Source organism: Drosophila yakuba, chromosome 3R (genome assembly GCF_016746365.2).
Source record: "Drosophila yakuba strain Tai18E2 chromosome 3R, Prin_Dyak_Tai18E2_2.1, whole genome shotgun sequence".
Taxonomy (NCBI): domain Eukaryota; kingdom Metazoa; phylum Arthropoda; class Insecta; order Diptera; family Drosophilidae; genus Drosophila; species Drosophila yakuba.
In genome coordinates this window covers 9,329,820-9,473,998 of record NC_052530.2, presented here as the reverse complement: position 1 = coordinate 9,473,998, position 144,179 = coordinate 9,329,820, and the positions used below count along the sequence as shown (strand labels likewise).

At 41.1% G+C, this 144,179-nt stretch overlaps 3 protein-coding genes and 2 long non-coding RNA genes across 12 annotated transcripts; 2 read left to right on the top strand and 3 right to left on the bottom strand.

Moving 5' to 3' along the window:
* Positions 1–6,630: 6,630 nt before the first annotated feature.
* LOC120321878 lies at positions 6,631–8,439 on the top strand. The gene is made up of 3 exons (XR_005561606.1): positions 6,631–6,800; positions 6,865–7,736; positions 7,801–8,439. It is a non-coding gene; the product is annotated as an uncharacterized LOC120321878 (long non-coding RNA).
* On the bottom strand, positions 6,925–14,715 carry LOC120321877. 3 transcript variants are annotated; one of them, XR_005561605.1, is made up of 4 exons: positions 14,582–14,659; positions 8,753–9,228; positions 7,971–8,339; positions 6,925–7,272 (listed from the first exon to the last, which is right to left on the bottom strand). XR_005561605.1 is itself a non-coding variant. In XM_039375929.2 (2 exons), exons 1-2 carry the CDS (start codon positions 14,675–14,677, stop codon positions 8,917–8,919), a joined length of 408 nt encoding a protein of 135 aa, XP_039231863.1. In that variant the 5' UTR covers positions 14,678–14,715; the 3' UTR covers positions 8,673–8,916. The 3 variants fall into 3 exon arrangements, 1 of the variants encoding a protein (XP_039231863.1); XR_005561604.1 differs by lacking the exon at positions 7,971–8,339 and having other exon boundaries at positions 14,582–14,715; XM_039375929.2 differs by lacking the exons at positions 6,925–7,272; positions 7,971–8,339 and having other exon boundaries at positions 8,673–9,228; positions 14,582–14,715.
* Positions 14,716–26,336: 11,621 nt separating this feature from the next.
* LOC6536119 (homeotic protein antennapedia) lies at positions 26,337–129,277 on the bottom strand. 6 transcript variants are annotated; one of them, XM_015192088.2, is made up of 7 exons: positions 128,255–129,276; positions 100,910–100,997; positions 39,492–39,738; positions 38,630–39,409; positions 38,181–38,219; positions 37,821–38,046; positions 26,337–28,062 (listed from the first exon to the last, which is right to left on the bottom strand). In XM_015192088.2, exons 4-7 carry the CDS (start codon positions 39,251–39,253, stop codon positions 27,812–27,814), a joined length of 1,140 nt encoding a protein of 379 aa, XP_015047574.1. In that variant the 5' UTR covers positions 39,254–39,409; positions 39,492–39,738; positions 100,910–100,997; positions 128,255–129,276; the 3' UTR covers positions 26,337–27,811. The 6 variants fall into 6 exon arrangements, with proteins under 6 accessions (XP_015047574.1, XP_039231246.1, XP_039231245.1 ...); XM_039375312.1 differs by having other exon boundaries at positions 37,833–38,046; XM_039375311.2 differs by lacking the exons at positions 100,910–100,997; positions 128,255–129,276 and adding exons at positions 43,624–43,697; positions 60,849–61,137.
* Positions 87,842–88,762, bottom strand: LOC120321724. Its single transcript, XM_039375314.2, has one exon. The coding sequence runs from the start codon at positions 88,002–88,004 to the stop codon at positions 87,909–87,911; it is 96 nt and encodes a 31-aa protein (XP_039231248.1). The 5' UTR covers positions 88,005–88,762; the 3' UTR covers positions 87,842–87,908.
* A 4,334-nt stretch (positions 129,278–133,611) lies between the features above and the next one.
* Positions 133,612–135,588, top strand: LOC120321797. Its single transcript, XR_005561516.2, has 2 exons — positions 133,612–134,173; positions 135,200–135,588. It is a non-coding gene; the product is annotated as an uncharacterized LOC120321797 (long non-coding RNA).
* Positions 135,589–144,179: the final 8,591 nt, after the last annotated feature.

The window sequence follows — 144,179 nt, the reverse complement described above, 5'->3', positions numbered from 1 at the left end:
AAATGGTTACTATTAGGTTAAGATTTTACCGCCGTTGTACACTTGCAGCGGGAATTTGTATTTCCGTAAAAAACCTACGTAAAAAACAAACAAAAAGGGGAAAAGAAAGAAAGAAAACCCAAAACTGATAAATAGTTGGAATGTTCCAAAACTACAAGAAATTCATTGTTTAATTTAACCTTTATTCATTCATTTTTTTATTTTCTATGACTACGTGTGTTTTTATTAAATATGTGTTATATACTCTTGTTCAAAGGGAAGGGATTGGTAGGAGTTATTGTGATTTCAAATAGGAAATATTCTAGTTTGATATTTTCGAATATTTTAACGTCCTTTATCTACATAAGACTATGTTTAATATGCTTATATCAAAGACAACAACCAAAACTCTTGCCCATATAGACACTGCTTGCGAGAACTGCTTGATACTTTGTTGCTGCTATAAGGCAACATGTATATAAGCACCAGCAACATTTTCTTAGAAACTAAAGGATATCTTCAGAATATGTAAAATGGATTATTCAACTTTCAACTTAAAAATGTTGCGTAATATTCCTAAAATGTTGTTAAATGGTTAAAATATTGTAGGCTTCTCCCTTAGTATCTTCTATGTAGTAATCAGCTCTCCCGTTCAAGTCTAATAATCAAGGCCATTGAACGTATTTCTAAACAATACTTATTTTAAACATACAGAAACCGGTGGACTCTCGGACTAAACTTTAAAGATATCCGACATTTTAGTTTGGTTTTGCGTGAGCGTGAACCGACTAAAGTTTTGTATGGCGCCTCTCTACAGTTGTTCCTCAATTAAACTTTCCCGTGGCCAATGCTCGCTTTCCCCTTAATTTCCCCTGCATGGCAGACACACAAAGCGAAGTCTGAGTAAACATGGCGCAAGTAAACAAAAATATCTGGAAGACACAATTATACGCACGCAATTCGTCAATCAGAACCACATTTTTCTTTTATTTGCTTGACGGTCATTAAAAGCCACAGCAACCTGAGAATGGGTGAACAAATGTAATAAAAGTGCCGCAAGGCGTGCTTCTTTTTTGCTTCGAGCCTGAAGTCTAGGGGAAATAACTTTTATTGTGTTTGGGATTGCTTTGTTCCGAGCTGAGGGCTTTCCTGGGCAATTATAATTCTGTTAGATTGAGTTGCTCACTCTGCATTTTTCTGCTGCAGTTCGAATCGCTTGAATGCCGATATACGTGCACAAAAGATAAACTAATTAATTGATTAATGGCCGCGATCACACGCCTTATCTCGCGAATTAATATTATTCAATTTTAAACTGACTTAAAGTCGTTTTCACCACAACTAAGAGTTGTCGCTCTATAATGGCGCTCATTAATTCTCCCCGGCCCCAACAAAGTAAAAGAGGGCTATAGAGAAAGAAAGAGAGAACAGTCAGCAAGATCCTTTTGAGATCTTTATCGCCTCACCGATCCCTCTTACCATCGATAGTCCCCGAATGAATCAGTTGCCGCTTGTCACATGCGCCCAAGTCGGGCCTCAGATAATACCAATTGATCGCATAACTCAAATCTCGGCTCTCGGACTCCGAAACCACCATCCTGGTCACATGAGTCCCACAATTAATTGAGCTGTTAAATGTAAGTCTCGGAGAAACGAAAGGGAAAAATTAAAATTGACATCCCAATTAATATTTGGCTCGTTTGCATGTCGGGATCCAGAATACTCGGAACCATTTACAGGTTCTTCAGGTTTTCCCATCCTCCGAATCCCGCCAAAGACTCTGTCTCTCTGGCAACCGAATCGATTACAATCAGTTATGTAGGTGTGGATATTTCAATTTCATTCTCAGCTTACTCCTTTAATGATAAACTTCAGATCACAAAGGCAAATGGGACAATAGGTCTATTAAGTGTATTTATTATTTTATGCATTTTAATGCATCGTTAAAAGAATTGCTAGGGAAAAATTGCATTTTATTTAGTGAATTGAAATTGCTTAATGCATATTTCATGCATATTACATGTCCTAAAATAATTTTAGGCAAAAATTAATTTTGAATAATAAAATAACATACGCAAACTAAAATGCTTGCAAAGAGATAACATCATAGGATCATAGGAAATTTAATTAGATGATAGTATTCCCCCCGTTTGCTGAATGTATCTCATAGATTAAAACATTTTAATTACACGCATCGCTTGGTGGGTTTCTGGGTTTTCCCAGCTTGCTGACTGATATGGATTTGTTCCACGCAACGTTCAGGGGATCAAATATGTATAATGAAAACTTCAACGCCATCGAGGATTCCTTACCTCTAAAGGAATGCTGCCAGAGTTTGGCTGGGCTTTGGGCCAGTCGTCATCGCCGTCATCCACCAAGATGGTAGGCATTTAAGACCGACACAAGCACACAGACGGGGCCAGTCCGAGAGTATCCTTTTCGCTTCTTTTACTGACTCGGCCTCCCTTCAGGGGCGTAGCGCATGATAAATGCCGGGGAATTCGTCAATGTCAAAATCAGACTGTTACAAAGCAGCCACGGCGTCCGCAGCTCTCCGAAGGGAATGAAATGGGGCAGGGGCAGGATCAGGAGCAGGAGCAGGAGCTAAAAATGCGTTCAGGATGCGGGCAGGAGCATCGCAAACAACGACAGCCGCTCGGCAAACTGCCGCTGCGTATCCTGAATGCCATTTCAATATTATGCATTCAATATATGTACCTTATATATCTGTAACATTTTGGCCTTACTTGGGTTTGCAATTTCTGAGCACCAAATAAGAAGTCACACTAATATTTTAACAATTTAGTAAATAATTTATTTGATTCTAACGATGCCCTAATTTTATCATATTTATCATATATATATTATATTTCTATAAAATATTCAATTTATTATGCATTTTTGTAGTTCGACATAAAAAAATTGATAAAAACGAATGAAAATGGTTCATTCATTCTCACAGTGCGCTAAGACAGCCCCGAACATGCGTATATGCAGGCCATGCAAATGCCAATGCAAAATGATCTAGCGGAAATTATGCTGACTAATTGCAGGTGATTAATCAGCTCCTGGCGCCCACACACAACAACAATGGCAATGTGAGGCGGCGTGTGCAGTCGTGGCTGTTGAGTAACTGGCTAGAATTGAATTTGATATGCTCCATTGGCACCTTACCTCACGTTAGCCCAAGTCGGGATAAAGTAATTAAATAACTCAGTGGTGCAAAAGTGTTTTCTATTTGTATTTTTAATTTGACATGCCAACCAAGCGGGGTGGAACCATAAGACAACGGAAAATTGATGCCGTGCTAAGTGAAAATTAATAAATGTAATAGAGCACCAGCAATCCGTTGTATAATTTGAATAGTATGCTAATATTTCCCTTTAAGTTACTAAGTATTCTAAGCATTAAGCTATTTTCTATTCGTAGCAAATATGTATGCTTTTGTTTTTATTTTTAAAGTTATTTTTTGTCCTAAACTCGAGCGTTAAATTTCATCTCAATATTATACAAATTTCCACATTAGCACAAAAAATAAATACTTTGTTCGGGCAGAGCGGACAAAAAACGAAATAAGCATGTCTATTGGCGAGTATTTTGACAAATTGCCCGATTGGACATTGAAACATTTTATCTGCCATGTCGTCGATGCCAATGGGAGCAGTGATGCGGGAGGAGGGTGGATTGTGGGCGGTGGTTTATGGGTGGGTGGCCTGCGAAGTGGGTGAGATTTGACAGGGGATGGGCTATGGGCGATGTGCGATGGGCATTCGTTGGGTCAGTGCGTGGCATTTTGGTCATTTATATGAACACTCGTCCTTTTTCATTGCCAGTTGGTGTCCCTGCCTTGTTCCCCCAACAGCGCCTTCTCCCTTACTTCCCCGACCTCTCGCTATCTCTGTCTGGGCACATGTGTGGACCTTCCAAACTCCAAACCAAACTCAACCGAACCGATCCAGAAGGGCCGCCTTTGGGAGCACATCATGGCGAATGACAGATTAGCAAAGTCCCAATGGACATTTGTAACCAAACGGAAAGTCGAGTGTGGGCGGTATGTACACTGAAAAAAATGTACTTTTATTGGGATAATGTTCATAATTAGGTAATCAAACTCTGCTTTCTATATAAAAGCTACCCATCAACCACTTATTTAAGAAACATACAACTCTTAATAAAAACAAACAAATAAGATAAGATCTCATTTGTAGACTTAATTGAATAATCTAAATAAGTTTGTTGTAGGAATATAAATTGTAAAAAATGTTATCATTACAATATATACATATAATAATTAACCAAGGAATGCGTACATATTTTATTTAGAATCCTACTTGAGTTGATATTCATTTAATTCAAGAGATGCCGAAGCACATTTAAAGTGTGTACACTCTAAAGTGTATTATGCATTTTGTCCGAGTGTCGACGGGTGGGATTATTTAGGGCGTTTGATCCGAGTGTAATTTAAATTGCCAGCCTAGCCAGAACGCAGCGCTTTTGACCGCTGCCCACCTTGAGGTCCCCGGAGACGCTCGCCGGTGGACGGCTCTTATCGGCCGTGATTACTTTCTAATCCGTGGCAGCATCAGAGGCAGTCGCTCCGCCGTTGACACAAACAAATGGCCAACAGGCAGTGGACGTCGGAATGACAGGGCACATCAAACGGGCCAGAGTGAAAGGTATTAATTGCCGAACGGAGTCCAGGTAGGCTGAAAGGACTTGCGGTGGGTGAGAGTGTTTTTAATGTGAAAACAATTTCAGCAAATCCAAACTGACTCAAAAGAAACTGCCGCCAAGCGCACAGGTACACGTGGAAATTGTTCTTCTCTTATTATGACCAAAGTGGCTGTAATTATTTTGATGTTGCTTTGTAATTAGTGTTCGATCGGCTGAATGAATGACCGAGCAGGGAAGGAAATCCAGGCGGCGAAAGGGAAAGTGAATAATTGCATTTCATGCGTGGCTGCCTCAACAAGGAAATTACGCACTCATATCCCGTGTATCGAAAAGTGAAATTCGTTTGGGAACAACTAATTGCAGTCATTCGGTGCACTTGCAAAATGGCCGACTTGAATGTAATGGCCGAAGAAAATCGTTGTACTTGACACAAGGCAACGACTGAAATTTATGTTATAGAGCTGTGTTCATTGAAATAGCAGTGCTTTTGAGCTGCGAGTTTAAAGTAGAAAATCCTATGATTTACACTTTTAATGGACAACATTTCTTTATAATATCATTAGGTACTTAATTTCAAACAATTTAACACTTTTTTTCTTCATTAGTTTTGAAAGTATGGATAAAAACAACATAAATTGTGATGTCCAGTAAAATAGCAGCTCACCTTTTTTTTTATTACAGAATGAATGAATATACTTTTACTTAACTTAATATTATTTAATTTGTATATATTAAGTGTGGTAAACAACCCACGATATTTAAAAAAAGCCTTTTTAAAAATAAATACATAGCATTGGCTGAGTCTCCTCCCACACGAATTCACATAGGATCTGAGAACATCTGCCTAAATTGAATCCACCAAAATGTATATTGTGCCTAGGCCAAGGAGATCTCCTTCCATTTGAATGCGTATCTCGTTCGGCGGTTGAATAATACTAGCAACTCCCGTTGACGAGCACAACAAATTGCATTGCAACGTCTCATACTATCAATGTCGGCAATATGTCAAATATAACAGCAGTCAGGTGAGGGGCCTCCGGGGGATATAGGCAGACTGCGTGAGTGGCAGCCACGCGATGCCAAAAAGTAAAAATATCGAAATGGGAGATGGGAGATGAGGAATGAGGGATGCAGAAGCTGCGACGCAATGGCAGAGGCATAAAAATTCATTTTGAAAACTTTTGTACCCGACACGCGCTCCCGCATCTCAGGCACAAATTAATAATGACGCCAACGACGACGACGGGGCGACGAGGCTACATGGATATGAACCTGGATGCAGTCTGGAGGGCGGCAGATTGCACCTAAGATGAAAATATTCTTAACTTAGATATTCTGTACTTACATTCAAAATTTTTGGAAAATGTTTACTATTTGTATATTTAAATTCTAGTTGCATTCCGTTTTTTACTGTTCTTGGTACTACAACATTTATATTTAATTATAATGTTATAATAAGGCAAATAATACTTCCATAATTTTGCCTTCAGTCTGTTCTTTAAGTTTATTATACAACACAAAAGTGTATGCAATTAAGTGTATATGCAATTAAATCTGTAAATGTTTCAATTTTGAAACTAATTTTGATACTGGTACCATTTATCATTGAACTTAACACTGTTTCAGCTTGAAGTTTCTAGTGAATTCATTAACTGATCGTATACCAATATATCATATACTATTTTCTTTATGTACAGGTCCGTGTCACGCAGTCATACCCTTAAAATATTTAAATGCGTTTCTGACATCAAAGAGCCAGTGAATCACTGTGTGATTTTTGCCATTGGTTGGTTTGAGTGACAGCTCGCTCTGAAGGAAGCTTTGAAGTGGAACCCGGGCAACCGTTTAAGATATAATTAAATGTGTGCACAAAAAAATTGGCCAAGAATAAATGGAAGTGAAATCTGTTTTCAATATTCAAATGCCAGGGGCAAATGCCAAACAAATGACAAACACAATTCCCCATTATATGGAAAATGTGTTAACAGAGAAATCAGAGAAATTGACAAAAAAAAAAAACAAACAAATGAGGGTCGAACGATGGAAAGAATCAAAACTTTGCCCACTGACAAACCTCTCAACTCATTGACATTGGAAGCAACAACGGTCAAACAAAACCAGTTCACACAGAAATTAGATTAATTTGGGTAATTTGAAGTTTCGTTGTAATGAGTTTGGTCAGTCATTTGGCTTTGTTGTCTTTATTTTCAGCGTCCTCGACTTCGTTAACAATTTCCCTGTCCCCCGCCCAGTGAAAATACATCAGTAGAGCAGGCTCTACCCAAAGTTTTATTCATCTAAATATGTTTGTCATAGCGTCGCCTTAGATGCTGCTGCTTTATATTTATTTGTCTGCCTGAAATGTTGGAGTTCCCCATTTTTTGAGTGCTCGAGCGACATTAGTTCCGCATTCAGGGACTCGATTCTCGACTGCAGTTGCATCTCCTTCTCCGGGACATCTGGGGAGTCGCGGGGAGTCACCGTATTTTCGGCGGGGAGGAGCGAACGTGTTTCTTATTATTTTTCGCTGATTAATCGATTGTCGGCTGCGTGTCGCTGGGTCTCCCTGCCTCCATATGTCATCCCGACTGCAGCGCCCAGTGATTCAGACACTTGTCACTGGAAAAATGTAAACATGAAATGCATTTATGTAGAAATGTAAAAAATATCTGCGCGAAATACAAACATCCCCCGTCATCTGGGGGAGGATGCAAAGTTGCTGTTGGTAAAAAATGGGTTGACATGGCGCGTCTCAGTTGAGAGACCCGCTCGGACTGGATTGGAGTAAGAAAAATTAAAATCTTTAATATTACCGAATATTTTCGGAGAAAAAATTTGAATCGTGGTAAGCAGCCACCAAAGAATTTACTAGTTTGTAACAGTATATAGCTTACAAAATAAATATAAATACTATTATTTGTGTTTTACAAGTAATATTCCTTAGCATTTTAGTTCTGTTTTTGTTCTCAAGACTCAAAAGTTTTGTTGTGAAATAAATAAATTTCGCCGTTTTAAACACAAGATATTTCACATCTAATAGTGATCTAAATTTGTGTTAGTCGTATTCCCAGTTCCTTTGCCAGGTAAACCCAAAAGCTTGAAATTGAGAAAATAAAAGCAATTCCCAAACGTTACATTTTTTGCCAGGAGCAGGCCGCAATTTGAGCCGCATGGATTGGATTTCTTTAAGCCCTTGGCATGGGCCTTCTCATTGTTTTCCGAGTGGCGTGGCTCCGGTTCCCAGTTCCCAATTCCTGGTTCCCAGCCCCTTCTCCGTACTCTGCCCTCCCTGTTGGCTCTACGGAGCATATACATACCAACTCCCTTGGCTTCAGATCCCGGCTGTCGGCCCGGTCTTCTGGGCTGCTTTTGATGATGATGGCATTTCCTTTGGTAGTTGCGTACGTCATAGATTAATGGCAGCAATCCATCAAAATCACTCGATGGACACGACGAACAGCCGAAAATTCGGAAGAAGCAGCAAGTCCGTGCAGCAGCTCTACAGGAGCAAGTGAGATGGGCAATAGGGGTGAAAGGGAGGGGGATGGTTTGCCAGCTTGCCAGTCAAAAAAAGGCACACAATTTGGGTTTTTGTTTACGGCGTTCTTGTGCTTTTATTCTCCCCAACTCCTGGACTGTACTGTGCATTTTTTATTAGGCTTTCCGACCACCAAAGCTTGTATTGGCTTTAAAGATAAATAGGCATAAGTAGCATGTTTTTAGAAATATTGAACACTAAACTACATAGGTTTTAAATATATGGGCAAGGATTCATAAGTTACTATAGACAGCACATAGAAACATTTACATCCTGTTCTTATAAATAGTCTTTGCAACTGAAACTTGGACCACAAATCACGAAATATTAGTCAATTTCGTAATTTCATGATTGATATAGTCGCGCTCAGTAAAATAGTACGACTTATTCGTTGTGTGGAGTGGTTGACCCTATATCCTTTTGGATTTAAATCAAGGCGACAAAGTGCATCCCCCATCGGATGACTCCGTGATCAATCAATTGCCGGAAGAGCTGGCAAGGTCCAATGACAGCACTTCTATGAATAGATCTCGGATCCCAGACCATCACTAGCACACTTACCAACGAGATCGAGGTGGCACACCACTTAGCACGAATCCGGCATTAGACAGCTAAGGCATCGACATCCCCCGAAGATACTTGAGCTCGGCCATGGTGGAGAAGAAAATCGGGAAAGTGGGAAATTCTGGGGAGCACTGTCGTTCGCTTGCCACGTTCAATTAACATCAAAAGTGTGACTGCGACACGTCCTCGATGCTCGGCGTGATCACTGTGCACCTCTGCCTCTTTATTCCCAGACATCTGGGAGTTTTATTCAAAACTCTTGTCTCCTGGCGACGGCAGTATCGGAAACTGATTAATAACCATTGTCGGACCCGGTCGGCATTCCCAAAGTGTGAGTTCATATTTCCCGATCTTAGTTCTCCTCCTGAAGTCGAAGATCTTGTTCCGCACTGTGTACTTTGTTTCGATCTGCGCGGGTTTTGTTTTCTCATTAGGCAGCTTCCCACCAGAACACGATAAGGGAACACATAGGCCTAAGTGGGGAACCAAGTTATTTAAAGAAATATAGGAATATTCATTTGATTATTCATCTTAGTATTTATATTGTTTAATAATATAAGTATTTGTATACTGTATATGTGCCAATACTTAGGTATTTTAATTTATTGAAATAGTATTAGTTCGTAGTTCGTATAATAGTTTAGTTGGGGGTTTAATAAGCGTCTTTCTTATGAGTCTCTTGATATCGACTATGATTTATTGTTAAGTTATTGTTCAGAGTATTAAGTGTGTAACTTCCAAGCAACGCAAGATTTCTGCAAATGAATTACAAATTTTTCAGAATTTAAGAGTTCGATTTATCAGTATATCCTATACATATATCCTGTACCTGTTTTGAGAATAAGTCTTAGTATAAGTGTATAATGTCAAACATAGATAAGTTACTAAACATATTTACATTTTTTCAAGTTCTTATGATCGATTCGGAAATATTGTCGGTGATTTTTAATAAATCAAGATATACATTTGTTCCAAAGTTCTAAAATATTATACTCGAAGCTCATAAATTCCATATAATTGTTTTTTAAGTGCCGCACAAATTACATAATAACATCGGAGGAAAGCCAAGGGCCTAGGAGTCGGATTCAGAATCGAGTTCAGAATTGGCTGGCTTCTTTTGGGTGTGGGCATGTTTTTCTGCGCTGGCCCTTTGCGATTATTCGTCTATTTTGGTTGATTAATGCTTTTATCACCGCATCGAGTTCATTCAGTGCCGGCAGTGCTTAATCTGAATGCCATCGTCAACTGATGGCAGGGCATTAGTTTTCCCGGGGCGTCCATAAGGGGAGGGGAATCATCTGGGGCTAGCCAGCGGAAGTTTCATTATAGTCGCCCAAAGAAGGAAATGAAACGAATTCCCGCTCCTGCGAAGCGCTGAAATCGATGCGTATCTCAAGCGATGATTTGCGGTGTGTGTGAGTTGAAAGTTTGTGAAAACCATAAAATAATTAGCACTTGATTATTATTCGGGGAGCGAAGACTGGACGAAAGTTTGGCAACTTCGCTTAAGTGCCGACATGGGTGACATCGACTTAATTTGCTTGCCAGCTCCTCTGAAAACTATTTCACTGCAATCTAAAAACAGATTTGGACTTTGCGCTGTCAGCAGCAGAAAATGCTGAAGAGCAGCTGAGATTTTAGGGCGTTGTGGGATGCAAATTTCTGCGCAGCAAGATGAATGCACACGTTAATTTATCAAAAATATCCACACCCTTCGAAGTGTTTTTCCGCGTCGCCTTTGTTCTTTCTAATAAACCTAAGTGCAACTTGCAAGTCGCGACAAAAGAAGCCAAGACAAAAGCAGCGAGCATAAAAAATTAACGTCAAACAAAGAAAATCCACCATTATTATGTGCCACGCACACTTATACAAATGCGAATGGGGGAAATGCGGTTTACATTGCTTTACGGGGGCGGATCAAAACGTTTTTGCTACAGGTATATAAAATCAGTTGCTCTATATACTTTTTAAAACTTTGAATAAAAAGAATACACAAAATGTTTAATATTGGCAGATGCTCTGCCTTGATGCGCAATAAGGATATTTTGTTTTGGTCACATTAGATCCCCGGTTCTTTTCAAAACTTCTAAAACCACCCAAGAAAGAACAAAGCGTAAAAAAATCCGCTTTTCATCCCCACAAGGATATTCTTTTCGGGAAACCATAGTTCTCTGTTACTTTTTTTCTCCGGGAAAACAAGGGTGACATGAGGGACAGTCGTCGACGGTTTTCATCAGCGGTCGTCATCTTGTGTCATCGTCAGACGGGGACTTGTACACCGAAAAAAAAGTGGTCCCTAATAATTTACCGAAAAAGACATCGGTTACTGCATGAAATGTTTTTGGTTTGATAGTCACTGGAAAAACCAGCTTGTCAATGTATACTAATATACCAATATGTAAATAAATAATTTAGCATAATAAATATTTATGTTTTCGAAATATTTTTTCCCGGTGTCACGGCTTCTGCAGATACTCACGCACACACAATTGTGCGTATGGCGGCCATTGGCATTGGCATCATGGTGGTGCTCCGGTGGTGCCATGGTGGTGGTGCTGTTGCGATGGTGGTGGTGGTGGTGGTGGCAGTTGTGCGTATTTTTGTGTCACATTCCAATCTATATCAATCTTGTGTTTGCAATGACGGATGGCATTTGTCAATGTCAGACATTTTCGTTTTCCATTTGAGCCTCTAATGGCATGCCCGTCTGCAAAGGCAAAAAGCCGGAACAGGAACGCGAGCTGGGTCCTGTGTGTTCTGATCCTGTTCAGTTATGCCCTGGGCCTTGAAGTCACTCAGCCACTTGCCAAAGTCGTCGCCCACGCCCAAACCGCCCACACCGCTCACCCCGCCCAGCACATTCACCACCCAAACACCCTCGACGCATGAGTTTGACGAATGTAATGTCAAATATTTTCCTTAGCTTCCCTCTACATTTTTTTATTAAAGGCATTTTCGGAGAATTAGAATTGGCTTCTCTGGGTGCGTCCCCGAAGCAATGGGGTAATTCTTTGGTGTTGGGGGTTGTTGTGTTTGCTCCCCTCTTCCCAGAACTATGTGTCTTTGCGAGTCAGCGTGTATGTACCGGAAATCAGTTAATGTGTTTGCATTAAGTGCTTTCGATTCACAAATATTTGCATTATTATGGGAATTCCATCTTTTGTTCCCCAGCTACGTATTGAGAGAAGTTGAAATATTAAGAAAGAATTTTGAATTTAATAAAAACCAAAGACTTACTACTCGAAGTCAAATTTCTATCTCCCTAAAAATACGTAATTAGAAGGTGTGTACTGAAATATACATTTCTTAGTCCTACTTATCTTGATAGTATTATGTATCTTATATTATATTAATATTATAAGATTTAACCATCAATTATCAATTGGTATACAGTTCGCCATTATTCATTTGAAAGTCTTATTAAACAATTACGAGAATATAAAATGATTCCCTGTCTCCTCAACGTTGCATGTTATGTTTCGCCTTCAACCAAAAGAAGGCTCGTAAAAATTGTATACCAAGCAAATCTTCATTACACGTCACCTCTTGAAAGGAGTTACTCGCAACTAATTGGAAAACCATTAATCACAGAGCTAAATGTTTAATTAAGCAGGTCGGGCAGGACAGTCGCCGTCAAAACAAACACTCGACATCATTCAACATTAAGTAATGATAAAACAAGACCTGCGTGTCCCTATAAAATATGAAGAACAACTGAAACAATGATGAGGTTGAGCTGAGTAAACAGAAACCACCCGCCAATGTGTCAGCAAGCAAAGGGAAACATTCCAAGCCATGCCAAACCAAACCAAACCAAACCAAACCAAAACCAAAATAAAGCGAACCGAGGAGCCGCCGTTTTGTTGAACATCATTAATTACAAAATACAACGAGCAGAGTGGTCAGAATTAATGAATGCTTATGAGATGCCACTGCAAAGATGTGCTAAACGCACGTCCAGCCCAGGAAATACGGTTCCAGTCCGCTTCAGACCCATTCCAAGGATCCGTTTCGATCCGTGAGCAGTCGGACGCAACTGAAATTAATGGACTTGCCCGAAATTAAAACCGAAAAACAAAACCGAAATGCATAAACAATTGAAAAGTGTGTCGACGCACGACGAAATGATTGGGTGGGTTATAGAACTCCCATATCGAGGTACCGTGTTGTCTGCCTCGTTAGAGACTTTCTGTATCCTTTAACAGTACTTTGGTAGACTCCATGTCGACTTTGCGTTTGTTTGATCACCTCGAGTGGAGCGGAGCCGGCAAGTGGAAGTGGAGTTGGGTGATTGATGAAGCCCAAACGCGAATTTCACACCCAGCCCGATATCGCATACAAATCGAATTAAAGACGGAGCCCAACGATGGCTAATAAATTTCCACCGAATATTGATAAATGACTCGCCGACCAGCAATGCAAATCTACAACCGAAGAAACCGCTCAGTTCCTACCACAATTAAATAGGTGTTTATAGTTTCGGAAGATTAAATATGTGATGCTGGAACGAAGCTATATTAAAAATGCATCATTTCGATTGGATGTAACTTAAAGAATTACATAGGCAGCAAATATAAATTTACGAATAAGAAAGTTCTAATTTTGTTGGCAGTGCCAGCTTGGTTTCGCCAAGTGTAGCGGGATCGAGAGCCTATAAATAGAAGGCTCTGATAAATGATGTGCCGAAGAACGGCTTCGAGTGACGGGGGCAATTATACGAGGAGCCAGCTGAGGCCCAAATGACAGGTCGATTGAGTTAACGTTAACGCTAAACGCTAACGCCTGCCGACTTGGGAGCCAAGTGGATGAGCGAAAGGGAGGAGCTGCTGCAGCGGCTACCAGCTAAATCTGTGGCTATTTCTGTAGCAGTGTTCGCCTCGATCGGCCCACGATCGATCGCCAATCATTAATAATCCATTGAAACAAGGTCTTATGGCAGAAGTGGAGATGGCAGTCTTTTGTGGAGAAACTCGAACCAGGGCCAAACAGGTGTGCCTTGCCCATCTTCTGCACTACACTTCCCCTCAACTCTCTGCTGTCCGGGTATCGTGGGCTTTCGAAATCGATCATCGTCACGCCGCCGCTCGAGTCGATTAAAGTGAGCGAATTTTCATTACCAGAATTCATTTATTTCGCTCAGGAAAATTATAATTAAATATCCCGTTGATTGTGTTGGCTGATCGGTTTTTGTTTTCGTTGTGCGGCTTCCAATTTAGTGCCTTGGCTACAATTAGAGTGGACTAGAACGGCCAGAAAGGCGAGGACCACACACACGCACAGTAATAGAGATTGTTTGGGGGAATGAGGAAAAGTGGAATATGGAATCGAAATTAGAATTAAAATCTTATAGCAACCTAAGAAATATCTTGTCATTACTTTCCAAATATTCTAACTACGTTAGTATATTTCGAATGCAAAAAATGTAATATTTATTGCTTCATAGTGAGAATTGTATTTAAATTCCATTTGAAATGGAAAATGGAATGGAATAAAAATGTTCTTGGACAAACTATTATAAAAATGATGCAATTTTGAGTGAATACTTAAAATCTTACATTTTACTTAATTTCTAAGTACGGTGTGTGTATTCAGATATTTTACAAGCTTAAAAGCTTTAAACGGTTATAAACAATAGAATATAAAAACTTAAAAAAATCTTTACCTAAATTTCTTAATTTTTTGGTTTTGAGTCTAATATAAACTAAAAACTGTTTTTAAAATAGGCAACCTGTGTAAAGATATTTTTTTGTTCCTAATTGTAAAGTTGTCTAAAAAGTTTATTTCAAGCCACTATTTTATAAATGCTAAGATATTTTCCTAACTTACAGTCGGAGTAGAGAGAATCCTGGGCTGTACCGATTGAAGCGGCGATGGGATGGAAACTGATCTACTGCTTTCGGCACATCCCATTCTCATCACCATTTGGCGTATCTACACCCATTCGCATCTGGCCCGCCAAAGTCAAAAGTCATAGGCCATAAATCACAGACAGACAGTGGGCCACAAAAGATAAAGTCAAAACACAAAACAAACAGACACCCAATATTCTGCCCACGCGGTGAAAGGATGTGTGCCAAGTGAAGTTTTATGACGGTCAGTGTCCTTCGACAATTGACGTTTTGAAGGACATAGACTACCTTGGAGAAGGATTACAAAGGATTGCCGAACCAGCGAACGGACAATATTTGCATATCAATTTGCCACGCATCCAGAAAATGTCAAGGACATTCTATTCGAACACAATGGGTGAAATGGGTGAGAGTAAGTCGGGTCGTAAGGGTGTCAAAGGTTAAGGGAAGGCGAACGGAGAAAGGAGAGCGGTACCATAAATCGGACTGCTGCAATGGAAGCACATGTGTTGACGGGGTTTTCAAGAAGCGTTTTAGGTTCCCTTGTGCCTACACTCAGATAAATTGCCCGCAATTTGGTCATTGTATTTGGGCCATGCACCGACTCTTTATGCAAATGGGAGAGGGTTGGGGAAACTTACTTTCGTGCCGTATAAAATGGTTGCACATTTGCATAATTATGGTAATTATCAATATATATTCATTAGTGTGAGACTGATGCTTAACTTTAATTCGCTTTTAATTAGCCCCATAACAATTACGCTCGACCAGTTTCGAAGGCAACACTTTGTTTCAATGAATTTTGAAACGCATACATTTACATATTTAATATTCGTAAAGTTTAAAAGAACTAAAAAAGTCTGTACTTCAAATGAATTCACATGCGCTGTAAGCAATAGTTTAAGCTAAATGCACATAAAAGATTTTCATTTCTAGTTTTAAAACACACGAAATGAATAATGTCCATCGCAATTATCTCGCTTATCTAACTAACTCAGTAGCCTTTGTCTTAGGCCACCGGGTAACTTTTTGATTTATTAATTTTCCTTTTCGATTCAGTGGACTTTATGCAAATCACACGGATTTGTTTCGTAATTAAATTTAAAACGAAGCAGTCGGAGAAGAGACAGAGAACCCAAATCAGCCATTGACCTCATGCAGCTGGAAAATCAGTGGGAAAACTGGTTTTCCAACTCATTTCAGCTTGGTCAGTCCGGCGAACAGGCCATACATTTTCTACCTGTCAATAGATGTGCGCTACCTTAATGGCATCCAAAAGATAAACCTGATTTTGTGGGCCCTTGCTTTCTACCTTCTCCCTTTCCAAAATGGCTGACCCGAGAATGTTGAATGCACTTGCCGACCGCCACTTAAAAGGCAGTTTTCCATAATCGCTCGAATTATTTAGCAACAAAAAATAAAAATTACTTGGCGAATTAGGGCCAAAAACACGCACTAAATGGGGAGTGGAGTGGAGTGAACTGGAGTGTTGCCTTTGCTGTGGGTAATGGTTGTGTCAACAGCAACCGAACTGCTCCAAGCCTGCCGATGAAGTCATTAAAATTTCACCCTTATTATGGCTTTTAAAGTGATTGCAAAATGAGCTGGAGAGAGGAGGTTCGCCGATGAAACGTCTTCATTAAACATGCATCAAATTTACGATTAAGTAAAAAGTGCACGCACATTTTCCGTATAAAATATTCAACCTGCCTTCCTTTATTTTTCCCTTTTTCTCTTCTGGCTCTGCGGAAGGTGCAAGGAAGCAATTTCCTGTAATTGCCACCATTCTTGTTAATCACGCTTGTATAGACCATACAAGTATACAAGTATAAGAGGAAGCCAGCACATCCAGAAGCATCCAAGGGGCATCCAAGTGCAACAGGCTAAGTCGTTTTCTCTCCGCTGTCTTCTAAATTCGCGATTAAATATTTATGAGCTGCTCAGAATGCACACACCTGAACTCAGGCGGGTTATTTCTGATTCGGATGGAGCTCCGACAGACAGACAAGAACCATAATTAGGGTCCTGATTGAGAAGATCGGCATACTTCCGTTACACGACTCCAATCGAACGCTTTAGCAGCTCCAAATAGTATGAAATTATTCTAAAGTGGGCCATCAAAAAATCACTCATGCATCATTTATGTTTTTACGCCAAAAATATCTTATAAATTCGAATGAAAATGCTTTAAAACGTTTTACATTCTGATCTAATTATTTTGTTATGGTCATATACTTATTCAAACTTGATTGCTGCCAGAGCAAAAAAGCACATATTATTTAGGTCAATTTATATAGCTCCCATGTTTTTGGAAGTACTGCCGTTCATAACATGTAGCTTGGAAGTTGCTTTAAAGGGCAAACAAAGAGAAAAAGCATATTTTCAGAAGCACTTAGTCAAAAGTTGTACATTAATCAAGTTTATGCTTCGACTTTTACCACAATTTGTTCATATGCAGGCACACAATCAAGCGACTTCCTTTGGTGGCGCTCAAAAGCGTTGCTATTAATTGCTCCAATCAAGAGATGCCTTTTCCTTTGGCTAATCCCCGTTTTGGTTCGGCTTGGGCTTTGGCATACGCAATTTCACACCATAATTTGCCACAATTAACGAACGATCGGCAATTAAAGTTGCATTACCAGTGACGGGCCTCGAGTTTCGAGCGGCACCTGCGGATTGGCTGGCTGCATGGATAATGAATTCCAGGCCTCGTCCGATTCACCAGCCATCAGGCCATATATGCAGTGGATCGTGATTGCCTCTGATTGCTGCTGCAGCATCAAAAACGAGTTAAGGCCACCGCCAAGTATTCGGTGGACTTTTCGCAGTTTCTAATGATGATGATGGAGCAGATGGCCTCGTGGGATGTCCTCAAACTCGCAGTTCAGCAAATAACTGACTGGAGGTCAAATGTACGCCCATTTGGCCTAAAGATCAGTTTATCTAAAGGTTTTGAAGAAAACTCAAGGAATTTGATTGAAATAATTTGCGAAATATTATGCTCTTAGGCAATACAAAATTTGTAATTTGCAGATGTCTTACAAATTTGTTTAAGCGCTTTAAAGCGATTACATTTAGTTTTCCCATCTCGGCAACCACATGTTGCTGCACCCACTTAGCATATTAAAAAGTAAGTTAGCCCCGCAGCAAATCTCGCAACTCCTTTGCAGGCAGCTAAGATTTATGGAATTTAATTTCCTGAGCTGCCTTCCCGGCTGCCCGGCCAACCGTGGAAAGTGGAGCCTTGTAGGGTTCTGTGGGATTTTGCGAGGGTGTCAGCAGTGTAAACAAGGATACAAGGATGCAACGGATGCGTGGCCATGTGAAGAGTGACACGTAATATTCGCCACAACCACAGGCTGCTGCTGTTTTTGCCTTTGCTGCTGCTGCTGCTGCTGTCGGCACATCTGCAGTCGGCGCACATGGAAAAGCGATGGAAAACGGAAAATGAGGAATGGCACCGCCACCGACCAGGACGACCCAATAACATTAGCCAACGGCAGTAGCAATATTGCCAACTGTTACCTAGGCACAGGATCACAGGGAGGGGTTGGCCCTGGCCAGGAGACAGTGAAAGTGAAAGTGCGCCTAGCCAGGTCGCGATGGCAGGCAAATTTCATGCACCATTGCGTGACAGGCAGCGACTCAGCGTGGGAGGGGTAACGTGTGCCTGCAAGCGGCGGGGTATCGCTTATACACTGCCAAAAACGGGGACATGCTTAAATGGTAGAGTTGCCTTTAAAACTCTAAACTTTGTGAAAAGTGTTATTTGTATATTTTGATACACAAAGTTGTTGCGCGCTTCTAAAGCTAGTTTATACAAACCGCAATTTTTTCACATGTTCAAATAAATTAATATTTTTAAATCTTATTCTAATGAAATAAAAATGTTTATGTTTTATTTTTAACGTATATTCACATTCTGGTTAAGAAAACATTTAATTGTGGCAAGTGGGAATTCAAAACGCCCGTCGTTGTCCTTGTTGCTGTCCTCTCCTCGTTAATGCCACACATAAAAAGGGAAAAGAGTCGCAAGGAGGAAGAAAGGGCAGGGCAGGGCTGGGCAAGGCGGAGCTGGCAAATAATATATGAGTGCACTCACTCAAACTGACTAAATTCCCTGTCCCACTCGCCTGGTTTTCTTCGGGCTCCCCGCCCCAACATCACTGCCCCACCAAAAAAGCCGAACTGAACTGAACTGAACGGAACTGAACGGAACCGAACCGAAAAATGTTTGCTCTTGATCGATTGCCGTTGAACCGTAGCGGAGGCAACGCACGCGTAACAAATGCAATCCTCCTTAAAAGCAGAAATGTGTCACACGTTGGCGATACACTCCGCCCACGGCGGAGTCCCCTTGCTGGAAAGACGTCCAATAATGGCTGAATCCTTTCTGTGCAACTCCTTGACTGCGTCACCCTTTCCCAGCTTTTTTCGCCCCCCATTGTCGCCGTTGTTACTGATGTGTACTGGCAGATCCTTTTGTTGCCTTTTTACTATAAACTTTTTGTTCTCCGCTTTTGTTCCAGAAGCTTTCTCCTCGGCTTCTTCGGCTTCTGCAGAAAACAAAGATAAATTGGTTAATTTCCCCCACCCCGCACAGTCAGACATCAATCGAAGTTCCTGCCTCCATCTCGCTCCCGCGGATGCTATCTCCCTCACTCTGGTAATGGACTTGACTGAGCTTACGCATTATTCTATTTCCCTGGATATTTTTTCAGTTTTTTTCCCACTGTGTCCCCTATTTTTGGACGCTTGAAAAGGACACAGAATTCGTTGGCCCATCGTTAGTTTAATCAGGTAGAAACATATCCCAAGATGCTATTTTCTAGGTTTTCTTATTAAGAGAAAATGGAATATATCTTTAAGATCGTTTAATGTAAATGTACATTGAATAAAATTACTTAAATTTAATCAAAAGTTGTCATCTTTTATTACTTTTTAATTTCTTAAAGTAGTTTCTGTAAAGTCAACCAGAACCTAAACCATTTTCCATGACATATTTTCTGAAAATAACTCATTTCCCCTCTTCCTATTTTAATAATAATGCATTGACTCGTAAATGGGAGTCAAGTCGGTGATAATTAAAAGTCAATGTCGTAGCACACAGGCAGATACTTATCAATGAGGTGCAAGTTTGCGAGATGTATTACAATCCATAATCGTTGCCAGTTACGATGGCAATTCGTCACTCAGTTTGAAGAAAAACAGTAGAACAAGTTGAGGAAAAGCGAAGAGTGTTATCAGGGTCAATGGTCAGGGGTGTAATATGGATATCCCTTCAAATAGAATCCTCAGGTACCTCATTTCTGTACGCTCTATCCCCATCCATAAATGAAGAATTTCCGAAATCAGCTACTGTCGGATTTCCTGGTTCTTGTGAATCTCCTCCACAACTCCTTGATCGACGTCCCACCTCCTAGAACAAAAACAGGGCAAGGAAAAAGACAGAAAGCGAAACGAAACGAAAACTGAAATACGGCTGCATCATTAAATTTAATATGATACTCATTTAATGAAATTGTTGCCGATTTGTTTTGAAAATACACGCGCTTGCTTTGCTCTCCGGTTTTTTCCCTTTTCCCCAGGAAGCCCCTCCCCCAGCTCCTTTGGGCTTGACGCCTCCTCCGAAGAAATACGGTGAGGGCGGTGAGCTTGTGTCCCCTTCCCCTCCACACCTTAAGGCCAGGCTTTGGCATCAGAAACAGTTTCAGTTCTTGTTTCGGTTCCACTCTCGTGCCAAATGCGGGCGCCGTTTGGGGGTGGAGTTCTGAGAGAGTGCAATATTGCGAACATGGCCCGATAATGACGACAACGTCATAGCCATTGACGCCGACGTGGATTCGAATGGAAATATGCACTGGCCCCAGGCTGAGGACGGGTGAAGAAGGCTACAAGGAATAGGTACACCGCCGGTGAGGAATGCCCCTTTTTCTTACTAAAAGTATATTTAATTTTAGATTTAGATTTTTAAATTAAGAAACTTAAAAGTGTGCCAATCCAATAAATTGAATACATTTAAAATGGAACATCGTAATAGCGGAGTACATATTAAGTGTTATTTTGAAATCTTATATTTCAAAAACCTGTACTTCACAAAACTTATTTCAAAATTGTTTTAACCCTTCCAAATTAAAAGTCGCATTGAATTAAACTGTAATACCATTGAATATGTTTTTATTTTTATTATTTATGTATTGAATACAATTTTTATGAAAAAAACCTTTTAGAAATGAATAAGTGTTTATTATTTTAGTGGCTACACGTTAATGCTAAAGCCAGCTAAGCCAGCTCCTACTGTTCGAATTTCGCTGAACGATTACCAAACGGTTTCTCTCAGTGCGTTTTGGGATCGTAGTCAGTGGCAAAAATCATTCTAATGACAGCAAAACGCAAAAAGCTCTGAAAGTGTTAAGTGGCTGCTCATTAAACTTTATGTACTGACTTGCTCTTCGCCGGCTGTTCGGTTCGGTTTGGATCCGTTCAGCTCGGTCCGCTCCTGTCCCGCTCCTCGAATTGTGATTGTGTGGAGTGTGTGTGGGGAGGAGGTTGGTACTCGGGGATGGACCTTAAACGATTGCCCGACCAGCGTCATTAGCACTTTTAACCGCATATTACATTTAGTAAAGCCTTGATTAATGTGTTCGCACATCATTTTTGTGCATTTGACCAGCTCCAAGTTCCGGCTTCCGTATACGAATCGGTATCTGGGGCTCCCAACGAACGGTCTTTCTTTTGAAAATCGTATCTTTCAATGAGTCGCAGAGACAAATGACACGTGATTTTATTTGATTTACTTACATCTGCAGCTCAATTTTCAGTTTGGCTTCTGGAGAGTCGAGTATCTCGTTCTCCCGCTTTTTGTCGCTGGCCTTTCTTATGGCCAACAGTTCCAGTTCCAGATACAGTTACAGATACAGTTCCCTGCTTCTTCATTCAGCCCATTATCCGAAATGATTCGATCATTAGCGACGTCGTTCCTGGTCGCAGTCCGGATTGTTGTGTTCTTTTGGCATTACGGATAATTACTGGAATGTTGTGACAACAACTTCATGCTTTGTCTTCAAATTAGTTAATTTTAATGGCCAGATATATCGCAAAATAAGATTGAGACATATAGGGAAATGTTGTAGGCGAAATGCTTTATTACTTCTTCGTTTTATGAGCTTAACAGTTGGAAGTGATAATTGAAATCGAAATCTGGGGCAGAGTTTTTCACTTTGGAAAAGGAAATGTGTTTCTAAAGTAATTATATAAAAATGTAAATATGTTATAATAATAAAAATATTTGTAATTTGTTTCATTTAATTTTTGCTTTCTTTTTTTTTTAACAACAACACCTTTCCACTCCTCTTATTTAATTTGGAATTCAGGTAATTGGGATAATTCTTAGAACGCACACAGCTGTTTAATATTAATAATTAATTATTATTAATAAGAATTGCAAGCAAGAAAAAAACATTTAAATTACCTCCTTTAAAATAAAAAATGTCGTTTATTATTTGAAATGTTTCTGAACTTAAGTTGGCATTTATAAATATATGCATTATTTTCAGTTTTATAGTGTTTTGAGATATAAAACAATAAAGGTTGCCTTTAAAATGGATTTTTTTTTTCTTTTTAAAAAATTTAATAACATATTCTTTAATATAACATTAATCATACTTAAATAAATGCATAAATAAGTAAGCATTAAAGAATTAATACATTTTATATCGAAAACTTACAATACATTTTTTTTCATAATTTTAAAACGAGTGCTTTTTTGTGAACAATTCCAATAAAATTCATATCGTTTAAAAATATTTATAATATGGAATTCTACAATAACAACTAAAGAATCTTATCGAACTATCATTCATTTTATAAAGAATGAAAAACATTAATTGTAAAAACTCCTTGCTAAGATAACTATAAAATAGTTTAAAAATTCAGCATCTACATTCACTTGGCGGTTTTCATTTCCGCTCCGCCGACGGCAAGTGCACGCCGACTCTGTCGGATCGCAAGCAACCATTTGCTCCAAAGCCAATACATTCTACTCACACTAGCGCTCGCACTAGCACTCACACTAGCACAACAACAACAGACACTGCAATAGGAGCTGTCAAAACGGCGGCCATATTGAAAGTTAGTCAAGTATTTCGAAACTCGGAGGGGCGGAGCCAATCGACGCGCATGCGCATGGGGCAAGTGCGCGTGTGAGCGAGGCGACAAGTGTGTGCGTAGAGTGCGTCGTATGCTGAGCGGCCATGCCACCGTTATTTCTGTATCGCTGTGTTTTTGATGGTGTGGACTAGAGCGCTTTGCCTTCGACATCGCAATCGCATGCGCGTCGCACGCCTGAGAAGGAGGAACTGCACAGGTCCGCTCGAGGGTCCGGGTTTCAGGTCCGGCAGCGAGGTCTTGAAATCGAAATCGAATTCGAAGTCGAACTTTCGCTGGTGTGGGTGCGCTCTCTCCAGGTGTCTGTCAGTGTATTGGTGGTTGGCTGTGCTGGTATTAGTGCGATCTCCGAATTTTCATCTTCGAATGATTTTCGAACTCGATTCAAAACCAGACTTGGATTCGGTGTTCGGTTTGGTCCCATAACTGGTTTGCTCTGGGCCCAGTTTACCTGCCTTTCATTCGGGTATGTCTGCATCTGTATCCGTCTCTTTGCATCTGTGAATGTGCTAAGTCCAAATGCGACTCCAATTTCGCGGGATAACCACTGCAGTCGGTTAGGCGGTTGCCCGAATCGCTTTTAGGGAGGTAATATTCTATTAGGAGCTCATTTGGCTGATTGCCATCCAGGATGTGTAATGGCTTTTTGCACAATTGAATTCGGCACTGAGAAGCAAGCAAATGAAGTTTGTTCTCCACTTCTAATTATCGAGCAGTCGCCCTTTTATTGATTTATGGGAATTGATGGATCGAGAGATGAATCGATGGATCGATGGCCGATCGGTTGATGGATTGTGTGAACCCGGTCTTCAAGCACTTGTTCGCTCGCATCACATCGTATCGCGCTGTCTTCATTATTAGCTCGAGTGGATTTCTGACATCTTGCTTTGTTTCCTACAAATTCTCAACCGGTCTCAATTTTCTTTCCGTAATTAATGATTTATCTTAGTTTTCTTGAAGTGTTGTCTTAATTCCAGCGAAGTGATTATTGATAGTTTCTCCATGGCGCTCACTCGATCCAAAAGTGTGAGATGTCTCAAGTGTCTTAGTATCCATCTCGGGTTGCCCCTAGGCAAATGGTTCTATTAACGAATGTTGCAGTTTGCTTGTTCGTAGATGGCGGAGGTCACGGGTAGATTATTAGATTTTACATCTATATTTGTTACCTCCCGATACTAATTATTATCCCTTCTAATGGGTAATTGAACATTTGACGCATTTTACAAGATCATAGAAGAACTTGTATGATATAAAAAAATTAGTTGGATTGGTTTCTGCATCTTTATTTTATATAAATAAAAATAACTGATGAATACCTTATAGAACACTTTGAAAACAACAAAACTATGAAATCATTTTTATTCTTTTCAATTAGTTTTTAATGGTAGTTTTAAGATATAGTTATAGTAATATAGTAATGGAACTCTTAATGATGAAAAAACAACACTCTGTATATTATTTATATTTTAGCTATGTATATTATGTGGTGGTACCATGCTTCGCGTTTCGACTTATATAAAAAGGCTTTTGGGAAAGTTTCACGCAGATAACTTAAGAACTGACATAAAAGTTGCGTCGAAACGGAAAATATCTACCCTGCTGCGTTCCAAATATCTGTCTGAAGTTTATACACTCTGGAAGGGGAATGCAAATAGAAATGGGTTCTAGCAAAATAAAAATACAAAATTTTTTTGTTATGCAGATAAGAGTTCAATATAGAAAAATCAATTTTAATAAAATATATTAACAATTCGACTAACTATATTTTAAAAATAATTATATTTATAAAATTATAAGTAAAAAAAAAATTACTAGTAAAAAATCTTTTATTCGGTTTTACAATAGTTCAATTATTTTCTATTTTATAAGAATTGTTTTATAGATTTTGTTTAAATAAACAACAAACTAACATTATTTTGTAGATGCTCTCGCAAATTATGTTTTTGCTCAATCAGTATGGATAATTTGGCAGAAATTACAAAACTGCCTCGAAAATATCTTTGTAATAAGCCATTCAACTCATTATCACACCCCATCGAATATGAGACTCACGACATAAGTGTGTACTATTTAAGATCCATATCTCTTCACTCAGTGGACTAGGTAGGATTCATAATGAAATTCTATTTGAGCGCCAAGTAGGAACCATTTTAATTAACTTCAGCAGACCGAAAACCAAATAGAAACTCAAACTTGTCAGAAATTTGTGGGAGATATGTGTTCCCTCGATGTTGCTGATTCGGCCATGGAAATGCCATATTCACATTCGCATCCGTGAGTCCAAATTGGCAGCTGCTCAAATCGGTGGCTATTTATGTCATCTAGGGATGCGTTGTCATTGCCTTGAACACCTCTGTGAGAAAGCTGACATCTCTTCCGCCAGCAGTCCCATACAAGGATGCCTGCTGGGCATTTTCCAAACTGAAAATTCTGCCTAAATTATTCATGTTATTCTGTGACATAAGCGTGAGCACATTCACTGAATTTCGCGATTACAAATGGCTGGCGATTACGCCAACAATGAAATTTCAATTTGTTTGAGCTCCTGACTGGCTCAAAGATCGGGTTGAGTCAACCTGAAGTGAGTTTATGCGGGTGGAGCAGCTGCTGATCGTGGTCTTCGGGTCCGGGGCTTAGGTGTCTGGGTTGGCCATTGGTCAGTGCTTTGTTAATGCCAATTGATTAATCGCTTATTATGATGTCAGATTAATAAGATCGTTTCAAAAATGGTCCGCAGTCGAGGTCTGCAAAAAAAAATGTTTAGTGACTTTAACCACGTGAAAATGATATATCAATTCAGTGCTTACCCTCTGACGTAATCAGTGGCCTTAGAAAATCTCCATTCATGCGATTAGTGTACAATAAAAATACCTAGGGATATACAAAAATTATTAGTTAAATACAAAATAATTAAATTAAAAAACTTACCTTCGCTCTTAGGAGCTCCAGACAACTGGGATTCACTAAAATACCCCTTCCTAATAATAGACAGCTCGTAATAAATTTTTAAATACTATATTTTTATTATAAATATTACAAATAAAAACAAAATCTCATTTGTAATTTAATTATAATATTCTTTATGCTTTTCGCTTTGCAGCCCTTCCACTGCGTTCTCCGTTCACTTCTTCACACTAACGTTTAAATTTTATTTACAACAAATTGTTTAGCTTCCACATTTCGTTCCAATTTCGCACAAATGCTTGGGTTTATTTAATGTTTTAGTTTGTTTCAAATATATATATTGTATTCAACGCTTTCAAATTTTGTTTCTTGTGAATTTCTACTTTCTATATATTTTTTTCTTTTCTTTTTTTTTTAATAATTTTCATAATTGAAACTTAAATAATTAGTTTCTTACAGAATGAGGCCGAAAGTTACGTATCTGGATTGAGTTGAATTTTGCTCTCAAGGTTGTTTAGCCAATACTTCGCTAAGTTTTTTCAGATTTATCTTGACTATTCTGTTCTATTGCAAATCACAAATCCTTTCACCTGGGATTGGATTGGGAATTGGACTGGGAAGGGAAATGGGATTTCTGGGGAATTTACAAACGAAACACTCTATAAAGTTACATGTTTTGTATTAGGCTTGTTAAATATATATATCTACATATAAACATATCATACTTTATAGTTTTCCATTCCGTTCTCCTTTTTTTCTCCTTCGTTCCTTTGACTTTGGTATATGGATTTCCACAGATGGCGTGGAAAATGAGTTTAAGTTACGTACACATACATTAATATAGTTGTTAGGCAAATATTCATATATAAATCGTTCGGTTGCTCTTTCAAAATGGGTTCCCTAATTTCTCGTATAATAATGCATTTTAATTTACTACTTTACAGGGGTTTCGTTAGAATTCATTGTTTATACATTGATTTTGTGTTCCTCTGTTAACAATTTTTATTTCTCTTCTTCACTTGCCAATTGATATTTTTTTTAATTCGGTATACTTTATATCCTTTTCGACCTAATTCGATTTTTGTTTTTTGCAAGAACTAAAGATTGCACAAGAAATTACATATAAAAGAAAGTTCAGAGATAATAGGTATTTAAACCAAAAAAAAAAAGAGGAACTCTCCAATCGGTTAAGCTTAAATATCCAGTTGCGAGTTTTCTAAAGTTGAATTGCCGTAGAAATTTACATACATCTTTTTTAGGTTGGCCAATCTTTTGCTATTTATTTTCATTTATAGTTAAGCTTCTGCCAGTTTTTGGGTTTTACTTTTATTATACGTGCAAAACGTTTAGTTTACTTTAAGCAACGCTCTTTCGTGGTTTTGGTTTTTTTTTTGTCTAAAAGTGCGACATTCACCTAGATCAAAGTTTTCTGTTATCATGTTCAGAGCTATTTAAAATGTATAGGTTTCACGAACTATCATGCAATGGATTGTGACGCCATTTGTTTTTTATTTTATTTTTATTGGATTTTACTTTATATTTTTGCGCTAGGATTGCTACAAACATTGATTTAGTTTAATCTTTATGTTTTAGGCTTAGGGTTTATGCTGGGGTGTATATATAAGTTATTCGTACAGTACTTATGACGCGTAGAACTAATGTTGTAGTATATATGCTTCATATATAATTATTTATATATTACTCCTTGCCTTCAGCTTTACTTGGTATCATTTAAAGTTATTCATATATTTATGTGTATATATACGCATTATAGTTAAATATAGCTTATTTAGATCTGAGGTCACATGAGTTGGTTTTGTTTGAGTTTTACGCTTTACTTGTATCTTTATCGTAATCGCTATCTTTACGTTTATCTTATTTCGCTTTCTCCACTTGCCTTTCGTGTACAATTAAATAATAAGTAGAAAATAATAACAATTAACTAAGTTGTAGGTAGAGTTCTCAGCTCTTCTCTTTGTTTAGTTTAGTTTAGTTTAGGTTTGTTCACGCGAAGTTCAACGGATTGGATAGTTAATAGATAGTCCTCAGGGATCGAAGTAATTCATTGCGCTCCTCCAAACTAACGTAAATTTTATTTAGATAGAAATTTTATTTAACTGGGTAGACTCCGTCGATCCTACTGCGGACTGTTGGGTGGCGTTATCTCGTCCCCTTCGCCTCCAGATCCCGGCTCGCCCTTCGTCTTGTTCTCCTTCTTCCACTTCATGCGCCGATTTTGGAACCAAATCTTTATCTGGCGCTCCGTGAGACACAGGGCGTGGGCGATCTCGATCCTCCGTCGACGGGTCAAATAGCGATTAAAGTGAAACTCCTTCTCCAGTTCTAGAGTCTGGTACCGGGTGTACGTCTGCCTTCCGCGTTTGCGTTCTGTTGGTTCCAAGTAAATAAAACAATTTTCACAATTAAAATCAATGCAACGCATGACCGGCCACCAATTCAACGACAACAAATTCTACAATATCTACAGGTCCACTAAAGTGCATACGACAACCAGAGCTGGAGTAAATGTATATATACTTATTTATTTATTGTTGTCTTGTATTTTTTGTTCTTTTTTTCTCCCGGAGAATCGGACGAGGGAATGGGTAACCCAAAACCACATGAAGCGAGGCGCTGCGACTCTGAAACTGAAGCTGATTAAAAGACAACCTTACCGAATTCGGATATTTGTACTTGTCAAAAAAAAGAGAAAAAAAAAAACAGAGCCTACAACAGGTCTGTGGCGAGAGGTAGGACGCCGAAGGGGTCTCCCCTATAGGAACTTCGGGTTTGATTTTCAGGCTATACCCTTTTTAGAGGTATAAAGACTATAAGGGGCATTCAAAAAACACTTATGAAAGTATAGCATAATCATAAACCGCTTGTAGGTTTCGTGTAGTTTTAATTGGATTGGTATACCTAGGTTTTTTGTACTAATTAAATTTATATGTTATGAATTCTATATAAATTATTTTATTTTATTTTAGCTTGGAGCAATCATCGTTCGTTTATGCCCGAACTTCGGTTTTACTTGTGGATTAAACTCGGCGGAGATTTCATGGGCATCAAGCGGCGAGCAGACAAGGTAACTAATTATGCCCCAATGCGGTCTGTCCGTCGTTCATCTGCCCGTCCGTCCTTCTGTCCGTATCTTTGTCCGTAAAGCAGAGAGGTATCATGCCGCTGATTCAGGCAAGTGCAGTTTTACCTTCGAGTCCCGCTTCAGCCCCTCGAGCTTCTCCCCTTTGGACGGTAGCTGAGCATAACTGTAAAATAATTCGGCATAATTACGAAGGCTGCCCCTCCTCCTCGAAAGAGCTCCATTTTGAAAGCAACCAACCAAATGAGTTCGGCGCCTAATGACACTGACTATAATTATAATTTCGGTAATGACAAAAAAAAGAGCTTCGTGAAAATGTCGGGAAAAAATATGTCAAATATAATACGCAGCAGCAAATATTATAATTGTCAATGGCGAAGGTAGGTAATTGAAATGGGTTGCTAGCGTGAGAAGCCATTATTCGGGTGGAGTTTTCCCGCCCGCCTATCGACTGCTTTTCCTGAGATGGTTTTTTGGGCTGGAAAATGCCCGGCCGGAAATTGAAAGGCGACCACAGCACAGCAGCATTGGCATTGCGGTGGCTTTTGAACAACCACGCCAAGCGGCAATCAGTTGAAGCCACTTCACCCCAAAAACGCAGCCCCCGAGGTGGGCAGTCTTAACTATTTTTTAATAACATCTTCAGCATTTGTCTTGCTCAACTCGCTCGACCAATTTTTTCTATTTTAATATTTTTTTTTTTGTCTTCCATCTCGGGCTCGAGGTCATTACATCATAAGCTTTTTTATGTATTTTTTCTTTCTTTTTTTTTGTATTTTATGCGGCAACCATTAATGCGCGCGGATCCAAATCATATAGAACAGGGGGCGGAGGTGGCGATGTACACAGGGGACCAGCACAGCGGTGGTCAGAGCAGCTACCTTCTTTTAAATGACACGGCTGATGCCATGTCTATAACCCGAGGCGTTCGCATTTAATCATCATCAGTTAGACGAGTCGCTGTGCCGGCAAAAAATCTTGAAAGATTTGTGGCAAAAAGCGTGCGTGGTCATCCCCCTCGCCATCCGCATCCATCCTTGCAGTCCGCGAAGAATCCACGAGGCGAAGTCCAAAGAGTTGAGTATTAGGTGCGGATTAAGAGCGGAATAAATGGGTTGGACTTTCCCCCCAGATGATAGATAGCAAATGGGAGGAGGTACAAGGGCGTATGATATTGGAAAGTATAGAGTATATATGCAACCAAATATTTAATGTATATTTTATTTTAATCATAATCGAATACCAAGGCTTGCAATTATCACTCACTTTCCAAATCAAATACACTTCACTTGCGTCAGCCCATTACCATTCCTGTGCTTCCCATCTGATTACTATCTTATTCTCCAGCGGTACACGTTCAGCACATGACCATTTCCATTTCCATTACCATTTTCATTACCATTTGCATTTCCACACCCTTTCGACGTACAGAAGCTTTTGCTAATAATTAGCAACACAAAGCTGTACGCCTGCCCCTCATGCATTGCAAATAAATGATTATTTTAATTGAAGAAAACACCTACAAGTTATGCACACAATACGTGCATCTCGCTGGAAAACTAAATACACTCGAGGGGCGGAGGTTATGTCTGGAAATGTCTGTGCATTGGCAATTTAAGAGCGGGCGCTCTCAGAAATTTGTTTTTAATGATATATAATATTTCCATCACTCAGAATACAAGAAGAAACATTTGTATAAAAAAAAAAGTAAGGAAGAACCATGAAATACTTGTTTTTCTATATACTTTTAAGGCGAGTGGTGATCAGTTAGGGCGCCCCTTTTTTCTGGGCAGGAGCTTCGAACTCAGCGCTGAGAAATTATTATAAACGCATTAATGGCGCTTTGGGAAGGGAAGCCAAGGGCAGGGGAAAGTGGAACCCGAGGTGGAGGTATCAACAACAGAAATATAATAAAGGTGAAACAATTAATATGAGGAGTAGCGATATATGTGAAGTAGCAACGGCAAACCTCAGAGGTTCTCCGCTCCCCTGCCACGCCCCCGCCCCGCTGTCCCTCCGCCTCCTCACCGCCCCTCAGACGGCTCATACATCTAAAGTGGCTGAGTGGTTGACTGGCGTACCGAGTGGACCGAGAGCATTAATGCTTTTTGATATGAAAGCGTATTGTAATTAAATTGCGATTAGGCCACCATTTTAACCATTTTACTCTTTTTTTACACTGCTCCGGCTCCATAATGGATTTTATTTCATTTGCTGCCCCCTTCCCCTGCCCCTCCGTCGTCCACCAACCGGGCACACACAATTACATTAGCGGCAGCTATTGGCTGTACGTGTGTCGGTTAACGTTTAAAGGAAATCATTAAAATAATTGCTAACAACATTTTATGGAATTCGTTGAAGCAGGAAAAATTAAAAAGCATTATTTAATAGCTGAAAAAATTCTATTTTATAATGCCCACAGTGAATTATTATATTGGCACCGATTGCTTTTTCATCACACACGCGCTACGCTGTGCGGAACTATAAAAACGGCCAGCATCGTGCGAGAAATTGCAAAAAATGCAACAAAAAATCCTAGGGGAAAAATCAGGAAAATAATGGGACTCTAGGCCTCGGTATTTAATATGTAATAAATGTTAAATGGATTGTTGTTTTTTCTATTACTGTGAAAGAAAGATAGAAGATATTTCCAATAATTGTTTATTTTTGTAGCACATTTTCAATCCAGTTTTAATTCGTAAACAGACAAAATGGAATGGAATTACTGCTAATAACCTCCAAATAGATGACTTGGCCCCAGGTGAAGGCTATATCCATTCGCAACTGCAGTTGGGTGGTCGCTGCAGCACTGGCAGTTATCTTGGCCAAAAACACACTCGTCATGCAACAAATACAAAATGCATTTAGCAGCAAGCAAAACGAAACTTAAACAAGTACAAGCCGTCGAGCAAAAAAAGCTCACATCAAATGCGAGTAAATGTTTTTTTAATTGCGGAAATTACAGACAAACGCAAGCCGCCGCAACAAAGCTGGAAAATTATTATTATTTATGATCGTAAGTTGATAAATTTTTCATTCAGCTGAAGAGTGTTCGTGTGTGGCATTTTGTAAAAAACAAGACGAATACCGGTGCTTGATGTCACTTTATTCTCCCCGCTGTTCTGGTCCGAATCTGCCAACTCATTCGATGACTTTGTGCCAACTAAACAGAGGGGTTAAGGGAGGGGGCTTCGGCGAAAAATTGAAGTGGGTGCTCCGTTCCAGCGAAAAAGTTTTCCTCCGATTTGATTGTTTTGCATATTTGACGTATTTTTTCCGTCGCTAACTTTTCACTTGATGTTTTTCACAACCTTCGGGGAGTTTGCCCAAAAGGAGCAGGAATAAATTCATCCCGAAATCCTTCTGAGGTTTGATGTCAGCTATTTCACTTTTTCCCTTTTTTAATTAAGTTCAAGAATTTTTGTTTTTATTCTTCGAGGTAAGAGCAACAATTAAATATTGCCATTGACCATTTGATTATTTGTATGGCAGTCTTTTTTAATTTCCATCTGGATGCCCTTTTACATCTGGTTATATTCTCAGGAGACCTGACAACGTTTTTAATTTGGGACTTGTTAAGCACTTAAGAGGGTTAAAAATCGACGAAAGTTGACAAAAAATGGAGTCCAAAATCAAAGAAGAGAGGAACTAAAAGGATCGCCAAGGAGTTGACTTGGGGCTTATAAATGCATTCATTTCAAGGAAATGTGTAGGGGGACCTCAAACTTTATTTAGTTATCGTTTAAACAAAAGCAAAACGTGAACTGGAGGGGAAACGAAAAACTATGCGCGCCATCTGATTGTTGTTGCTGGCTATTCTTTTTTCGGCCGCTCCGCTTTCTTACCACCGTTTCGGTATCCTACACTTAAAAAAGTGATGGTCAAAACTAAAATGTATTGTACTTAAACTGCGTAACAAAGCGTTTCTTATTTATTTACTTTATTATTTACTATAAATAAGGCAAATGCGGCAGTTCAAGAAAGAGTTCAGAAAACAAAAGATGCGCTTTTCCCAGTGCATGCCCTCCATTCCCCCATTTTGGATGCTCACTGGGGCCATGGCTACCCATGTCAAAACATTTGACAGCTGACTAAAACACGCTATGCGAGAAACGCGAGAGAGAGCAGGCATTCAGTCAGGCTTATACTTATATCAAGTATCCCTGAGCAGCTGAAACTTCCTTCTCTCTCTCCCTCTCTCCCTCTCTCTCTCCCTCGCTTGCCATCCCGCTCTCTCTAATGGCCGCTGGCCGGCAGCCATTGAAACATGTGGCTGACACTGACGACGTCAGGATGTTGGGGCGGAAACTGGAGAGGATGCCCTTGTTCAATAGGAATTAGGCTAGTGGGCCTGGGTAATCGTAATCACAACTATGATGAAAGCAAATGGGAATGCAACTCAGTTTCAAACGAGTTATTTAAAAAAAAATATAAAGCATTATCACAAGCAGAACTAAAACTTCCAAAGTGCGCAAACATTTAAAAATCATTTCAGTACAGCCTAATTTTCTATCTTTCAAAACTCTTTTGTAATGATTTATAGTTGCTGTATTCGTTTAATTAATTATTAAACGTTGTATTATATATTTTCTACAAGTTTTGTTTACATATACATGTATACGAGTCTTAAAAACAATTTTACTTTGGAAAATGTACTTAAATGGTAATTTTCCCCAATTGAAATAATTGCAAGGTCTTCAACTTCGGGACCTGCCGTCCTTTCTCCCAGTTCTGTGCATAACCTCAATTAATATTTCCTAACTAGTTAGGATATGCCTGCATTCCTATTCCGCCATCAGATACATTTTAAAAGGAATCGAAACGCCGAACCGCGACCGCAGGAGGCCCAAGAGCTTCCTCACTTCATTGCTGCATGAATAATATTCGTAATTTGTCAAAAGGTTGGCCAAATCCCAAAATACAAAAACAGCAGCGGCCCCAAACAGAACAGAACAGAACAGAAGATGAAGAAAAAATGGAATGCGAAAACAGAGCTGCGATTGAGCCACATTCGGGATGGCCCCGAATGCCTCTCCCATGTCCAAAACTGACCCATCTCCGAGTGCTGGGCCCCCAAGGACCTTTGGCGAGCTGTTGCCATTATTTTTCGCTCCTCAGCTGGCCACAAAGCCAGGGCGTGGGAGGGGCCGGGGGCGGAGGCGTGGAGAAAGGGGATGGTTCTGCCAAAATAAAAGCGAAATTTCCTCTTCGCATTTGCTGCGCTTTATTAAACTTTTCCACCCAGTGCTACAGAATGTTTGTGTGTCTGTTGTGGTTTGGAAATCCCCAAAGTTCCTGTGTCATTTTTTGTGCTTCACGTTGCTCAAATTTTTTGACAGACCCTGTCAGAGCAGAGGGGTGAGTTTTTCTATATGTATGCGAATATATTTAGAAAAAATCTTCACGCACTTGGCAAATTATCTTTTGATCCGCCCGCTTAAATTGCCAGCGGCACAAAAAAGGTGATGGTGTAGTGATTGCAACTACGAAATACCCGGTATCCTGTTTTTTATCCCTAAGTAGGATATATTCCCGCCAAGTAGTTTGGTTCATACAAATATAAGCTAGTAGAAATATAAGATAAAAATTCAAATATAAGATAATTGCATAATAAATGCAATTAAAGAAGAATACAGCCTTCCACAGCTACAACGGAACTTCGGTCTAGGGTATGTATGGCAGAGGAAAATACGTTAACACAATTTCACTTTGGGTGGACACATCTAAGCCGGGCCAATCGTCTGCCTAAGTAGTTGTCCACCGACCCCGTCCGCCGCCCACTGTCGCTCTCGTGCCATCGAAAAGTAGTTTGCGCGCAAATCCTCAAGTTAAGCAAAACTCTCCAGGACATTAAGTGCAGCGCCAACAGACAACAAAGTCCAAGGATGGAAAAGTTCGCCCTCCGCTCCGTGGAACCCGGCAAATGCCAAACGGATGATGGCCGGGATCAACGTTTTACCAAAGCCAGAGCAAAAGTTTTTCCAGCAGACAACGTGCAACTTTTTGGCCAGCGAGAAGTTCTTTTCATTGTCTTGAACCCCACTGACAGCTTTCAGGGGCAGAGGAGTGGAAACTGTCGCTTATAATGCGCACAATGAAGTGCACTTTTCCCGCTCGTCCTGGCCAGAATTGAAAAGTGCTCAGCTTTGGCTCTGCTGGCATAAATATTTCCATTTTGTGTAAGCGAGAGATTTCCCCGGCAATCTCAGTGAATCACAATGAGCGCTTCTGACAGCGGCAATAAAAAATGCATTTACTCGACAGCAACTACACCAAACTTTAGGTACCCAATAAATGCACTGTTGCCAATTTAAATGGTCAATCTTACTCGCTCTATAGGTTAAAACATCCTTTTTTAAATATTATTAATTATTCTATTTAGCACATGGTAAAAATTACCACAAACACTATTTCACTATTTGAATAATATACGAGATCTAAGGGGTATGTGTGGAAATGAAAGCAAAGGAGGCCAGCCAAACACTTGTTGCAAAAATTTGTTGACTGTCGCTTTAATTTATGACCCAAAACTCCAGCATCAAAAGGACTTGGCTTGGAGTGCACTCGCAGCGAATTATCAAATAGAAGAAAGACAAAAAAGGGGAACGAGGCGGAAATCGAGCTGAACTTGGTAAATATCCAAACAACATTAAGTCGGGAAAGCCGACTGAAGGGCCACAGAGTTTCCAGGTCCCATTGTGCTGAATGCCATCATGAGTTACAACTTAATTGAAACGAAGCTTCGTTTCCCCACACTTCTTTAGCATCGGAAGACGCGGAGCAGACTCTTCTCGCCTTGCCCAGTCACGATCGGAACCTTTGTGGCACCTTTATCTTTTTATTTGTTCGCCTTAGTTGTTGCCTAATGCACGCTTGAAAAATGTCCAGGCGTTAAGTAGTTGCAATCGTGTTACAGTGGAGTTGGGAATTGGGCGAAATATATAGGAATTTTATATAGAAACTATTGGATTTTGCTGGCTACACAGGGGCTTCCTAAACTGATAACAGATAGCCATCTAATTGGAAAGTTAACCAGTTGCTCTCAGTACGAAAAGGTATATTTAAAATGTGTGTATGGTATTCATCCACTCAAAATGTAATTATTATTATATCAGAGTCCAGGGGTAACTGAAACTTTAACCCAGACCAACCCTAGCCAATCCCTCAATGTAGATCTCATCCATTTCGCCAGGCGCCTGAGGCCCTTGGGCAATCTTCGATTATTTGTCCCACTGTCTCCGAGTTTTTATGGGCTATGCAAAATGCAAAATGCAAAATGCAGCGAACACGGAGGAGGAGGAAGCGCAGCGCAGGCGAGGCAAAAACCTAAGCAGAAATAAACTCGTATGCATTTAATCATCGTAACTTAAGCCCGGGATCATGTTGTGGCACAGTGAGAATGCCGCAGTTGCCGCCGCGGGAGATGCAGACCGAGCTTTGGGCCAACTCCAGCTTTAATTCTCCAGGCTCCTTCCCCCTCATCCTCTCTGACCGCTTAATTTTTAATAAAAAAGAAAAAGAAGCAAAAAGTCCAGAAAGGAGTGTATAATAAGAGAAAAGAGGGGAAAACTTCATGTCACCGCGGAGCCTGCCTTCCATCGCGTTATTTTTTGAGGCGCGTTCTTTTTATTTTTTGCACCGCCGCGCAGGATGGGGGAGGGGATTAAGACGACGAAGTGGCCACTGCGGAGTGGTGCTATGAATGGAGCCTCGGCGTGTTCTGGAGATTAATAAATTGATGGCATCCATTGCACATAACGTGTAACTAATGGCGCTCATCAATTCTGCTTTACATCTCAATCTGGCTTTGGCGAAAAAATACAGCCGGCTACAAACAAAAAACCACAACAGCATCTAGAGTTCTGGGTACGGGTAGAACTCCTTGGACTCCGCAATGACCTGGACAAGCGAGCAGGTCGGCTGGAGGGCGAGGAAAAGGAAAAGGAACCGACCACTTGAGGACTGCTTTCACTTTCTCCGTGGAAAGTGGCGTGCCATTGAAATTCTATATTTGGAAAGGACTTGCCTGCCTGTCTTTACACCTATTTTGCTGGAAAGGCGGGCATCCACATCCCCACTTATGCAACATCCTCTAAGCCCAGAGCAGAACCACATGCAGTCTGTCTGCTCTACTTTCCAGCTACATTAGTTACGCCTACGGTTTTCGCAAACCTTTTTCTTGCAGGATTTCGAACTATTGTCAATTTGCATTAGCTGGCAGGACCGCCTCCTGTGCTGCGATCTTCTGGGCAAGCGGAACCCAAGGAACAGCTATTCCGCCACCTCTTTCGTCTGCCGTCTTTCATCTGCCTGCATTCATCGATTTTCGGATTTGGGAAATTCGCAAATTTGAACAAATGTCAGGTATCGGGTTGTCTTTGCAGATGGATTACGGTTGATGTCAAGCAATTGGCCAAGGCAATAAAGTGAAATTACCCGGACGTGTCAAGGCCAATGCAACGCATTCAAGAATATTTAAGGTAGGAGTATTTGCACGAAGCTAAAATTTACAAATTTATTTGAATCTGTTAAGAAACTGAGAAATATTTCGTTTATTCCATCTAAAGCTAAAACTTTAGTTTGCTTTCTTTGAGTCAAACAAATTATTATTGCATTTTATAATGCAGTATTTCAAAAAACAGAAAATACATAATACTTTCGGGTTGAGCCTTTTGCTTTAAATATTTTTTCGAATTTTAACTACACATTTAACATGTATAAATGCGTACTTCTTTTTGGTCTGCTTGACCTGCTTGACCTGCTTGTATGACTGCTTGCGTATTGATCTCGCATTAAGCAGTAAACACGCTATCAAGCAGGGGATTTCGACTGCTTTGTACTGCATTGCTTCGCAGCACGAGGCTCGCTGTAAAAGTTATAGTATTATTAACATTAAGGTAATACAGCTCTAGCTGTTGTATGCACAGTTAAGATTCTAATGGGAACTACGACCAATTCTAAACAGGGAACTAACTACTTCAACCCACTACGATAAGAAGAAGAAAAATTCCACTTAATACGTTTCGTGGAATTGTCGATCACTTTCCTTGACACTTACCAAACTGACTTCGCATCCAGGGATACAGTGGAGACGGCATCCCCGAGGACTGCGAGTTCGGGTTTTGGGAAGGAGGCGTGTGTTGGCCAGGATGTCCCTGGTGCATCTGTGGAGGACCCTGGCCCTGGTGCATCATGCCCTGAGGTGGGGCGCCCACCGGCGGAACTCCCGACTGCTGCTGGTACATGCCCATGTTGTGGTGGTTCTGATGGACCTGCGTTTGAGTAAGATTTCAGATTAGTGATATTGCTATTTCAGAACTATATCTTTAAACCATAAACCAGAAAAGAGGTTAGGTTTTAGCGGATGTTGAGGTAGGTGACTAGCGCCATGTGGACTCAATCTTACCTCTGTCACGTCGGGAACTCCCACGTCCGTGTATCCCAACTGCAGGTGCGAACGGCAAAAGCGGCATTAAAAAAGATGGGAAAAGCGTTAAGTGGTTGGCGAGATATGCGTGTGGTGAAAGGATTTCGGTTTGGGAAATTAGTTAAAATAAGCAAAATGTAACCTTAAATGTCCCAGGAGAAAGGAAATAAAAATGTTCTAATAAAGAAAGTTTCATTGCCCTGTGTTGTCAAGAAATTAAGGAATTGGGTTCATGTTCATGTTATAGAAAGCGAAAAGAGTAACTTGTTTTTATTTTTTATACAAATTTTAAATTCCTAATACAAAGCATTAAAGCCGATCATTTCGAAGTGTGCCAATAAAAAATATAAATAAAAAATGGTTGCCCCAAAGCCGTGTGCCTTAACCACAGTAACCCATCAAAGGTACAACATAAGATCTGTGCTTACCTGCGCCTGCGGATGTCCCATGTGATGGGGCAGCGTCATCTGGGCGTTCATATGGTGGCCGGACATCTGATCCACCAGCGGAGGGGATCCGCCCTCGGGAACCATGCCCAGTCCGCCGACGGCCGCCTGCAACTTGCAGCTGGCGTAGACCACGGGCTGCTGTTGTTGCTGCTGCGGATGTGTCACCTGTTGCGTCACCTGCGGCAGCTGCTGCTGCAGTTGCTGGGGGGCCTGCTGCGCCTGCTGTTGCTGCTGGTTCTGCGAGGGCTGTTGCTGCTGCTGCTGTTGCTGCTGGGGCACACCCAACTGACCGTTGGTCTGCGCCTGGGGCATGACCCCGCCCACCTGGCTGGAGGGGCTGTCCGGGCGGGAGTAGACCTGGTGCTGCTGCTGCTGCTGGTCCATCCCCTGGCCATTGTAGTAGGGCATGCGATCGTAGGGCGGGAAGCGCGGATAGGGCATGTTGCCCTGGTGATTCGCGTTCTGGCTGTAGTGGTGCATCTGCTGGGCGTCCAGGTCGGTGACCCCGTTGCCCGGGTAGTGGCCATGATGCATGTCCGCCCCCATGTACGAGTTGGTGAAGTACGAGGTCATGCTCTCGCAGTTGTTTGTACTCATCGTCATTGTGGCAGCTTCCTCAGCGTCTGCTGATCCCGCCCCGAGTCCTGATCCTGGAGTGAACGTGATCGTGACTGTGATTCTGCTTAGTGGCTAGTGACTGTGGTGCTCCTGCCTCCCTGTCTGCGTGCTTTTAGCTTTCTTTCTTATATACAAAGTAAACTGGATGGTAAGAAAAACCCAAATTAGAATATTGCTTTGGATTTGTGAAAGAAATATTTATCCCTTATTGTAGCATACTCACCTAAATTTACTTTGAACACTTAAGTACAATGTACAGTTGCGTAGCCTAGTCTTAGTTAGTGTGTAGTTGTGATGTGAGGTATAAAATGATTTCCGCTTTGCTGTTCCTCTATTTGCTGTCTTGGCCAAAAATGACGAAATTAGCCCCTCGTCTCTCGATTTGGTAAAAACCTCGTCTCCTTGGTGTTCTTTGATCCTTAAGTAGCCTTATCCCCTAGTTGGTATTCCTCAATTTTGTTTTTGAAACTCTGTAAATAAATTAAGGCGAGATTTGATTTTATTTTTGGTGTGCTCATCTCAAAGTATCAATGTATAGTGAATTTGGATGTGGGATTTTGGCGATTTGATTTCACATGTTCCCTAAGATGGGAGAAACATGTGGAGTTCGCATATAAATTGTTTCTTGCTCGCATGGACGAGTTCTTAAAATTATTTCAAAGTCTCGGCATTTGCAAGCGGCAAGAGTTGGTAGGGTGTGTAAATTCTGCAGATGTTTCTTTCAAGATTACCGATTATCTTTCGGCATATTGATTGCCAGTGCGAAACCCGAATTAATAAAATAGAAATCTTAAAAATGTTTCATAATAACCGATTTGTTATGTTGCCATGTTATACAGGAATTTATACACAACAGTAAGCCCACTGACAACCCTGCAGTCGCCGTTTGATTCAGAAAATTGGACAAAGTCAAGCCAAGATGACATCCTGAAATGTCCTCCGAGAACTTTTGTAATCCCCAAACCATGGATCTTCCACTGGCATGCGATTGCCCCCGTTTTCCCCGCTCTTGTTCTTGACAAGCTGACAACATTCATTGAATTTATGAATATTAAATCAATTGTGTTATCCCCTTCTGACCTGACATCCTTCCGGTCAAAGTGATTTAATTTCCTGGCTCATTATCACGAGTCTCTGACCTCATAAATCACAAAATTGCCCGCTCCAACTCCAGTTGGACGATAATCCAGACAGAAAGAGGGAGACGGAGAAACACGTTCCCTGCCGCGCCATGCATATTCACATGTCGTCCCGCTTGCTCCGAATTGAGTCTGCGGTGATGGTGACAACCCTGCCGAAAATCCACAGCTAACTAACGGTAACTTGCTGTCGGAAATGAAACTTCCCCGACTTCTATAAAGCACGAAGGTCCAAACAAAAAAAGGGCATAATAAAATAAGCGGAATGGTAAACTTTAAAGTATTTCAGTTTGGTCCCCTTCCTCTCCTTGCATTGTCTTCGTCCTGCATTCTCTGCGCTTCCTGGTTCCCCTCCACCCGCCACTTTTCCTGGCATTTCCCTTTTGTTAACGAAATAATTTTCTTGCCTCCGACGCTGCAAAAGCCAAAAGCTTCCCTTTCAATTACACATTTCCCAATGATGGCGATTGAGCGGGAGTCTGAGCCTCGGGATGGGCAAAATGGCGCGAAAGGACAATGGGTGCGGCGGAAGGAAGCGTGCGTTCGTGGTTGTGTGTTGAGTGCTCTCATTGTGTACATATGTGTGTTTATGTGTGTTTGTGTGTGTTTGTCGAGGGCCAAACGGATGCTGGCAAATCGCTGGACCCTTCCCCGATCTCTGTCTATATCAGACGTGTGGGTGGATAAGCGGTGGGGCGAGGGGTAGAATCGGGGGCCAGAGCCTTGGGGTAGGCAAAGAAACCCACTCAAGCACAAGCGAGATGATAATAATGTCTGATGTGTGTTTTGTCTGTTCTTCCTGTTTTTGCCGCTGCTGCGCCAGCGGGGGAGTGGGGAGGAGTCACATGCCTGCTCGGTGTATGATTTATGTTCGTCTGATGTGATTTATTCAAGCGAAGAAATTGCTCAAATTTGATTTGCCGTAAATGATTTTGCAGGCGTAAAGCGAATATCATTGAGTTTTCCACAAGCTTACAACTTTAATAATTGCATACTTATAAAATAATCCAAAAACAATTGTACTGGTTACACATTTATTCCTTTATGCATTTTATTTGAAGAATGTAGGTGAGTCTTACAAAAATGTTTATAAATCTGTTTTCCGCAGTGGCGCAAGATTAGCAACAAATTGAAGGCAAAGTTTGTAATAAAAAGCGATCCTTCCATTTAAATCCATCACAAAATTAAAAGCAACTCCAACGCCACCTAACGATAATTCCAGAAACTAACGCATTTACATGACTATTGGCAAAGCTTCGTCAGATTTGACAGCCTGAAAGTATGCCACGTATAATGAAGGTCTGGCAGCGCCATCTACCAGAATGTCAGCGAACTGTCAGCACTCAAATTGAAGTTGACGGCTGGTACAGTGGAGCCCATGCATACAACTGCACCAACACGAACCTTGGTATGCATACCAAAAAAGTTAGAATAAACTATAAATACACTTGTTTTATGGTTTTGAGATCTTGTAATTTGAATATCTGCTAACTTATCAACAAAACATTAGTGGACTATAAATAAATTTCCACTATGTGTAAACTTAGCATCAATCTCTAACAGTTTTTAAAAGTATTTTATTAATTTATTTTTTGCAGGGTATTATTAGAAATTGGCAATTCAAAATAAAATCATATAGATTCGTCCCACTGTGCAATGCCATTGCTCGTGCATTTAGGTTAAGCCGAGACAGAAACCATAGTTTTAAGCCCAGCCCACTTAGCTACGCACACACTCGCAGTGGACACACTTCTGCACACACAAATGCACAAAGTGCGCATGCCATATGGGCAGACCCGTTGCCAGTTTTAAGCCACACACCTCGACTACTGATGGTCCAACCCATAGCGGATCAAAAGTAGATCCGTTGGCCAAACGGAGGACCAATGGACGGGTTATCCATCACTCACTGCGGAGATTTCACCCGGAATTCCGTTAATGAGCACATCAACACATTCCCATCCAGCTCATCCACTCCCACGCATGCGTCGTCCCTGTCTAACCCATGTGTCCGGAACCGAAATGAACACAAATGAAACGACATGAATGACTTCTTTCTTCGGCCATCAACTTCAACTTCAGCCTCAGCCATTTTGATTTGCGACTGCCATCGCACAGTTCAACTTAAGGGGATGAATACTAGGCGTTCGAAGTATTTTGGAAATGGCAAACCTATTTCAATGTATACTTTTTTGGTATCTCGGTATCAACTAGACGTTTCAATGTATACTTCTATAGTATCTCAGTTGTTTGAGTTTGGTTGGAAAACGCTTTGACAGAATCAAAAAATATTAAATAGGTATTTCAATGTGTAGTTAGATTGAAGTATCTACTCTACACACTACCAGACTTTTAGGTCGCACTAAGATAAGGCCTTCTTGCCTTCTTTAAATACCCTTTTTACCATTTTTTTTTTTATTTTAGTTAGGTTTAAAAATCGACTCTACCCAATACCAGACTTTTAGGTCGTACTAAGACTTTAAAGTCCATATGGAGTTAAAATTGACTTCTTTCAGTAACTTTTCTACCTTTTTTTTGTTCATTTTCAGCTGTTAGACGAAGGCGTCGCCCGTCAACTGTCAGTTCATGTTCTCGTTCTGGTTCTTCCTGTTGCCACCGCTGCTTGAGTTGCCATTGTTGTCGGCATCATTTGAAGAAAGGCGTCCGAGAGGAAGGCAACAGTAAACCCATAGCAGTTAGTGCGTCTCATCTTCAGGTGGAAAGGGGGAGGTGTTGTGTGCCGGGAGGATGTCTCTCAATTAAAGCGAGTCGAGAGAAGCGTTCTGCTCGGCTGCTTCGACCTCTGCCGGCGGCTTGAATTGCTGTTTTGCATTTTATTTAAATAATAATTGGCTTGACTAACTTTTCGCAGCGGCAGGAATGTGCAGAGGGGAAAGTTAGCAAGACCTGGAAACGTGGGAGGTGGAACGCATAGCAGTGGCCTTAAAAAGATTACTCTTTCCAATTAAGGAAATCACACAAGAAACTCTTCGAAATGGAGGCGCTATTTGAGAAAGTACTCGAGAATAAATCAAAGATTCAATAATTGCCATGATCAATAGTTCACTAGTATTTAGAACCGTCGACTGAAAACTGCTTGTATGGAGGGATTTATTGCATATTGAAACGTATTTTATTTTATCAATGACCTTGAAACCAATCGTACTCAATCCGTGTCTCACTTAGAACATATATACATATATTCAATATATTCACCTGAAGAAGAAGACCGCGAAGCACGTGCTCTTTAAGGGTCCGAAAAATGCCAGAACAGTTTATTGTGCCATCAACTAAAAGAGCAAATAAATTTTTATTACCACTATAAATTTCAGGCACTTGAAGCAGCCCACCAAAAACAGAGGCAAACGTAACCCAACAACAGAAAAAAAGCACGAGAAAACCCTACAGAAATTGTACAGAGGCGTATGCCCAAAATTGTTAAGGGGCATCATCAAGAAATATGTTAAGGGTAAATGTAAGCATTCGAATTACAAATTTTAAAGTGCTGGATACCATTGTGCTGGAAGTATTTTACCCCTCCAATGCGACGCCACTGTGCTGCAGGCCATGGTCAGGTTCTGGCTCAGCCTGCAGGAGGCTAAACCCACGCGATTTGGCGACGTCGACCAGACAGAGACGCCAAGAACAAGAAGTCGAGGGAAAGGAGGGAAAGGAAACCGGCGATACGGAAAGAGGGGGATTTGGAAAGGGGCATAAAGAGCGGGCCAGGGCCCATCGATGAGGGGTCTTCGAGGACGAGGCCTGCATGTTTCTCACATTTATCTTACTGCGAGTGCTGCGTTTTATTGCGATTGGAAATTGAGCTTGTCAACGCGGCAGCGGGCAACGCATGGCTAGTTATCGAAACCAAAGGCGGGGAGGGGCGGGAGCCCTTAAAGTGCGGACGGGGGAGAGGGGTACGAGCTACAGGGACAGCTGGTCGAGTTTTTGGGTTCCTGGTTCCCTGAGATAATAATAAAAATGTCACTCTTTGGCGATTCTCCACGTCTCTGCCGTCGGTTCATAAATATAGTGCTGCACTAGAAAAAGTTGTTAGCACTCCCATTAGATTAAATACAAGATGTTAAACGAATAAAAATACGCCATCCAGTTTTGAAAATTAGAAATGTTTTTAAAGTTCTAACATTCGGAAAGAGATTCGGAAGAGCTGAAAATTTAATGTGCCGTACTTGTTACAGTGGCGTGTCAACTGTTTTTCCCTTTTCTGTTGCATTCACATTTTGGCCATGATCCTGGCCAAGTGGCAGAATAAGGCATTTTCCTGGGTATTTAATTGGCGCATATTTAGCATTTACTAATGGACATGAGGCACAGTGTGAAGGCACCTGCCCCAAGTCAGCGGCTCCCGGGGGAATAAGAAACGGGAGGGGTGGAGCGAAAGGAGGAGGCTCAGACAGTGAGCACACACAGAAATGGACAATGACAAGAGCTGATAATAAATCTAATTGACACATTTGCAATGGTTGACTCCCCGTTTGCAATTCCGCCGAGAGATCGGGCGAGGATCTGGATCCCAGATCCGAGATGCGAGATGCAATTAAAACTGCAACTGCATTGCTAATGATCGTGGCAACTCTCTCCGTCTCTCTCCGTCACAATTGCGAATTGTGTAAGAAAAAGCTGGAACAACTTGACAATCTACACGCACACACGAAATACATAAATTTCTGCGATCATATCGAATCATCGATCAATCGGGCGCTGCGGACAGCCATCGATGGACCGTTCCTGCCGCGATAACACCGCAGGACCTCAACCGCCGCTGTCTGCTGCTGTCCACACTCGACGCACTTGAGGCACTCGGACCACTTGGCCACTTGGCCACTCGAAGCTCCTAGAGATCCGATGCCATGCCAGTGACATCCATCCATGTTGGACTTCATCTGTTGCCGTTGATTGGCAGGCAAACGGCGGAGAAAAAAGCTGGTGGAAATTGATTGGCAAAATGAAACATGGCCAACACATTGGGCTCATGTTTGCGATGGCAAAAATGCCTTCATTACAACGCGCAATGCGTAAAACGCAGGCCACGCATGCGCATTGCTTTTGGATGCTGGGATGCTTGGATACTCGGATGCTCGGATGCTCAGATGCTCAGATGCTCAGACGGTCAAATGCTCAGATGCTGACTCCTCACGCGATCCTTGGGATCCAATCCACTATCTCCGTTTGTCACCGCAAAGCCACTCGTTAAGTGCAGTGGTTGGCTCTAAAATATATTGTGCTACAATTGAATTGTTAAGTGCCTGGCCATCGGACCACGTTGCGTGTGAAAATTATAATTTCCTGACCAGTTTTGGTTCCAGGGCTGCTGCTGCTGCTGCTGACCCCAGCAAACAAGAAACAAGAAAAAATAAATAAATACATTGTATGTAAAAGGAAAAACACAGAAAACCAGCACAGCAATGTTGTCAACAATTTGCAAAGGTTTTTATGTCGCTGCGGTATCGCAATCAACCACGCGTAGAAACATTTAAGTGGAAGGTAATTAAATTTCGTTTTATGACCACTAGCCGTACAGAAACGAAGGGAAATTGGTTGCGCCACGAAAATAAATATTGTTTAAGCGCGGAAAGTGAAATTAGCTGAGCTACAGCCAAGGGAAAAAGAGTTGAAAAGGTCATCAAAATTGGTTGTTGGCAAGGCGCAAAATACCGATTTCTCTCTCTGATTTCACCTCGAATACTTTAAGGGAAAACTCTTCGCAAGAACCTGTCCTGGGAGACCCCGCTGGTTTGGTTCACGAAAGTCAGCGGGTGTCAAAGGTGAAAGTGCAGTGCTGCAATGGTGCAATGGTTGCATAAGGATTGACGCAGATGATGCAACACCCGAAAAGGACCTGGTCAGGTAACCGCAATAAAACGCACAAAATTCCCGAACTCCCTGCCTTGAGCACAACAAAGAAAATAGAGCAATTAACCTGGCCTACGTGCTCTGGGTTTGGACCAGTCTCAGAGTCACAGGCAACTCTGTAATTTGCTTAATTGCCTGTTAGCGGCAAAGATTATCTAGACTTGCTTTTCCGAAAATGCGAAAATGTGACCCACGCAACTGAGGGACTTCGCTTCGATCAATTGCGTGGAAAAGTCACAAAGTCAACACGTAATGTTCCTTCCCTAATTGAGGCCAAACAGCTTTGATTAATCAACTACGCAGCAATCTATTACACGTTGAGTTTATTTGGCCAGAGTCATCGACAATCTATCAAAACGATCGTTTTCGTAGATTTGTGTGTTCTTAGACTACATTAGCGCTTTAACTCCCTAGAACTACACACATTGAGGCCTTTAATACATTTTACCAACTTAAAAACAAGTAGCTTCTGATATCGTTTTGTTGCGGTCTTAACCTTCTTCGATTATCTGCCGTCGCATTAGCAGTGTCAACTTCATCTGCCGCCATGTGCTCCCGTTTCATACTTTATTTACTTATTCAAATCGTTGAGATTCCCTCCCTCTGACCCACTACCACTTTCCCCGCTCTCCTTGGGAAGCATTCAACTTTGCCGCCTGACACTTTTGTGACAGCGACAAAAACTTTTGTTCTATTTTCCGCAGAACAGAACAGAAACGAACAGAAGCCGGCGACGAGAAAACCCCCGACAGCCAGGCAAAGCAGGCAACATTGCAAAAATGCTAAAACAAAAGGCTGGAAAAAGTCTATATGTACGAGTATAAGACGTATCACCCCCCAACTCGTGGCGAATGTCATGACAGGCTCAGTGACTTCGGGACCCGGCAACCAACTGAATTGCTGACTAACAGCCTGTCGCGAAATATGAGTCCATTTCAGCAAAAGAGATACCGCAGCGGAGCGTACTGCGATTCTGGATACGGTGGGTAATCGCACACAAGTGCGAGCTTTGGGGGATTTTACTAGGTTAAAGGTTCTACGTTTATCTAAATATTCGATCGAGCTTAGGTTTTTTTTCAAAATATATAAATGTAAGAAAACATTTCTTACTTTCACAAATTAAATTCTTAGACAATCCAACCATGATGACACTCAGAACTGGTAAGTTATATTCTATATTCTAAGTCTCTATAAATTGGAGACATTATTATAGTTTTGTAACTTAGTTGTAACTGAAATTGAACAAAGTAATTTTATTTGGTTCAAACTGTTCCGAAAACAGTCCAAAAGGGCTGCCTGGTGACAATGATGATGTTGCCCCAGGGCCTGTCCCGTAATCCCCAACTGAATCCTGCTGCCGGCTTTCGCACCACTGTGCGTGCACGTGCTTAAATACTTTGGCATTACCCACCGCCCACCGCCCTCTGTCACTCCCCTGCCCCACCGCCCATGGAAGTCTTCGGGATGTGACACAAAATGCCGCCATCGTCGCTGGCTGTCATCATTGTCTGCTTTAAAGATTACACAAAATATTTGTAAAAATACAAAACAGAACAAGGGGTCGCTGCCGCGGTGCGGGCGGGAAAATAAACTCGGAGCTTTACAAAAATAACAACTGCGGAGGCAGAGCCACAACACACAAAGCGAAATCAAAGAAAAACAACGCAGCAAAACGAGAACGAGAACGAGGAATACACGAAAATATTTACAAAATATTTTCCACTTCAACGAAATGGAAAACGCGACCGCCCCAGTAGCCGCCATACTGCCACCTTCTGCCGCATAGCTTCTGCCTGCCTTGAGTTGACTTGGCTTTTGTCTGCCCATTTTCCCATTTCCCATTTCCCACTTCCCATTGCGCTCCACTTCTTTTTGGGATGTCTCGCAACGGCTCGTTGGCTCTTCTTTTTATCTCCAGTGATGCCAGGACCTTGGACTCCAATTACTAGAGACTGATGTGAGTTGAGATGTCCCAAAAGTTAACTAATACTATTAAAAACATTCAGTCCGATAACTTTACATTACTTTTTGTTGCAGCTTAGAATACTTTTAAGTAGTTTAATTACTTGTATATACATATTTATAAATGTACTTAAAGCTGAAGTGGATTGTTTTTGAAAATGCCAGCTTGCCATCGCTGTTTCTCACCGCTTCAGATTTGGCTTCAACTTTGCTGCGGCGCCGACTGCCAACGAGCGTGAAATGCAGCAGCAACGCAGATGCAACTGCAGCAGTTGCACATAGCAACAAGAAAAGCGGGAAAAGCGACCCGAGCAACAACAAATTGCTTAAGTGAACTTGACTGAGAAATCAGCGGCAGGAAAAATGGGGAGCAAGAAGATTTTCGCACAAAGTGCGACAAAACGCTACAGCAAACGAAAGTTGAGCAAATTATATAGATGGATCTGAATAGGTCTGGCACACTTTTTTTATAAACATTCGAGTGTGTCTACATATGTGCATAGACTCATAATTGGAAAACGAGTTTATATTTGATTTTAGGTTTTCTGTTGTCTGGAGTGAAGCCTGAAGAGGAATAGAACTAATAAAATGAAACAGTAACTAGAATTAAACATTTTTAAATTAACTTTATCTGGCATATCAAGAGATTGAAGTTGAAAGTCAACAAAAAACAAAAAGAAGAGAGTAGTTTGCTGTCCACAAAACCTTAATGCTCATCCTGGGTTAATCCCTTTCGGAGCACATCCCCCACACATTGCCCTCGGGGGACTGGAAACTCGTCCTCGTCCTCGGACTCGCCATGATATGATAATTACATGGCGCCACAAAATAGAGCCCAGGGAAAAGTGGAAGTGGAAATGGAAATGTGAAATTCATTTTCATTTAGCGCTGGCCGCAAACTTCAACGCGACCACTCAAAATATGAAATGGAAAATGTGTGAATATTTTATTTGCTTTCAGCCAAACTCCATTTTCCCTCCGAGCCAGATTGTAAGGCACATGTGTGGCAGCGGCAACAACAACGAGCTATGTCAATGTTAATTTAGCCAACGCCACAAAGAGAGAAAAAAAAGAAGCCGAACAATTCCATTGGGCATTGTTAGCTTAGGCAACCTCCTACTCAACAGAAAGCCAGCAGCGGCTGATTTCACATGTGGCTATGTCAACTTTCATGAAATTAGTTGGCAACATGACGAGCTGCCAGGGAAATGTCGCCGTATCCGCCACGAACACGCCCCTCCGAGGGGCGTTTCTACAGCACTGAGAGAAAATATTGGCAACCAAAGGTTACCAAACGAAATTTGTGAAATGAAATTTGAATGTTAAATAGGTATATTTTATACCAAACTACACTCTCTCAGTCATTATTAGCTAAGCATAGTAAATTGTATTAAATTATAAAACCCTGAATACAACTCATTGAATTGCGCATTCTTCTCAGTGTTAGGCTGTAACTTTGTCTAATGCGCAGCTGACAACGGGCCACCAGCGGACACCTTGGGGCAAAGTAGTTTTCGCTGTTTGGGAACCAAAACCAAAAACCACACTGAGCCTGCGTCCGTGGGGATTACAATCGTAACCGTGAGTGAGTGCTCATATATCCATGTGCCGCACTGTACACGTGTTGCAGCAACGCCGCAAAGCACCGCAGAACGCAACAGAACGCACCACAACGACCACGCTGACGGCCCTGCCTGCTAATTAAAAAATTTCCCGCACCTCGTTACCACCCACGCCTATTTCCAGTGCTATTTTCTCCAGCCATTTAGTCTAATTATTACAAATGGACGAGGGGCAGGGCGCTAAAAGAGACAAAATGAATGAAAACTGCACAGAGAGTTTTCACGAAAATGCACTCACAAATTTATTAAAGTAATTAAAAGGCCATTTGAATGCTTAAAAACAACTCAGTTGTTACTACAACTTTTATTCTAAAACTGGCTAACAGTGGAACCTGCTCACAGCATAAAGCCTAAACATTAAGACTGCAGTCAGAAGATGTATTCAATTCTAGGAAGTTTAGATGTATTTATTATTTATATTATTAATAATGGATTCAGACTGCACGTACATTTAAAGGTCCACATTTTTCATTTTAATTTATAAGAAAACAATGGATTGGACACACTGTTCTATGTGTTGGTTCCAGTGAACTTTGCCGTTGTCTCAGGAATCTGTTTTTCCTGCATTTCAACTTTGGCGTGACAAACACTAACTACTTTGCTCCCACTCTTTTTCCCCACCCTCCCAAAATCCAAACACGAATCTGTTTAATCGATAAAAGCATTTCAACTGCAATTTGGCTATCGCTTAGTGCGAACATTTAGCAGGACGAGTAAGCAGCCAAAGGGAAGGGTAGCAAAAGTATCTAAAACTACTTTGCAGATACAATATGGTGGCAAAACAGCCCCCACACACAGAAACCGATAGAAATAACACTAGCTGAGATTTCAGATCTCTCCTGTAGCCCCCATGGGAATATTCAGCACATTTCGAAGGCCGAAAATGGGCTGTAGGTATTTATTTGTGCGTGTGTGCTACAGTAGAACTTCAACTAAGTTAAAAGGAAATTTGTAGCTGGAACACATTAAAATTTGTATTAAGTGTGTCTGAATTAAATTTGTTATGCATCCGTTTGAACTTCAAGTGAAATATGTAACTAAAATCATTATCTAGAGCACTTAAAATCATTTAAAATATCAATCAGCAGCGACGAAATATTTCTTTCCGTGCAGAAAGGAATTTTAAGATCCATAACCGAAACTAAAACTGGCCAGGCACCCAGCCGATAAGGTTAGTCCAGTTTCGACTTGGTCCTGCTCCTGACCAGCTGCCATATGGATGAATACCAAATACGGCAGGCAAAAAAAAACCATTGGAGGTGGAGAAACGAAAATGGCATTAGAACATCGTAATCGCAGGCACCACAAAAACCGGGTGGATTTTTCCTCGATTCTTTCTTGTTCGAGCCATGCTGTTCGGTTCGAATGGGAAAAACAACCCCGTCCAAAATGGGGTAACTCAGTGCACATGTACATGTATGTGTGCGATATTGTGGGGTGGTTTTCCTTTGCCGCGCTCGGGCTCAAGTTATCCCATCTCCCAGTTATTGAAGTTTTCCTTTCGCTTTTCCAAACACAAGCGGGGAAATTGCAAACGCATTTAATTACATTGTTCGGGGGTTAGGAAATGAGATTGAAAATAGTTTACTCTACCGTGAACTGTTCACTGTTATTGAATCTTTCCGTAAAGCGTTGAAGATTTACCTGAAAAAGAAGAAACGAAACATATTAAATATTACATACATATATGGAAGAGGAAAAAATAGATTATAGTTTATTTTCTATATATTCGCCCAAAGCCTATAACAATTATCCACTGCTTCTTGGTAATTTTCAGCTCAATTGGCTTCGATTCAAACCAATTAAATCATTGGCCAGCATTAATTTAGGAAAGTCACTTGCAGCCGAGAGAACACATCAACGGCAGCAAAAGTCACAAGAGCGCAAAAATTACTTAATTAGTTGGCCAGCAGCAGAAAGGAGGCAAAAAGCGGTCCACGGCAAAAGTGTAAATTGAATGAAATATTCATGCGAATGCGAGGCCCAGACTCCTGCCTTCCTGCCTTTCTGCCTTCCATCCACGGTGTCCACCAAAATTGGCAAGTGCGAATGCCAGGCTGGTGTTTTATTGAATTGAAAATCTCATTATCACCTCGCTGCATTCTTTGAATGCATTCGAGGGGGAAATCGGTGCAGGGGAACCTGGGCTTGGGACCAGTCAGGCCAACGCTCTTGGCAGATACTCGCAGCTAATTATCGTAATTATTGCAAATTTACAAATTGATATGAAATTGATTAGTGCCCCTTGGACGTGGATGCTGGACTGGGACTGGGACTGCGACTGGGTGCTGTGGATACAGGTGCTACAGGTTTCCCATCCTTCTGCTCCAAACTGGTTTGTTATGCCCAAGTGTTGGCCTCATTGAAGGTGCCGAAACGGACAGGGAGAATCTCTTTGAATATTATTTAATATGAATAAGTTATTACATAAGAGCAATACCTTAGTACTGGGAATATTGTTTTCTTAGCCTTAACAGATTTTTAAATTAATTGCTATAACTAGTCGTATTTACAATATTTATTCAAAACTGCATATGTATATCGTGACATTACAGTATTACAGCTATTCATCTGGATCCAGTTCAGCCAAAACAAAGATCTCTGATTTAATAATAATAATTTTTAAAAATTGAGAGCAATTTTTAAAATCTGTAAATCCATAGTGAGTATGGCGGCACTGTGGAAATCCCTCAATTTGTCCACTCGACTGTCACATTGTTTGCCTCCATTGAGCGGGAAGCAGGCACAGTAAATTTTCATGGCGAGAACAAATTTTTCAATTAAGCCATTAATTCACTTCGCGCCACACAAATGCAAACGCACACTGACAGCACACAATCGAAGCCACACACACACAAACACACACACACTCAATAATTCGCAGTGAGTTAAAGCCATCATCATCGTCTTTGATCATCATGAACCGCATCCTCGCCGCCGTCGGTTCTTCTGTCGCATTATTTTATTAAGCGAGCGGAGTCTCCTTCTGTTTTTCTCATCCCCATTGAAAGACCCCCCTGCCACACCCCCTCCGCCCCTTTCGCTGCGAATTCCGCTTGTTGTCCACTCTTACGCAAATTTTATTCATGTTCGTCTCCTCCGCCTGGCGTTCCGTCCCCCGTGTCGCTTCGTTCCCTGCCTCTTTAGCTTTGTCCCCGAAAGCTGGTTAAGAAGGAAATAAACAAGTTTTCGGTTTACTGTTTAAAGCAAGAAGGCAAAGGGACAGAGCCAATTTTCAAGAATTTTGATTTGAATTAATTGAAAGCAACCAAAGCACTTAAAGATTCGAATGAGCACAATTTCTCGGACCTTAGAGCTGATATTTTTAAAGATTTTTACAGAATCTTCAAGCAGGATGAGAGATATTTTTTAAATCCTAACATAAAAGAATCTAGGTCCTTGTAACGCAATCATCCAGCAATCGACCGCCGACCGTTAATGATTTTCAACACCTCTGAAACGAGCCACTGCTGGTATCCCCGCCTCTTTTACACCCCATGTGTCTGTCTCCCTCGCTCTCTGTTTTTGCTGCCTTGGTTGTCGTCGTCATATTCATATCGTCATACACCCCGTGGGTGTTCATGCAAATGGTTTACTTTTCACCTGCTTCCTTTTTGGCCGAAATGCCCCGCAAGTAAAACGGTGTATGTGTGTAGGGGCTTATATTCTGTACTACTCGTAACTATGTAAAATATGTAGAATGGATATGCGTGCCGTTCGTGGTTGCTGTTGGTGGAAATTGCATGTTATTAGCCGCATACACGATCCCTTCCACTGATAACAAAACCATATTTTATTTATTCTCCCGATGTGGCTTACTTTTTTATACGAAATTTGCGAGCTTAGACATTTTATTTGCCAACAGCCAACAACCAGCGACCCACGAGCCACGTTCAAGGGGGCGGAATACGAGTTTCGGCCGCAACAGTGTCGCAGCATAATAAGAAGACATTATACCAACAACGGTGGCAGCAACAACGGCCAAACGGCAACAACGGTAGGCGAACAGGAGCGGTGGAGATGGGGAACGGACCCCTAACTTGCGTGCTAACATGCAATTTCAATGTAACCAACCAAAAATGCAATGGGAGCGGGTGGGGTGGTGAAAAAAAGAGCCAGAGCTGTAACACGTCTATAAAGAATTGGGAATAAGTTCGAAATAGCAGCGAGATGTAATGACGAACTAAATCGCTTAAATCACAGGAAACAACACACATTGAAATTGAATATTTAGACTTCAAATTAAACATAGATTTACAAAGAAATTCAGCAAAACACAGCCTATCGAATTTTCAATTTCTCATTGCAGCTTCGCCCCCTGTTGCCTTACACATAACGAATATAACGTATACGCCACGTGTAAAGCAAACGTATCAGACAGATAACCGTTTTTCGTCCTGTATCGTTGGTATCTCAGAAAAACCCTCTTTCTACCCACCGTCAGTACGCGTGGGGGAATATCCTCTGCGAAATCCTAACCGTAGCCGGCAAAACTTTTCTGTTTGTTTATCATTAAGACATTTTACACTTTACACGGTTGCCCTTATAATCTGCCTGCTGTCATATGTGGATACTACACATACTATCTGTGTGTATAGGGTATTACGTGTATCTTCTGGGTGAGTGTGTGCGGGATATTGGCGGCGCCCGTCGCCGTTGGCTGTTTGTGGAAAGGATTACAAGGCGGCCGCAAACAACTGCGACTGTTAACTGGTGGCAGGCTAACCAAACTTCAGCCACTTCTGCTCCACTCCTGCCTGTGTGTGTGTGTGTGTGTGTGTGAGTGTGCTTCTTCTCGCTCGCACACCTCCTGCTCTGCTAGCTGGCTAATTACAATAATTTTTCTAATGTCGCTGCGGTATAAATTTGTAACGTGACGTGGCGATAAGCATCTCTGCTCAGCGACGGAGTTCGTCGGGCCGCAAAACAACATGACAATTTCCAGAGCCTTGGAACACGAACATGGAGGAGCAACATGGAGTTGGCCAACATGGACAAGGTGGCCATCAGCCTGAGAAGCAGCGGCTCCAGCAGAAGCCGGCCTCAAAGAAACTAAAACAGAGCCTCGGCCAGAAACGTGTGCAGCGATAGACATCAGGCGAATCGCTCGGATCGTTGTCAATCAGCGGCCTCAGCCAGGCATACACTCTCAGAAAATAGCTACCAAGAAGGAGAGTCCAATTTTTAATATGAAAATTGATATTGGTTCGTTTTATAAAGCATATTAAAAGCATATTAAGGCATATTATTATATGTAGGCAAATCAATTTAGTTTCTAGCATGACTAGAGTTCTTTGATTTGTTTGTCTAGCTAAAGCTCAATCCGAAACTCTTTCGCAGTGCCCAACTTTATTGGAAATGCACAGTGGACGTGCAGACCGCTCAATCGCTCTACGGTCTACGTTCGTACCGCCCAACTTTCCGCCCGAAACGCCCGTGAGTGTTGGCAATGTGCGCCGCCGGTGGCATTTAACCGCTGTAAATGAGTTTATCTGGCGCAATCAGCAATTTTCGGTATCCGCTTTTGTGATGTCGCTGCGCATGTGCAGTTGAATGTTAATTAATTGAAATGTACTCGAACTTACAGCGCACAGCGGCGAAGAAGACAGCGCCAGAGCAACAACAATGCCGGCAGCCCTCCCCCTTTCGATCCCCCCACCGCCCCTGCGGGCTCCCTATTGACAATCGCGATCGCCGGGCGATAAGCAAATTGCAGGCGCTGCAGTTCAAAGGAAAACGACAATTATGCGCCGCACTCAGGTCTCGTTTTTTGTACATGCTTCAGTTTTGGCTAACTTCTTGGGGCTTTGGGGCTTGTGTCGCGAATCGAAACAAAAGCCTTGCGTTGGGGCAGAGGCTACAAAAAATTGCGATCAGTCTGGGAGCAGGAAAGTCGTCGCTTCATGGAAAAGCAAATTAGCTATGAAAAAATGTCGAGCAACATAAAAAGTCTTAAAGTAACGCAGTTACTAATTTTTACTAATCCATATTTATTAGATACTCGATTATTTATCAAGGAGTCGGACTATAATAATAATAATAAATACTACGGATTGCACAATTAACACCAATGGAAACTTTCAGCGGTCTGGAAACTTTGAAGCGCACTCACATGCTCCATATTCTGGGCTCAACCGGATTACATAATTCCCCTTAAGCCCTGTCCGGCTCCTTCTTAACCCCATCCTACCCACAACAATAAGGAAACAACAGCAACAACAACAGCGAACAGATCATGGAGTCTACGTCCACTCCGAGGCTAATTAAGTTATTGGCTGCACGTTGGCAACTTGTTGCGGCATTTGGTTGACATTCGAGTGCAATTGACTTAATCCCCAGTAAGCTGTGGCCCGATGTTGTTGCCGCCAGACTGCAGAGTGCAGCTGCAGCTGCCACTGCCACTACCACTGCCACTGCCCCAAAGGTGCACTATTGTGCACTCGCCTTATTTGTACCGACAACACAACAGCAGCAGCAACATCCACGGCAGCGGCAACGGCAGCAGCAACTGCAACAGCTACAACTGTTGCCACTGCAACAGCAACATGAGCCAGTGGATCCACTGCGTTGGCGGTGGATTCCCTCCGCTTTTCCCCTCCTTTCCGGCCTTGTATGTTAATTTGTTTTGGGATCTCCTCAGCAGCGTCTAGTTGGGCGCGTGTCATCATTAACGTGGCCAACATACCCGCGGACTCCGGCATTATTGCCTGCCCTTTCACATTGTTCCCGCTGCATCTTGGCCAAAAGAGAGCTCAACAATGGCAGTTGCCTTAATGGAAAGGCTAACACCCGCGGCAACAACAAATGACCCGGGTAAATAAAATAATAGGGATGCACATCTAAAGTTTAGGAGGGGCAGACTTGGAAAATAAGTAAAACAAATAAATTTTTAAATTAAGAAAGATAATCAGCAATCATAGATAAATGTTTATAATAAAAGAGAGATTTAAGGGTTCACTTTAAAGTACTAAAAGTTCGTTTTAGTTAAGGGAATATATTAGTAAATGCATTAAGTAAATTTGAGCCTACATGAATATTCAGACAAAACGAAGTTTATATATACTGTCCATAAGTTTCGTGCCCGTCTCAATAATTATGCCGCCCAAGAAATAAACTCCACCTTTTAAACCACACATCAGCTCATCAGTGCTTTTCTCCCACATTTGATAAATCTGCGAGTCCGCAGCTTTAAATTAAGGCAAATTAATGGCTATTCACGGGCAAAAGTTAAAATCAATGGGAACTAGTTGGTCGACTGAAATCTGGGCCAGCAGAGGAGAAATAGCGAATAATATCGCCGAAATGTCGAACGGATCTTCCCAAGCTGCCGTCGGCGCTTTGATTAAGCGCTGTGACATTTCTATCGCTTGCTGCAGATAAAGGGGAAAAAACACAGAAATTGAAATTGAAATTAATGCCAGATTGATGGCAATCGCTGGACGACATCGCTTGTCATTCCATATTAATGGACACCGAGAGCGCCGGAGATTATCTGGCCATAGCCTTTGATCATTGGTGGCCATGCAAAGAGTGCTGCTCCTCGAAGTGATTTTATCATAAAATAAAGCGAAGCGCATAACATGGGTAAACTAATTGCAGTGCCGAACTGCAGCTGAAGACTGCAAGTCTGACTGCATTTGCATATGGCAGATACTTATACTTATTAACAAACGACTTGTGACACTGATGGCTTCATCAAACTTCAATTGGGATATTAAAGAATGAATTCTGTGTTCATGTTCTCAAACAAACAGGGTAAAATGTGTTTTTCAAATTGGAACATAACCATATAAACTACATTGTAGTGCATACAATTTGAAACTAATTGTATTGTCGGACGACAACTGACAACTGCATGCATCTATCTGTATGCCGTTGGTAGATACTTTTGTGGGAGCGAGAGATTATCGGACGACAGGTGACAACGACAGCTTCATTATAATGCAATTAGTGGGGCTTATGGCAAAATTAATTTTTAATACAACGCGCTGCGAAAACTGCAAGTGACAGGAGTCACATGAGAGGACACAAAGGACTCCCACATGGGACCCACACAAAGTACCCCCTGTTCAAGCTCAACTTTAGCTGACAGCCTGCACTTGTCCGCCCCAGACTCTCGGCTCCCTACTCCGGCATATATATTGTATATATACATATAAGCATATAGTAGTCGGCAGTCTGAAGTCTCCAGTTCGAGTTGTTGGAGTGCGTGTGTTATTCAATATAACAGCATGTTGAACAGCACTAACAACAAGCAACTGCAGCGACTTCGAGGCACGCTGCAAAATCTAACGAATATGTAAACGATATGCTAGAAAAATGTCAGTCAAACTGTCGCTTCCAACACACGCGCAGCAGCAGCAACAACAGCAGCAGCAACATGCACGGCAGCAACAACATTTAGTCACTTGATGCTTATATTGAAAATTGTTCTCTGCATTGCATTTTGCAGTAGTTGCATCCGACGTTTACTGCTACGTTGCAGTGAAAGAAAGGCGCTCGGATAGTAAGGGTATTTAAACACAAAAAAAGTGCTCTTAAACAAAGTGCATATGTAAATATATTTATACAACTTGAACAAATTACTTATGGAAGGTATCTTCAGAAAATACAATACATTACATGACTAGTTAAGGAAAATATGTATTAAATAGATATTAAATCATCATTAAGTAAATGTTGGGAATGCAGAATATGGTTACATAGGGTTTATAAGAACACTTAATTCCTCATATTTGCTTATTTCAGGATTTTTGCTTTTGGTTCAAGTTTAAGCTATAAGTAAAGTATTCTGTGCTTTACTTTCGATTTTCGCCCAGTGCAGTCGCAGTTCACCTCAGTTTTGATCAGACTTACGGCCAGAACCAGCTGTAGTCTGAGCTCTGGGGCAGGCAGACGACGAGCAGAATGAAAATAAAAAAATAACGAAAAAATAAACACATTTATGGAAATTTATTCATAGAACTTATGAAACCGATAGACAACAGCAACAACATGAGCAACAACAAATCCAGGGAAAAAGCGCCTGTCTGACGGGGTCCCACAAGTCGACCTGCGCCCCCTCAGCCGCCCCCTCAGCCGCCTATTTTGCACCGTTGGTGGCTTGTGAGCCTGGTTTAGTTTCGCCGAACAGTTGTCAGTTTTTTCTCTTTTCCAGTGATTTTTTAGTACTGTTCGTGCGCCACAGCCTTGGGCTTTTGGCTTTGGCCGGGGGAAGGGGAGGGGGAGCTTTGTGCAACGGGAGGCGTTGAAATGATTGCCACAGCATGTTATATTTACTATATAAATATGCGCACGAGCAACAAAGAGATTGTTTTTATCTGTCTCGGAATTGTTTGCTCAATGAAAGTGCCGTACAAATAAAGAGCGTGGTGCGAGATGCAATTTGTTGATGATTTCATAAAGGGAAACGCACAAAAAAAAGGGAAAATTCGTTGCACAGTGTTTAAAAAACTCCCGAAAATCTGCTATCAATTAAGTTGTATATTTCAGTGAAAAAATCGTACAACCTAATCCGTATCCTTATAGTTTCATTAATTTTATCCAGCTGTTGCATTAAGTTTGAAAGTTTTCAAAGTAATCATGTACACAGCAGTTAAAGCATAACTAGCTAAGATTCCATAATTTTAGCTGAAAATCACGACTAATAATGAAAGCTAATTAACTCAGTTATAAGATTTAATTATTCCTCAAAGTTTAAAAATATGTTGCAATCGTTTAATCAAACAGTACCCGATAGAGATCTCGCATTCGATAGTCCATAGGATTTTCCGCTTCTCATTACACGCTTGGAACATTGAAACATTCTTGTAATTTTTTTTATTTGCACTAGCAATTAAATTAATTGTTACTTGAATACTTTGACGCCATTCAGCGGCACATCATTATTACCCGGCTACACGGATACGCCAGTTTTTGCTGTTGAGTGGCTGTGTGTGTGGCGAACATATTCATATGCCAGATGAGAGAAAACTAAAAAATATGCGCGAAATTGAGAGCGAGAAATGATTTATGGCCATTGCCAATTGCAGCTGAGCGAGCGAGAGCGAGAGCGTAGATGTTGCGGGGGATAAGTTTAAAAATTGGGGAATGGCAGCTCTCCGTCTCGCTCGTTCGGTGCATGCCCCTCTCGCTCTTTCCCTTTCTTATCTGCCATGGTTGCATCTGCATCTGCGTGTGCTAATTATTTCATATGTTTGGCGGATCTCTCGCTCTAATTGTACCTCTGTTCCTCTCTTCCTCCATAAACTAGGTGCCATTCCGCGAGTTTCCCGGTTTCATTTGTATATTTTGTGTTTGGAGAACAACTTGTTTGATTACCGAGGCACTGAAACGTTTGAACCACGATTACAAATCGCGATTTCCGATTACCCGGTGCTAATTTGCTTTGTAAAACGACGACGAGCGAGCCGAGAAAGATTTATGAACTGCTTTAATGATCTAATTAAATTGCAACTAGCCGTGAATATCATTCGACGATCCCCCTCCATCGCAGTGGTATTACTTTTTTTTTCCATTAATCATCGGACTGCTGGTGCTCGCTTCTATGAGAATTATTCTGATTACATTGAATTATAGACACGCGTTTGTGCTTATTAATTTGATTATCAACTATTATCTTTTCGAGTTGGTATTGGCTTGGAATTTCATTGTATTAGGCCGTTAAAAATAAATCTGAATGAATACTGTATTTCACTTCATTGATTGCGGCTAATTGTGTGAGAGAGTAAACTGGAATATGACGACAATTGAAATATTTTTGCAGCTCTGAAAACAAGAGCTTTTAGGTATGCAAATCTTAAATGAGTAAGTCATTTAATTGAAGCCTTTGGGGAAATCAAGTGGCTTAAATATGAAGCAGATTTAATAATCATAGTTTAATGAAATCTATAAGTCAGAAAAGTAACTTTTTAAAAATAATTTTATTAAGATATTTTCAATTTAACCCTAAATATGGTTGGTAAAAGATTTATTAATATTTACCTTAGTTTTCTGTGATTGTATTCGTGTCTTTTCTATCGATATATATAATTGTTGTGTAAAAGTCGGTGCCCAAAATATATATTCATGTATATTTATATTTATTCGTGTGTACTTTGCCCAGCTAAAATGTTCATTGATGTTCATCGCTCACTTTATATACACAGTTTTGTTCGGATACTTCGATTTTTCCGTTTAATATATAATATCACAAATTCTTTTTTAAAAACGTAGACGTTTTGTAAGATTTACACTTAAATTACTGCTTAAACTGTTATATTTAATGCCGCTAAATATAATATATGTACAATCACAATTCTGGCGAGCTAAGCATATTTGTGTGGAAACGATGCGAATGTTTTGAGATTGAGATTGGGTAAATGTTTATGTTTGTATTGATATTTTTATGCTGGGCTTTACACTCGTTTGTTTTTGTGTTGCGGCTGCTGATGGCGAACTTTTTGAATTTCTTTAGGTTTTGCAAACGATACAGAAGCAAAATTAATAGAATCCGCGCCACCACGATGGCAATCAGAACGATAAACGAAAGGACGAGAAGATGCAAACGCAAATAATTTCGATGTTGGCGCGACGCTCTGCGTTTTCTACCCATAAACCCAGAGGTATCCGTATCTCCGCTGGCTTTCATACAGGTCAGAATCGAATTCAATTTGCCGCGGACCGTCCTCCCGGACTTATCAGCATGGATTTCTTATCGCCGGAGCTCAGAGAACGAGCTGAACGAAAATTGGCGATCTCGGTGTCGTCTCCTTCGCAGCCGGAAAGTTCAATGCTGCTGCTGGCTATCAGATAAGCCCTATTTTGACTAAGGGTCCGTGTTGCAACCGGAAATTATGAAAGAAATCAATTTCGTGCTTTCGGACTGATGCTGGCAACATGCGCGATTTTCGGCGAATTTTCCATGTCATTTTCAGGCGGCTCCACCATGCGGCACTTGGCGCCCGCTCATTTTGCGCCAAAATATTTGCGAAAAGGTCGCTTATGTCACTATTATCTGGTTCTGGTTCCTGTTCCTATGCTCCCTCTTGTTCTTTCTTTTGCCTCTTGGTGTGGCCCTTGTCCTGAGCAGGCAGCCAAAGTAATGGGGAAACCATCGACTTTACGAATTTATTTTTATACTTCTTCAATATTTCTTTATCTTATTTCTTTGCGGGTCCGCTGGTGTGTATTTCTATGTTCGATATTTGGGAATTGGGAACGAACCGAACGGAACTAAACGCGTAAAACGACGGCAAAACCGAAAGCAAAGTGCGAATCGAGCGGCGGCGGCACGTCTATTTGGCACGTCCATTCATTCACAACTGAACCGCCAGTGAATCACAATGAGCCCGGCTCGTAAACATCGCATGTTGCCCATGGCTGCCGCCGGCAACATGTTGCTGCTGCTGAGCAACATCAACAGCGGCAGCAGCAACACGGCCAGCATCGAAAATGATAAATGGCGGCATTGTTTTTGTGCAAACACACACTCTCGCCGGCTGGAGAACGCAAACAGTGCGGGATGGGTAACTAGTAGCTCGTGCAGTAGTTCTTGCGCCATTTCGGGAATCGTATGTTTTTTTACCTTGAGAGTGATTTAATAAAGTTAACTGCAGATAATTTATTATCTTATTAATTTGACGTTTTTTTAGCACAATTTTTAATCTTTTCTAAACTTAATGCTTAGAATGTTTTCTGCACCAAAATCTACAAAGCTTTTTGCTCATTGTATGCAGTAATATTAAAAGCATATGATATAAATATATGTGCTAAAAATAATAATGTATAAGTTTTGATGTGTTTATCAATACTGTCCCTCCGACCTTTTTTCCAATTAAAGTAATGGAACCCTTTATTTATCTAAAATACATAATACATATTTAAGTATACCAATTTAGAATATTTTTTGAAACCAAGTACTTTTAACACGTATCCAATAAAAAGTTGTATAAAATAAAAACTTATATACTAAATAAAATAATTTTGCAGAAAATTGTTATTATACATTCGCGCGCACTGTGCTCTTCAGCAACATTTGTTGCCGCGCTTTGGCCAACTTGTTAGCAAAAGTGCTGTCGGCGAGCAATGAGGTATCTTCGAAATAATTATTACATTTAAATAGCTGAAGTTACAACTTGAGAGTGGACATTTATAAATGGGCATAAATTAAATACACACTAAGTTCAATAAAAATTATGTAAATAGTGAAATAATTGCTGTGGAATATAAATGATAACTAAATAATTGAGAGCTTTGCATGAGGAAAATTTAAATTTTATATAGAAATTCTTTGTCGTTTTCAGATTAGCACTTTGATTTTTCGCCGATAATTGCTGCCATGAATATATAATAATTCAGTAGCCACGCAGGGTAGGAAGTTGTGTTTGTTTAGTAGCCAGCGAACCCTTTTTATATCTATTTTTGTTTATGGGAACAGGCTGAACTTGAATATTTGTTTCTTTGGGCTACATACAGCAACAACATAATCACAAAAATTACCGCCATGCATATGAAATACAAATATCCCCCTCTCGGAAATCCCCCCTCGAAGAGCACGCACACAAAAAAATAAAAAAGCGGAGAAATAAGATTTATGGCTTTTGGCGGCGCAATTGTTGTTGCCGCTTCTATATAGTAAAAAGTTGAGCCGCAATTGAAAGTGAAAAGCGTGGAAACGGGGAAGTCATCGAGAGTGTCGTCGGTCAGTGAACGCCGAGGTCCAAGGACCTCTCTTCCCTCTCCTTTCCCATGTCAGTGGTATGGCTTCATTACGCCCTAAGGTCCTGTTCTTCTCCTGCATTCAAATCTATATCAGATTTTCAATATCCCTTTGCATATATTTAAGCGCTAATTGCGTGAAGCCATAAATCTAAATTCTGTGTTTTATTCAGACAGAGACGGCACGAGGCCGAGCAGGCCAGACAGAGACGGACAGATGGAGTTGATAACTTCATTTAATGCATTTGCAACGCACCAACTAGCAACAGTTGTTGTTGCCCATCTTTTCTCGTTTTCTTTTTATTTTGATAAAAAAAAAACAGAGCTGCAGATGCCAGGAAAAGGTGGTTAGGCCCTATTTATAAGACCCATTACATTTTAACATACGAAAAGCATTTTGAAGATAAATTCTTGTATTCCATTTTAAATTTATTAGGAAAAGTAAGAGTATGTAAGTAAGTAACTAACGGAAAAACATTCATTTATTGTCTACTGTCGGTCTTTATAATAGTGAGATAAATATTAAAATGTTCGAGAGGGTTAAGATTTAAAATCAGAGAAAAATCAATACCATCTTTAACTATATTTCCTCGCTCCTGTTTCACTCGCATTAATTTAATTTATTTCGGCATCTGTTTCGAGCACATTTAACATCCATTAAGCGCTGCAATTATATTGATTGCACGGCATCCCAGTACACAGCCCATCCCTAATGCACTTCCCCACCCCTGAAAGGACACCCTCATTGTGCACATCGTCCTGTCCCCTGCTCAAAGCAGCGCCGTTCAATCAGGGCCACTCTGAAGCGGGACGTCATTAGCCATATCCTGGATTCAAGAAGAAACTGCCATGCACAATGGCCAACGACGTATCAAAAACAATTTTCGCCGCAAAATCCGTTGAATTGAAATTTCAACTTAGGGAAAAGGGTCCACTCCCACTGCCACCCTCCTCAAAATCCGGACACCCTCCGTCGACCCACTGATGTCAGGCCAAAAGCTGACAAAGACGAAAATCAAAAACGTTACGTGGTCCTGGCAGCTTCCACTTCAGACCAGGACTCGAAATTAGAGCCTCCCATGCAACTGCTAATGGGAGCACACACACAGTGCCTCCAACTAAAACACACGCACACATGTCCACTACTACAGTCAGGGGCACACAAATACTGATGAACAACATAAATAGGATATCAGCTCGGAAAATTAAACTGAAGTTAACTAAAAGCCATGAGTCCTTGTGAAACATTCATAAATTTGTGTATACATTTAATCCATTAAGTTCTAGAGATATGTTTTAAAAATCCTACATAAAGAGTTAATATGATAGAAAGCACGTCATTGATATCCTGTTAATATTCCATTTAATCCCTTTTTTTTTGTCTTCTTGACTTAATTTAATCAGTGGCTAAATTTCTAACTATGGGTTCCTGCCTGTGGATATCCCGCATCCATATCCAGTGTAGCAAGAGGCTCGAAGCGGGGGGCGAGTGACGGGGAGCGAGCGAGTTGACTGGCAAAAGATATTCCAAACTCCCATATCCGATCCGCACACACACTCGCACGCGAACACACACACACACATACAATCGCACATTCCGGCTCGCATTCGCATATGAGTATTGAACGACGAAATGAAACGCACATAAATCAAAATGGCCGGACAGCGGACCCAGCGACGGGTCCGTTTTAGACTGACAGGCGGACTCCGTTGCCTGGAACAGGGGCGGCGGACGAGGGGGAAAACTCCGGGGACGGGGGAAACTTTGGGCGCACGGGAAATGAAACTGAAAAGGGAAAGGAAACGGCATTTTGCTGCCGTTACCGCTGCTTCTGCTTCTGCCTCTGCCTCGGCCTCTGCTAACGGTTTGGTGGTTGAGTAGAAGGGGATAGAGGGCAGGGTTGCCCGAAGGGGGTGGCGAGTCGAGGGGGTGGGTCTGGAAGCAGGACGTCGGCGAGGGGGGTGGTGCGGGCATGGATGAGTGCGCGCTGCTGAACAAATGAAATGACGACGGGTTGACTGCCTGTCAAAAGAACAAACATGGGCGCACAAGCCTCTGTCGCCGTCGCCGTCGCTGCCTCAGTCGGCGTCGATGCGGCGTCCGCGACCTCGCTGTCTTCCACTGACAAAAATGGGTTTATTTACTTTGTATTTTAAAAATAGTGTATTCCAATTGAAGTTACGAAAACTCAACTAACATTTTGAATTAAGTGGTGTTTTGTGACAGAAAATCGCTTAAAATACATACTGCTTTATTTGTATTCTCAAGACTTTCGTATTATATCGATCAGTATATATAATTTATTAATTGACTCGCCTGAACACTTTTCGTGCAGTGCAGTCGCCATAGGAAATCAAATGAAATGAAATGCACACATGACGAAACAAAAGCCAAAAAACACAAAACACCAAACCGAAAACCGAAAACAACAGAAGCAGCAGAAGCGGCCGAAACAAAAAATTATCAACCGAAAGGCCGCTGGCAACAAACAACGAAAGCAAAACAAAAGCTCGCAAATAAGCAAAGAGGAAGAAGACGGGAGAAGCCATCATTGTAATCATCACCAGCAGAGGGTTAAGGGTCCTGCCAGTGGGGGAGTATCGGAGTGGGGAGCCGGGGAGCTGGCGAGCTGGGGACTTGGGCGCAGGAAGAGCTGGAACGAAGCAGCGGCGGCAACAGGAACGGAACAGCGGGCATCCCAATCCTGACAGGCCCTGTCTGTCGGTGTCTGCGTCTGTGTCTGTGTGTGTGCCTGTGTTAGTGGTAGTTGGCAGAAGGTCGAAAAGGGGGAAGCGTGGGTCCTGGAGAAAGGCTTTGTGTTGGTCACATTTGCGGCTTCGCCCTTTAACCGCTGAATATTAATTAACGCTAATAGAATTGTTAGGAAAAAGGAACATTTACTAAGTGCTAGAGTGCGGCCATTTGGACAGGATTGAGTTTTGTTTTGATAAGAAGCTTTGGTAATAGATTTCTAAGAAAGTTTATTCCCATTAATATATAATTACATTTTAGCACAAAAGGCAAGCAAATTATTCAATTCCTAATTGGAATATTTCTTACTGGAACAAATACCCCTGCCAAGGTAGAGCGACATCTAACAACAATTTAGTGTCCTTACCCAAAGATGAGAGCATAAGTCAAGCGGGATGATTACACTGAATTACGAGCCGCACCTGTCATCGATTCGGCCACAAACCCCTCTTCGAAATAATAATATTCCCCGAAAATTAAACACATTATAGAGAAAGAATGAGGAAAACACCATTGAACACGCCCCCGTTTCAGGTCCGAAAACATCAATTGGAAATTGAAATGTTTCTATTGTAACGAATATCAGTTTCGACATTTTCCAAAGACAGCGAGGAAACCCAAAAAAGAGAACAGCCGAAGGACATGAGAAGAAGGGGCTGGACATGCTGCCCTGTCCTGTCCTTTTTCTCGATCCTGTTTTCCCTGCTGGTGTTGGCAACGCACATGTTCCAATCTAGGCGCAAAAAACTGTACATGAAATGATTACCCGAGCCGAACCGAACGGAACCGGGAAAAAATAGAATAGTATTTCAATTTTAGAAACGTGTTTCGGAGGGCGAAAAAAAACATCTTCAAAACACGAAATGGAAATTTTTTCCCGAAACTGGAGAGGGCGACTTGACTTGTCTTTGCCGGATTTTTGGACACTTTCTAGTGCGTGTGTATCGGGAAAAACACCCCCGAAAGGCAGGAACGGAAACTGAAACATGGAGGCACGGACACGGACACAGACACAGACACGGACAATGACGGATGAGTGCTGTCATTATGGCGGCAGCGTCGAGGGCTGAAGTGTGTCTAAAATCGAGCTGACGAACTGTCACTCACTGGCGCACTCCCTTCGCCAGTCGGAGAGATTTTGTGGCATCTGGAATGGCGTCTGTCCATCCACCAGAAGGCAGTCACCAGATACCAGATACCAAATACCGGGTACCGGGTACCGGATAACAGATACCACGCACCAGATAGGGGGAGGATTTTCTCAGATTGATTGCTGCCGAAATGGATGAAACGGCAGCAACATGGCCGCCAAAGATGCGATGCCAGCTTCTCCGGTTAATATTCATAAATACGGCAGTCACGAAAGGTGCCAAGCTAGCAACCGGAAAATGGAAAATGTTAATTGTATGCCACGCACTCAAGTTGAAAGCGCACGCAGTCGAAATGGCAGCGATTGGAGTTGTGAAAATGGATATGAAAATGGAAATTTGTATTTTACTCATGGAGTATTATTTTCGGCTGGAATTGGGTTGGGCTCTTTTCGGTCTTAATACAAGAACACAAACTTTAATTGGTTGCGCTTGAGAGACACTTGGATGAGTTGAGGTTGAACAATGCGTAATGGGTTATTCTTTCCATGGGAGTCGAGTTTGGCCGTTTTTGGGGTGATCTGATAAAACTAAAGTCAAGGAGATCAAGATCGAAATATCTTACCACAACCAAAATAGTCAAGAAAAATATATGCTACCTGGAAAGAGAAAAAATGAACAGTTCGTTAGCCTTTTGTATATGATTTATAATGGAAATATTTTTCGAAATATTTTTAATGCAAAGTAACATTTAGTAGTTACCTCCGTTACTCAGTTTGCTACTATTCTAAAATTGAATTTGAATACATTCTTTTAGACTTAACTTTTCAGTTTAGTCTCTTAACAGGCAGAATCAGTGTACAGTACTCGAACTCCTAAAATGTTATTGTTAAGAAGTAGAAACCGTTTTTTAATTTGCACAAGTAAAATGCACTTAAATATTCGTCACACGCTTACACGTGACCGAAGGAAATTAAAGCCGGAAGGAAGGCCGTTCCCCCAGAAACCTTTCAGAGCAACCCCTTAACGATGTACTCCCAAATGAATCGATGTGCCAAGCCAACGCACGGCCTAAAATCAGTTCAAGAAACTCCAGTCCGAAATAGCGCAAAACAACAGTCGCCCGAGCCGAAAATGGCCAACTTTGGGTGGGAAACTAAGGATGGAGTTTTTCGTCCTCGGAGGTGGAGAAATGGCGGGGCTAGAACCCGCGCCATACATGAGTTACAATATTTTTCAATTAGAAATTATTCTGTTGAAAGTAATTCGATTATTTTCACTCGGCAGGCGACAGGACTGCCGACTGCCGACAGCCTTTGGCCGGTGGCTGTTGTCAGCATCCGTTGGGCGCAGGAGCCAGGACTTGGGGCACAGGACCTCCCCGAAACTCTGCACAGAAGCTGGCACAGAAGCGAAAAAAATGCAAGCAAAAATGTTTGCAAACAATTTTCGATTGGCGCCCCCGGCAATGGTAAGGGAAGTAAATATATTTTTCTGTTCAGTTTTCAATTTCTTTTCATTTCCCCTTTCTCCCAAAATGAATTATTTTCCCCGAAAATGGAAAATCTGTTGCTGACAAAGTTAACAGTTGCTGGATAATGATTTCCTCGTCGCAAAACAACTAAAGTCACTTAAATATCAAGCAGTGAGAACTTAATCAGGGCTTTGCTTCCAAGATCATTCAAGGGAACCCCTGGTTAAAGTGTCTTCAACCTTAATCGCTGATCGTTCATTCGTTACAAATGTCTCTGGCACTTCATAAAACAAATTTATGAACTCGCCGCACTCGATCATTGATCTCGACATCTTCATCAGGTGATCTGGATTCAGCACGAATGTGTCCCTGAAGAAAACACTTAAAGAAGCAGAATTGAACGTCCTTAATACAAAAAAGGAAATTTCTAGAAATTATTTTGAGCTATTCACATCAAATTTTAAAACAAATTGTTGTTTTGCGGGTGTTGGAGTAAGTCAGTTTTTAAAACAAACTTTTGTTATAAGTAGAATGTGCATTTTAACATTAACCTTCTAGTTTTTAGAGTTTGAATTTGTTCTGAAGAAAGGATCTTTACAAAAATTCATGGTGAAGTTTGTATAATTAGTTGTCTCATATATTTCGTTATTAATTTAAGTGGTTCTGCAGATGTTTATCGAGGGAAACACATATTTTACGCGCCTATTTAGTCCTTATTTATTCAAGTGCACGTCTTGTTATAACTCAATTGTTTGATCCAAATTCCATGCAATTGCTCCCCTGGTTACCCATTGTGGCGGTTCTTTCCGATCCGAGCCCATTCGTTATTGCAACTGGCCAAGACTCCTTCTCCTGCTGCCAAAGTCGGACTCTGGGCTAATGAATTTAATGCAACTTTCAGCCGCCTCAGGCCGCTGTGCACTCGCATGGGTCTTTGTTTTTGCTTCTGTTTCTGTTTCTGTTTCAGCGTTTTTGCCGACTTTTCATAGCCATTTGTGTCTGACGTTTTTGCGCCCGAGTTATGCGTATTTATGATATACTGAGTACGTTTTTCTGGTTCCCCCCTTCCTCACGAAGTCTAAAGTCGGAGGTCTGGGATCTGCGCATGCACAAGATGCCTGCCACTATGTTGGTTAACCTGTTGCGTTGTTGTCGGCCTTTTTTGCGCCTCATTGTTAGCCGGGTTTGCCGTTGGCGACCGGTTTGTGACATTTTCTTGTAAGCCACGCACCTACAAGTCAAACTTTATCTCGCTCATTGCGGAATGAAGTTGTTACAGTTTTTCCCTCCCATCCGATCCGATCCGATCCGACTTGAGTTGATTTTTGATTGTCACACAATTGTGACATGAAATGACGCAATGCACGAGTTATGCCCCGGTGCCCTCTATATTCCACTTATGTCCCGATGTCCCGATGCAAGATAATCAAGATTGGGTCTGGTCCAAGGTTTATCGGATTGCATTTCAAGTTGGGCATTAAATATAAGGGGTTTTATTCGGAAATATATATTCACACTTTAACTGGTTAAAAATATTGGCAATAATAACTTTGACGTACATATGAATTATTATAAATTCCTTTCCCATTTTTATGAATTGCAATACTCCAAATCGCGACCCTTGGCCCTTGGCCATGACCAACACGGTAATCCAATTTGACCTGGAACTTCCTGGAACCTCTGTGTCCGCTCCCATTTCGAGTTCAAATCGATTCATTAAAACTGACCGAGGAAAGGGATCGATTTTGGGCAGCGGCCAAAGACACAAAAAAAAGACAGATATCTAACCAAAATAAAAGAGCTGACCAGACAGAGACGCCAACCCATAATCAAATCCCAGCCATATACACACATACACACAGTGGGCCCAAGAAATTCGCAGCTTGGGGTAATTTTGTAGGCGTTCTTACTCAGATTAGGTCAGGAAACGTGCTTTGAATAGAGGACCGTCTTCTAGCCTCGACGCGCTTCTAAGACATCTAAGCCATATCAGAATCTGACTCAGAATCCGAATCAGAATCAGAATCGATGTTGTTGTCCTTCCTGTGTGCGTGCGAATCAGTTAAACTCGTTTTATGGCCAGAACGGGGGCTTCACTCGGACACATGGCCATCTCCTGTTGGCCCAATATATGCATGCAGCGCACATAAATCACTGTCAACCATAATCATTTAAAATCAATCAAAATGCGAACGCTTTGACTGCAGAATTGCCGGGAATTGGTCGAACGTGGCCAAGTCCCACCAGCTCGACGTTCCAGCTCCAATCGGAGCTCCAATATCTCTTCTCATCGCACACACATGTGCATTAGCACCCCTCTCCCCCCACCCCACTAGCCCCTAGCAGACCCTGCGCTCCTCCCCAAAACCCCTCCTAACCTCCTATCAAACGTCTATGATCTCGCGCAGTTGGTCAGTTCTGGCTGTCTGGACTCTTGGTCGAGGGTTGCCTGGAGTTGAAGCGATTAGTGGCGCAATCCCTCTCCCATCCTCCCAACCTACCTCCCTCCCTCCCCTATAGCCGTCTTTATCGCTCACCCACTCCTCGCAATCTTTGCCTCACTGGCCGCTGGCCGCTGGCCCGTCAATTTTGTGCAGTTTTTACGCGTGTGTCTCAACCTGTCCGGAATGGCCCAGCTCTGGTGAGCGGCGAATGTTAGAAAATCGCACACATACCGGGGTATTAGCATATCGATGCCCCTCTTGCGCCCCGCCCCCCTCCCCGAAACTGTATGCAGTCGGGGGTCCTGGTCCTGGTCACCCCCTGCCATCGACATGGGCTGTTGTTTACTGGTGTCTGGAACTGACTTTGGCTCGAACTGTGCGTCATGCGTCCATCTAGTGACAGGACTGCACAGTTGCACAGTGGGGTCTGATACAGATACAGATTCTATAGTATTGGCAAAGTTAAAACAGGTAAGAGTGTGCAATCGGGTTATGGTAACGTTCTGAAGATGATTTCATTAGTGAAAGGTTGAAAATATTTCTCACAATTCATATACGATTTATAACAATTTACCAAAGTACCCCATAGTACCATTAATATCGTCGCAGCATGAACCGCTCTGAAATTTTGAAGTTCTGAAGCAGTGGCGTTGCAGTTATAAGCTGTTCTTTTATGGGTGAGCTCTACTAGTTCGCCTTATCGACACGATGACGGCACCAAACTAAATTCTTGCAACGAGGCGCAAATTGCGCTACAAATTATCGATAGATGGGCGATAGGCCGGGAGCAAGTTAATATGCTAGTGCTAGTACTACACGGCGAATCGCTTATATATCCATATCCCATGCTTATCGATCCCATCTGGAGGTGTTCGTTCAGGTCGTATCTCTTTCTCGTTTTTCCCCCAAGCAGATGCCAGTCAATGTTCAATGCCTTGGCACCTGTCAGTGCGAGTGTGTGAGTGGCCGGGTATCTGTGTGGGTGGACCTACATGTATATTCAGACATACTTAAGTATATACATATATGTATATCGTGTGAACTGCTGCATATGTTAATGTTCCCCTGGCCTGGCCGCCATATTCCACTATTTGGCTCGCCCCTCTTAATTTGTTTTTGTTTCAGTCGATTTCTTTGACCAAAAACTTTTGGCCAGCGTCTTTTTGAAAATTACAGTGGAGACTACACACAAGTTTCTATTTAATTTTTTTTTGTTTTCCTTTTTTGAATAATTTAACTCAAAGAAATTCTTTGAGTTTACCTTTTCGCCTTTGCCTCTGTGGCTTTGCTTTGGTTTCCCTGGCTGTGGTTTCATTTCCAGCTCCGGCGGCTTTCATAATAATAATGGCGATAAATCATAAAAATTGCACCTTTCATTCAAGTCGAAGTTGGAGTCGGGGCTCTTTGGCCCTTTTTGGGCTCCCAGACTGAGTATTTTCCCTCTTCCTGTCTGAGCGTCTAATGATAACTTGCACATAAATTTTCAAGACAACAAATAAAACTTAAAATTTCGTTCAAAATAACTAAAAAAAAAGGGTTTCAAACAGAATTACACATATATTTTAAACAAGGAACTCGGAAAACGACTGCTAAGTTTTCAATCGTTTGGAAGACAAGGAGGCACATTTAACATTACTTTTAAGAGAAACGAATTGTATTTTTAAAATATTTAGACATCGACTCCTAAAAATCGTACCAATTTTTTTGACAAAACGTAATATTTATAACAATAGATAATCGCATTTTTTGAGATATATTTTTTCTTTGATTTTAACCGCTTTAAACAAAGCCAAAGGAGACATATTTTTGGACTTGTTCATATCATGGCGCTTAAATCGTGTCGGAAACTATTCTTTTTCGGGATGCCGCACAACTTTTGGTGTCCAAAACAAACCATTGGCTGAAATTTTGGTTAACGTGTGTTTCGTGTTGTTGCTGTTCTGGCTTTTGAATTCTGCGTGTTTTGAATAAATTTTATGCGTTTGCAGTTGACATGACATGTGCGTGCAAACATTTTTCATTTCCCCATTTTGTATGCCACGCTAGTATTTCAAAATATATTCGTAATTAAGTACAAACAACGCAGGCGGCGCAGAGTCGAGAAATATTATGCTCCAAATTGGGTTTTATTGTGCCCCATATGTTTGCCCACAAGGATAACGATCGACGCCCAGCTCATTGCTCTAATTACAGGATCCGCTCCTTCATAATCCGGATACTGGATTCCTGTTTAGCTTTGCGTGCGGGAATTTCATTTTGATGTGTATGTTTTATAATTGAGCAGCAATTAAGATTGTAGTGGGCGATGTGACGCGTGTGAGGAAATTTGAGTGCCGATTTTGAAGAGTATTTACCATATGAGTACTTGTGCGTTAAATTTAGATTAAATCACATTTTCATATTTTAAAGAAAGAAGGTAAAAAATGTAGAACTGTTCAAATTAGTGTTGACATACATATCTTTTTTTCAGCAATATCCCTTTCCATTTCTCTCTTTTTGTTCTGCAGAAGTATATTCAAGTATTGTTAAATAAAGTCTTCATAAATAATCCGCACCAGCTATTATTTGTCAGAAATCGCATCAAGCCAATATACTAGATCCTTTTCAAATTTATTATCCCACATACAAAGTGCCAAATCAGCCATCAACGCTGGGTGCCAAATGGGTTTTCTCGACCATGACAAGAATTTGTTTAAACAAAAAGAGCCAGCAGGGAATTAAGCGAAATTGTGTGTTTTAATTATGACAAGAGCGGGAAGTTGACAGTTTTAGCGCTCTGAAAGTGTCACGGTTGGAAAGAAGCTGATGTTTATTATTTAGAGGGAATATACATATGAAATAAGCCAAATATTTTAAGTGTTTTGCAACATGTTTACGAGACAGGCGGATCGGAATACATATTTATAAAGATTTCTTGAAAAGCTCCCCCGAAAATAAACACAGACATTTTGAAAGGGACCGGGATTGATTTATGGCCCCAAATTGAGGAGATTCCTCCCCTCCATCGCGGATTTTATTGGAAAGGTATCAACTTGGGGTCGGGCCAGCAAGTTGATTTCCATTCATGGACAGCTGCAGGAAACACATGGAACTAATTTTTAATAATTATTTAAAGTGCCCCAAACGCTTGCTTAACCCTCGACTGCCCGCTCGCTGTGCACGGCACCTTGAAATATCTATCTCGTGTTCCTTTTTTATATAAATAATTTGTTGAATTCATTAAAATAAACGCTGCGCATATTCGTATTCCCTTCACGTTTTCAAGTTTTCGGTGGTGACCTTACCGCCCCAAAAATGAAAAGCAACTAATAAAAAACCAGAGTTTTCCCTCAACTGTAGTATTGTTTTCCGTGCTAATTAGTTGAACTTTTCATTGTAGCTAATTAATTATTTGACACGCTTATCTGGACACTCAGATAAAAAGTCAGCTGTCTTCTTCGGCCCTTCGCCGGAAGTGGTTTGGATGGGGCAACCTTTCGCTTCCGACTTTTGAACTGGCCAGGCCACACCTCCCGCTCGGCCATAACAATTAAAATCCAATAAGCAGCCAATCCATGTAATTCACTTAACCAGCCCAGCCAACCTCGGGCTTTCGCAGCAGCGGTTCTAAGGCCATAAAATCCGTTTTACTGCCGCCTAAGAACCTTTCATGAAGTGGATGTGGATGTGGATGTGGAAGTGGAGCGGGGGCTGGGGCTGGGCCACACACTTTATGGGCAACTGCCAGCTGCGGTCTGTGCGGCAAATGGCGAAATGATTGCTTTTTATGACCTCATAAAATTAGATACAAATCGCTTTGTCGACGTTTATCTTTGCTCTGTATCGCCATCTCCTTCTGGCACCCGTTTCTTCCCCTCTCTTTCCCCTCTCCTGTACACGCCTCCTTATAAAATGTGTGCCAAATGCTTGTTGGGTTTTCGCCCGGCCAACTGGTTAAGTAAATCATTTAACGCTTTTTTACTTCTTGTGCCTGTGTGCGGAAATTATCACTGTGGTGCTCACTGAGGTTGGCTTTATGGCCTTGACGGATTCTAAATTGGTAAGGGATTTTCCTTTCCATTCGGTTTAAGATGACGACTTTAATGGCGTTGAGTATAGCTGTGCTTACTGGGGGTGATATTCACCACTGTCTGTGGAGATGTTAACAAGTCATAGTTATAAAAATTATGCTACTTTGATTGATGACATTTTGCAGACAAGCGAGATTTAATTTTGTAAAGCTTTTTATTTACCTATTCTATTCAAAAATGTACATTATTTACTTATTAAGATATCTGTAACATATTAGGTTTTATAAATTGGTTAACAAACTGGCCCAATCTGATTAAAGTATTTTTTCTCCTTTCTCTAAAATTTATTAATTATTCTTCATTCCTTCAACGGAATAAAAGGTCTTTATTCCGAAGAAGTTTAATTGAATTCATTACACTTAAAAAATATCTGCGCTTATAAAACGGGTGCAGAAATGGGAACGAACCAGAGAGGAGACCGGCAGAATAAAAGGGGGCTCAGAAAATAATAATAAACCGCCGCTTGAATTCGATGCAGACACGGGCGGATATTTTTTGACGTTGCCCAAGGAGAAGACATGCTGTGTGATCCCCCTGCCCCCCACTTCATCCCCCGCAGTCGAGGGGCGTAAATGGTTTCGAGGCTGCAAAGGGCAGCCAAAAAAAAAGGAAACCCGAATTCTCTGACGCAGCTGGAGGGCAGAAGCAGTAACAGGAACAGGAACAGGAAAAGGATGAGGATGGGATGAGGACGAGCACCAGCGACACATCCTTTGTGCCAAAAGGTAGCCGCGAAACAGCGACAACAACAATGGTGGTTGCAATTTCCAAATGAAAACTTTTTGCATACCAAAAAATATATGGAATAAATTGAAGAAAAATAATCCAACTCATCGCGAATTCTTGGCCAATCCGTAAGGGATTTCGCACATTTTTACATTTTCCACGGTTTTGGTTAAAGGTGTCACAACTTTAATATCCGCCATGGCTCGAATACGACAGCTCTGGCCGCCACCAGGAGAGATCGGAAGCAAAAAAACCCTACGACATGTTCACTTTATATGTAAATCATCCCAGAGCAACAAGAACAGGATGCAGCACCAAAGGGGAGAATGGAGAATGGGGTGGCTTTCAGGATGCGCCGTAGGTGGCCAGCCAGCGGTATGCAGCGACCGCAGAGGGCGCCGTAAAAGCTTTTTGTGTCAACGCCATCAACGCTGAAATCAATTCAGCCGCCGTCGCCAGAGGACCGAACCCAAAGCACCCCATCCAAAGTGCACTACAAAAATGTCGGTTAATGCAGAAAAGCGGTCTAGAGGCGGTTAGAAAGGAGGTAAGATATGATTATAAATGATATTCTTATATACGGAACTGCGAAATAATTTAACAAAGTAGATTTTACAACATCCATTGAAAGGATAAATAATCTTAGTAATTGAATTTGCTCCTTATTTTTCGGAGTGGACCCAGACCCATCGTCTGCTCCTGGCATTGTTGATGATGCTAAGCTGAGGTCCTGTGGACAACAACGACAACGGCATCGAACAACGAAGGACACTGTTGTGCGTCTTTCCCCACCAGCCGGAGTGAACTTTCACCTACGCGTTTGACTGCATAGCAGGGGGCCCAGAGCGAAAGAGATGGAGCCACAGACAGAGACGGCCAGAGAAAGAGATGCCATCAGCAAGTGTCAATAGCAAAAGCGTTGAGGGAATTATGAAATATTTTATTAAAAGCGAAGGGCGAATGAAGATGGGGATGGAAAATGGGCTGAAGAGAGAATGCCTTGAAAGCCGTGTAAGGGTGGAAAATTTGTGTGGTAATTGTTTCTAAATGAAAGCCCAAATGAAAAATGCAAATAAAAGTTTGGAAGCTTTAAAAACTTACTTTAATGTACATATCTGGTGAAAACGTAAGTAATGCAATACTTTCTATTTACAATGTTCTTTTAATTTGACGTTTTATATATGGCTAAAATACTTCTCCCTATTTCTCAATTGTTCTCAGTTTACTATCTATCAACCTCACAACCCCTCTCAGCCATAAACCCCATCAAATCAATAGCCATCACCAAATGAATGGATATTGATTGGAAATCATTCAAATACCAAACAGAATGACCAGCAAAATCCCGATCCGGAATGTGTCAACGCCAATTCCAAAACGCACAACAAACTGTCATAAAATAGGGGCCCAAAGCAGGGGAAATATGGCAAAAGGGGCGGAGTGCCCAGGCGTACATAATTTATTGCTGCCATTTTCAATTATTTAATCAATAATATTAATTTTCGTATCATATTTTGTCACGGCCAATAAATGGGAAATTTGTAAAACAGGAGCCAAAGGACGGACAACGACATTTCACTCATGCAATGCATTTTACACACACACACACGCGACTGCGGGGAACGGCATTCGTGTTCACACATTCGCACATGGAAAACCAATTGTCCTGAAACAACCCCACAACACCCCCACAACCCCCTTCGGCACCCGCAGTTGCGCATTTCATTTGCATTTTGTGCAGCGGCTGCATTTTCATTTGTCATTCTGGTTCCCCCACCTCCTGGAAATTCCAGATTCCTGGTCAGCCCCAGTGAAATTAGCCACTTAAATTCGCCGCCCACTCCCATTTTTCATTAGCAACAATTACTCAAAGCGGATGAATGGCTTGGTAATTCGCAGGACTTTTTCCCACCAGCGCAAATTAAATTCAGGACAAAACTTTCACTTAAATGCTGAGTGAGGAAAAGTGTAAATGCATCCTGGCAGCATGCATTTTTCCACTCGATTCGATACTCGTTTTTAATCAAATTGTCAATCGCTGTCGCTTGTTGTCCTCGCTCGACTTGTAGTCCGAGTGTCCTTCGAGCGAGCCTCTGCCTCGAAAAGGGGGTCTCTGGCCCCTTATTTATGGCCAATAAACTTCAAATGTTGCATTGGAATTTTTTCATTTATTGCCTGTCGCCCCACCCCCACCCCCACCCTCACCCTCATCCTCAATCGCACTTCGAGTTGTGTTGTCTTTCCGCTCGAGGACAGTGTGAATTTAATTTTGCGTAAATTGTAGCAACAGAATGAAACTGACAAAATACTTCGCACGACTCCGGGACATTGGCAGAGAATGGCTGGCCAGAAGGAATTTAATCTAATTTCAGAGAAGGGAAATTACTTGAATTTACATACAGATTAGGTTGAATTTGGCGATGGGAATTTCTTAGATGAAAATTGAAATGGAAGTAAACTAAATATTTGAATTTTTATTGGGTAATAGTGTTCAACGTCTTACAATTAATATTTACCAGAAATGAAAGAAATTAGTAATTGTTCCGAATAACTTCTACAGATTTCCCAACGATTCCAAATTGCTCTGCATATGTAAACCAAATGAAAATGGCAGTACAAAAAATAAATTAAGAATTTCCAGACGCGCATTGACCCAAAAATTATCGCAACTTAGGAGGTCGTTAAAATTATCATTAAGTTAATGGCCATATAAATAATAAGGACACAGCCATTGACCTTGCTACAGTTTGCTGACCACACGCCTCTTCCCACACCACTTAATCTGAGAAAACGAGGATTAGGGATCGGTAGTCATAAAACCCTGAATAACTTGCCCTTTCCCTTGACCTTCGCGTGGTTCCGAAATTACATAAGATTGCGATGGGCTGGAATTCAGGGACAAAAGTCAGGAAAACTGCAAGAGTGTCCTTGCCATTTGTCCTTGTTCCTGTGTCACCGCTGTGAGACTGTAACTGCAGCGAAGCGATTGCATAAGTTCTATTCTCTCGGCAAGTCAATGTTTTGCCTATTGATATCCTGCGAAATTCCTAAACGACAATGCCAACTTTCTCTTTTTTTGTACTGCCTCTAATCCGAGTTGGCCTTTTGTCCTAAACACTTTCGCCTCAAAAGGACTTGATCCTTTGTGCAGGCGAACAAACAGGTTGCCTGCCGCTCAAAAGGGATTGAAGAGAAGAGCAAGAGAAAACTCTGGTACACGGTGAACAATATCGTAATTTCGAAAAATTTACATTTGGAAATTGGACTTCGGTTTGGAGAACACACGTTATTAAAGAATTATACATTTTTCAATAAAATGCGATTGAAAAATAATACTTAGTACATTTTTTTGTGAACCATTTGCGTTGTAGCGGTAACCAAAGCAAATATAGTAAAATTCTTGATTTTTTTGGAGTGTACCGATTGAGACAGATCTCAGTGTGGCTCAGTCAGCGGCCCAACGAAGATGGATTGTGTGTGAAAATCCTTTCAAATGATTTGTTTACCAACAGAGCCGCGGCTGCCTCAGCCAGTAAGCCTCCTCTGTGAAGGAAATTCTTCGTCGACCACTTTTCCTTCTTATTCCACTGGCGCATCAACATCCACAACTCCTGCTGGCTGCCTGCTGGTTCGGAGCGTTCTTATCCAGCTCTGGCAGCTGTTGCATTTTCCACGCATTTATCAGTCGATGCCATGTCCATGTCCTCCGCATCCACATCCACATCCACATCCACATCTACATCCTCATCAGCTCTCTGGGGCCGTGGACAACACATATTTCAATGTTCGTGACTCGATTTTCCGCTTACGTTTTCATTTCGACCCGTCTTCGCTTGAGGTCCCCTCCCTTCACTCCCCTCCAACTTGAGGGTTTTTATATTGCGCGATTTAATTTTTATTATATGCGCCTTGGTCAATCGCACACCTCTCACCTCCTCACCTCCACAGCTCATTTTACCCCATCACCTTCGCCTTGGTTTATCGACAAACACTTTAGCAACGAAGCCATCATGAAATGGCAGTCTTAGACGGTCGTGCAGGGGCGTGCCATAATGGGGATGAATGGAATGATTGCGGAATCGAAAACATTTGATTGTATTGTGAGCTTTCAGTTATTTCAAGCTGCATTTTAAAAGCAAAAATTGCTTTCATATTTAATATTTTAAAACTATAATATATAGTATTTCACCTAAACAGGGCTTCCCGATTTAAAGATAAGTGTATATACAGTATATACAGTAAAGTCGTATTAAAAAACTTGAACAATTGTATACTGCTTTACCCATACCATCACACATACCTTCCACTTCTACACATCCATAGAACCCCCACTCGCGCCGCCTCTGACCACATCTGGTGGTATTTAGATGGCCGTGTGTGTTTTCCTCCTTTATTTCCTCAGTTTGGTAAGCTTTCGTCCGGGAAGTAAAAACATGTTTGTGCCGCGTCTGGATGTGAGCCTTTAACCCGATTCGGCGGCTCAGCTCCGTTAGCTTTTCCCGACTCGGGATGGCATGGGAGATGCCGGGAGTTCTTCATCAGATCGGACTGGTTTTTGGAGTAAGGACAAGAGGTTCAGTCACCATTCGGGCTACGTAGTTCACTGCCTTGGCGCTGTTCACCTGCCCGTTGCGGCTTATTAAAGCCAAGAAAGCCAAGCCCCCATAGTCACTACTACCTACCTAATCGCACTCGTCACTTGTGTCCACGTTGTGTGCGCCATACTCACTCCTCTGCCGGCCGCTTAAGTGGTCATAGCTCATAAATGCGGTCCGGGGCAATCTTCAATTCATTTACATTTTTATTCACGCAGATTAGGAGTATCGGGCAGTGTCATCTGCTTTTTGGCCCTGCAGCGGCTTTATGCTAAGAGCTGCCAATAAAGCAGGGGCGTGCTGAAGGGGGCGCTGAACGGGGCGGCATCACCTTCGACGCGCTCGCACGTTCGCCAAACTGTTGCAATGTCGCAAATTTTTATCGCACGTCTACAAGAAATTCAACGCGTGCACATTCCGCATTCAAGATGCTCACACAGCATCCAAAAAAATCCTGTTACAGTGGAATTGGCTAGTGCTTTTCTTGCTAAAAATTGATACTTTGTAATATCAGCTGGAAATAATTGAAGTTGATCGACATCGACTTGCTTCTTGATAACATAATGTTTGTGAGAAAAGTAAGAGTTTCTTGGAATTGAAATCCTTCTGATCAAACACTTTTATTCAGAGTTCCATCTGCCTGGCCCACGGTGAGCCCATCTCTTCAGCACGACGCTCCTCCAGCACTTTGGCAGCCTGGCTGCTCGCACTCGTACACAGCTGTCAGTCTATTCACTGGTCTTGGTATTGGCCAAGAATCGGGACTCGAGTCTCTTGGCCAGACTGAGTTGGCAGGCTGCCGGCCTGGGAGATGGAGATGATGGTCTGAAAGCAGGATGCTGGCCGGGAGAAGGAATCGACATGGCTGCAATTGACTAGCGCTTGTTTGATTGCATTCGAGGAGCAGTCGAAGCAGAAGAAGTCGAGAAAATCGCACCTTGGTCCGGGTCTCAGTTCCATCTGCGGATGGTAGTGCCAATGCCAAAGCCAATGGCATTGCCAATGCGATTGCGATTGCCTGGGAGACTTGGGTTTGTCGGTTTGTCGGTTTGTGTCTGTGCCATTTCGCAGGAATAAAGATGTTAAACGTTTTGCTGATTCGTGTTTTATGAACTCAATTTCAATTTATAATCTCTGTTGCCACTCACTGGCACTGGCTCTTGCTGCAACCAGTTTGGGGCGTTTTAGCCATTGTGTTATCGCCTAGGAATACACATGCCCAATTGGCCGCAGCCCCGTGTCCTCTCTACCCCACCTCCCAAAAAAACCCATCGGATCCCCACATTATTCTGTATCCTGTCACTCTATCTGTGGGTTACTTAGCTTTGCTTCAGTTCTCCTCGGCTCAATTCTGTTCTTTTGTCCGTGGCATTGTCAGGTCTGCAATTTTAATGTTGACAGAAATCAGATATAGCCAACTGCTGGAATGCTGCCTGCGCATTTAAGGTATTCGAAATGTATCCCATTCAGCTACCCTTCCCATAATACCCCTCCCAAGTCCCATTCCCCCCTATTCAGCAAATGCCTTACTTGGTGGGACAGACAGAGATGGCATGCATCGGTGGCAGGTCAGTCTGTCCCTCTCTTTGGCGGTCTGCAAAGTTGTTGCGTGTTTACCTGCAATGACAAAGAGGTGAGCATAAGAAATTAGTTCAATTTGCTAGATGCATAACTAAGAGATCATATTGGCGGTGGGCGATTAGGAGTGTATATGATTGAGTGTAAAAAGAGGATGTAATGTTATAGCTCTATAATAAGTAAGTGAGATTGAGCGATATATGCGTAGATATATGGAATAAAGCCTATATAATGCACTGAAGTTTATATAAAATGGTTAGCTTAATATTCCTCTGTTTAGTAATTCAGCAAGTGAGTTTGGGCTTTGTTCCTTGTGCGTTAGTACAATTTATGTTCTGAACAGCTCACAGTTTTACAAATACTAGGTTTAGTTACCCCCCATTAGAACATTGCATATTCATCCCTAAATATGGAATATTAACCAGAACCAGAACCATAACCAGAGACCGATGCTCCCCTTTCAAATTTGAGTCACCAGAAGAGAAGTCATATTTCCCAGACGAAATCATTCCAATTAGGTGCAACATGTATTTTAGTGGCGCCACCGATGCCCCCGTGGGACCTTTGACATACATGGCAACCCGTCTCCTTCTTGCCCATGCCCCCTGTCTCCTCCCCTTGTCCTCCTCCTTCACTTTTCAATTCCTCCTGCTGCTTGGGAAATTGTGTAAAAGATTCTGTAGTCGCTAGGCAGTTGTGAAGATCTAATTTCCCCACAAGCTGCTTGTAATATCCTGTTTGCCTTGGGCCAAAAGGAAGTGCAAATGCTCATAAGGACATTATATATGTGTGGTTGTGTTCCTTTGACACTTTGAAACAATCTAGCTATTTCATATTTGCTGACATCATCTAGTTGTAATGCAAAATGCCAGCTTCCCACACCATCGCCTGGGACTTGGTCCTTTGGGGTTGGGGGCGTGGCATTCGCTCGAGGGTGGTTTCCGACACTCGTGCTTTCCCCCTCGCACTTAACTATTGACGCCGTTGACGTTGACAGTTACATTGATTTATGGTCCCGCTTGGACCTCTTTTTTTTGGTCCTACGATAACTGAAATCTTATCCGTCAGGCTGGTTTTTCTCCCCGCAAAGTTCGCGCTGGCCGGGGCTTTTCCTCTAATGAATATCATTTGAGGACAATTAGTTAATTGAGTGGCTTATCCTGGCTTATCCTTTTTCCTTGTTTTTCCTCCTTTTTTCCGAGGTGCGTACGTCTTATCAACTGGACTTCCACCACTCACCGTTTACCTTCTCTACTGTTTTCCCCGCTAACTGACCGATCCCCCTTTTCCACTCCCAGGAGCATGAGGAAAATGGCAGTCGATTGCGGTAACTGCCGCACTTCCGATGCCAGCTGATGGTTCTAGGAAAAGGGTGAGGAAAAAGGGAGGCGAAAGTGTGTAATGAATTATTACCCTCTGATAAAAGTGCACGAGCTGTTGATTTCTTTTTTGTGGTTTTCCGCCTTATGAATGCCGTTTTTTCGGGCGATGAAAAGCCAGCTTTAAAACTGTGCTAAAAGTGGCGAAGTTTGTCCAGCTGAAGAGTGTCTAATTCACAGCTGACAAGCTTTTAAGATGAAATACATATCAAATGGTTGAAGAGCATATTTCAATTTAATTGAACATTTAAAGAAAAAGGGTGTTAGGTATGAATTTAAGAAATAATTGCGAAACTTTCTTGCATTTGCTTAATATAAATTATCTCAAATAAGTCCCAGCATTACCTAACCATATGTTCAGTGGCTTGGTAGAAAGGAAATCCGCGTATGGAAAAAATCATTGGCCTCCGCTGGGATCCTGGCACTCCACCCATCCGCCGTCTCGGATCGTTTTACAAGTTATCCGCTGGACTCGGATCGGAGCATCCACTCTGCCTTCCATTTGCTAATCACTTGCAACATTCACCGCTCCGGGGTCTAGACAAACACTTCAATTAGAAAAGACCGCTGCTCCCTCCCCCAGAAATCCCAGTGCCCCCCTTGCCCGACGGCCCTGTGCGCTCACAAATGAATTCATTTTGTTTCGGATTCGATGAATCAGTTGGCAATTTTTTGTTGCTTTCCGATTGCCTGGCCTCCACGAATAGGTGGGCGTGGTCGAAGCGCAAAAAAAGAGAGGGCGGCAGAAGATTTGCGGATGTTAAATAAAAATGTGGAATGAACAAAATACAAAACGCAACAAAAGCATCAGAAACAAATGGACAAACGATGCTGCACCTCTCTAGATGAACTGGCAGTCGTGGAGAGAAGATGAAGTGCACTAAAAAAAATCATTTGATCATTAAAATACGATTTATTAATCCTAATGTGGGTATGGTATGGTTTGATGTAATATAGTTTTAAACATTTATTGAGCTTACCTACCTACCTATAATATTTATATAACCACTTGTTTTAATTGAATTGCAAAATGGATATTTTTATAATGAACCATCAAAACTATTCCATTTTTAAGGAAACGCTTAATGCCAATATTTTACAAAAAGAAAATGTCTTCTGTGCATTTTGTGTTCAACTAATTTCATATCTTTACGTATGCAAAATATATTTCTTGTAGTGCAGAGTAAACCGGCCGGACTAGCTGGTTGGGATTAAGTTGTGAGTCGTGATCTCGGCAAGCACTGGGCAAGTGGATGGGACTGAGCTTCACTCTTAAGACTTCCAGCTGCAGTTGCGCATGAAGTTCGAGTTGGAGTGGGAGTGGAAGTGGGATTGGGAGTTGCGACTTCGGGACGAGTCCGAGTCCGAAGAGCCTTGGAGTCTGGGGCTTGCCCTGCCCGCGGTGATTAATCCACGACGTCCTCCGCACTCCCCAACTGCTTCATGAAGGTGGAAGATTCTCAACTTGAGATACTTTCGGGGTTAAGATGGCTGTGCAGTGCGAGCAGCTGGCCCTGGCTTTGGCGATATTTAACCCGTGATTACAATGTTTGTAAATTTTTCGCTGGCTCGGCCTGACTTGGCTCCTCTCGAAGAACTGGGCTTAGTTTATTTTTTTTTGTTTCTGCTCTGGGTTCACCTTGCGGGCCAATTTGTTGTCGAGAGACTGCTGAGAGTCTGGCAAAATGAAGCTAAATTGCCGCAACAGGCGGGGTGAGGAGCTGGAGAAGCTCATGCTCCTGGTAGTTGAGCAATTTATTATAGCCGCAAATTGATTTTTATCTACGCCTAATCGATTGTTCCTAGGAGTGACTGGGAAATGTGCAAGAGCGGGACCAGCGAAAATTATTTATGTTAGTTCACACGTTGTTTTACACGTAATTTATTAACTCGCCTTTCTAGTGCAAACTCTTTGACCTTGGGGGCAGTGTTGGAAAATCGCTTTTCCGCCCGTCTTGGTGTGAAGGTGATTTACAATTTATTCCGCCCCCTCTCGAACGGCTTCCATGCATGATACTCGTACGATAATTGCGCCAGTCTGAGCTGGCCAAAAAGATATTTATGACAGAGAAATGAGCGCCAATTGCCGCAATTACCAGCGCGTGTTTGGCCGTCGGCAATGGCGGGCTCAAACGAGTTTAGATTTAGTTAGATGGACTAAGTGCGCAGACAGGGATCTATTGGGGCTGCTTGAGGAGTTGTTCGTGGAGTGGTGGTAGATGGAGTTGATTTGCTAGGAATTTGGGCGATCGGCGGTGAGAGATATTCTTTGAAACAGGGTAATCTATTGCTTACTGAAAAAATTGCTTTAAATATGAGAGTGAATGATGATGCCTTTCCGTGCTATATACTTCTGTAAGTAATAATTTATAAATCCATTCCTAAGTAAAGTCTTTTTTCCCTTTAGAATGAAAATTATTATTGAAACTGTAACTGTAGCGCCTGACAACTTCAGACTCGGCCAGCAAATCGATACATTTTCAATATCCGCAATTGTAACATGTAAATTCGCCCACGGGGGAAATGTAAATTTCGGGGGGATGGGGTGGAGACTCAAAGGGACCGCAGAAAAGCCAGACCGCAGCGTTGTGTTTTATATATTAATTTGCGAACAATCGAAAATCGACATGTGACACGCGTTCGCTGACCCCCTTTGTCCCCCGCCACTGGCTCATTTTTGTGTTTTTTAAATTTATGCGTTACGAATTGCATTTGCAATTTTCCCCTTCTTATTGTTGTATTGCGGCTGCTTTTGTTGTAAATACAACATCGATGAATGCGAAATGAGGGAATCGGGTGAGCGAAAGGGCGAAAGGGAGGGGCAATATCCGTTCGAGCGAGAGGGAAGACACCTTCCCTCCGTTTGTCACAAATAATAATAATAATCGAGGCAATGAGGGACCCCGAGAATCGTTTCTGTAATGTACGGACTTGTATTCCGGTAAATGTACGTACATACGTACGCTCGTGGTTCATGTAACCGACCTGCATCTGTCTTTATGTCTGTCTCCCTCAGTTGGGCCTTCCCTCTCTCTTTTCCTCTCCCACTCCAGCTCGCTCCGCCCGGGACATATCAAAAACAATTCCAGCTCATCAGCATCATCGTTGTCAGCCCCTTTTCCCCCGTATGTATATCCGTACATTTTATACTTTTTGCCTCCCCGACATTCGCACACGCCATAAATCAATGTTCGATTTTTCCAGCAACAACAAATGGAGGGAAATTCGCAAGGAAAGAGAGGCAAGACAGGCAAGGACACAGGACATTATGTTCGCGCCATGTTTTAAATTCTTTTTCCCCGGTCTGCTGTTTTGCTTCCTTTTTTTTCGCTTTTCGCTCGCCTGATTTTCAATTCTCGTTTTTGTGCAATTTTTTTTTTTTTTGCCCTCAGCGCGTGTTGCATTTCATTTCATCTCATGCGTTACACACATTTCATTGTTGTTGCATTGCTCAATTCCATTTTCAATGTGGCAGCCGCGGTGGAAATGCATTACGTTTTCCTTTTTTTTCGGTGACATGCGGGGCGCCACGAAAAAAGAAGTGCAGGAACATAGGGACAGGCAGCGGAAATCGGAGGCCAGGTATTCCTATACGGCAACCCAAAGAATATTTGTGGTAAATTGAACAGATTTCAGCTGTGCAAGACGCTCAATGGAAAATAGTTCTGGAAATAGCTCGGCGAAAGCAGAAAGTGAATGGTAAATAAAGAAACACAAAAAAATGAAGAAAGTTTAACATACCAGGCGAAATATTTAAATGATATATTGTCTTTAAGCGTTACGCAGAACTCTACTTTTAATGTTGAGTTGAAGCGAAAATTGTGATAAAGTAGTTGAATATCGCCATTTTTACCGCAGACAAAGATGATAGCTTGAATACTATAGTAGTAATGGTATATTTCCGTTCTAACCATATGCCACTAAATTTTGAACATAAAATCCAAATGGTCATCAACAACTTTCTCTTAAAAGTTCATCAAAATAATGCACTATGACCCCAACGATTTGTGGCGAAACAAACCAAATTATTTAAACAAAGCATTTTCGGCACTTGCTGGGCGGGAAAACTTTCGCCTGAGGAGCAGCTGTTTCGAAACTTTATACAACTTTTAATAGACCTACAATATACAAGAAAGTAAACTAAAGAAGTCCGATCGGCATATTACCTGCGACACTTCCCGTCGAACTGAAACCTCTGGAAAGTGGATAATTTGGGGGAAGAGAGGGAACGAAGTTCGGTTATTTGCGATACTTTTTCCGCTTTGTCGAGGACCGTAGTTTTCGCTTTTCGAGGATTATCGTGGACAGTAGCTCAATGGGCGTTATGGGGCACATGTTCGCTCGATGCGGCCGGTGGGGGGAGGTGACGCGGAGGGGGCGGGAAAGGACTTAGATCCATTGGCCGTGTCAGCCGCACATTTGGCCAAGTCAACTGGACACTCTGTTTATGCTAATTTCAAGCAATGGCCAAAACTCATTTGCCGACGGAAAATCGCACTGCGTTACTATATGCTATATCGCTTTTCTTCCGGGAAAATTATAGCGCTCGAATCTCTCTCGACTCGACGCTGCGAAATTGCCAACTAGAGATGCCTCCAGTTTCGGTCCCGCCTTAGGAGCCAAATACAAAAGCATTTTCTGTATTTTCCACTTGCTGCTCTTCTCCATCGACTGCTTCCTCTTATTTGGGAGCGTTTTGGCTGGCGCTCGAAAATGCTTTACAAAAGCCCCAAAATGACAACAATGGGGCTAGGAAGTGGGGTCAAATCAAGGCGTAATAAATTATTACACTTAAGAGAACGGCCTTCGGGGTCAAGAGAGTGAAATAAAGAGCCCGCATAGCCACATAATAATAACGCAATTTTCAACTAGCAATAAGCTTTGGGTAAATGACTTCATTGCTGTGGCAACTATAACATTATGGCTCTTTGATGGTCCCCCATTCCCCATTAGGCCAGTCCCGATTCTCTTAGAGACTCTCGGCATGCGCAGTTGATGGGGAAACTCTCTGGCTCACTTTCTCTCCGAACACCCCCTACAAGTGCCACCATCCTCACAAATCTGCCTGCTGTCGAAAAGTGGAGGGATTTAACAAGAGCCAAGAAAAAAACAATCACCTACAGAACAATAACAACCCGTACTGTGGAAGCCAATGAGGATTCGAGTGGCCATATACAGAAATTGATATATTTGTAATACGAAATTATCTCTGCCTTTCAACTTATCAAACTAAAATATTTCGAAAGTTATTTATGTTAAGCTACTTTGTATCAATCCTTTTGATTTTAAATAATTGATTTTAAATAAACATAATTGTGTATGAATTGCGGAGTGCCATCTGAAGTGCTTTTAAAATCCATTTGATCCCATTGTCGCGTGTGGCGATTGTCGTCACCATGGCCATCATCATCTGCACATTTATTTGGCTTGGGAGTGTGCTGCATGTAAAGGCAGCTAATAAAATTAAAATGCCATATTTCAGCCGTTGATAACAATAAGTGCGCTCAAGTTGCCCTTCAGATGCTCCGCCCTCCTCCTCTTAGCTGCGATCTTTCCTTTGCCACTTTGCCACTGCGTCTGGCAAGTAGGAAATTATTTTTTGGCACGAACGCACGAACGTGCGGCCTTGCCGCAAAGTGTGGCGCCCCAAGTATGGGGTACGATTTTCAGGAGGGGGGCGGGCGTCTGTTGATATGACAAAGCAGTTGAGCTGAGAAAAAATACCTGTGGAAAACAGCCTGCAAGGAATTTTCCTAGATATTGATTTTGGTGTCAACGCCGACGGCGCAATTCTCTCAACCAAAAATTATGAAAATTGAAAACACATTTTTGGAAGGGGACTGCTGAAGTTTTCCTAATTTCCCAGACAAGTGCGATATGCATCTAGCAGACAGGAGGAAATGATTTATGCGGACTTGATTTTTATTATTGATTATCAGCAAAGGCCTAAGAGAATTTTCGCCTGCACTGCGAATGCTATCAGTTTTGTGAAAATTATTATTATATTAGGAGATAGGTAAAATCAAATTTCAAAGGTAGACTTCGTAACATAATTTATGAGTTTCGGTTTCTAGCTTTTGGTTTTTAAAATTATTTTTCGTTATCCTTGGCAGGGTAATCTATTATTGTGTGTTTTTATTTTTTTTTAAATTGATAATATTAGACTACTTTCCAGCACTTATTGCCCCAGTCCGGGCTTGTAATTAAATTAAAATTCTTTTCATATGACAAGCCAGGAAAGCAGACACACATACACTGAAAGAAAGGCAGAAAGGAGTCAACAACAGACTTTCGGGTCCTGGTAGTGGTAACCCATGTGGCTCTGTGTGTTCACTGCAACTTGAGCTCGTTTTGTGCAAACTAAGACACGTTGTCAGCATTCATGTCACCGAAAGAGAGAGGTGGTCCTCCGGGAAGGAGAGGGGAGAGTCGTTAGGAATGAGGCGGAAAGCCCTTTCAAGTGGCTTCTGATGCTGGCCAAAAGATTTTTCATTAAAATTTTCCCTTCCATCACCTAATAGTTTTCCTGGAGCCAGAGAAATTTTGCATTGTAAGTGAAAACATGTAACAATTTTCCGTTTTCCTTGGAGGTTTGGGGTTAACAAAGTTCGGGTCTTTGAATTTGATTTTTCTTAACTTTAAGTTTTTAGTTGACTAATAATGCAGGCTTTGATCGATTAAAATTTAATAATTAAAGTGCGTATCTGAATTGCTTAATGTATTTATAAAGTAAAACACAGAACTCAATACCAAGTGATTTTCTTCATGAAATGCCATTTTTAGGCGGATGTCTATTCATGCGTCCTAATTCAACCCCAATTTCTTTGAATTTTTAACATTTAATTACAAATTTCCTTTTCCACTTGCTACTTGCTACTTATTCCAATCTAAAGTCGCACGCGTTGAAATGCTCTCCCCTTCCGAATTTCCGTAATGGACTTCGCGGCGTTTGGACAGCGCTTAAAGATCGCACTCGCATTTATCGTTGAGGGCGAAAGCTCCATGATGAGGCTTCAATCCGGCCAGACGCCACCCCCCAGTAAGTGGGGACAGGGGGATGGAGGTGGTTAGCCGGCCCGGGGGAAACACAAAAATCTTTTTACGTCAGTTCTGCTTGTCTTGTTGCCTGGCATTTTCTTGCGTTGTTACCTTCGGAGCGGGAACAGTGCGAAATGCTTGGTTGCGTTGTTGCCCCAAACCACCCGCTCCATTCTTACCCCCACCAAGTTGCCACCGCCCGTAGCCTCCCCTCCTTTGGGAGCTGCCGAGTTGGCTCATTTCTGGCCGCTTGGAGAGATATGTACGTCCGAATTATAACCAGATTTTTAGGTTCTTATTATGGATCACATTAAAATTGAAATTTAATTTCAGATAAATATAATAGCTCAGTCTGATATCAAGTATGGCTTATTATTGTTGTAATAGAGTTTTTTAAATTATGTTTTTGTATTATTGTTGCTTAAATAGCTAAGAAAGTTTCAATTAAAAAAGATTTCTTGCATTTCTTTGAAGCTTAACTTTTTATTTAAATGCAATTTCTGCCCAACGCTAAACAACATTTATCACTTATAGACTTAGCCATATTTTTTTTGGATTTATTTTTAACAACACTGCCTCCGTTTCGTCTGCGACTCGCCGGCAATTTCCTTTAGCGCAGAACAACCAACGAAAGCGGAGCGAAAAGTTTTTGCGAAAAACGTTAAACGCAATTGTCCGTCCGCCCCATTGTGTCTGTCTCCCTCGCGCTCCGTCCGTCTCTGTCTTCCCTGACTGTCTGTCTGGCTGGCCTCGTTCATCCTTCCGCTTCCCACTTCCCGCTTACCGCCGCCCGAATCCCGATTCCCGCTACCCGCTTCCCACACAGCCCCCATCCCACCTTCCACTTCCCGCTTCATAGTGCCCGCCCCTCGGGCAGTTTAGTATATAACAAGTCAGCGTCAGCTGCTCCTTTCCGCTCCGCTCCGCCCGCTACTAGGAACTGTATGAGCAGGGCCATGGCTGTAGCTTCGGCTATAGCTACTGCTGCCACTTTGTCGGCTGCCTCGAATACTTCCATGTTCATTTTACAAGTAAAACGGAAATGACAGTTCCGCAGCGACTCGAACATCTTTCGCTACTCCGCTTCTCACGTCTGGTTTCTCCGGCTCTCGGGTTCCCCGATTCCCCGATTCTCTGATTCTCCTATACTCCGCTTCTCCGCTTTCCGACTCCCCCGATCCTACGCTCCACCACACTGCACGGCCGCGGAAAGTGAAAGAAACCTTTCTCGCATAATAGTCTGTCAAAGTGCTCCGGTTGCTCCTGTGACGCGCAGCTCGCCACTCTGGAGCACTTAGCACTTGACAATCTGCAGAAGTAATGGATACAGATACAGATACATTTACAGATACAGATACGGAAGTAAACGGATAGATAGGAGAGTATATGCAAAGATATATCACAGGATCGACAGGTTTCCAAAGAATCGTGCGCTGTTTTGGAGCTACGGACTTTTAGGCTTCAAAAAAAAGGCATATATAGTAGAGAAGTACTGTATCCAATTACCCAATTACATCCCAAATATTCTATCCTTTGCAACATTATTCATTCACCAAAGTGTTTTTAGTTTGCCAACTACGCCAACATAAGCCATTGCAAGAGCAGTAACCTAGAAGGATGCCGTGATTTTTACATTTACATAGTTTCTTCTTTAAGCGTGAAATCAGCCACATAATTTTCATAACTTATTTTCTAATTATGAGTCTAGAGCCCAGAAATCTGTCAGCTTTCTCACTCGCTCACTCGCTGAGTGATTTATGGCTGCTGCTGGAAAAATGTCAAAATATTTGTTGACCACTCTCTCTCCTCCCAAAGATTTCCCCCGCCAGCTTATAAACTTGCCTATACAATATCGAATATTATCCAAATCACTTGGCAAAGTTTGCCCTCTTCTCAATGCCCCCGCCACCGCCATCGTATTCTTACTCCTGCTATTGTTTGTTGTGAATTTGATTTATTTATTTATTGTTGGCTCTCGTTTTGTAGTCGCTAATCGCCAGTGGAGCGACTGATTAGCGTAATTTTCCGGCTGCTGAGCGTTTGGATTGCTGCCCTCGATATTAGTACGAAAGTTTGGGGCTCTTTTTTGGCATTATTATTCTAAAAACTTTTCTGATACCAAGTACGATTCCTCCATTCATCTTAAATAAGAGCGAGTGGGAAATCGGAGTATTACAATTGTTGGACATTGCGTACCCATCATAGCAATAGAGACAATATTTAAAAGTCGAATATTCACGAGCTATAGAAATAAAAGGAATTCTTGAATATATAAATAAATAATTTTTGCATTTAAATTTTTTTCGTATGCAAGAAGAAAATCATAGGGAGCACAGCTACCCATTTGAAACGGATCTTCTCCTCTGGGTTCTGACTTCTGAAAGACGCCCACACATGTTGCTTCACTTTGCCAAGCCGCTGCTCCGTGCGAGCGAGACGGCGAAGCGAATTAATGAGATAGAAAATAAGCTAGGGGTATTCTTAAATGCTAAGCGATACCCAGAGGTCGGAAGGAAAAACTTATTTTGGGGCATCGGCGATGCGATGTCAACTTCCAAGTAATTTGCAAAAGCCTGTCACTTTTTTGTTTCTGTAGTTTTGCGACTTTGATTTATGTGGTATCGTCAAAAAACAAATACGATGTAGGGAAATACATATGTGACTCAAGTCTTCCCTCATAGTGGGCGTGGCATCTCATCTGAGTGTGAAGGTCAAACTTGTTAACCGCCGAGAAAACAATTTTCTATTTCCGCAGTCGCAGTTTCGGTTTTGTGACACATGCAAAACCCAAGCAAAAGAGGAAAAATAAAAGGTGACAGCCCAAAAGCTCCACAAAACTATGAATAAAGTCGCAGGCACACACAAATAAAAGTGGTGAAGAAACCGTAGAAGCGGAGATGAAACAAAAGTCCATGTTATTCTACCGAAAGAGTCAGAAAGTCAACTTCACATGCCCGAAAAGTCGCACAAAAATAATCCCAAGAAGTTTTTGCGCTCAAAAACATGAAAACGTTCAACACAATGACAGAAGGTGCGGGGAAGGGGTTTCCAGAGGGGGCGGCTTACCATGGCTTACGAATGAGTGAAAGAGAACGCAGACGTTGATCACAAAAGGAAAATGTCAAAGTTCTTCTTTTGCGGTCTCCGAGGTTCCTTAAATGTTCTGGGTAACAATTTTTGTTCAGTTTCTGCGACTTCTGTTTTTTGGGGGTTAAGCCTTTATATTCTTGGAACCAGCGACAGGGGAATTTCGCACCGAGGAAGGCGACTTTTGTTTTCAGCACAGTGGATTCTCAGATATTATATCTTTCCATATCCTGATCAGGCAGCTAAAATCTTAAATCAAGCTTAATAATAAGCATATAAACCATAAAATATATTAGCTTAGTTTACCATATATTCTTAAAGTTCGATAACTCACGTTTCGATCTTAATTATTTATTTCAAATAAAAAATGTGAATGTCAAATATAAAGTAATATACGAATATTCTTTTCCAAATAAAATTAAATGTATAATTTAAGGGAGATTATTAAAACTAGATTTTTTCAACCTTCCACCCAAATTTTCGATAGTTTTTAAAGTTTCTTGGTGGAACTGGTCCACCTCCCCCTGACTTACTTATTTCCTCAGCCTTTCACGCTTCTGTTAACATGAAAAGGAAGTGCACGTCAAAGCTTAGACTCAAACTACGAAGCGTAAAGGTGCAAGTGAAGCCAAAATAACAACATTCATTGCAATTGCCACCCAGAGCAGGATAGAAGAGCCCCAACCTACAGAGAAGAAGCGCGGCAGTAATAAAAAAACAATGGATTAAAGGGCATCCGTAGCCAGCAATGCGTGCCAGCGAGAATTTGTTAAACAATTTCGCCAGAGAAAAACGAAGGAGAAAAAAGCGCGGCTTGCATAAATGAATAAATGACTGGCAAACGAAAAGGGAAAACTGAGTGGAAAACAGGGGGTGGAAGGCGGAGAACGCGAAAGCACAAATTACTAACAATTAAATGGCGAACAAAGTAAGCCAAGCTGAGCCAAGCCGCAATTATCACATCACTGGCTAACTGAAGACCCCTGGAAATCCCCCGAAAGCCCCACAAAAGCATACAACTAAGAAAAGGGAGCCAACTCTAATTTATGAACTGGAGCCGAGGACGGAGGCGATGCACTGTGGAATTTTGCTATTTATCCGCTCTTTTCGCTATAGCATTTTCACTTTGCTTTCGAACCGTCTTCAAAGTGAACAGCGATTTGTAGAGATGCAGCGATAAACAGGTAATGAAAAAGAGGAGGAAGGGAACACGGCCATAAAAAAGTTGTAGGCCTAACAGGTGCTAACTGTCCGCGCGGCAAATTTCCGGGCTAACAAGTAATAACCATAATATCCCGAGGCCTTCGAGTTTTCTCTCCTTTCAAGCCACCCCTTCTTCGCAACGACTTTTTTTCCAGCCAAATTGACAACGATCCAATTTCATAATGAAAATTTTTGCCGCTGTCAGCCTTCAATTGAATTGGATATACAACTAAGAAGCAAGCGAAAATACAAAAAAAAAAAGAAAAACTGAAAAACAAGGGACGGCAAAAGTTTTGCAGGCAAAAATAGTCCCAGGGAGGTTATATGTACACTCGTATTTGTATACATAACCCCCATGAAGAAATCCAGCTGACAGGCCGAAGAAAGAGACGGGAATAGCGCTGAGAAAGAGACAGTTGGAGGGAGTTTCCCCCATCTGTGTGCTGCTTTTGCTTTTGGTCTTGGTGTTCCTTTATTTTTTCTATAGTTACATATAGTATATCGAGTAAACGAAAAACAAAAACTTTTTTCCACTTGAGTAACTTAAGTGCCAATTCCATCGCAAGAAAAAATAAGAACCGAGAAAACAGCTACGCAAACCAAAGCCAAACGCCAAACAAAGTTGAATTGAAGAAGCGCATGAACAATATTTGGAAATTGGGGGAACGAGCGAATGGCTGTGCATTAAATTGATGTGAGAATCGATTGAAAGCCAAATGAAAGGCTGCTTAATGAATCTCACTCAGATTAATGTGCGCCATGGGAAAGCATTTAAATATCCATAAATACTACACTTGTTGAGGTACTATAATACGTGGGCTCAAATATTGTTGGAGATTCGGAATTAAATTTTTTATCATACATCATGTATAAATAATAAAAAAGGCAAATTACTCCATAATAGCTTCATAACGCTAAAACTCTAATTTGACAATCATGCGTTGATATATTTAATCGTATGTGTAAATAAAATATTCGCTTTAATTCTTGATTTGACTAAATCGTTCGAAATGGATGTACAACAATACATTTAACATTTATTACCCAACATTTTATTTTTGCTTAAATCCTCAAACCACCTAAATAAAATATATTCCTTTTTTTATTTAAATAATTTAAAAGTTAGGATTGAACGATTTTATTATAAATATATTCATTCATTTCAAATTTTACTCAATTCTAAAAAATAATCAACGCAATAAACTTTGGCCATTTTATAAACCATCAAATAGAAGGTCTTGCTTCTGCAAATACTTTTTTTCTGCTTTGCCGTCGGTAAGTTTAATCTCGTATTTATTAAGTCACACAAAATTATATGAATTAGGGTGTAAAATCCGAAGTAATTTCAAGGCTAAAAATAATTAAAGATTTTAATGAGCTTGAAATCTTAAATCGACATTTTATTGTTTTTATAGAAATAAAATGAGTAATGGCCGCGCGAATCAATTTGCAAAAAATTCCCAAAAAGGGAGGCACACACACAAACACACTCGCACAGAGGCGCACAAACACACCACAAATACAACAATAGAGAGTCGGCCATGATGTTGCCGACGGCAATTTCCAAATATCCTCGATTTCAACCATTGCGGTGCGGAGTTCAAAGTGAAGAATTCGAAATCGAGTGGCGGATGCCAAATGGCGAAAGCCGACCCGAAATGTGAATGTGAGTCGGCAGACAGACCCTGTGTTGAAAAACTGGAATTGGTCAACAGCTGCGCTAAGAGAGTGCTCTCTTAAATTATTCTGCTTATCTCTTAAGGGCAGCGCACAGCTGTAAGCAAACATCCAGAACAGGACCTGCCCATGATCGAAAATGTGGATTAAAACAACAAAAAAAGGCATATATTCGGATGTTCACTAAAATAGCAGTGTTATGAAAAAAAGCAAATAAAATTCCACATTACTTTGAAATAACTTCACTTATTTTAACTATTATTATTGATTATGGTCTAATACTTTCTTGCATAGCCTTCGTTGCTTATCAGAATTTCCGCTATCAATTGAGGCACTATACTGATTCAGTTGCCCAGTCATGTAGCAACTGCCCAAACCACCTAGTTTTTAATGGGTGTATCAAAACCCGATCTTATAAGCTTAGTGTACCCATTAACTAGAAGCTAACTGTTTAGTATTTTCACCATATTTGTTCTCACGGTCATATTAACCCCATGTATGTACCTTGTAAAATTGTAGTTTTTAAGTTAAAGGAAATACAAATAATATACATTGTTTAAATGAAAACCATTGGCCCAATAATCAGATTTTGACTTTGTCTTTTTGCCTGACTAGCTCGTTCCTTTTTTTATCGGAATTTAATTCCATTGCCAAATTGAACGATACCGATAACTGCCCTCGGCTGACTCGCATATTGATCGAGTGTTTTGATATTAACATAAATTCTCCGCTGCCGTATTTGTGGCACGCAACATAAAGCTTTTGATCATTTAAGGCAACCGACAAGAATTAGATTTGGCTTTGGTTATTTTCGTCTATTTGGCCCATTCGCACGTTTGACCCCCTTCAAGGCAATCGCTTTTGGCCAAACAATGGTAACGGGCTTGGGCCAACAATCGAATTAAATTTGCAACACTGCAAGAAAAAAATGGGTGCAAGCAAGTTTGAATATTTGAAATTATTATTTCATTTAAATACAATTTTTTTAATTTATTATGATTTATAAGTCAGAAATAAAAGGTTTTCCTAGCTTCTTCCAAAGATAAACTTATACCTTTTAAAAGATTTTAGTTTTTACCTTTGGGTTGATCATTTATGATAAGAATGCGCAAAATCTGAGCCAAAGAAATGTATCTATGGATTCTTCTTAGTGTCTGTGTACCGAATGATTAAAAATGTGTGATGCCCGGAAAAACCAACGGGACTCAGACTTATTCCTAATTAATTAGTAAACCTTTCAAAGCCGATCCATTAAGGCTCCATAACGAAGACCTTCGCATTCCAACGCTTCCGCTCCAGTGTCTCAGTTTCTTATGCTGTTTCAGTCCCCTGTCAGTTGCTTAAGATATCGGTTATACATACGTGCATATGTATGTATATAGTGTATATACCAGTCCCATATCGATTTCGAATTGCGAGTCCCAACTCGCACGGCTGGCGAAACAGAAACAGAAAATAATTAAGTTCTCAAAAGATAAAAATCATGTTAGCCGCAGATCAATTAGCTGATTTTTACCATAACCCAGGCATATATCAATTTTTCCTCGCCAGCTCCACAGCCTCTTCTTCTTCCTCTATGACTACGCGATGTGCCCGAGGTGACGCCCCCACCGCCTTTACCACCGCCCACCTCATCCTCCGCCCTCTAAAAAAGTGGTCCGCTTAGTGCATAAATTTGCATATGAGAATGTCTGGAAATGCCTTTTGAAGGCTGTTGAAATGTTGCTGCGGATTGAGTAGGTCAGGCGGCGGGGAGGCGAGGGTGTCGAAGGTTTCTCCGTGGATGTAGCACCTGCTTTTTGGCCCGGAGCAAGACACTCGAATGGCCAAGAAAGAGCCTCGAATGGAGCCTGATACTGGACATGCACATGCTCGGATGTCAGTAACTCATTTATCGCTTAACTGGAGTTGCCCCTCCAGACTCCTTTTTACCATGTCCACCTTTTGCACGGAAAACAATATAATAAAGTTGTTGACTTTCATTCTTTGGACGATTCTGTCTTCCCAAATATACAAAAATAATTAGCAAACTAATAATACAACTATTACCACAACTAATAATACAATTGGCTTCTAGATTGCCCAAAATTTCAACAGCACGTTCACACTAGCAAGTAAATATTCCATAACATTTGGTAGCAAGGTCACAGTGTGCAATGTACAGTATCAGCAATTAAGTTAAAGATTAATTTAGTCATTCACGGTTGCAAAATTGTATTTGAATAGCATTTAAGATCTTTTATTTCTTTCGGTGTGCTATCAGTTTCTGTTTCGATTTCACTGGTCTTATTTTATTTTATTTTGACAACGAATTTGCATGCGCTGGAAATTGTGTTTTGAGGCTTGTTAATTTTGACTAAAGTCGCTGCAGTTACGTGCTGCGTTCGGTTCGGTTCTGTTCCCAATCCAAATCCCATATCCCAGATCCCAGAGTCGCGGCCCATTGCGTGACTGACCCAACCTGAGAGACTTACGCATGCGCGCGCTTACAAACGCCAAACTGAGTTTCACAAAAAGGCAGCAAAAAAATTATAGTAAACTGGTAAAATCAGCAAACAAAAAAAGACTGCCAAGGCAAACAAGTAAAATGTGAAACAAGAACCAAAACAAAGTGTTCGATGTTTCCGTTTCAAATTCTGTGGAAGAAGACATTTGCTGAGGCCCCAGAGTCTGGAGGTCTGTTCCATTGTGGGACCAAACCCGAGCCCAAACCCAATTCCAAACCCAAACCCAGACCCAGACCCAATAAGATGGGACAGTGGTACCTCTGGACGAAGACAATTGGCGCGCAAACAATTGTTCGGTTCGTTGTTTGGTTTTGCTTTGGTCTCCGCTTGTTGGACATACGAAAAATAAGAACAAGTTCGGTATTTTGCTTTAAAGCACGCCTAAAGAACTTCCAGCCAGTGAAGTTCGTCCAAACAGTGGATTGAATGGCAAACAATGCAGCTATAAAATGTTGAATTATCAACCCATAAATGTTGAAACCGATAACTGATAATGGGTTCATTTCGAATTTAAAGCTATTAGTATTTCGAAATGCAACCGTATTTTGCCTACAATAATAAAGAAACTCTGTCTTTAAATAGATTAAAATGTTGAAAACAATCAATATATGAGACAAATAACTAAAAGACAACCTACGTAGGTTAGGCATTAATAATTGCTTCTCTAAGCCTTATCATCATTTTTAAACCTATTTCCTAAAAATATCCCTATTAATTCAAGTGCCAATTCTAGCCACATTAGCCCCCACCACGCCCATCGTACTCATCTAGAAGCTCGGCCAACTGGCGATTGTGGCGCAGATAAAAGAAAGGCACTTGAGCATTACATCGGCGAAGGCAGGCAGAAAAGCATTCTGCACTCGAAACGGCCAAGAATCGCTTTGGGCTGAGCCCACAAACAGCAAAATGGGAGAAAACGGCGGAAAGTGCCAGGGTGCAAGGGAATTAACAATTCATTTTATTGTTAAGTATGCGGTCGGGCGGACCTACGGACCCACGGACCCACAAAGGGGGAGTTCGGGGTGGGAGGAGTGCCAGCCTCTTTTTAGACCATCTTGTTAGGCCTTGTCTGCGAGGTCTAAGCGCTGCGCTTCCCCCAACGGAGCATCCAGCCTCATAGTTAATAATGCGATAATTTCATTTTCATTCAAAGCAAATCGAAGGCAGCAACAATAACAACAATAAAGGCGCAGGAAAGCAACAGCTACCGGATTACGAGCCATGAAAAGGAATAAATAAAAGAGTTTTTTTTAGGAGGGGTGGTGTGTTGCCGGGTTTCTTGGCGTGTTGCGGCAACATGTTGCACGGGTGTTTTCTTCGTTATTTTATTTCGTGGAAGGAGAGAAAACCTGATGCATGCGCAAAATTTAAATTATGTTGTTTTGTCGCATGTTTCGCTCTTCTTCTACCCGCTGCGCTTGTTGTTATTGTAGTTCTTAAAGCATTATCAATGAATAAATGAAAACGTCTTTTGTCCAGTGGAAATTGTCGTTGCTGCCGATGTTGGCATGCAACTTGCAGAGTGCTCAACATCTTCTTTAAGTCCCTGTTTTGTGTCACAGCCAACTGTCATTTGTACACCGAATCGTGGTTTCTTCTGTCCTGCGTTCCCCGGCGATATGTTCGATTTGCATAATATCACGGGAAGCACTTAGGATTAATAGCGAGCGCCCCGAATGTTGCGGGTTAAACATTTGTGTAGCGAAATTGATTCAATTTGCGGCCTACCTTTTGCGATGCGCGGCTAAATTGTCGTTATCCATGTGGGTAATCCACCTTTGTTGTCTATTTACTGCTGGGTTAATCCATTATTGCACTGCAATGGAGAGAAATAGGTTATTCAAGTTGTAGCTTTCATTGTTTAGCACGAAAATTAACGCCTCCGCTTAGTGGCGCCACATGTGGTCGGGTAGCGGAAGCACATATGTATGTAAAATTTCGTGGCAGAGAAATTTCGTGTTTATCTTTCAAATAAATGAATAAAAACAATTTTTTTGGGAACTTCTTAAAAACAATTTTAAAAGATTATATATAAAGGAATTTTAAAATTTTGGTTCAAATCAAATGGCTATTAGTTCAAGAAATAGGAAACGTAAAATGATTCAGGGCAATTGTCGTTAAATGTAAATATCCAATTTGTGTTTATAGCTTATGCTTTAATATTAAAACTTCATAAGATTTTCATAATTTAATTGATAAGTTTTCTACTTGAAGAAAATATCCCACAGCAATCATTTCGGGTATCAACTGAAAGACAAAAGATTCCTACGTTGCCAACTTTTGACATTTTCCCACCTTTTAATGTCACCGAGTCGCTCCGCACACTGAACGCAGGGAAAAAAGGAACGATCGGCAGCAAAAGAAGAACACTAACAGCCAAAGTGCCCAAGTACCAAGAGAAACAAGGAAGCTGACCACGGCCAAAAGAGCCAAAGACCAAGTGGCAGGCTGTCAGGTTCAGTTTCATTTTCAGTTAAAGTATAAGTTTGGGACTCAGGCTTAGGTTCAGGCTCGGCTTCGAAGCTGCTGTCATATCCTTTTGCGGTAAGCTACTGAGAAGGAGGGGGAAGGCTGGAGGAACGGGTGTTTGAGCCCGCTTCTCATTCATTTGCGCCAAATGTCATTATTGTTGCTCGTTTGTTGTTGCCTCTTTTGTGGCCGCTGCTGCCTCTTTTTGTGGCATCTTCGGGTCTTTTGTAAAACTCCCTCGTTAAACAGATTATTTTCACACCCGACTTCTTGGCTTGGCTGCTGCCAATTTGGTAAGTGAATTGAATGGAATGGCCCAGACTATGCACTGCAGCTCACTCCTTGCAGGCGTTAATAATGCGATTTCAATGCAGTTGATTGCACTGCAAATAAATGTTGTGCATTTGCATATTGTAAAATAGCCGGACAAGTGAATTAACTAAAATAAATATCAGAAAATGGCATTTAAAAAAAAAAAACAAAAAGAAGAAACTCATGTTTTGGGGGTGTGATATTGGTACAATCATAACATAATTTAATCGGTATCAAAATATTTATTTACTTTGGATTTGTATTAATTATTATTGATATACGTTTAGATATAATAATAACATATTTGATCGGTGTGTACAAAATGCAAAGACCTCAAAGCGCGAAGTGTTTTCCTTTTTATATTTATTTGGGGAGACCTTATGAAAGCGACAGAAGGAGTGACACATGTATGCACCTGGTTTAGAAGGTTGCGGTGCCAACAATGAGCAGGCTTCGATTTGGCTTCGAGTCCGCTGATTGTTAATTGCGCAAGTAAAAAGAATTACCACAGCTTTGGCTTTTAGTGTTCCGTTTCAGGATGAGATTTAGGAATCGATGACTAAAATTAGATAAAAACATTGAACTTTGATCAACTTTGGTTCTAGAGATTAAAACAAAGCTAAAGCTTGAACTAATTTTGAAAGAGACTGTCGATTTATTTTCGAATTCCGCTTTTCAGTATATTCCCAAATTTCTCTTGAGCATGCCAATGATACTGCTGCTCCCCTTCCAATCAAAATAGTTATCGAAGAAGAAAGTGATCGCAGCTGAATTTCAAGGGGATGGACCCCTTCAAATTATTTTGCACTCAAGTAAAAGTCTTGAGCAATTTTTCCGCAAGTTGCTTGAAATTATTTTTGCGGACACGCTCTGCCGCACGTAGCACTCTGGAATAAAAGCGATAGAGAAGCAAATAAACCCTTGGAATTCGAAAACATTTTATGGCATTGGAGGGGCGTGGAGGACCACCTAGGCGTAACTGTTCCCAAATTCATATGCATAATATTTGCGCTATTTGCGCCGTTTGTTTTGATCGCGAAAATATTTTGCGCTCGCTGCGTAATTGTTGAAAGTCACACAAAGGAGGGCCAACCCACCCAGCGATGGGGAATCTGGGGGGATCGGCGGACTGACACGTGAATGACAGATCAGACAACCAGCTCACGCCCAACATCAGAAAACATCCATAAATATTTTTGTCATTTAGCCCCCGGCAGCGGCACTCGTTGCGATTTATGGCCGAGAGTCGTAAAAAACCGTAAAAAGCCTTCCCCCGAACCGAGAGCATCGTAAAATTAAACAGCGAAAATAGTTTTTGGCCGCTTAAGTCGCCGTTTGTGATCGAAATACTTAATTAATTGGTCGAACCCCCGTATCGATCGATGGATCGCTGAATCTGATCGTGGGTGGGCCACCCATCCCCAAATCGGAGTGCGTTCGTTTGATTTATGCAGACAACGCGGACACATTTAATGAGCGGCATTTGAATGCGCAGTCGCCGGTGCCCAAAACCAATTTTGCACTTGTAGCTAAAAATAAATTCCGGGGGATGGAGCTTGCACTGACTAAATGCAAAGAAAAGCAGTTCAGATGTTTGCCAATCTCGATTGATAATCTTACAAATAATGTTCCGTACGCTGTCATAATTGAAAACTTTCATTTGGATTTAGATGTAAAAATATTTCACTGTTCCGAACGGGAAGAAAACTGATAGCGCCAACCAGCGGTCTGTAGCTGAACTACGGTACAAACTGAGGATGAAGGACATTCACTACGGGTTCATGTCCCGACTAAAGGATAATAGGGGGAATGCGCAAGGGACCTAGTCCTGGCTAAAGGATAATAGTTGTGAAAGTAAAAGAGAAAGCTGTAAAAATTCAAAACGCCACCTATTGGAGCAATTTGGTGATGATTTTTTAAAGGATAACTTGAGAGCACGCGATTTTGACCGCGTACAGTGGATCCCGAAAATCGCGTTTTTTACTACAATACAAAATGTTCTAATAAATACAAAGGAGCGCTATAATAAGTTTAAAGCAAGAAGTTCAGCATGCCATGTCATATACACCATCGTCAAGCATAACAACAGATTTCTACTTAATAACAAATATTAAAAAGGTTTCTAAATGAATTGTATACAACGACGAAGAGAACTATACCTCACACTGCAATATGTGATAACAAAAGAAGCCAAAACGTTGTAAAGTTCCTTTTAATTTAATGACAGAGCCGACACTTAATAAACAATAATCATCAACTCGAGCCAAGATTATCTCGATCTTCGAGTGGAACTAACTCCTCGACTCCCATACGTACTTATATATTTGCATGTATGTACATATTTTTTAGCAAAAAAGAAACACAACCAGTGAATCCCAGGCGTTCATCCTATATTTTTTGCTGTCGGTCTTGTGGTAACGAGATTTGCATTTTGATGAATAGCAGGCGAAAGATGGAGAACTGAGCTGAAGTAACCTGTTAGTCATTTTCGTGACACTATCTAGAATGGCTGTGGGGAGATTGGGGGGACAAAGTGCCGCAGCAACTTCTGGTCTCTTGTGTGACTTGAAATTTAAATTAACCTTTGGTTTTTGGATTTTTTCATTCGCTTTTTGTCTCTTGAGCTCGGGTAATTATTTTTTCATTTTGCGAAAAAAGACCGAGTTAGCTTTGGTTGGATGTGAGTTATTGTGCAAATTAAAATGAACGATGTGTCGGTGAGGTCGCCTTTTGTTGTCGTAGCGCCAACGATAAAGTCCCCCCTGCGGACCCTGAACCTGGACCGCAAGTACGATGTATCTGGCATTTTTTCTATATTTTTTTCGTGTTTCTATATCTTGTTTGGCTGTCTAGCGCGCGCATGATGTGACTATGATTCGTGTTTTTCGCTCCACGCCATGAATTTGCCCTGTCCATTGCGGTCGAGGCGATAAGAATCTCTCCCGAGCTCCCAGTCCGCAGCGGTCCAGATGAAAAGCTCGACCAGCGAAATATTGACTAAGTGTCGGCGGAGCAGGAGGGCCGTCCAACCTGACAGCGGTAAGTGATTAACTCTTTACATGACTCCATCTTCATGGTCAGCGCTTTCTGATTCAATCTAAATTCACAAGACAAAAGCGGCCATTTCGGCGGGTCTTTTTTTTTTTGGTTGGTGACTCAGTTTAGAGAGTGCCGTTATGTGGTAGAACTAGTTTAATCGCAGGTCAGCCATCTGGATTTATTAATTGCCCAAGTGATTGTAAGCTAAAATGTTGGTTGAGCGGGTAGCCTAATGGAACTGAGCCGAATTTTAGTTAATTAAAAAGAAAGTGATAATATAAAAAAACTAACCTATATACCAACTTTGTTAAGATGTCAGTGTTGTTAATATACCCTTTTGTCCTTGTAACACAGTGCAATAAGTTATTCATTTTTGACATCGAAATCCATGCTAGATTTCCAGAAATCATTTTTTAAAGTTCTTAGTTCAAACTTCCGCCCGCATTATTAAGTTTTCTCCGCTCGATTTATATATGCAGGTTTAACTTGTAGGTAGTAACCTGCAAACATTTTCCGCCTCTCTTTCTCTTTCTGTTTCTCTCAGTCTCACTTCAATTTCCATTTTGGGAACCAATTGAGACTTGGAATTTGCCATAAATTGCATGTGCGACAACTGTTTCTCTGTCTGTGTGTGAGTGTGAGTGTGATTGTGTGTGGTGTGGTGTGGTTCTCTGTGTGGGTGCAGTGGTGTAGGTGTGATTGAGATTGTGTGGGTGGAGAGGAGAGGAGGAGTTGCGGATACAAGCTGAAAATGCTTCTCAATGAAGCCAGTTCATTTAAGTTCAACTTATGATGCGGCAGAAATTTACAGACAATGTTGGAAATATTTCAAACTCAATTCCGAAAGGGCGACCCCAAATGCTTAGGTGTGTGTGTAAATGTATATCTGAATGGGTGTGTGTGTGGGTGAAGCTGGAAAATATGCAAACTTGGTTTGAATTTTGAATGACCTTGGCATAGAGGAAATGGCAAAAAGCATTATTTAAACTTAACAAGGCGACAACTGGGGATAACCCCTCACAGATACACACACACGTACAGGGGCGGATTGTGTACCTTTATATGTATGTATATGTGTGGAAGGGAGAGGTTTCTATGCTCGTACGGTTGATGGTTTCGGTTGAGTAGCAATTTGTGCCGAACTCAATCAGAGCACACGGCAACCCATTAGTCTCCTCACTCCTCCGGGAATTTTCAGCCCGAAAAAGGAGGTGTGGCGTCACACACGCACACAGCCCGAGCCAGGAGAATAGCACCAGAATCTCAAAAATCCATCTTGATATTCAACAGCTCCTCTAAAGTAGGAATTTTAACCCTTTTCTTTTCAGGTCAGTTTAATACTTTCAGTAATGTATTTTTAGCGAAAATGCAACGTTTCGAAATGTCAACATTTTGTTGCATTAAATTAAGGATTTATTAAATTTTAAGTTTCCGTTGTATTAGCTCTATTGTTTCAGCCGCAGCAGTAAATACGTTTTCACATGTTTGAGCCTCTGTCCCTGCATGTATTTTGCTAATTTACTAGACAGAAATACGCCTTTAACCCACCTAGCTCATTTATTATATAAAACACAACGCTCAAAGTGAGTCGAAGGGTGGCGAGCGGGGGTTAAGGAGGTGGTCGGAGACAAAGGACAGGGCGACAGGTTAACTGGCAAGGCAGCTGCTGAGCCTGATTGCAGTCCTTGGAAAAAGGAAGTCAAAAAAGCCGCAGGATTCATTGGCGCCATCGTTGCGTCGTCCTCCCTTTGGGCTTTGAACCCTTTTTTTGGCTTAGCTCCTGCTGCTTTTTGATATATGTATGTGAATATACATGTGTGTTTCGAGGGTAGCAAAGTGGAAAAATCGTGTTAATTTTGGAAGGCAGCGGGAGACGGAGATTTCGGGTATCCACATTATATGAGTTTTTAATTACCGAAATTAGTTGGTTTCCTTTGGTCGCGCCCCTGCAACTAATCTCCCTTTTTAAGCTGTGTAACTGGGATTTTTTAAATTTATTTTCTTAAAATATATTAAAATTTCTTTTTAATGTTGAGTTCTCCTCGTTAAAATATAAATACATATATTTTTTATTCAAAATAGTATGTAATTGCTTTTTAAAAATAATACGAGTTTAAGTACTTCACATGAACCCTCTTAAAACATTCGATTTCACTTTAAATTAGATTTAAACGAGCAGAACTACCAAAAATAATAAATTATTTAAATGCAATTATCGAGCTTCAACAGGCATAAAATCAGAGCAGAGTTGCAAAATACGAGTGCAGCCAAAAGAGGAAAAAAAAGTTTTGTCAAATCAACTTCCTTCCGTTCCCGTTGCGCAGAAAATGAAAAATATCATATGAAATTAACCCTGCAGGCAGGCAGGAAAGTCGCCCCAACCCCCGTGAACCACCCCATTTGAAAAAAGGGTAGCTCAAAGGGCAGAGGGGTGGGTGCGCGATGGCCGAGGCAGACAATGTGGCAACAAATTTGTATGTAAATGTATGCAAAAGTAATTAATCATAGTCGCACATGCACGCGCACTCTCTCACAAAGACACTCGGCCACTGCGGACTTTACACAGACATGCATGCCAAGGAAGGACTCTCCCTCACACAGATACTTATATATATCTGAGCATGGCAATCCCGGTCGTTGGCTGAGAGGTGCAACTTGTTTAAAGGTTAACTTCATTTTTATTATATTATGACAGGACTGGGCGGGATTTCGGCTTGGAATTGGGCGCGAGCTAAGTCCCTTTGTTCAGCGATGCGAATTGGGGGTGAAATGAGTGAGTTTAACGCGGAACTAACTTCTTTGACCACCGTGCATAAAATTCTATTATACCTAAATTGAATAAATCATATGCTGAATGAATCACCGGAATCTTCAACGTAATGACAGTTTTATAACAGTTTATATATATAATATCATATATAAACTCTATAATCATCCGATTGTGATGTGTGCAAATTCCATACTTTTTGGCGACTGATCATGGTAGAAGAAACAAAATCCAAAACTAATACTTTTTTTAGTTTCTAATTTATTAAAATAAAAATAAATTGATGGTATAATTAAGTTTTTTTCATTTCCGTGAACTCTCTGCGTTGGTAACTAAACTAATTTTAAAACCCATTTTAATACTTTATTGATTTGTTTATCACTTCGATCATTTTGAATATATTGTTTTGAATTTTTCTAAGAAACTACTGAACAATATGATTTGCGGACCCCGCACTTATAAATCGCTTAGCCTGCCCGCCACGAGTTTCATCTTCCGGAAGATCCCTAGCCCCTTGCCCCCCTTTTCACCACCCAACACTCCCTTATCCGTTCCACAAAAAGGGTCTCAAGTGGAGTTGTGTGCGTGTCCGTGGGCGATATTGAAATTTGAGACCGCAGAGGTCGACAAATCCTTTGGCCCGTCGCTTGACAACATGTGGCGATGCAGGAGCATCAACGGCAGCCATTCGCCTCTTCCCTTTGGCTCCTGCCAGCTTGCCAGCTGTCCTGTGTACATGTGTGTGTGTGTGTGTGTGTGTATAAGTCGTCTGCGGGGTTGGTTATATAACGATAACGGAGGCGGCCATGATACCGCAGCCTGATTTTGATGCTGCCGTCGCTTAGTGCGACCCAAGCGATACCGACCCGTGCAGACAATGGCGGTGGTGGAAAATTCGAGCCAGCGACACATGTGCTACGTTTCCATGGACGGCGAGGGGGACTTAATAGGTGGGGGATGGATAGTGGCAGGAGTGGCAAGAGTGGGGGTGGATCGGAGGCAAGCTGGCGTTGGCGTGGCCGCTGTGTTTTGGCTTTTTTCCCTGCGCCCTTCTTTTTTCAGCTCATAAATCATCGCTGAGACGACACCGTGTTAAATTGGAACTTTTCCCATGCTTGAATGGAATTGGGTAAAAATGCTACATATTTTATTAAATATTGTAGGTAAATTTTCAAAAATTACTAACTCAAATATTGCGTTTAAATGAAGTCATTTCCATTCCCAATGAATAGGGTTCAAATGAAATAGCTATAAGCCGACACGTTAAGCAGAAGAAACTTTCATAACGCACCTAAAAAAACACAATATTATATACAAATGAAGCAACATTTTCAACTGCAATGAAGAACAACGTTTTGAGAATGGTTCTCTCTTTACAGAGAACACAAATGGTGTACAATTTTCACCATTAAATTTAAGCATGTGCGGAGCATGCAACATTTCCCCACTCACATGCATGCAAATCACACACACGCGGATCGCCATCTACGATTCCCCCGCCGCTTGCCGCTTACCCCTTGCCCGTTGACCAACCAGTGCTCCGTACAAGCCGAAAAAGCCATAATTTTCCAATTAAGCGAAAATGAGCGATTTATTTGCCATGAAATCAGTGAGAATCGCCGATAAAAATCTCTTCATTCTGTTGCACAGTTGCTCTGGCCAGCGGCAATTTGTGGGGGTGCAGAGTGGAGCGCGGGGACCGCGGAGGTTGCGGAGGTGGGAAATGCGGGGGCAAAGTGGGCAGGACCCGGCGTACGAAAATGTGGGAGGGAAGTGCAAGCGGGTGCTGTCCCGCGCAATTGTTGCTGCCTTTTTCGCTTTGGTTGCAGAAAGTGCAATGCGAAATGTTTGCCGCCGTTGCAATTATTTATTATGCCCACAGTTCGAGAGGTGGAGATGTGGCATTTTCAGGGAAAAGATTGCGAAAAAGGCAGAGGCGTGGAAGAAGGGGAATTCCGGATAATAGTTTGTGGCGTTCCATAACACAGCCTGCTGACCTAAGCTAAACAAATTTAATTTAACAAATATAGGCATCATTTTGTTACAAATAACTTTTATAAGAGTTCTTGAAAGGTAATGCACAGACTCAAGAAACAAGAAACTTGAACCCCCCATAAAAAGTCCAGGCATACGGCTCTGTTTAGTGGGGGTTTTGCAGCAGCAGCTGCTGTGGGAAGGTTCGTAATGTTGACGCTGTGGCTACGGATGACGAGGTGGCTGTGAGTGTGGATGCGACAGTGCCTGAGCCACTCAACCCCAAAAGGTGTTGGATGAGCGGGGGCAAACAGCGTAGCTTGCCCTTTTTTTTTATACCCCCTTTCAGGCGAGAATTGGATGTCCCGGGCTCTGAGATTGCAGTGCTTTTTTTTTCCCCCGCACGTTTTCCGTTGCATCTTTTTATTTACGTCTGTAATGTGAAGTGGAAAATTGCTGAATATGTGACAGACTATACAAAAAATCAGTACAAGTGTTACACACTTTGTGGGAAACACTGTGCGTGACAGTTAATAAAACTTAAACGAGAAGAAGCTCTGTTGAAGCGTATAGAAATAAAATATTCACCAAGTATTCACATTTTCAAATAATAAGGAAGCCCATATTATTACTCCAAGCAGTGGTTCTTTAAAGTAAAAGTAAAGTAAAAAACAAAATACATAAAAACCTTCAGATTGAATCAACTACACCCCCAAGTCAGCCGTAGCTTGTTCATTTTCATTTTATGTAAGGGCTGCAACACCTCGATAAATGCTCGAGCAACAATCTGCGAATGGGAGTTGCATGTCCAAAAAGGGACATGGCTATTTAGCACCTGTGAGCCGCACTTAATTAAAAATGCAATTTTGTGTTGTTTTTTCGGCCACACGCCAACACCTTGAAGCAAACCGAGACTTTGATGCGATGTAGCGTGTCCGCGGACTGTGCCTCGTTTTGTTGCACTCACTGTACTTGGCATTTTGCTGCACTGACTAATTCAATTGTGCGGGCAAGCAAACCCCTCGATTGCTGTGTTTCCCATGTCTTTAACCCATGGAATAGCTTTGTTTATCAACAACTTTTCACTAGCTCACTCGTCTGCCACTTCCGTTTCTTTTGTTTTTGTGGAAAGGGGCAAGTAGAGGGGTTGCCCAGGTGCCAAATGCAATTTGTGTTGCATTTTTAATTCATGGAAGACCCCTCCAAAACTTGTCTGGCAAAGTGCTGAACTGGGTAAAGTTGAATGAGGATGTGATATAAGGATTATTTAGAGCATGGATGGTTAATAGATCGGTAAATAGATGGGCATTTAACAAATAAAATTGTATTTTATTTCTTAGTAGTTTCCTTTTTATTGGACACCAAATAATGTGTATTAAAACGAAAGCCAATATTCTAAGTAGTCTAGTAAAAGATATCCCAAAAGTTAGCGAAAATATTGCTCGCCCTGAAAATGAATTTATCTTATTCACTGAAATGTCAAAAAAGGTCAGTGCTCTCGCCGAGAATTCCCCCATCTTGTGAGTGCAGGCAATGCATTTGCATTGGCGCCAGTTGCAAAATATATATGGACCGGGGGACTTGGACTTGGGAATCGGCAATTTTTCGGACACACGCATTTCGCAGAGAGGAGTTCGAGTCCTCAGGTTCGAGTCCTCTGACCAGGACCAGGCCATAAATTAAACGCATTTTCCGCACACAGAAATGCACAGGGGCAGCGGGAAAAGCAGAGCGGCGTGAAGTGAACTGCACAAAATTTCCATTCTCGTTTTATTTTCTGTTAATTTGGCCGTGGCAAGAAAAAAACAGCCTGTGGAAAATGAGGAAATGCAGAGTGCAGAAATGTATGAAAAATTAATTTTAAAAATCGTTAATTGAGTGTTTATGGCACTGCACACACAAGCGAAAATATGCATTTGATATGGCATTTTTAAGCGCATAAATATGAAAGCATATTAAATGTGAGAGATTTACGACTGCCGCCAAAGCCTTTAATTATTTTTAAAATCATAATTACTTTTTGAAAAGGCAAATGCGTCGCACAACTCAACCACAAATAATAAACTGCTTGAATCAAATGTCAGTCAGCCAGTTGACTTCAATTTGCATAGGCAGCTAAATCATTTTGTCGTGTCTTTCGAGTGTTAGTGCAAATGTGCGCAAACAAGAGCAAACAATATTTCTCACATAAATTCACACTTTAACCAATTTGCATGCAATCTGCGGGGGTGCAACAACTTTTCCCAACTGCCACCGAACTACCACCGAACTACCACCCAACGCCCCTGTCTGGGGGGTGAAAATACGGAGAGCTCTCCGTATTTTGCGCATGATTGTCGAGGAAATGGGGAGTCCTGCGGGGGTGGCCGACTCATTTCTGCTGCATTCAGTGCGAACTTTTTGCATATTTAAATGGCTCTGGTCTGGCAGCCAGAAAACTGCACGAGTGACTGAATGAGTTTGAATGAACTCGCTGCACGGAAAAAATACAAAACCAAAACACCAGCAACCCAAAACAACACAACACAACAAAAACCAAAACAAAACAAAACTATGGACTATGGCTGGGACTGGGACTGGGGCCCACGTTGCGGCAGAGTTTTTCACTTCCCTCTTCTCTGGACATCGTCACCAGCAACAAAATCGAGAACATTTCATTTTCAACGCAACCGAAACAGAGGAGGTTTTCAGGAGGAATTGGAAAGTAAATGGGGGGTATACAAAAATATACATGCTTGGGTGTATTTTTGAAAATATATGCACCCGAATGGAAAGAAACAGAGGGCCACAGTGGCATAAAAATAGTTAGTTTCTTGTAAAAGAAAGCTAATATCTTTGATTGCCAATACAGTATTGAAAAAAAAGTAGAAACAATTTACAATTCAAAATAGATACTAGAGAAAATCATGACTGTGAAAATAATTTTACTGGTGCTCACTTCTACAAAAGACAAAACAAACTCATGATAATTCAATGCATTTATGAATTATTTTATGACAACATCTTTTTATTTAATATATCATAAGCCAAAGTCTTTAATTACTGTGCATAACAAGAGCCAAAACGTTAAATTCACCCGTTAGCTTTAGGACTTTCCCGTTTCATTCGCATATGCATATATATCCTCTTTAGCGAGGACAACCTACTAGCCAAGCTATAAAGCCCCTTCCTTTTCACCCCTTTTAAGCCTTCCAGGTGTAACTGCACTTTGCCATTGTACGAACTTAAATCAAAAGGTGACTAAACGAGAATTTCCTTTTTAAATTAATAAACTCGGTCGGTCGGCTGACGTTCGCTTTGGCCTAAGAACAAGTTGGTTTGCCTTAGGTTGCCGTTGGCTTTTGGCTTCTGCCCAGTCGCTTTTGCTGTTGGCCCAAAGGCGGCTCAAACTTACCCATTAACTGCGTTCATAAATTCATTTTTGATGGCAAAGTTTTCTGACGTGCACTTTTTTTGTTGGGTCGCCAAAAACTTTTTCTTCTCAGCCTGCATTCGTTTTTTATTTACTTTTAAATATATACATATATATTTTGATAATTGCTTGGCAAATCATTAGTGGCAGATACTTGTGAACAGAACTCACCTGAAACGAGAGCAGATAACAGCAGTGATTTATTAATTATAACTTTTAACCAAACTATTGATTTATGCAAAAATAATAAACTACCTAATTTATGACTCTGGTTGTTCAATTAATCAAATACAATCTATGGGTAATTAAAATTCTACCAATATTCGTGTATTTCGTATATTAATCGAGTGTGTATTATTAAAGAGAAATTATTTAACGAATTAATAAATTCAAATATTAAAAATTTGTTTTCTTTCCTTATCAAAAGAGGAATATTATGAAGCGCCTACCTTCAAACAATAAATCTATAAGTTTTATATATATTTTTTTCTTATTTATTCTTTTAAACTAATATATTTGTTTAATGTAATTAAAAATTACAATTAGGAAGTATTTATTTAAAAATTGAGCATTTTCTCAAGGACAATTCGCATTGTATGTATTCCTTGTCTTTCGACGCAACATTTGCAGTTCGGTTCAACTACCCCAATCAGATGGTCGTAGATTGTTGGCCAGGATACCAGGATACGGGCCAGCAGGACCACACACTCGCCTGCCAGCTGATAAATATCACCCTCGGCGAAAGAGACGGCCAAATGGGGCAGACAGAGAGAGCGCCTTGGCTTCGGTAGGGCGCTTCCAAGGAATGCCAAACGGAATGCTGCTGAAGTGAACCCGGGGGCAGTGCACATGTCCTGGGCCCAAGTGTTTTAATTATAAAAATGAGATATCGCAGGACTGCTGCGCAGACATCTTCGATATAGCTGGGTGTCCTCCAACCCTCGGCATTGTTGGCCAAACTATGCGAAACGCGTGTCAGTTGCACGAGCCTTCTGTTTGCCCCCGAGGGCAGCAAAAAACCAGCCGCGAAAACAGCCGGAAGGAAGCGCATGTTGACTGAGTCCTCGTTCTCGTCCTCATTTTCTGACTCGTTGCTACTATCACCATTCCCTGACTTATCGGACCCAAATACAGGCAATCTTATCACAGACAGTTTGAATGCAAAGCCCGCCAAGGAGCAACCCTGGGGCTAGGGTTCCAAATAGAAGGACTGCTCACGGAACTTCTAACTTCATCCAGCACATGGTTTTACTCATTTATGCGCTGCATTCATGCATGGAACTGGCGATGGGTCGTTGATAATACCCAGCAGATAATAGTACACGCAGAAAATACTTTAAAAATGTTATATTTAATATATTTATATTTAATGATATATTTCACCCAATTCGCTGACTGCACATGGCATGAATTTAAGTCCTTTTCAAAGACCTCATCTCGGAAACCTTATTAATTATAGCCCAGAAACTCAGCGCTTTGTAAACTACAAAGCTACTACTACGGAAAATAAATTTAAATGAAGTTCCCAACTTTAGGCTGACGCCATTTGAATAACGACGAAAATCACAAAAGCTGAATCGCAGGACTCGGGCGAAAAGTCACCGAAAAGTAGGCAAAACGGAAGCCATAAATGAAATTAAAACAAAGAGTGGGGCCGCTAGGGTGGACCCAAAGTTCAGGGTGGGTTCGCTGGTTCTTCGGATGGATTTGGCCGTGGCCGTGGTATTTGCTGGTTCTCTAAGGACTGAAAATTAGGGTCACTGGGTGTGTGTCGCTCATTTTTTCCAAGAAGGTTTTTCGGGAAAAACATTGCGTAACACAATCGGACAAACGAGGATGGGAAGATAGCGCTGAAAGCAGGGGGGTGTGGGGATATAGCCAGAGATACGGAAAATGGCAAAATATCTAGACCGAAAATTGGTTAGCAAGTGGAAAATGTTGCTTTGCTCGTTGGTCGGATTTTCCCTCTTATTTTGCTTGTTTTTATTCTGCGGCGCCCATTTTTCCATTTTCTGCCGCGGCGTTGACCAAAAAAGTTGAAAAAAGTTTCCGCCTTTTTGCCAGCCCGATATTGTATATATACTCGTACATACATAGATATATATATTCTTTGTTCGGACCCATTCCGTTGGCCATATACATATATATATATGTCATTCTCTGAACAACTTTTGTTGTTTGTTTTTGGTTTTTGTTTTATTTGACTGCCCGCTGTTTTTGCCATTTTTTATATTACCACGCCGTTTATCATTTCCCACTGCCAAAACACTCTTACCCAGCAACAGTCCCGCTCGCACAAAGGCTCCCACTCTTTTCGCTATGTATTTGCATATTTGGAACATTTTTGGCATTAGTTACCCAGACTTCAGCAGGTAAATAAGACGATTCTCATGCGACTTTAATTTAATTTATTAAAAGGACGCATAAGCTCGACTATGGCAGCGATTTTCCCGCTTATTTTCCCGATGGGTGGTGCGTGCGAGCCTTCAGTTTGCCACTCCCCCAAAAACTCCGCCCCCTCAACCACCCAGCTAATGGAAAACCTAGCTGCCACTGAAAACGAAATCGAAGCGGGGGAAATGCCTCCAGACTGCGTTTTGTTTTCGTGTTGGGTTTACTTCGCTCTTGACATTTCCTGCTGCCAGAATCGGGCCTTCTGACTGCGAATCCGGCTCTGCTCCTTGGTTTTCCTTGGCTCCGACTTCTCTGCGTGTTTGCATTTGACACATTTAATTCCTGGCCCGGCTCCACACCCCCCTAACCCACTCCCCCCTCTACTCGGCGCCTGACGCTGACATGATTTATTAATTATGAGCCAAAACATGAAACGAACTTGAGCTCTTAATATTCGACCTTTAAGCGAAGGTTTTTCGCAGAAGCTGCTGAATGGGAATGGGAGTATCTTGAATGAGTATTCGGTTTCTTCAAAAATGTAAACAGCATTTTAGGTACATTACCTCGTAGTGGACCGATAGCAAGCATATACAAATCTTGTATAACTAAACCATTTGAAATCACAATAAATTAATACTAATTCCCAAGACAGTTTTCCAACAAAACTCATTAGGCAGCAGTGAAGAAAACAGACGTGTTTTTATTTTCACTTTTTAACCAACTACTAAAAAGCAAGTGACCCGGCGGCCAAAAGTAGAGGCCAACAGAAGAGCCAGACGAGACGACAAAGAAGAATGTTTTATTTTCGAAAAATGTAATTTTGTAGAAAAACAACAAGGAGGCGAAGCCACGGAAAACGCGGGGATCAAACCGATTCAGCATAGAAAACAACTTTTTGGCGCTGCACGCGGAACGCGCCAAGCGAGATAGATGGATGGCTGTGGGGCCAAGATTTATGGTTGATCAAGAATTTCCCGTACGCTGCATGCGTTCGCGTTTTCCAACCCAAAAACTCCACCTTCCCCTTATTTTTAGATTTCCTTTTCAATTTCGTTTCGGCTTTCAGTGCGATGCACCCATCTCAGTCAGCATCTTCGTGAGTTTTCCTATTTCCCGAATTGCATCTAAGCCGGGTGCGAAGAAGAGAAATGTCTCTTGGGTGTATTCATAATATGGCCGCACCATAAATATGCCGCTTTTCCTACAAGACATCCGATGTCGGTGCAACGGGCTGCGGCCAATCGAAAATGGAAAAACAGGAGCGTTGGAGCGGAGGAAAATCAGAAAACTGGGCGTACGCCCGTCGACGCCTTGACGGATTGGACGGATGTAGCCGGCAGAGGCAGATGTAGTGGCCGTAGTTTGTAGATTCAAAGATGCAGATGGGGACGCACTGCATCAAGTGGCGATCGCTGGCAATCTGATTGCAGGCGAGTGAGCGCCTGGTTAATTGAGAAACTTGTTTCACTTGGCCGCAGCCGTTTCACGGCCTGCACGTGGCCAACTAAAATAGAAAAACTCGTTGTCACCAAAGTTGGGAGGCAGTGGATAGGGCCATTATAGTTTTTGGTGCATGATATTTCAAAAGATAGTAATAAGCTAGGGAGTCCTGATGAACATATCTTGGTTACACACTCAAATGGCTATGTTTTAATCTTTCAGCCACTCCATTTGAATTATTTATATTTTATTTATTTATTTTTTCCATATTTTATTTATTAAGTTGAATTATACTTTTTCAACTTAACATGGAACTTTTGTAAATTATATAATTTACCATAGAGCCAGACCTTGCTCTTTGCGTTCTATGAAATGCATACAAATAAAATATTGATAATAAGTTCACTTAAATGCATTTATCGTGTTTATTACAAACTACCTTTAAGTGGTTATATTTTCTACCGATATGCTATTTATTTTAATTTCGATACTTTATAATGCTCTAAAGAGAAAAGAGTTTAACCAGTGGATAATTCAAAAATCACATATTAAAAGTCCCGAAACTGACGGCAAATGAACTCTGATATTTTTCGAGCTTAAAGAAGTGCATTACATCGAGTTATTTATTTTCTAGTACAAGTGCACTTTTTGGCCCATGGTGCCAATGCATTGCAATAATCTTGGTGCTTGTCTTGTGTCGCAGGAAGTGCTAAGCGGAATGTCTTAATAGTCGCGCAGGCATTGAGGGCTCTTCGAGTCCTTTGGCACACGTGTGTATGCAAATTACAAGAACTAAGCTAATAACACGTTCCCCAGACATCTGAAGTGGGACGAAGAAGGGCGGAGGAGCTGAGATATTTTAGTTCTCAAGAGCCGAGAAAACGGGTTCGATGCAATGTCTCAATTTGAGCCCATTGGCTTGGGGATTGGCGACTGGGGATTGTGATTGGGGATCACCACCTACAGATTCGAGATCCTCCTTTTTTTTGTGGCGCAGTGAAATTCATAAAAAATGCAAATAAATAAAATTGAAATTAAAAGTTGTTGTGCAACAAAGCCGAAAGGTGATAAATCAGGTGACAGAAATTAATTGAGTTATTCAACATTGGAAGCATCGGATATCAGACACCTGCAAGAGTGTGTAGATACTTGTCGTCGATGTTGTTATTGGTGGAGTCCCCAGATCCGGCTGAAGCCGCACCTCACACAAAAAATAAATAAAAGGCCGGAGAATCTGCCAGAAGAAACCGAAGCCGAGGCCGAAGACACTTTGCCAAGATTTGCTTTACTTTTTTCGTTACTTATTCACGTCCTTTTCCCATTTCCGTGGCTTGTCGCTGGCTGATTTTGGATTAATTTGTTCTGCAGCCAAGTAAATCCCCCACGCCCGTCTGCATTGCAGTCCCATTGCGTCACAAAAGGTATAAACGCCGAGGGCACGGAACCAAATCCTCGAAAAAGTGAAGTATATTTGGTGAAGTAAAGACGACAGTCACCTCTACCTGGTCGCTCTCGTTGCGATTTTGCGACTGTGCGGCAGGTTTTCGCCTTACGTTTTTTGGTTTTTTTGGTTATTTTGGCTTTTTGCAACGGAATGATATATGAAGTATCTCATGGTATGACATTAACAGCACACACGAACATGTAGTTTTGTAATTTATTGAGTTTTCAGATATTTTGAAGGCATTAACATTGAAACAAATTATTATGATTATAAGATTTATTGCCGCCAGCCAGCGAAAACACACGAATAATCATCTCAGATGCAGATACCAGAAAGCGCAGAAAGAGGCGACACCGCCGAATGGACAGAGAGAAGGAACAAAACATATCTTATTTGAATAAAATGCATCGCCGTCCCCACCTGAAAACACCTTTGCCCGGCCCTCCTTGATGTCACATTCAGTTCTATCTTATCTGCCTCATTCTGTCGCCTGCCCATCGTTTTTGCAATTTGATGGATTGAAGAGCATTTCGTAGGTTGTGAGAGTATTTCACACTTCTCCCTCCTCCTTTGCGAGATAATTACAACCGTTAGTCATTGAGAAAAAGGGTATACTAGATTCGTTGAAAACTATGTAACAGGTAGAAGAATACGTTTATTATGGATGTTTCCACACGCATTGTATATGTTTTTTATTTAACAGTAAACCAAATCGTATATCCAAGACCATCAGGGCAACAATGTCCACGCAGCTAACACCATTTTGTACTTTTTTCTTTTGTTATCGAATTTATTTACCATGAAATACTTCTGTGTATAAGCAGAATATAAAAGAAGCATTAGCAAGTTAAACAAAATCATCTTTATGAATAGCAACTAATTCCCTCATTCCCATAAGAACTAAATAAATGGAATAGAAGACTTCTTGGCATCCTTTTTTTTCATATCCATGCAAAATCAGGGCATTTCATAGATGATTTAAATAATGGCCGATTGTAGGCACCACAGAACTTTTTCCCAGAACCAAGCAGACCCATTTGTTATTGCCTTATTAACATTGATAATCTCTGGACAGTGGCCAGCTAACCAAATGGCATTACCCAGACTCAACTTGGCCAACTTTGTCTGCTGGTGACCCACGCATGCGGCGAAATCAGAATTTGCCATCGAAGCGTAGACGCGACACTTTTGGCCAATTGCGATTGCAGCCCGGCCGCCAATTGCATAATTGGCTAGTTGAAATGCGCAAGTGCGAGTGGTTTTTTATTGCGGATGCACTGGCAGACGATTCAGCGGCTTCGATAAGGTAAGCGCCCTGTCTGGTTCTTGGCCAAACACTTGCAAAATTGTTAGATGTATTCAACAACAACCTCGAAAAATAAAAGACAACTTTTCAAGTATATGGAGCATTCAAGAACAAAGGATCTTTCCGATTTCATAACTGATAATAATTTAAACAGTGCCTAAGTTCCTGATTTAATTTTCTCATAATATATTTAACACTATTTCATATTTTAAACACTAAGAGTATTTTCAATTTGTTTGAGTGTAGCACTTGCTTTTCTAGGTTCTTGAGCTCTGAGGTTGGCGGCTTTCTAATCGCGTTTATTGATTCAAAGACAGGCCACGCGGACACCTGACCGCAAATGGCTTGGGCCTGGTTTTTCTCGGGATGATGTTTGGGTGCCAATGCCGGCGGCGTTGCAACTTTGCGCCGGACTTCATAATTGCCACAAGTTGACGCGCATCGCACGTGGGGCTATGTGTTGGCATTAGACTCTTTTTTATCACACTTTTATTGCTTTTTGCGCCAAACGTCTAATGCGATTCTTCATAATTTTTACAGCTTTTTTATCGCTATTTTTCCCTGTTGTCTTCCTCCAGCCAAAATGTCTTGGTCGTGGAGTGCTGTTTGTTATTATAGCCTCGAGTTTGTGTGTTGTTGTTCGTGGGACTTTGACTAATTGCAGTGCACTTGCCACATGGAGTTGTTGCCGTTGCTGTCGCTGTCGCTGCTGTCAGTCAGCTTGTCCAAACAATTTGTCATCTTCTGTGTCACGTCACAAATGGGTGGTGTTTGGGGTGTGTGTGTGCAGGTTAATTTTTATTAGATTTTCATGGAAACCCTACTTTATAGACAAGCCAACCATCCAGTCGTTGTGTGTCTGTGGCACACCGTTTATCACTTCCTTTGACAATTTACATGCTAATCAAGCGCTGGCTCACTTTTGAAAACAACCAAGTCTCAGGGTAAAATTGAGTCCCATAGTTCCGTAATTAAGTCGTCAAATAGAATTAAAACCTCTTTATTTAGTATTATCTTGAAAAAATAATTCACAGTATAATTCACAATTTAATATATATATATTTATAATTAGATATGTTAAGTTTAGGTAATGCATTTTCTAAAAGCTTGAAAACTTTCAATTTATTATGTCCTAGGAAACTTGCAGTAAGCAATAAATATTTCGCAATTCCTTAATCTCAGCGCGATTCCTGATTTTTTCGCCAGCCAACCCGTGGCCAATCAACTTCAGTTTCGTTCAACATTTCTCATCCCTTTTCCTTAAAGCTCAGACATCCCATCCACCAAGTATCGACCCTTGGCTAGAGGACCTCATAAAGCTTTCGGCTCGAAGGAAACCAATTTGTTCTGCCGTTTGATTTAAACGGTTTTATGGCCCGTCCTGTTGTTTTCACTCCATGTCTCAGGACTCCCTTTCGGTCTGTCTGAATGTCGGAAAGTCTGAATGTCTGAATGTCGACGACCACGACGCGCCCTTAAGTATGCCACTCACAGGGCGCAGAGTCCCAGAAGAGCCCCTCGAAACCACCCACCCAACCAACAACTCAACCACCCGAACGGCAACCGACTTCGACCACTTGGGACTTTGGCAAATTGCAGCATATGCACGGATGATAAGGACACAGGACAAGGGACATTTCGGTTTCGCAAGACATTTGGTCAGAATTCAAATATATTTGGGTATGTGTGGGGGCTTCCGAATCACCCCTCCGTCCTCATTTTTCCCCGTTCCTCTACGTTGGGTGCAAATGGCAGCCGTAACGGATTAATCTGTTTTAAATTATTTTTCCTTTCGCAAATTCAGGGATTTCGGTTGAGCAGGGAGAGGTGAAAAAATACAATCTCTTCTTGGATTGGCACAGAATATGAATATGAATATGAATATATATATATATATATACTATGAATGTTCAAATAAATATCATTTATAAAAATAATTATACTTGATATTTTTAATTCAACAGTTTATCTATGGAAAGTCATAGTTTTTTTTTTTGAAAACAAATTAGAAATTGTTATTGCATTTAGATAATTGCATCTTCGAACTTTTTCAGTGTAAAATTTGATTTTGGTAAGAAATGAAAATGTCTGGAATGGCCAAATTTTTGGGCATCTGGTTTCGATCAATTTCTGTTGGAGTGCCCTGCCCCTTTAATCCTCCAACAATGAGCGCTGTCTTTGTCACGCCAAGCTCTTGCCTTCTCCCTCTCCCGCACACAACCTCACACACGACGGTGTAGAGTATCTGTGTGAGGGTCTCTCGTTGCCAGACAACGCTTTGGCATCAAGATTAATTTTAGACGAGAAAAAAGGAAAGAAATAAGTCAAAATGATTAATGGGCCTTAATTTTTGTTGCTGTTGCTGCTCTCTTCTTCTTTCCTCGGCACATGCATCTGTATGGGCAGCGGATTTGCCCTCTCTTTCGCTTTCGTTTTCCCTTTCCATTTCTATCTTCCCCCCCTAAGTCACCACCGGCCGGAGGTTTAGTTTTCGGCTATCCGAAATAGTTCCGAAAGGTTAATGCATCATTTCTGTTGTTTGCAACCATCTCCGCCATCCGTCCCTGTCCCCTTCTTACGCACCAGCTGTGCGGATGCCACCATCTCTTTCACACCCTTCCTCCATCTCGCTCGCACCCTTTCAAAGACGGCCATGCATGCTGTCGGATTTTGGGAATGGGACTCGGAATGGAATTGGGATTATGGCTGCTGTTTCTGCCGCCACCTTTTATGCTGATATCTCCGATCCAGAAAGGGTATGCATGGCGTCTACTATTTCGTGAGCTCGGAATGCATGTGCAGATACGGAAATTCGTGCGCCACATAACTAAAAACTATCAGCCAATATATGTTGTGCTATTTAAGAATTACTATTTAACTATGCTAGTATCGAACTTAGCTCATGTCTATTGTTTTCTTTATTAAGGCGTTAGGCCGCTACGGCATTGTTCACAACATTTATTATTTATTTACATATGTCTATCTTGTATCTGTACATTCCATAAATTTGTGAAAATAAGGAGTACAGTAAGGAAGTGCTATGCTCTTAAACGTAGAAAAAGTTAAGAATGTAATTTTGAGCTCTTATTTGAATTAAAAATTATTAATCATACAATATAGATAAATGTTTACCCTTAAAGTACTTTTAATGTTTTTTCTTTCTTAACATCTTTGAAATGATTGAAACCGTTATCAAAACGAAAGCACGAATATTGCGAACGGATTTTGAGCTAACCCGATTGTGTATCTGTATGTTTGACTTCATATTCCAGTTAAGTCTTTCCTAAGGCTGTTTTTTTTTGGTTTTGTTTTATTTTTTTTTTTTTGTGTGCGCTTTTAATTGTGAAATTTCCACGAAATTTTGCGAAGCGACTTTCAGTGAGCTGATTCGTGTTTTCGAGGCTGACACGATTCCGCCAAAAGACGACCCGGCGACGTGGAGTTGGAGTTAAGGTGGAAGTCGGATTTGGACTTGGATTTTTTCAGGGGTCTAAGTGGCAAGAGCGAGATCGGGGTTGCGGCTTGGGTCAGTGAGCAATCCGGACCGCATTTGTGTCATTTGCGACAACTTTGACATGTGTGACATTGTTTTTTCTTGGCTCTTTCGCTACATTCGTTTCCTATATATATTTCGGTTTTTTTGTGACATTTTCGTGTTGTTTGTCGACTTTGCTTTGCGGCTTGCAGCAAACAACAAACGAATTATTTCATGTATTTTATTTGGCTTTTTTTTTGTCTCGGGGCTTTTAGAGTTTTTTGTAAGCGAAACTGAGGCAGACTTTTGCCCATGGCTAGTTAGTTTAGATACATACTCGTAGATAGAGATACGCGTATAGGTAGATGTGAGTCCCAGCTTTGTTTGACTTGAATTTGCCGCCCAGGTTTTGAACAACATATCGCAGTTCTCCGTTTTTTCTTGGACTTTCTTGACTCATTTTTCTGTATTCCGTTCGACAGCTCGTGCTGCTTTGAACAATGAGTCGTGTATGTGCGGCATAAAGCGTTTGAAATCCAAGATGCAGATCTAAGAACAGATTGAAATATAGCGGACTCGAAAGAACAGCTTGAGAGAAATACGAAAAATCTGTAGCGTTCCTAATTGTTGGCTAAAAAATTGAGGAAAATTCCCAATTTTCCAAACTGCTATTTGTCATATTTGTTTGGACATCCTCGACTGCCGGCGGCACCGCCACCCGCAGCTGAAATATGCAAATATTTTCCACATATGTAAGCATGTTTACCTCCCACTTTCTTAGGTCCCAGGACGTTTCGCTCGACTTTTCTATTATATTCCCTACCTCTCGTCGAGTTCTCATCCTAGGGAATCTGCTCAAAAAATCAAGATTTATTTCGATTTTTTATGACTTATTGACTTCTTCACACAGATAAATCACAAAATTTTCTCCATTGTGATGTGTTTGTGAAAATATTGGAAGTGAATGTGATTTATGGTGGAAGTGCACACGTGGTGGAACAATTCTCACGGTGGGCATAATTGAAGTAGAGGAAAAATAAAACATAAAACGAAAATGGGATATTGCGGGTGACCTGATAAATAGCGGAGGTCACCAAGGCTAGGTAGACGTATAATTCTAATATTTTGTTGTTCTGTTATGGTAGCTATTTCATTCCTTACGTAACTATTATTAACTATACATTTATGTAACTATTAATTATACATTTTAAACTATTAAGATTATGTTAAGCCGCTGACCAACTTTTTACTGACCAACTACTTACATATGTAATTAGGAAAAGTTAAAAATATTAAAATTCATGAGTTCCCACTTGGAGAAGCCTGTTCCCGCCATCCCACACCTCTTCATCCCTTGGCGCAATGCACCGAAATCTAAGCAGAATCGCCTTTGATTTATATCCACACAAACAAGAAGGCAAACATGGAACTGAACTGCATCTCGAGCACACAAAAATGATTTGATTTATTATGAATTTCGTTTTCAGTTGAAAGTAAAAATCTTGAACTGCATTTGGAGCTGAAAGGCGAAGTAAGCCTATATACGAATCGCTGGACTGTTCGATTCCAGATCGACGACAACAATGCGAGCTCATAAATAATAATTTGAGAGAGTGCCGAGCAGAACGATGTTGGACATCTAAAAAGAAGGCCGTGCCCAGCCGAGTCGACCCGGTCTAAGCTGTAAAAACAGGTAACCTTCAAGGCACAGATACAATGGTTGCAGACAGCGGGACGTGGATAAAGCCAAAAGTCATGTACTGCGACTCCAGCGGCTTAGCGTCTCGAGTTCAAAGTCAGATAAATGGACTATGGAGATGCGTTTGCCGAGATATGCGCACCAAATTGCCACTGCGAAGGACGCATATTAATTTTTATGACCGTACAAAATGACGATTGCATAACCCGGAGCCAGTGCCAGGTGACTTCGACTTCGACTTCCTAATGACCGTATGATTTCTGCTGGAAAATCCTCGATTTTACGACCCCGTGACAAGTGACAAAAAGGAAAAGTATCATAAATATCAGCAGGTTTTCACTTTCGGTTTAGGGCTTGTGGTTCCTAGTTGTTGTTGCGTTCTCAAGGACACTTTGAGCATTAAAAAATAAGATTCTTTTGCGAATTTCTGGAAGGTGTTGCGAGTTTAGGTAGTTTGTTTTTCGGGAATTTCCCATAGTTTCGTGAGTTTTCATTTCGCTTCCTGCCGCTTTCCGAGAGCGTTTTGCTTTTTCGGTGTGCGATTGGTGTTTTTTAGTTTTCGAGTTTTGAGTTTTTGCGTTCCTTGTCGCGTATCTCTTGGCCATAAATCATTGTCACCCGCTTCGGCGCAATGTCACTGCGAGCGCTTCCCGCTGGGTTTCTGGCCCCCGACCCTGGACCCTCCCCGGTTCCCTGCTCCTCACCCCGATTTTCGACCCTGTTTTCCTACCACGAACCTACAAAAACAAGTATAAAAAAGTGTTTTAGTTTAAAATATAAAATACTAAGACTTTCTCCCATTCTTTCCCTTTTCCCGTGGCCAAAACGAATTGCAGTCACTGCAAATTGCCACCCCGCAAACATTTGACCTAACATTTTTGTTTTTCAAAAAAAAATGTTCGAAGTTGCAATGGGCAGCTAGTATATTAAAATCCCGAAAATATAAATATATGTGAAATAATTTGTATAATGTTATTATTTTTTCTTATTGTTTTAGAAATATATTGGAATTATAATATCTTGTTTAATTCATTTTAAAAAGGGATTGTTAAACATAAAAAAATTGTTGTATCCTTAACTTAAAAAAATTCAGAGAAAGCAATTAAAGCCAAGTTTGTGGTCCCATTGGTAAAGCGATAAACAAATTACCCAAGGTTCATCATTTCCGGCGGCTTATCAAAATTGAGTTCTCGAGGGTCTGAGAATGCTGTGGTCCCGACCAAAGCCGAAAATATTTTTGGTGATTTAAAATAAAAACCGCTTATTTGCCGTTTCTGGGCTTTTGTTTTTCTGGAGACCATTGTGTGAAATTTTAGTTTTTATTTCGGCGGTTTTTGTTGTATTTAAATTTACTGGGCTTGCATATGATTAATTAGCCGTTTCATGTCGCCATCTATCAATGGGGGCTTAGATATATTTTTTAATTTCAAAAGCAAGTCAAACAAGTTTTCTTTGTGGTCGGCTGTTTTTGTTGAAGCTTTTTTTGGAACTGTTTTATTAACAACAATTTCGTTTACTTTTGTTGCTTAGTTTTGTGCTTTCGGATGAATCTCAGAGGTCGTGATTAATGTTTTTACAAAAGAGTTGTCGCCATTGGAGTGCTGGTGTATAAATCTTTTTGCTGCTTTGCCATGAGTGTGAACTTGATTAAGAATCCGTTTAAAAGAAAGTTACTGCTCTGGTGTTTCGATATTGGTAAGTAAGAAATTTTAGTGTCTATAAAAAACTGGCCAAGGAAATTTGTATCTTTGAATTAGAAAAGTACGACCTCTGATGTAATTGGGAATTTTCCATACAAACTTCATGTTTTTGCACCGATTCTTCAACCATTGCATCAGTTTATTTTTCTGCCTGACACTGGGCCATAAATCATAAAAGTTTTGCCGGGCAAACAGAAAGGAGTATATGATTTTGTCAGCTGTGTAACATTTCCAGCTGATTAAATCGATAAATTATGAGAAAATAATTTCATTTGATGCCAACAATTTGATTGCGCAAAAATCGAAGCTGGCAAAAATGCAAATAGAAATGTGTAAACAATAAGCCAGGATAAGTTCATTAAAGCCCATTGGACAGATCGGCAGAGATTCTTGCCAAATTATGGGACAGATTTTTAAATGTTTATTAAATTACGACTTAATTCTGCACTTCGGTGAGGCGCAAGTGCAATGAGAGAGCTGGAGTGGAGAATGAGAGAAAGGTAGCGAGCGACAGACAGAGAGGACGACAAATATGCAAAGGCCAGACAACTAGGACAACAACAAAATCAGCAACAACAAGGACAATGCACTGCAACAATGGCCGCATAAATTTTCTATGCGGAGAACCCGAGAGTGTCCTGTTGGTGCAACTGTGTGTGTGTGTGTGTTTGCGTGTGTGTCTGAGAGAGAAATGGCTGCCCTTTCCCACCATTCGGAAGTGAAACTATGTTTCCCAGGATATGTGCAATAATTCAAAAACGAATTCCAAGTTCAAAGAGCCCATTACTCGTGGCCAGTTAAGTTCGTAGCTCCGTTTTCAGTTTTCCAGCTTCAACTGCCGGGATTCCTGAAAGCATCCCACCACCCCTCTCCCACTTTGCAAATTTATGCAAATGGCTAATAAGCCTGTCAACAGTTTGCAGTTTGCAGGCCAAATGAGTGATGACCTGGCTGTAGCTTCCGAAAAACGCCCTTTGAGTTATGAAGTGTTGAATCTGAGCATGGACAAAAAACTTATACCTTGCCCAATGCACAACGAAAAACAGATGTGGTATTCCTTGTACAGATACATTAATTTCTAAGCGGCAATAGATTTAGACAGGTTTATAGAAAAGTATGATCTTTCCGCCAGCATACATATATGCTCTTATTCTAAACGGATTAGCCCATATATTATATTTTATTGAAAAATGTTAGATAGTAATGAAAATCAAATATATTAACCATTTATCGCAAAATAATGTTAAAGGAAACAAAATTTTACTGTTTTCAAAAATGATAACATAATTTTTGTGGTTGCGATCAAATGTATTATAAACATTATTTAACTTTTACAAAAAGTTCAGACCGAAAAATATAAAACTTTTTTACTAGGAAATAATTTTTATAAATTTTTAGCATTCTTTTAATGAATTAGCTTGTGGTAATAGAGAATGCCTATCCAAAATCAATCTTGAATATTATTTTGAATCAGAAAATGTATCGGTAATAATATATTTAGTATTTAAAAGTTGTCTTTTATCCTTTTTTTGAATAAAGACATTATAATTCCAATTGGCGCATAAAATTGCTGCATAAATGAATAGGTTTTGATTTCAGTGAAGAAGGAGTGGAAATTGAAAAGTCGAGCCCTGGCACTTACCTCTTAAATCCAATAACGTGCGCTTATCCTTCAATCCTGCTGGCTTTGGGTTCTCAGCTAACGGTAGCTTGCACGTGCGCCAAAATAAAAACTTTGCCCGCAGTGGAACCGAAACTTTTTCTGCTCCTTATTCTTTTCCGTTTTATATATTTCGGTTTTTATTATTTATTTTTGTTTTCTCTTGTTGTTTTGGCTGTCTACGTTCTATTCTGTTGAATTTGCTGTGGTTTGAGTTGAAAGCTACAGCTTTTGTTTGCTGCTGGTGTGTAGATATTGCTCGATTTACGGGGGACTAGAAAACGTTGTCGTACAGATTATAGTTTTCGATGCACGGTGCGTTTTTAAGAATAGTTAAACACTTAGGTAGTAGGATTTGGCTTGATAAATTTGAACTCTAGCTCTTCATTTGCAGCACAGTCAACCCAGATTCATTAGTAGTATTGCACAATATGTGGGTGAATTTGAATTTGAATCCAGACACCTGCCAGACACTCGAACATCATAAAAAGAAACGCGCGCGAAGTCCAATTCCAATTTTTCTGGCTGTTCGTTCGTTTGGTGTTTATGCGATGGCGCCTCCGATTACAATTACGATTACGGTTACGATTACGGTTATTATAATAATAATGGGTGTTTGACGATCTGCGCAGTGCGATGGACAGTGTGCGACTGATTGCGGCTCTAATTTTTTACGATTATTGTTATGATTATTTTTACGGCCTTTATGATCTTAGCGGGCTGACAATTGGGATAAGAGAGCGGTCGCGACGGCGGAGAGCGAGCGAATACGAATGCGAATAGTTCAGTTTAGTTCAGTTCAGTTCAGTTCAGCTCCGAGAGCCCAGCCCCAAGATATAGCCGCTATAACGACCACGGAATACGGGGCACCGAACACTGGGATCCCTCTCGCACACACACACACATACAGTCGCACGTGGGCTAAGTCAACGGTACACGGACGGGTCCTCGAGTGCTTTGTTGTGTGATGTTGATTTCTTTACGACTCCTATCAAACTAAACCCATAAAGCATTCAATTCAAAGCATATACATGTGAAAATCCCAGCGAGAACTCCATATTAATCCAGCGACGTCGGCGACGCGCAGTCGGCGGCGGCAGCGCAGTATATAAATAAAGTCTTATAAGAAACTTGTGAGCGAAAGAGAGCGTTTTATTTATGTCCTTGCGTCAGCGTCAGCGTCGGACGCGACTGCGGCGTCAGCACTAGCAGCGCCAGCGGCGGCAACTGCGACTGCGACCGCGGCTGCGACAGAGGTCCGTTTCTGCTCCGGCTATAAAGCATTTTGCAAAAGAACCGTTCTGCTCCCCATTTGAGTGACTGAGAGAGCAGAGCGAGTGGGCGCTGCGAATTGGAACCTGACCACATTCACATTCTCAGATTCTCGCATTCATTCGCCAGAGGTCCCGGCTTGAGTTGCCGGTTTGAGCTCGCCGAGCTCGCTGAGCTGTAACATAACTGTAGTCAGTCTTTAAAAGTCGATCTTATGAGGCAAATACAGTTTTTTAAGTTTTTTTAGTTCCCAGATTGAGTTTTGTTGGTATGCTTAATTTTATTATTTTTTAGAGATTCATATTACTATTCATTTTGATTTATTAAATTGAACATTTTTTAGGCTTCGATTTTAGGTACCTTCCTTTTAGGTTCTGTTTCTAATCTAATGGACAAAGATTTTTTGGGCATTACCAATTACTTCCTGCTTTTTTCGAAATGGGAATACTTTTACATTTTACTGTGGTATGTTTGCTTTCCCTCTTTTTATATTTATTCATATGTGTAGTTTTAAATTATCTTCATAACTATTCAACTATTCTTGTGGACTATGTAGTTAAGCATCTTGAGTTTACAAGAATTTAAATGCTTGCTTTTTTCTTTTTGGGTTATCTTGTAAGCCACTTTCTTCTTTAGAAATGCAATTTATAAAAAGAGTAAGATGTAGAAATATGGTCTTCCAAAAACTTTGTGTCGAGATTTTATTGGCTTATTATATTTTATTGTCATTAGTTAATAAACAAATATACTTTTAAATACGTTAAATAATCTTTAATAATTTTTTTTTTGTAATGAAAACGACGAACCATTTATAGATTAGAAACGATTTAATTGATACCGTTGTATTGGCTTAGTTCCTTTAGGAGTATTAACCGTTTTATGACTTAGGTTTTCTTTGTTTTTGACTCTTATGTTCTTAACTAAGATTTATATTAACAAAATGCAATGTTTTATATATAAAATAGAAACCTTTATTCATATTAAAAGAATGGTATCTTTCTTTTAAATCATAGGCATGACAATTAAATTTTTTTTTCAATATAATATTTATTGTTTACAAAAACAAACAATTTTGTTTAGCAACTATTATTAGCCCGTTGCCGTCTCATCTCGTCGTTTTGATGGCTCATTATCGGCTAACATTCGATAATCGGGCGAATGATGGCCGCCGTGAAATATGGAACCCGGAATACGGTATTTGCCGACGGCAAAACAATCATGGCCGAGTTTATATCGAAGAGCGGCAACAACAAATCACATGCACGCACACAGCCACACACACATGCTCGCCATCACTCACACGCACACGATTCAGCATCTCACACTCTCTTTCTCTTTCGTTCACGTTCTCGCTCTCCCACAGCTGTTGTGGAGAGGCCAAAAAAACAACAACAAGTTGGCCGACTTTTGCAGCCGCTGCCTCTGCTTGCGGCGCTGCCAGCGTCGTAAACAGGGAGGAGTCCGACACACGCACACTCATAAAGCATTCTCAGAGCCCGCACACACACCAACACACGACGCACAAGATGGATGGCGGCGCAGGCAGAGAGCGAGAGTGCGAGCGAGAGGGCCAGACGCGAGTGAGAGGGAGATGGCCAGATGCGGCCGCGTTAAGTGTGACGAATGTGCCATTATTTTGCTTTATGTGTGCTGCTCTTTTTTCAATTGCCATTTCTCACATAAATTTACGCAGTCGTCGGACGCCGGCTGCGCTGCTGACGCCGCTGCCAGTGAGCGCCTTGGTTGAGAATTTTTGCCTTTCTGAGTGCGGATAATTCTCTTGGTGGAGCAACGCTGAGAATTCCAGTTGGAACTGAAAGTTTGCCAGCGGCAAAAATGCTACCGGATGTTGATGCAATTTTTGAAATTTCGTACTTGCTTTATGGGTGTGAAACATTTTTATAGGTGTTTTATGGCGTTTTTTTTGGTAATATTCAATTTTATTTTTTTTTACTTAAACAAAAACTAAAAATGCATTGAATAGTTGTCACTTGCTTATAGATTTTTAATAGGTCTATTAAAAGTCCAAAAGTCTATTATTGATTAAAATCACTTGGCGACTACACTGGTAGGCACAATTATTTTGACAAAATGTTCTTTCGTGTTCCTCAGTACTCTTTTATCAGCAGCGTTCAAAGAGTGCGCAAAAGTTCATAAATAGCATATAAAAAAAGTAGCAAGAATTTTAGTTCAAGCTCAAGATCAAAGAGTACTGAGAAACACGAAAGAACATTTTGTCAAAATAATTGTGCCTACCAGTGTAGATCTGTTTATCCGTCTGTCCGTATGAACGTAGTGATCTAGGGAACTATAAAATCCAGATTGGTGCACATTTTGGAAATATTTAAAATTGATTTTCTGAAAAACATAGCTAAAGTCAGTAAACACACTAGCGATAAAGCTTCCAAGCCGAATTTCTGAAGTTTGTACACATATCTTAACATAAATCCACAGAACATAAGAAATCTGAATAGAAAAAAAAACCTTAAAATTTTCGATTAAATCAAACATACTACCTACACTACTTAATAATTCACCAACGATGGCGAAGCTTAAATCGTATTAGTTCCTCCCATAATTTAACAAACACAAGTATTTAAATAAATAAAATTACGTTGTGGACACACCTTTGATATTTCAAAGTTAAGCCGACCCCCAAAAAATTGTACACTCAATTATGTAGCAGCAATAAATATCATGAAAACGGATGAATCGGTTTTAAACGCCCGTCCCCGGCACCACCCACTTCAATTGGGATGGGCAACAGTCCCGCTGTCTCCCCTGCCCTCCCCCCTCCCCCACTGAAGGAAAGGTCCCATGAATGCTGCCCGAACGCATCACTGCTCTTTGACAACTGTGCGACTCTAAATCATTCAATTCGGGTCCAGGATCAGGCCCCAAACCAGACCCGGTCCCAGCTGGAATCAAGTGCCTCCTTGCGTTTGGGTCCTTTTTCCGTCCCCGTGGCTCGGAGTCGTATTTGTGTGTGGCGTTCACCTTGGAAAATATTTTCACATGCCGCCGCCACAGACAACTCGCCCCAAAGCCTGCATTTCCGCTCCAGCAAACTTCAGCAACAACTAAAATAGAGTCTCTACCGACTACGATATGCCATGTACACTGGATCAGCAAAACAAGACCATCTTTAGTATTTTGCTGCTCGGAAAGAGCGACATTCTTTTTACAACAATTATAGGGTCATTAAAATCAATATTTATAAATTCGTTGAGAAAGAAAGTTTATTTTAAATTACCCTTTATTTTCCTTATGAATAAATAAATTCATTTATAAAATTTCAACGTGTATATATAAATTAAATAAGTATTTAAATCTCAATATTTGTCATTAGTAATTATTATTGTCTTTAAATGCATTGATTATCTACCATAAATACATTTTCTTTGTACTTTAAATACCTCAGTGCCAAGCCACCTTTACACAGCCCGTTTAAGGGGTACACATTCCCCTTACCAATAACTGGCGGAGCGCGCGTGCCGTTAAGCTGGATGGAAGACTTCAAAAACCAGGTTCCCGATAGCTCCCGATACCTCCCGACACAGCCCTGTTCTCAATTCCTGTTCCTCGCCCTCCAGCGACTCCAACAAATAAGTCAACCTGTGCCGGCAACAACAAGAGCGGTCCCCCAAAAGTGATCGATGAAGTTACCCGCCAAATTTACGACGTGAAACTTTGAATTGTTTCGCATGTCGCTTCGATTTTGCCATCTGCCAAGAGGCACTTCCCCACTCCGATATTATACCCCTGCACCGCTTGTCCTTCATCTTCGAACTAAAGGCAAGTAAAAACAAGACAGAACGCTATAGTCGAGTTCTCCGACTTTCTGATACCCGTTACGCAGCTTGTGGAAGTGCGAAGAGAAATTTTACGTGGCAAAAAGATTTTTGCCAAATCGAGAGCAATTTACAAGACTAACAAAGATGTGAAAAAATATCAAAACATTTTTCAAAAGTGTAGCCATGGCACTTTTAGGCGGTTTGCGTCTATGTCTTGCTAAATCTGCTAAATCTAAATCTTTTTAGCTTTTATAGTTCCTGAGATATCGACACTCATACGGACGGACATGGCCAAATCGACTTGGCTATTGATCCTGATCAAGAATATATATACTTATTATAGTCGGAATCGCTTCCTTCTACCAGTTATTATCATATATACTTCTTCATAACAAAATTTTTAATATTTTCTTATAGATCATCATTGAAAGCAAAAACTGTGTACATACATTATAAGAAAGTAAAGCTTTTTTAAATGGAATCATCGTTGCATTTGTTTTTATGTAAATTTTTATTTTCTTTACAAAATGTACTCATAGAAATTACAACTATCAATAATTATTTCGTTAATCTCTGTAGCTGCAAGAGTATCTAATGCGTCATTAAATTGTAATACGATTTAAATACACTGTCTAACATAGAGAGACTTATTTAAATGGCAATATATTGCTACTGCGATAATCCGAATGACGGATTGAATTCCGAACGTATAAAACAAGCTCTCCTCACTGCAATTTTTTCAATGTTATGTCAGAAGTCAATGTCGTTGAATTAGCATTTTGAGGGCATTTTCCGTTAGCTGGCATGCAAGTGGATAATCAGTCAAATCGATCAGGTGAGTCAATAAATAAAGTCGGGTTACAAACGCCCGTCCACCGCTGCCACCGCTCTCCACCCATCCCGGCTTGTTCTGCAGAGTAGTCCACAGAAGTCACGGAATAGACAATAGCAATGTGAGTCTCTAGACAGTCGGCAGAGTTGGGACATGTGTACATATGACAACATTTTACTGGTCGTTTATCATAATTTGTCTGCGGGCTGAAGCTAATGCTAACATCAATTGCTGACATTGTTCGGGGCGTTGTTTGGGATCCTTGACACCATGGTGTTTATACGTCAAAGAAATGTTGATTAAACTGCCTTTCTGGTCATATGTCGCGTATAGGCTTACATTCCTGTGTACAGCAGTCTCTGTAAAATATATTTAAAAAATTTAAATGAAGTGTAACCATAATTGAAGTTTTTCTTATTGAAGTGATTGATTATAATGGTTTATGAGCCCTAAAAGATGTCCTTGAATTGAGCACCTTCCTGTAAAGTTAGTACCTTTCTGGCGTCTACTTTAGTGTGATCAATATGCTTCAATGCTTCACTTCGGCCTAAGCCTGTTCTCTTAATGTTTACTATTTATATTTATTTAGCTAGATATCAGCAAATAAGTCCACCGACCCAAAGAACTAGGCCCATCTCGGGCTTATCTAATGATATGATTATGAAAAATACTAAAGACCCAAAGGAGAAAGACAGGCGGGCAAAATACGGCTGAGATACACACACATACATATGTACATATAGGGGCCATGCAGATATATTTATGTATCTATGGGATCGAAAGCAAATGCGTGTGCGCCATTAAAATGAAAGAAGGCGGAACGCCTACAAGCTGTGTGCAAAAACGGGGGCGGCGGGTGGGAGGTGCCCTTGGCTGTGTTGGGGGTGGTGAAATACGATGTGGCAACACCCAGCGGCGCCACTAACATGCACACACTCACAGATACGCACGCACTCTCCGTAGCACCCTCTTCCCCCAACTTGTATTTTATTTTTCCTTTCTGTTCTTTTCTTCTTTTCTGGTGCCTAGCACGCACGCACTCGACACATGGCGCTATCGTCGCTTCCGGTGCGTGCGTCCCCATCTGCCCAACCCCTCAACTGCCGCCCACCCCTCTTCGAATACCGCCCACCCCGTCCCCTTTACGGTTTTCCAGCAGGCGTGGCAGGCAAGCCCAAGGCGCCTTAAGAAGCCGAAAGAGCGACACAAATAGCTGGGGAGCAAGACGTAGCCGAGGAAAATAAGAATCTAAAACGCAATAACTTTGGGGTGAAAATAGCCGAAAATATCGATGGAGAAGGACACAACGGCGGTGGGAGAACAATAGACAACGTGTGAATAAACCGAATAGTAATTTCCCTAATAGATAAACAGGGTAGGATTAGCAAACGAAATAATAACATTAAGTAACTAAATGATTTTAATATAATTTAAAGTGCTAAATAACAGCACACATTATCTTAAACGTGAACAGCACTCTAGACCTTTTTTTATATTTTAAATTATAATTATAAATAATTATAAGTGTTATAATTATAATTAAATATTCAAATAAACATTTCTAAAATATGGTATACTTAAATATATTCAAATTTCTTGTTCAAATTTTAAATGGTATTTCTAGCAGTTTTTTACAACCAGAAAGATATCAAATATTTTATCCACACTAGATTTTAATTAAAAATTAAAGAGTTAAAATTATATATTTAAAATATAATTATAAAAAATATACTGCTTGTGTAATCAAAACATTTCCTAGTGCATAGGACTTGAAAAAAATTCTAAGCAAAAACAGCGCCCGAAAAATTGCTCAAATAGAAATAAATTCTTTTGTGTGCTCTTATCTATATGATTTGTGATTCTGGGTGTCTTCAAGGAGTGGGCGAGTGGGTCAGTGGGCGGGACAGGTTCCACCCTCGCTAACAGCCCAGTGGAACTCTGCTTCAAGGAAGTGCTGAGGACGCCAGACCGAGAAGGACTACTCAAAGAAGGACGCTCAAAACGCAAGCTTGTATCAACGATATTTCGCACATAAATTTAAAAGTCAAGACAATCTATCTTGCGCCACCCGCACGTGAAATTCTTTTGTTCAACAGACAAAAAAGACCAGAAACTGAAAATTGTCGAGGCCGCATTGAAGTCATAATGAAATATACATAAGTGAGAATTTAAACGGGGAAGAGACGGCGAGAATGCGGCGAAATATAAATAATATCTCATAATGTCGTGAAGTATCTGCCAAGGAATAGAAGCCGAAGGAGCAAGGTGAAGGAAGCATCTGGGCGGAGATAAAAAACGGGCACCAGGCATTCGTATCCGTATATTATAATAATGCGGATAAAGAGATACAATTTCATTGATATCGCCTAAAAGTCCAATATACCATAAGATTTATGGCGAACTTGAAGATGATCCCCCAGTACCCCGAAATTGAAATAACCACCGAAGATGCTCAAACGTGGCTTGACTTTTTCGCTCGTTTTTTCCGCGTCTTTTCTCTTTTTTGTGTTGCCGTTGAAAAAGATTCATGTTCATGACCAAGATACAGCCAAAAATTATCAAATACTTGCACACACCGCATATACATACTCGTACTTTTATTGTGCCGCTGCAGATTCACAGATACAAGATACATATGCGAACATCTGGGAACAAACGATGTTTGATAAATGCCCGTCATTACACTTTTCATTATGGCGATCCATTTATCTCCGGCATTGTGAAAAGTTCTCATTCTTGGTTGGCACTCAATCTTCTGCTCATTCTTTACAGAAACATTAAGGGAAAAATGCTCAATTAGAATTGAGCTAGAATAAAATTAATTTTGGCACGTTACTGCTTAGGGGATACTTTGGAGATTATTGTCCAATTTGCTCCAGCTTGACGTAGATAAAAAGAAATAAGAAATAATATATAGAAAATGTATACATATGGTACAAAGGTGTAAGGCTATTACTAAAATTATTCGTGCAAAATACGGAAATGGATTTTTCGTTTGATGGTCGTTCTATATGTGTTTTGAGATCATCAAGACCTTGAAGAGGGCAGGCTGGCGACCATGAAAAGCAAAAGTGAGAGATCGATTAAGATCACACCAACAGCAACAACAATGGATCGAGAATAAATCAAGAGCACAATACGAGGGTCTGGAAATCATCAGGTGGTGCAAAGTCAGGGACGGACTAATTAACCCACCGCCGAATGCCGTCGTGTGCACGTAATAATGCGTAAGGAGCTGTGCTGCAGTTGGCACCAATATTGGCAGAATAATTGTGGCAATCGTAATCGCAATTGCACTTGCCAGTGTCCTTGGCCGATGTTTTGGCCCGAATTTAGTGGCGCAAGGTCACGGCGGTCTGAGCGGAAACTGTACGGAACGGAAAGCCGCCATGGCAGGAATCAAGGTTAATTGTCCATTAAGGCGGGAGAAAGTGCAAGTGTCTGGGAAATGCCATCAACACCACCACCACCAGCACCGCCGTCGAAATTGCCATTGCAACTTAACCGAACTGCATTGACCCTGTGTGTGCGAGTGTGTGCGTTCAAGGGTGTGTAATTTATGAGGTCGTTGCGCTCATACTCGTATCGGGGTCTCGACTTAGCCTTTCAGCGTTTTGGGCCAAGTGGCAAGCGTCCCGAACATAGGCGGTTAGACATAACAGAAAGGCTTAAAGTGATATCTGAATTGATTATACTTAGTTGTAATGTGTTTGAGAGACTATTTGATAGCCCAACTGTAGAGAAATTAGAAAAATCTGAAATGTAAAAATATTGGATTTTCTTTTTTTGTTTAGTATAATGCTTTTAAATTGCTCACCAGCATAACCTTAAGTTATGGCTCTAAGTTTCCGTCAAAAAACCTTTTTCCTTGGTATATGTATACCATATTTTTACACATTGCCAATAAAAACGGAATATCCTTTTTCTATTCCAAGCCCAAGCCCTATGTCCGTAAGAAATAAGGAAGAAAACTTAGTTATTGGTCTTAAAGGCTTAAGAGAACGTCCATCCTCCCTCGACACAACACTATAATGAATTCAAAATCACTTCCGATTTGTCGATTGAATAAAATTACAACAATAAATTTGCACACACACTCTCAAAGACCAAGGAAAAGGGAGAGTCTTGGGTAATCCCCAACGAACTGGGGGCAGGACAAGTGAAAAAAGATTGGCACCACTTAAAAGAAATTGCCAATGATAATGATAAAATAAACAACAAAAACAAACTCGGCCGGAAGCACTGAAAGAGGAAGAACTTGTATCGTTCTTTGTCGATTTCCCCAACTCAAATCAACGAAATGCCTACGAAAAGTTTTCATTACGTTTCCAAAAAAAAACACAAAAACAAGAAAGCCCAAATAAGCAGGGAGGAAAACAAGTTTTCTGCGGATTTGCGGATGGTGGGACGTTGAATGAAACAGAGAAAAACCGTAACCGAAACCACATTTTCTCCGTTTCAGCGATTGTGGGTGGGTCTGGGTCCTCTAGTTCGGCTCCTCGTCTGATGTGGTTTTGGGTTTTTGGTTGCCTGATTTCGATTCCGAGTTCGAGTCCGACTCGTTGAGTTTTAGGGCAAGATAAGGCAAAACAAACATGGATGGGAGTGGTTTTCCTAGGGGAAATCGGTTTCACTCAATTTCCAAAATAGCACAACACCCTCGAACAAGTGGCCAAGAAATACGGAAAAGTTTTGCCCGTCTCGTCCCAGGGGATCAACAAAACCTAATCGCTTATGGCGTCGAGCTGAAGAGCCAACCGGGAATCGTTCTCCAAGTGGATTTGGCCCTGCCTCCGTTCCTATCATCTGTATTCCTAGATGCAAATCGGCCAGATGTCAATCTGCAGTTGTAACTGATTGCCACATTGATTCCGTGCAACCACTAGAAAAACACAGAACAGAGGAACTGAAGTTTGCTGCCTTGCATTCCTCAATTAAGGGCGATTGCTTTGTATTCTGCAGAGTCATTTTTATTGCACTTGGTGCAGGTAAAACAAAGTCCAGTCCAGAACGAAATGCCTTATTCGCGGGAAAATAAAATAAAATGTTAAATTTAATGACTTTCTTAGAAATTGCGTGATATGAATTAGAGCTTTCCCATACTTCTAGTAGTAGGAATTTTAGATGCTTTAAATGTAATATTAAGTAATAGAAATAAAAGCTATACCTGTTCTTTTAAAAATCGAGTAAGCAGGTGAAAATAGAACTACTGATAGCCGTTATATATTCCAATTCATAATGCTCAACTTGATCAGCATTATTAACAAAGGGTTATGTCATATTCGAGTACACATTTGCAATAGATGGGCGGAACGTGCCAGGTACCAAAAATACATTTTTGAATTTAGTTCCCGAAATGAGCATTTGAAGTGAGGCAGGCCACGTCCCCCAGTAATTGGCCGGCAAACGCGGAACGTCTCTGCGTCCGACGATGATATCTTTATTTATAAATTATAATTTAGCTAGAAGATCAAAGCTCTATAAAGATGTGTGCGGTAGGTCTAGCCTCGTAGACACTCGAGCTGCGCTGACTATATTTTCCTTAGTGCGCAAAATAGATACATGGACTATAAAAATTCCAAAGCATTTGTGCAATTGGCAGCAACAAAAACACAGTGAACAAAGCCAAAACAAAACGTGTTAACACTGACCAAGCACCGGACGATGTTTCCAGTGAAAATCCATAAAAAGTCCAACAATCCAACAAAGACTGCAACTCGGAGATGTCCCGACTGCAAATCGCATTCATTTGCTCGGATTGGCTGGGTGGTGGGCTTTCGGTTGGGTGGTGCAGGAGTAATATCCCATCAACGATGATGAGCAGATTTACATGCAAGTGCCAAGCACCGTGCTGCAATGACTTTTAGCTTCTGCCTTCGCATCTGCTTCTTCTGCACTGACAGTTGCAGTGGCAGTTGCAGTTGCAGTGGCATTTCTGCTGCGTTTTGTGTCTCCGCTGCAGTTAAAACGGAACCCGTCGTCGTCGATGGTGACTCTACTCCGGCGACGACGAAAACGACAACGACTTAATTAAAACGTGAGCTAAATGCAGCATGAAAATAATGAAAAACTGACCGAGTTGCAGGTGGAAATGCTGGCAACCCAATGATGTCAGAGGTGTGGAGCAAGGGGGTTCTAAAGCTCCTCGAGTGTGTGCAAGGGGCTTTCTAGTTTTGAAGGAAATAAAATCGACAGTATACATTTAGACGAACTCAAAGTGTTTACTATTTTAGGAAGAAATTTTTTTTTTAATTATGTTAATATTTGTCCTTGAAACAACAAGTTAGTATATGGATATTTCTATACAGTTGTATAAAATGTTAAGCTATGGCTGGTTCTATTTAACTTGTATTTTTAGCTAAAAAAAATTAATATTAAGGGAATCATCGCTTGGGTCGACTAAATATTGTTCAGTTAAATATATTGATTTATTTTTATATATTTGGCTTGTGGTTTAATTGTGTACAACTTCTATGATATGTTATACTAAGCCCCCTTTGCTACTTCTGCAGAGCCGTACGGTCATTGAAGCTATCCGTCCCGACCAATTCCAGCTATAATTAGTGTCAACAACCACATTACAATGCCGGCCCCGGTCCCCACCCCCTGGCCATGTGTCTATCCACCTTTCCATCTCTTTCCATCCACCCATCCACCGTCCACCCATCTGTGCAATCAAAACAGAAACTGTCGAAACTGTCATTAACTGGAGGAGCCGTAGAGCCCATATGGAAAGCGGGTCCGGCCAAAATTGGTCGACGGCTGTGAGGACACCACTTTGATTAGCCAAGAACTGCAGTGGGGCAATAATAACAACAACCATTGCTTTTGGGCCAAATGCAAATGCACCAATTTGCACACTTGTCGCCGCTCGCAGTGCGATCCCATGCAATTGAAAATTCGCATCACGATCTACATCGCTTTCGCTGTATTAATAAGGCAGTCGGCGGCAAAAACACGAATTTGATTCTTTTTATTGCACCTCCGATCGAAGGCAAGGCCCTCCATACAAATTAGTTCCTTCCAAATGCATAGCAATTGTGTCAGGAATACGGTTTATAAAATTTATGAAAACTATATTAAAACTATATTATATTAGATTAAGTAACCGAGAAAAACCGTTGATTATAAATGTAACATATTGTTTGTACAGATGGGTTATTACAATTTTTGTTTTCTTATATTAGTACAAATTATGATAAACCGAATTTTAAAATCGATATTTATTTTAGGGCTGTAAACATCAATTGTAGTTGTGGGTACATGAGTGGTAAACTACATTGTACTTGAAGTTAACAGGGCATTAAATATTGAATATTATATTAAAAATCGAGTTGTATTTTCGGCTATTTATGTATCTACATAATTAAATGGGGCGACAATATTCATAAACCATATGTTCCGTAATAAAGCCAATAAGCCCATTAAGATATTGTCTTGATGCGGATTGAGGACCGGAGAAGAGTTCGAGTTCCTTCTTAGTACATTCATTATGGGCAGCACCCAATTACTTTCATTCGTTGCTCCCGGCATTACTTTATCTGCTTTCGTATTCAAGTGTGAAGTGCCCGGCAAATGCACACCCAATTTAAATGAGCAAAAACTCAGCTCCATGCCCCGCCCCCTTGGGAGGAGGAGGTCTCCGCACCGCCCTCTGCGTCCCATCCTTCCGCTCCCCTCCTTGCCACATCTCAAGTTGAAGCGGCAAATGAGTTTTCTCTACTCGCCTGTGTGTCCGTGTGCCTGTACGCCCAGGCAACCCAAACTCCCCCTCTTCTTCTGGCCAACACCCACCCACCCAGCCACCTCCTCCACTTTTCCCGAACCGCACACCTTTAATCAGCATCTGCTCTCGCATCTTCAAGTTGCCACAAAATGCTTTATTGCATTTTGTTGTGTTATATTACCCTCGTGTACCCACAGCTAAAGAGGACGGTTACGTGGTGGAACACTGGAGAAATCTGAAGGGAAAAAAACAAAAAATTTAATAAAACAAGGTTTATATAACTTAATTTGATGTATCTTCTAATATATGTAGTATAATAAAAGATACATTATAATAAATGTTAATTTGTTAATATATGTTCTGGCGAAAGAATTTGGTTCAATAACACTTGGTATTGCTTATATATTTATGCGCTCTAATCAATAACATATATTAACTAAGGATGAACCAACTTTTTTATTTTTAGACATTTTCCAACTAATTTCAATGAAAAGCTCTATAGTACTTAATTAAAGATTTATCCCCTTCTATATAATAAATCCTTTAAAATTGTTAAATTGTATTTAAATCGACAAATCAAATATTTCATCTCCCAAATCAATAGTTTATTAGTTAAAAAGAAACTAAAAAATTCTTATAAATAAGTTTTTATTTTGATATAATTTGTATGTTGTTTTGTAGATTTAACTAGCGTTTTCCTTAGTGTTCTCACAATAAGGAGACTAGAATGAAGGCAATAGCAGGAGCAGCAGCTTGCGACCCGGACGCGGACACGGATACGGATACGGACACGGATCCGGACACGGGCACGAAGCCGGGCTGGGCTGTCAGTCTGTTGTGGGGCCCGGGAGCTCCACCACATTCCTTCCTTGGCGAACCAGTCGGAGAACAACCTCCTCGCAACCCCACACCCCTCTGCCGAGAAAGTCGCAGAGCCAGCACAAATGTCCTTTTCTTCTTTCTGGCCTCCCAAACGCTGCCCTGTTGTTGTTTTTCTTTTATTTTCGTTTTGCTGCGTTTTCTTTTGGCATTTTTCGAAATTAGTTTTTGCTCTGTGCGAGTCGAGATGTCGGAGATGGAGACGCAGTCGAGTCGGTTTTAATATATAGCATCCCATACATATTTATAGAGCTGCGGAACATTCATCTTCAGACCCTCGACCAGAACTCCCCCGAATCCCCATTTCCCCATTTCACCCGCTCAGCTGTCACCCACTTAAGTTGGCGTAAAGTAGGAAAAATGGTTGTTACTTTCTGCCATTGGCAACATCATCACCAGCCATGATTCCAGCATCTATACGGCGTCAAAGTGAAAACGGTAACATTAAAGATGCTCGCTAATTTACTGGAAAAGAGGCGAGAAGACAATGGCCAGGATAAGAATGAATGGGATGCTGATGAGTCTTGGCTACTTAAAAATTCTACTTGGCCACATCTGGTGCTCACCCCCAGTTACAATTTATTTTGGTCCTCGTCTATGGTGAGTGGCACGAGGAGAGGCCTAAGCTCGATCCGGACTGACCTCCTCTGACAACTGGTGCACAGTGCGGACATAGTTGAAATCAGTCCCCCCAACTATTTCAGAACTTGGGGAGAAATAATGTTTTGCTCACTTTGTTTTCTAGCACAATTCACAAGGGATAAAAAATTAGCAGCACTTATACTTTATTGTTAAGTATATACATTAAGATATCTTATATTTTGGCATAAAGTGAGAAGTAATGATAGGAGTAATGAAAAAAAACGCTATCTCATAGAGAGAATAGAGTACTTGCGATTTGCTATTTTACGAATATTAGCATTGAGTTTATTTACGTAAATTTAACTTACTTAAGTTATTTCGACTTTCTTCATCTTTCTGCATAAGTTTGCAGCAGAGCTACTAAACCTTTAGCCCTACCTATTGCCCAACGGAGTGGCAAACAGAAGGATCCTTTGTGGAATTTGGATGAGGCCAAGAAATAATTCATTCGCTTGATGCGGGATAAAGTTGGTTGGGTTGGGTTGCAAGTGGTGGGAGCAGGGTTTTAGATTGGTAGGGTGCTCGCCATATACACCTAATATCCTTTTTTCGCACTTTTCACCCACTGGCCCGGCTCACGCAATTTGCTTGCCAGAGATGGGAAACAAGAAAAAAGGACGAAAGACGAAACAAGAGGGGAGGGAACAGTGAGGCAAAAAGAACAAATAAAACATTTTATATAATCTTGGCAAATATATCACACTTAGCCGGGACTTCAGCTGCCCCAGAAAACTCCACCCAAGGATATTTTCCGTTTCTTTC

Bases quoted from the DNA above. Each gene is read 5' to 3' on its own strand.
- LOC6536119 (XM_015192088.2), bottom strand. From the start codon at position 39,253: ATGACGATGAGTACAAACAACTGCGAGAGCATGACCTCGTACTTCACC. The intron at 38,047-38,180 runs GTAAGATTGAGT...ACTCAAACGCAG, and splicing joins GAGTTCCCGACGTGACAGAG to GTCCATCAGAACCACCACAA. The intron at 28,063-37,820 runs GAAAGTGATCGA...TGGAACCAACAG, and splicing joins TCAGTTTGGTAAGTGTCAAG to AACGCAAACGCGGAAGGCAG.
- LOC120321877 (XM_039375929.2), bottom strand. From the start codon at position 14,677: ATGGTGATGAGAATGGGATGTGCCGAAAGCAGTAGATCAGTTTCCATC. The intron at 9,229-14,581 runs GTAAGTTAGGAA...TTCCCCACTTAG, and splicing joins GGATTCTCTCTACTCCGACT to GCCTATGTGTTCCCTTATCG.
- LOC120321724 (XM_039375314.2), bottom strand. From the start codon at position 88,004: ATGTGCCCCATAACGCCCATTGAGCTACTGTCCACGATAATCCTCGAA.